This window comes from Anabrus simplex, chromosome 1, assembly GCF_040414725.1.
Source record: "Anabrus simplex isolate iqAnaSimp1 chromosome 1, ASM4041472v1, whole genome shotgun sequence".
Taxonomy (NCBI): domain Eukaryota; kingdom Metazoa; phylum Arthropoda; class Insecta; order Orthoptera; family Tettigoniidae; genus Anabrus; species Anabrus simplex.
This window is the reverse complement of record NC_090265.1, coordinates 1,508,103,583-1,508,247,761: the sequence shown is the minus strand read 5'-3', so window position 1 is coordinate 1,508,247,761 and position 144,179 is coordinate 1,508,103,583.

The window sequence follows — 144,179 nt, the reverse complement described above, 5'->3', positions numbered from 1 at the left end:
GAGACGTTCGCGCTCTTGGTAGTTTGGATTCTTCCATTTTCTGCTAAGGGATGACGTTTATTATTCGTGTCTCACTCACTCTTCTGGACACGGCACATTCCAATCGTGCGGATTCACGTGGGAACTGCATAGAAAGCTTTCACTTCCCGTCCGTATCATAAAACATAATTGGACGGACCACTCAGGCTAGCTACATCCTGTCCGTGCTTTAAAACGTATTCTGTGGATTTATTTTCCAGTCTGAACGGCGCCTGGCAGTTGCTTCGTTAGACTGCAATCTTTTCCCAGCCTACTGCTGTATTCTCATATGCGAAAAATTGAACATGTAATTCATGCATTAATTACGCACATTCGCTAATGGGTGCAGTATGTATGTATGTATTATCACGTGAAAACGACTGGGTGTTCCTTTGTCTAACAGCGAGAATTTTATATTTTCTTCACTTAGATGTTAAGCTAGTTGGTATTATGATATTAAAGGTACGAAGAAGGGCTAAGAAGGAGTTGAAAAGGATTATTTTTGTTATTTTGAATACCGTAAACTTTATTTTAAAATGTTATTCGGAAACGTACATTTTAATCCTGAACATGTCATCTCATGGAGGATCTTTATTAAATTTTGATAGAGCCAGGTCTGACTGACTCAACTGCGAAAACATACGAAATGGTCTGCTCATAACCAACGATAACATCACACTGTATGACTATTCTTGACTAAGAAAATAATTATAGAGACCACAGGTTCAGTTTTTGTAATGTATGTATGTATGTATGTATGTATGTATGTATGTATGTATGTATGTATGTATGTATGTATGTATGTATGTATGTATGTATGTTTGTGAGGTTGCATTGGGGAGATGGTGGGTTCGATTCCCACCGTCGGCATCCCTGAAGATGGTTTTTCGTGGTTGCACCTTTATTAAGCCCACGGCCGTTACCTTCCAAGTTCTAGACCTTTTCCATATTTCCGTCGATGGTAAACTTCTGTGTGTTAGTGCGACGTTAAACCACTAGCAGAAATGTATGTATGCATGTAAGTATGTATTTATTTATGTATTTTTGTTTGTTTTTTATATTTTAAAAATAGTGACAATTTTAATCCCTTTTACTACCACTCATATCCACAAGATATTACTACTGCACTACTGCAATTTAACCATTCAACGACGGGTACAACTGCTAGACTTAAAAAATTATTACGATGATAATAATAATAATAATAATAATAATAATAATAATAATAATAATAATAATAATAATAATAATAATAATAATAATAATAATAATAATAATAATAATAATAATAATAATAATAAAATATTTTCCAATTGTTCCAAATGCGCTGTTTTGTGTGGAGGTAAATATACAATACTAGACATGCTTGAATATCTTCAAATACAAACGGACCGAGCCGGGATCGAATCCGCCAAATTCGGCTCAGAAAACCAGCACTTCTACCGGCCTGCCACTCAGCCGGGCAATTCACCGTTATTTATCATGCATGTGAAAAGTTTCCTATGGCTTAATAATTCTATTCCAACTTGATATAAAACTGCGCGGTCATCCCGAGTCAGATAATATCCTGAATTATAGCTCAACGTTCACTAGAAGGTCAAGGACTGAGGCGTGGAGTATTACGTAGTATGTATACACCCATACCGATGATCAATCACCGTGTTCACCCAAAACTGCATTGCAAGAGTCAACGACCATTGATCAGTACCTGCTCTTACCATGAGGTCAAGCGCGAGAATGCCTTTGTTTACCTCGGTACCCGCGTGTGCAAACAGGTGGCTGCACAGTCAACAAGAAATTAATGCTTTGCCGCCTTCATCACAGGCTCATCTATAGAACTGAATTTCTTTGCGGACCGCTGTCTGTAATTTATTTCGCCAGTTTTTGAGATATTTATCTGTTTCAGGTCACCTCAACGCCGTATCACTATGTTTTAGTTCTCATGTTTGTTTGTTTGTTTGTTTGTTCCACAGTCACGGGGAAACGACTGGATAAATCTCGACCGAACATCATATTTGGCGTCTACACATCCAGGGGCAAGTTTTTATATCCATGCCATTCAAACATCACTGAAGGTACAGTGTGACAGGAAGGCCAAACGAGTTATTTGATATTTCTCATACACTACTGATATTCTGCAAAATATGCAGACTAAATGGCCGGGCTGAGTGGCTTGGACGGTTGAGGCGTTGGCCTTCTGACTCTAACTTGGCAGGTTTGATTCTGGTTCAGTCCGGTGGTATTTGAAGTGCTCCAGTTTGTCGGCCACGTGTTGATAGATTTACTGGTACATAACAGAACTCGTGCGGACAAAATTCTGGATCGTCAGCATCTCCAAAAAAGCGTAAAGTAGTTAGGCGTAAAACCAGTAACATCATTAAGATAGAGCGTCTAACACTTTACATTTATATAACAAAATGATCCGAATGTCAAAAGAATAACACGGCAAGAAAGGGGGGCAGAATTTCAAGTTTCAAACGGATTTATACAGTCGGCGCTTTGACCATCATATATACCAATTCCGACCGCTCGAATGCGGCTCCCTGTACAGCCCTCTCCGGGTCTGATATGATGGTACCACGACGGTTATTCTGTGAAACTTAGCAACAAAGGTGTGAGAGTACCGAAAAAAAAAAAGGAGCATTTACTCATTTTTATTTATGGACTTTTGAATTTAAATTCCGACACATGAAGTGCGTAGCCAGTTTGCTCACAAAAGGAAACACCGCGAGAATTACAGTGCTACCCACATGGCTTTCTTGAACTTGAGAATAATAGACTTCCCCACGAACTGATTTGGCGTGCATTCCAATCGTATTGTTTTCCCGAGTTGTACGTCCGTTGGACGCAGCTCTTGTATTGTAAACTTAGTATCACGGTGCAATATCTAACAGGAATCTCTCCTTTTTTCCCACCGGGCGAGTTAGCTGTGCGGTTAGGGGCCCGCAACTGTGAGCTTGCATCTGGGAGATAATGCGTTCGAATACGACCGTCCGCAGCGCTGAAGATGGTTTTCCGTGGTTTCCGATATTCACACCAGGCACATGGGGGCTGTACCTTAATTAAGGCCACGGCCACTTCCTTCTAACTCCTAGGCCTTTCCTATACCATCGTCGCCATAAGATCTGTCTCGGTGTGACGTAAAGCCGCTAGCAAAAAAAAAAATCATTTATTCCCCATTCGGGTCGGTGTCCACCATATTTCGACCCTTGTCCCCATACTCTTCATACTGTATAGGCCTATGGCTACGATAACAACTGATATCCAATTCACCGAGCTCGACAGCTGTAGTCGCTTAAGTGCGGCCGGTATCCAGTATTTGGGAGATAGTAGGTGCGAACCCCACTGTCGGCAGCCCTGAAAATGGTTTTCCGTGGTTTCCCATTTTCATACCAGGCAAATGCTGGGGCTGTACCTTAATTAAGGCCACGGCCGCTTCCTTCCCACTCCTAGCCCTTCCCTGTCCTATCGTCGCCGTAAGACCTATCTGTGTCGGTGCGACGTAAAACAACTAGCACAAAAAAAAATATCCAATTCCCACCATCTGTGGATACTCCTATATGCTGATGTCCTGTTGGCCGCAGAAGTACAGCATATTCTTTTATGAACAAGTGTAGAAGTGGGACTCCAAGTTAGCGGAAAACGACATGAAAACCGGATACATGGAGTGCAGATCGCAGACACCTCAGGACCATCCATATGGGTAACCAGGATCTTGAGAAAGTTGAGCAGGATATACAGCTCGGCTCCTTGGTCTGTTCGGACGGTGACATGTTACCAGATGTCCGTGCTCTTGTCAGCGCGACCTGGCTAAAGTGGAGGCAATTCAGCGGAGTCTTTCTGATCGCAGGATACCCGTGCACCAGGCTAAGGTTTACAACAGCATCGTACGCCTAGTTCTAAAATGCTGGCCAGTATCTGTTAAGCATGAACAAGCTCTACACGTCATGGAGATGCTTATGCTTCGCTGGGTGCTCGGTTTGACGCGACGCGGTCGTATGTCGGAGCGATGGTGGGAATTGCTCCCTTAACCGAGAATGTACGGGAGGCTCGTTTATGCTGGTACAGTCAATCACTACTGACCTGCATTTGGGGCAGTCGCTCAGGTAGCAGATTCCTTATCTGTTGTCTTCCTAGCCTTTTCTTAAATGCTTCCAAAGAAATTGAAAATTTATAGAACATCTCCCTTGGTAAGTTATTTCAGTCTCTAACCCCCCTTCGTATATACGAATATTTGCCCGAATTTTACTTCTTGAATTCCAACTTCATCTTAATATTGCGATATTTCCTACTTTAAAGACACCACTCAAACTTATTTGTCTACTAAATGAATTCCACGCACTCTCCCCACTGACAGTCCACAGTCGAGCAGCTCGTCTCCTTTCTCCCAGGTCTTCCCAGCCCAAACTTTGCAGCATTTTTGTAACGCTACTCCTTTGTCGGTAATCGAGATGCTTTTCTTCCGATTTTTTCCTGTTCTCGGATAAATCCTGGTGAGGGTCCCATGCACTGGAACCATACTCTAGTTGGGGTCTTACCAGATACTTATATGCCCTCTCCTTTACATCCTTACTACAACCCCTAAATACCCTCATAACCATGTGCAGATATCTGTACTCTTTATTTACAATCCCATTTATGTACGGTTATATCTTGCGTAGTGATGAACAATTAGTCGCAAAGACCGCTCTGCGCCTTTACCCTGATAGACTTCGCCCCGTGGGCGACCAAAGAAGCGGTGGCTTAATCGACTGCAAAAAGGCATGCGTCACACCAGTGCGTCTACTCGTGATGCCCTTGATCGACAGAAGTGCCGACTGGCATGCAAAACAGAGAACTTTGCGGCAAAGGGAAATAAGCGCGAAGAAGCAGAAGAAAAATCTTAACAAGTTGCTTTACGTCGCACCGACTCAGATAGGTCTTATGGCGACGATGGGGCTGGAAAATACTAGGAGTGGGAAGGAAGCTGCTGTGGCCTTAATTATGGTACAGCCCCAGCATTTCCCTGGTGTGAAAATGGGAAACCACGGAAAACCATCTTCAGGGCTGCCGACAGTGGTTCGAACGCACTACCTCCCGAATACTGGTTACTAGAAGCAGAAGAAGAAGAAGAAGAAGAAGAAGAAGAAGAAGAAGAAGTGTATGACATTGAATAGAGAATATTACCTCATATCATCACGTTAGCGGAAGAGTGATAGCTACTGCCATGTTGACATAAGCTGAAGATTCATTTTGATCAGATTATTCAATTTTGTTACCTTAAATATTATCTTAAAATACCTTAAATAAAATAACTAAATAAATAAATAAATAAATAAATAAACGATACCATTGCTGTAGACTTAGGAGAATTACGGCAGAAATCACATGGTGTGCGATATTTTAAAAATTACCAAATATTTTGCAATGGACTCTTCTCGGACTTGATATTGCCAAATTACTACCGCTCGCACTTACACGAGCGTACGTGTCGACTGGTATGGAATTATAGAGTGATACGGTTCGCGCATGCTCGGGCTAAATAACTAATCATCTATGTCACTTAGCGAACAGCCAGATAAGTTAGTGAGAAATAACCTAACAGCCTTGAAAATTTATTTATTTATTTATTTATTTATTTATTTATTTATTTATTTATTTATTTATTTATTTATTTATTGTACAAGGAACGAAAGTTTTTGCCCATATTCCTTGGTTCGCAGTCGACCCTTCACTTGATAACATGCTGACATTATGCTAATAATAACATTCCGTATTGTCACCACCATGAATGAGACTGCAACTTTGATGGAAGCTATATTTTGCTCTGGTCTGTGCCAAGAGTTACATGAAAAAGTACTGCATCCATCAAGAAATATCAATAGAGGGCGTTGTACATGTAACGATGTGATATGTGGTAATGCAATGGTAATTGTGATTTCTCAATAGGATCTGTTCAATAAAGTGAATAGTTTACCTCTACAGTGTTTTGTACTTATTTTTATGTTATGCGACATTTATTCTCTAATTTTCTCATTCTTCCTTTCAGGTAAGCCCGAACTGTTCTGTGCCGGTCAGTGTCCGTGCTAACTGGTAAGTTTAAATACTCAATGCATGTAGCTGAATGCCGTTAAATTATCTCTTAAGTATCGAATTAAATTGAAAACGCAGGGAATTAACCCTTAAGAAAGATAATTACCTTGAGATTCGTCACGTTTTATCATGAGTTCTTATCTCTACAATGGAATATTATTCCCATAAGAACAATGTGTCCTTGTTTCGTATAGCATGGCCATAAGTTTTGTTTTCACCGACAATCGCGGAACAACGAGGAAAGGACAATTATCAGTTAAACAGCTCGTTACTGAGTGTAGATCTTTCAGACGTTTAGCGTCATCATATGTCCAATAGAATATTTTAAATGGTTTGATAGTGATAGGCCTACTCTGTGACTGATATTCAACAAAACATAAAATTTAATTTACAAGCATGTATGTCTTCTTAGGAATATATAGGAATAGTTCTTTTTTTTTTTCATTAAGGGAAATAATTGAAAATACTTGTCAATTTCAGCACCCATCTCTTTGAATGTATTGTTATGGTTGTCCTGTCGACATCCAATTCTTCTGAAGTTATTCCAGGAGACTTACCACATCTACTCGTGTCAGTTATATGCCACTTAATCGGCTGTGCTATATCTTTACACCCATTTTTGAATTAAAAATGTACACTACATTCAGATCAGCGTGCCAATTTCCAGCACCTCGACATCTCCGCAAACAGTATTGCTTCCTTGTTACAAGTTAGGTAATGTTGCAATTATGTTATGACAAGCTAGGAAGTTCTTGATCATATGTGTTGCTTTGTAGACCATGGAATTAAACAAAATATTCTCTGACGTAAACATGCAGTAACGTCCACTGGTAAGCAATGGAAATAGGAAATTCTTGGGTTTGATGAACTTCGATGAAAATACTATCAGCGCATATTTATTAGGCTGAGTACAGGTTACTTATAAATACTAAAGAAATATTTCGTCTCTCTCTCTCTCTCTCTCTCTCTCTCTCTAGTGAAGGATTTGCTGTATTTAAAATATTCATATAATATCCAATTGGCGCATCAAATATTTGTGAAGATATTAGAAAGATAAAGAAATGCTGTAATTTTTATGTACCCAAGGAAATCTACAAGATCGGTTTGCGCTCTAAGGGTTAATATTACCAAGGTTCAGAATCTTATATTTTTAGCAAGATTTTTCGTGCTCAACCGGAAAAGAGTAGATACTTCTTCCGCGGTTGGAGTGCGAATCAGCCATGGTTTTGTTAACATATCAAGCATATACAGGTAATCTACTATCTGAATTATTTATTGACATCGTGACAACCTTACCACTTCTTTGTTGACAGTGGGTCACATTTCTTTTTATTTGGAAGGATTCATGGGCCGCTGAGATCCGTGTACACAATAGGATCCAGTCAAGTTGGGTCCAAGTCAGAAGTCTACGAACGTTGTTCTTTAAAGAAAGGGTGGGAGGGATAACGACCGTAGCCTGAACGAGAGCTCTAAGTGTGTTTCCTTGTCAACACACCGCCAAGCATCTGCCTGCGCCAGTTACTGGGGTGAAATGCACCATGAGATATGCTTCTACATAACATTATTTTTTGTACTGTTTGATGTGATGGAAACCCGCAGGCTCCATGCAGTAGCATTTCCTCTATAATTCCTGGACGAACGCAATTAAATTAAACGCCCTACTGGCGAGTTTTACCCAGCCTACAAATCTGATAAAGGTCCATCGGACAACATATAATGAGAATCTGTAGTCCTGTATGGTCTGCAGGCCTCCAGAGCACACGATATACAGTATTTCCTTTCACAGGGCAAAAATAAATGTGTGAGAAATATTGTGTGGGTGAATAAAACAATACATGCACGTCTGTCATAATAGACGAAAAAAGTCGGTTTCTACTCAATGGCTCTAACATTGGGAGCTTTGGGGAGGGGGGCATTATAAAGAAAATTATGGAGGAAGGGTATTATATGAAAAAAATAGCCTAAATCTAGATCAGAGGTGACGGCCTGTGACAAAGGACGTCAAGCGTCAAGCTTAAGTAAGAAATAATGCTAGCAATGAACTACCGGTAATTAAACAAGTAGACTAGGGATGGATGGAGTGAAAAAAGAAGCAGGACTGCCCAAGCAAAAAATACCGTCAATAAGAAGAGGATCTCAAATTACAAAAGTAACAATCTTGAAATAAGGAAAAGGCTTCTAAAAACATAAACATACCTTTAATGGCTGTGAAATACAGACTCTAGGGACTGAAGAAGTAAGCTGAATTCATAGGAGGTATGTTGCTACAGACGCATGTTGAAAATTACGCTGGCCTTAAAATTACAAATGAAGCTTTTATAAAAGTGAGAAGGGAAGCCTGTGGAAATCTTTTGAGAAGAGAAGAGTGCAACTTACTTTGCATTTAATGAGACATAAAGGGCTCTGAATGGAAAACCAGAAATATAAAAGAAGCCGGGAAAACGTGATGAGTTCAGAATTGCTGCCAACGAATCACCCTGACAAATCACCAAAGAAAGAGCTCAGTCTGACATTGCTTTTATATACAGCATTTGTTCGGGGCTTCTCACCTTCATATTTCCTCTCTAACCTTCTTTGGTCAACATTTGTTCTCGTCCAATTCCGGCGGTTTACGACTCCTAGGGAATCTTTCAGGGGCGTGATAGAGGAGCGGCATAGTCACTGGGTTCTCCCAAGTCGGCCGCGGATTGAATCCCGAACAATGTATGTCGTTAGCATTCCACGTAAACTGGAGGTCCTGTGGCTATACACCGGTTAGTAGTCACGTAAAGATACAAGATTTAGAACTACTTCACTTTCTCACCCTTCATGGCCTTTTCCTTCCTTAATCGATACCTGCATTCATTAAAGGATTGGGCATCTTCGTCTTCCTCCACTGATTAACATTATGAGATGGTGGTCTAGTTCTATTTCCCCTTAAAGCAATAATTACCACCAATGTGACTTATCGGGAGCCACAACAGAATCACCATTATTTACACTTCTGTATCTAATCATGATTGCATCATCTTCCTCATAGTACCTTTATTTCTCGGTGAAGGCTTATTTTCTTTCGATGCTGAAGGCTGGTTATTGAGGTCCAGCGATTTAATTTCACCTTCCTTCACCTCCTCCTCCTCCTCCTCCTCATAGTACTACTACTACCTACTACTAGTAGTAGTCTCTCAGTTGCCAGCGGCTTGGCTTTCGGTCCTCAGCGTCACAGGTAATCTTAAATGGTTAATTCCGTTGGCTCGATGATAGGATGTTTGTGCTGTCCCCACTATAACTGCAACTCATACATAACACACTCCTCCACCACACAAACACGCTGTTTCCCCACACACGTTATTATTATTATTATTATTATTATTATTATTATTAAATGTGCTTTTCATCACTCACACACACACAGATAGGTCTTATGGCGACGATGGGATAGGAAAGAGCTAAGAGTGAGAAAGAAGCGATCGTGGCCTGAATTTAGGTACGATACGGCCCTAGCATTTGCCTGGTATGAAAATGGGAAATCACGGAATACCGTCTTGAGTGCTGCCAACTGTGGGGTTCAAAGCCACTATCTCCCGAATGCACGTCAGAAGCTACGTGACTCAAACCTCACAGCCACTTGCTCGGTATCATTACTGTTATTAGGCAAAATGTGGTGTCTGTACTGATGTAACCTTGATGTAAGATCAGCAAGAGGGGCAGAACACTGTGAACGTGTATTGTGTACGAAGACCATCACGTCTGTCACGGTCGCTGCACAATGTATGCCGCAGGGTGGGATGGTCCTTGTCAGTGCTGGTGGTCGGAGTGAGGAATGTTCGTGTTAATTAGCGTCAAATGAGTAACACAAGCGGCTGGATTTGTTCTCATCATGGGTCACCAGATACCTTCTTGTTAGCCGTCCATCATTATAAAATCATTGTCCTCTTTTGCGTTCAGGTACCGGTATTCTGCTGGGCGCTTCGTACACCTGAGATACTTCGTCACTAGACCTGAAGTTCATCCGCTATCGTGAATTCACGAAATCGTGTTCTTGAAAATGGTCTTTGTCTAAGTTTCAGCTTGTCCGGAAACATGTATTTCGTAAAAACGTTAAGTGTAGCATCGACCAGTTCATCTTAATAATTAAACGTCATTCCAGGTTGTCCATTCTCAATTAAATCGAATTACACTGACAGTCATTCTCTTCCGCATTTACTTCCTACGAATTCCCCAATGAACCAGAGGTTACTGGTTCCGTGTCATTTTAGCTCTTCCCTAAATGTATGTATAGCATCTACAATACCGGGAAAAAACATGCAACATCCTCAAGGTCTGTGCTTAGTGGCACCCGGGTATAATATGCGCATACTGAGGGTTTGTTGTGTTGGTGATTCATTTGTCACGGACATCGGCGATGAGGTGTCTCTCAGGAGGCCTGTCCGTGCGCTCTGTGTTTTGAGTCTTCTAGACCAGGGCCTCTCAAACGCCCAAAATCTCACGCGTGCTGAGTGAGGCGCAAGAGCTCCGTGCACTGTGCATCGGTGCCGCTCGGTATGGCTCGGATCAACGCTTCGTCTCTGGGCTACTCGGCTATGCTCGGCTCTACTCGGCTCTACTCGGCTCAACTCAGCCCGGATTTGGAGCGCTACGGCGCAAGTGGGGGAGAGGGAGACAGGCGGAGCGAGCGAGACAGGCGTGAGGAAAGAGAGAGTTAGCGCTATTGCTCCAAATCGAGGAGTGGGGGTCTGCACTCTGGTCAACCAAGCCAAGTCGTCTTTTGCACCGTGCACAGTGCATGCACCACGCGCATGCACCCTGAGAGGCCCTGCTTTAGAATGTAACTGTAATGAGGTTAGAGGTGAACAGTGTTTGCAACATTAATTCTAGGGTACAACCATGCACCGCCGACGAGAGCGTGCTCCTGTTAAACAACTGCAGCCATTTGAACGGGGTTGCATTGTGGGCCTGCGGGAAGCTGGATGGACGTATCAGCGGATTGCTGCATATGTTGAGCACAGTGCATTGGTCGTGTGTCGCTGCTTTCAGCAGTGGTCTGTAGAACATTCCCATAACCGTAGACCAGGCTCCGGACGCACGTCAAAATCGATGGATTGTGCGTGCAGCGGTGGTCGACCAACCATCATCCAGGAAAGAAATCCGGTCACATGTTACCTGCTATGTTGTTTCTGCAGAGTAACGTAACCAGTGTCCGTTACATTACACAGGTTGTTGTTGTTCCCGTGCTACTGTCATTTCTTCGACAGAAAAGTGATGTGCTTTTCCAGCACATGCAGCGTGCGTTATGTGGTGTACAAAAACTGCCATAGCTAGCAAGATACCCGGATCTCTCGCCAATTGAACACGTATGGGACATGATGAAGCGGGAACTTCCGCGTTCTCCAGAGCCTACAAGAACCATTGCCGAATTGCATCAAATGATGCAAGATGCTTCGGAGAATCTATCGCAGGATGCCATTCGAGACCTTTATAATCGTTTGCATTTGTGAATACACGCCTGCATTGCCACCGGAGTGGGGGTACACTGTGTATTTATGCGACTGTTTGGACACCCTTTACTGTGGCATGTGTCTTTCGATGATGATGATGATGATGATGATGATGCTTGTTGTTTAAAGGGGCCTAACATCAAGGTCATTGGCCCCTAATGGTAAGAAATGAGACAACATTTAATAACAAATCAAAAGTCTAAAACCCTCCCCTGATCAGAATTAAAAACGTGAGGACGAAGAATGAATGGATGGATATGAATTTAAGACAATCAATGGGTCCAACCCGCAATGCCCCACATTCACAGAAACTGACATAAAACAATAGCATTACTGACCAAAGAACATCTTCTAAAGCATACTGCAATACTGAATCGATGATGCTTATAGTCTAAAGGAGTCCAAAACTCAAGTCATCGGCCCCTCATAATGGTACTTATCGCTAGGAAATTAGAACCATGGTATTTGTCATGTTGCGGTACTAATCAGAAGTAGCGTAGACTCGCGGTAGTCCACACAGTATGGTACTACTCACAGGTACTGAAATTCGCACATATAATACTAACCTATGTTGTTTTGCATATTGCGGTGCCATTTACAGGCAACGCAAGCCTATGGTGTTCATCATATACGTGTACTAACCACAGAGACCCACACTATCCCGCGGTGTTCCTCGTATAGTGGGTACTAATCATAGGCAACCCAGAACCATAGTGTCGCGAATATAGTGCTACTAATCACAGGTACACCGGGCGAGTTGGCCGTGCGCGTAGAGGCGCACGGCTGTGAGCTTGCATCCGGGAGATAGTAGGTTTGAATCCCACTATCGGCAGCCCTGAAAATGGTTTTCCGTGCTTTCCCATTTTCACACCAGGCAAATGCCGGGGCTGTACCTTAATTAAGTCCACAGCCGCTACCTTCCAACTCCTAGGCCTTTCCTATCCCATCGTCGCCATAAGACCTATCTGTGTCGGTGCGACGTATAGCCCCTAGCAAAAAAGAAATCACAGGTACTGTAAAAGCCGACAGCGCACTCTGTTGCTACTAATCACAAACCTATTTTGTACCTAACATAGTGGTACTACGCGCAAGTAGAAGCGACCTATGGTGTTCCCCGCGTGGTGGCACTAATCACAAGTAGTTTCATGGCTCTAATACAATCATCGCTTGGTCACCCCTTTTAGTCGCCTCTTACGTCAGGCAGGGGATACTGTGTGTGTATTCTTTGCCTGTGTCCCTCACCCACAGGGGGTCATGTGTCTTTCATTTGTCTCAATTTGTCATCATACACTCCTGCAATTATGAACTGCCTGTCACATCACTTGTGAATAAAATTACCTTGTCCTTGGTGATGTTACATGGTTTTTCAGGCAGTGTATTTCATGTGCACTTGCTGGTACTAAAACTGAACGGATTCCTGTACGGAAGTTTCATTGTCACATATTGTATAGAGGAGGCTCGGGTAAATCTATAGTAATTGAAATATAAGTTGACTGGGGCTTTATCACACTGTTAGCAGGTGTGATGGGGTTATCACGACCTGTAACCATCTTGAACTCTGATGATATGTATGTATGTATGTATGTATGTATGTATGTATGCCCATTAGTCCCGTTTCTTGACGCGGGGTCGGGTATGAGGTGAGATGAAATTATGTGGCACGTTTTACAGCTGGATGCCCTTCCTGTTGATAACCTTAACTTGAAACGCTAGTGAAGATGAAATTAATGAGGGTGAATGAAATTGAGTAAGGAGATGAAAGGAATCAGCTGTGACCTATGATAGGAACTGTCCTGGCATTCGCCTTGAAGTGACAATGGGAAACTACAGAAATCCATACCCAGGATAGCCGGCACGACGGTGTGTTCGAACCCACTCACCTCCCGAATGCAGAACTTGGTTGCGGCCACTCTTGTACTTTGCTGGTTAAAGTTACAATTAGTGCAGTGGATCCACTTCATGGTAGCATCAAGAAACTACTTGTTCATTGTGTTTGCTTCTTTAACGTGAAATACAATATGTATTAGGCCTACCAGTTTCCAATTATGCCTCCGGCTATTTATTGATGTTGCAGTATTCTTGCGTTTATCCTTGGGCACAAGCCAGAGCAAAGTGCGACGTTCACTGAAGTCTCAGTCTAATTTACGGCTGTGACTGTGTAGAAGTTACTGAAGTGTGGATGGTGCTGAGTAATGACGTTCAGCGTACGACTAGTGCGGTGCCCCATTTTGGCACCATCAGCGAGTTGTGCGGTTTCCTTATAACAGTGCAACCTTCAGAGGTGTTATTTGAGGATTCAACTACCTTCTGGGCCCGATGGTTTGAGTGGCAGACAGCCTGACTTACTTCCAAGTAGTAGTATTTTCAGTGTTATTGACAACGAATTCGCGCACTACTGTGAAATTAGAGGCACTGTGCTGCGGAACAACCTGGGTTTCTGAGTTCGCCGAAGAATTAGGTTTACAACTGAGTGAATTAATTGAAAAGTGAATTAGAATATTGTTTTTTTTTTTTGCTAGGGGCTTTACGTCGTGCCGACACAGATAGGTCTTATGGCGACGATGGGATAGGAAAGGCCTAGGAGTTGGAAGGAAGCGGCCGTGGCCTTAATTAGGGTACAGCCCCAGCATTTGCCTGGTGTGAAAATGGGAAACCACGGAAAACCATTTTCAGGGCTGCCGATAGTGGGATTCGAACCTACTATCTCCCGGACGCAAGCTCACAGCCGCGCGCCTCTACGCGCACGGCCAACTCGCCCGGTAGAATATTGTTTTAAAGTCCTAAATAAATTTGGGATTAAGTACCAGTTGTTCTAGTGTATGCATATTAATTTGATAACCATACTCAAAGTTCGTCAGACTTCTGATTTTGCGGACTTGGTCTCCCCTACCTCGTCCTGTGCTATAGTGTTACGCAATACATTATGTTTATCATATTCTTTCATATACATTTGTCGAATTCACATTGTTCCATTAAACTTGTACTATGAAAGAAAAGTGACGAGCACCGTTTTAGAAAAACTTGTTTTTAATGTTATCATTTAAACTGATGTAAACAGAAGTCCACCACGTTGTAGTCAAAGTACAGATTAACTTCCGTGTAAAATATCTCCGAAATTTTCTGCTTCCTTTCAGTCGTGCTTGAGCTCGTGAATGTAGCAACTTTTAGCCTATTACTTTTTGCACGGGGAAGAGCACACAATGTGGCCTAATAATTGGAAACATAATATGACAAATGATGTCTGTTATAGTAAGCTATCAATATATTTTATATGTAAAGAAGGGTCCGTTAAAATTGCTTTCATGTGCCTCAGTAGACAATTAGTATTTAAAATCTTCGTCTTTTCCCATCCTTATGTATAGAATAAATCGGTATATAAAGAAGCCTCTATTATTAATCCGTTTAGTAAATAATTTCTATATTGAATATCTCATATAGATGTTAGAAGTCTGACACTTTGTGTAAGGCTGTCAAAGCTGTCAGTACCTCGACCCCTTCATAGGATTCTAAGAACTATGTACATGGAGCTCAGGCAATGTATGCATACTCATTGACATGTAACATGTAAACGGATACTGAGGGACGCCAAACATCAACCTGTCCAAGCAACTTAGACAATGAAGGGTGTCTGTGGCGCACATATCCGAATATTGACTAGTACATGAAGCGTGATAATGATTTACTCAGTATAGTTCTGACGAAAAGACATTGATTCAATTTCGATTAATGTGTGTCAGATATTGTTTTATCATAAAGTTTTATAGTGTTTGGAACTTCAAGGGGACATTGGAAATGTTATTACTTCTGTAAAGTACAGGTATATTTCCGATGTAACAGTTTTCGAGAATTTAGTTTAAATATTGCTTAGTTCTGAAAATGGGGACACAGCTGAGCTGGTAAAGGTATCCTCAGTTCATCCAGGAGGAGGTGGTTTTCAATCCATGTCAGGAATTTTAAAATTTAGAAACGAGAATTCCTCGTCGAGAAGCACATGGCCCTGACGTTCACTCAGTCTACACGAGTAATGAGTACTAGGTTAATTCCTGGAGGAAAAAGTAGTCATGTATACATCTATTCCAATTACTTCCGAGGTTGGAAAACTGGAAGCCTTCACCTTCCACTCCTCCAAGGGCCATCGTAACTTGTACGGAGATGATTATCCTAAACCTTCAAGCCTTCAAATTATGAAGAGAGATCGTTTAATCACTACTCTTGTCGGTATATTTATCGGAACGCAAGAAAATTCCTGCGGAACTAAATATTGGCGTTTTTGCTTCTCCGAAAATCGTAAGAGTACAGAAGGTAATCGTCAGTATTGTTAGTATTGTGTAAATATAGGTATAGGAAAACCATTTATAGGGACTTCTTTAATAGTGAGTTACGGAATGAAGCAAACATTGTTATCTCTTTAACGTTTCCAACGCAGACAAGCTTTCAATGATGATTGAGACGAAAGATTATGAAGGCAACTGCTGTGATCTTAAATTAGGGTTCTCATATGAAAATGAGAAACCAAAGAAAATAAACCTTCAGGGCTGTGGATGGCAGGGTTGAGGCCCACATTCTCTAGAAAGCAATTTAACAGCCATACAACCTATTTTGCGATGTCAACTCGCTTGGTAGCGGGAAATTAAATTGCTGGTTAAAATGTACTTAATTTGACATTTTTCGCTTCTTTATACTTATTCAAAACTCTATAGGTCATTTTATTAGCTGTTCACACTAGATTATAAAGTGTTCTTGACGGTTGTTAAAAAGGGAAGGGCAGAGTGTAGTGTAGGACTGTTCTTCTGGAATACTATTGCACGCAACATAGTTTAGGCATGTAAATGAGCGAACGCCTTGCGTCGATTTGGTAGCTGGAGGAATTAGGACAAGAATGTCTAAGTCTATTCACCATGTGGCAGTGAAAATGAGGAGAAAAAATATGAACATTTTTAAGAAGCACTGACTGACATCATAGCCTGGGACAACAGCAATGATAGGATAGTACTAATGGACGATTACAATGCCAGAATTCGGAAGGGGTAGTGGGTAAATGTGGGGAAGATATGTAAGCTAATAGGAATGGGAAGGGCTTACTGGACTTCTGTGCTAGTATAGAATTAGCAATTACGAATACATTCTTTAGGCATAAAGTTACGCATGGGAGGGTGAGAGTGAGAGCAGCTTGTAAATATAAAAAGAAGGCGTGTCCAAAATGCCTCCAAGCAAGTACTGATGCTGACAGGGAAGTGTATGTAGATGAAAGAAACAGAACGAAACAAATTATTGCTAAATCCAAGAAGTAGTCTTAAGATTTCGGTAATAACATTTGAAGGCTAGATAAAACGGCACGGAAAACTTCCTGGTCAGTAATAAAGAATCTTACAAAGGGAGAGAAGAAGAAATTTGGGCAAATCAGGTGATCCTATAATAGATCCCAAGGAATCACTGGACAGGTGGAAGCAGTATTTTGAAAATCTTCTCAAAGTAAAACGAAATCTTTCTGTTGACGTCGAGAACAACAAAGCTCATGGGGAGGAGGACAATAAGGTTAGTGAAATTATGATTGAGGAAGTGGAATGAATGCTAAGTAGACTTCATTGTCATGAATCAACATTAATAGATGGAATTAGACCTGAAATGGTGAAATATAGTGGGAAGACAGGGATGATTTTTTTTTTTTTTTTTTTTGCTAGTTGCTTTACGTCGCACCGACACAGATAGGTCTTATGGCGACGATGGGACAGGGAAGAGCTAGGAGTGGGAAGGAAGTAGCCGTGGCCTTAATTAAGGTACAGCCCCAGCATGTGCCTGGTGTGAAAATAGGAAACCACGGAAAACCATTTTCAGGGCTGCCGACAGTGGGGTTCGAACCTACTATCTCCCGAATACTGGATACTGGCCGCACTTAAGCGACTGCAGCTATCGAGCTCGGTGAAATATCTTAGCAGAGTAATACGATTAACACAGAATGTTGGTAAGGTACCTTCTGACTGGACAAACGCAGTAATTGCACCTATCTATAACCAAGGGAACAGGAAGGATCTCATCAGCTATCGAGGTATTTTATTGATCAGTATACCACTACCATTTTTGAGTGGGGTGTGGGAGGGGTTGGAAGCAGTGGTTGGTAGTAAGTTGGATGAAAACCAGTGTTGTTTCAGACCAGAGAGGTGTTGTCAAAGACAGATTTTTAGTATGCGCTAGTAAATGAAAGAGGAATAGACAGTTACGCTTATAATTCTTAGATCTAGAAAAGGCGTATGACTGGGTACCGAGGGAACAGATGCTCGCCAGATTGGGGGCTATGGGACTAAGGGCAAGTTATTAAAAGCAGTCAAAGGAATTTATGTTGGCTCAATTGGGTTATGATGATAACTGATGGTAGAATGAGTTCTTGGTACACGGTACTTACAGGGATTGGACAGGGTTGTAATATTTCACCCTTGTTGTTAATAAAGTATGTGGGTCATTTACTGATAGGTATAAAGTGGCAGGGAGGGATTAAGTTACGTGGAAATGGAGGTCGACGACTGGTCTTAACATCACATTCTGCTGAAAGCCTGTAGTCTAATACGTAGGTAGGTAGGTGTAATGAATATGATACGAAAATTAGTTTTTTCAAGACTAAAGTCAGTAGGTAAGAAACGCTAGAGAATTGAACATCAGATTGGGAATAAAAAACTGGAGGAACAGGTAGATAATAAATTTCAAGTATTCAGGATGTGTATAAATAAATAAAGGTTTTACTGCAACCAATGGCCATTAAAATATGAATATATAAGGCTTTATTAAAATAAAAAAGAGAAAAAACGTATAGATGAAGAAGGAGAGAAACTCGTCGAAGAGGCAAAAGTAAATCCGTTTATAGCTCTAAAACCAAGAAAGCCGCACTTCCCTCAGGATGTGTATTCTCCCAAGATAGTAGTATAGTGAGTGGGACTGAATCAAGGTGCAGCAAAGCTAATCCAGCCATTTCGCAGTTGCGATCAACAATGATCTGTAAGAAGGAAGTCAGCTCCCGGACGAAAGTATATTTACGCCGTCTGTTTTGAGACCAGCTTTTCTTTGCGGGAGTGAAGGCTGGGTGCACTCGGGATATATTATCCATAAGTAAGTCATGAAATGTTTACATAAAAGGTTCTAACTAAAAGTTATATTTTACAGTCCTTATCACATAAAAATTAATGGCCAAACCATACAAAAATTAAATGCAATGATCTAGTGCAAATTGAACAAAACAAAACGAATTACTCATTCATGTTGTATTTAAATGAGAATTATGTTGTTTGGCTTGAATAGGAAGATGGAACTGTGACCTCGTATTTGGTAAGGTAACGTACAGTGTCTCTCATATGAACCAAGACCGTCGAAGCGGCCTTTTTACTCTCCGATCCGTAAGTCGCAGTATGGGAGGCAAGCGCATAGTTTTTGACCTTGCAGGCAGCCTGCACGTGTTCGACCTGGCAAGCATCAGTCGCCAGTCTGACTCTCAGCTGTTAACATGGTGAAACAGTTATCATTGCAACACCGTATTTTCGTATGTAAAAGTTCCGATTTCATCTTAATGGTCGTATGAACAGTCATAACTCTCGCTATTGATGTGCAGAAAATCCTAATGGTGTTTATGAAGTCCCTCATTATGACAGGAATATTGGTGTTTGGTGTGCTGTTACTGTAAGACGAATATAGAGGCCTATTTTCTTCGTGACTACAGTAAATGCAGGGAGGTGCCAAAATGACATCTTGACGCTTTTCTTCCATCAGTTAGCGGAAAAGAAAGATCGCGTAGGTGGTTTCAACAAGATTCAGCCCTTGCTCATACAGCAGAAGAATGCCTTCCTACAATATCGGGAGCGTTTGCAGACAGAGTGATCAGTGCTGGTCTATTTGCCCCTCGTTTCACCAGATCTAACAGTGTGAGACTTTTACTTGTGGGGAAAAAGCGTATCGAACAAATCCTCACACATGAGGGGAATTGAAAGGAAACGTTACGGGTGAAATCAGAAACATTACAATGACAGGACTTACTCGCGTCATCCAGAATGTGGTTACCAGATACAATGTCAAGGACAACACTTCCAGCATCTTTCATAAGGTAAGATTTCATATAAGATTGTATACACGTTTAAAGCAGGGCGGCCGCGCGCGACAAAAGTTCGGCTGAGTCAGCTGCGGTAGCGCAGAGTACGAACACCGTGCGTTCGGTCCGAGTTTATTTGAGAGACCCTGTACATACCATCTTTAACATCCGATTGATTTACCTTTTTGTTTTTACAGAATGAATAGTTGGAGACCTCTCCTCATAAAAGTATATAGTGGAAAATGCAGTATAATTGTGATGCATTACTATGCATTTCCAAACATTATTAGGTAAATTTCTGCTGTTCACGTTGAAACTGTAATGTATATAAACATTACATTTTAATTTGAGTTTCACGGCATCCCTTAAGACGTTCACGGCATCCCAAGGGGTCCATGGACCCCAGGTTAAGAACTCTTGCCCTAACAGGACAGATATTATTTTAAATCCACCCTGTAAAAGGGTAATTAATTCTACTATCACAAATTAATTAAAGCAACGGTATGCAATCTCCCCTCAGCCATATAACGATGTTCTGTTCTACCTGATCACCGCATGACAATGTTTTCTTGGGCTTAGAAAATTTACCATGATTGGTTTATTGTCAGCATAAGGATTTCAGACTCTCTCTCTCTCTCTCTCTCTCTCTCTCTCTCTGTGCGTGTGTACACATAACCATTCGTTTACAAGTATCCTGTGCCGTAGCTGTTAAGGAAATGTGTGTTGAATTATGGCAGTGACTTTACAATGTAAATATTTTCAGTCAGTGAATGGCAGTGGCTTTTCAGTCGGAATGCTTGGAAAATGTCGGACGATTCGTAACATTATACTATAAAAGTAAATATATTTCTTCGGTGGGATGGTGGGTTCCTGCCTTCCGCAATGAACACGTCTCTCTCTCTCTCTCCCACATGTTATACGGTACCAGGTAAGATTTGTAAGATTTACATTGGTAAAGTGTGTATTTTGTGCTGAGGGGATATTGTATACCGTATCATTAATTGCTGGATTTACTTTATGCTTCATTGGACTTTGTTCGAGGATTTTAAAAGCGTGCTGCCGGTCTGAGTGTGTCTTACGTTAGAGTGCTGGAATGCTGACTCATGTCGGTGGTACTTAAAGGTGTTCAAACACGCCAGCCTTCTATAGATGGATTTACCGGCACGATAATAACTTACCCGGCACTGTATCGGCACCTACACGTCTCCGGAAATCCTATGAGTAGCTTCGGGACGTAAAGCAATTTTTCTTTTTTTACAATTGGCTTTACGTCTCACCGTCACAGTTAGGTCTTATGGCAACGATGGGACAAGAAAGGGCTGGGACTGAGAAGGAAGCAGCCATGGCCTTAGTTTAGGTACAACTCCAGCATTTTCCTGTCGTGAAAGTGGGAAGCCACGGAAAACCATATTCAGGGCTGCTGACAGTGGGGCTCAAACCCACTATCTCCCGAATGCAAGCTCACAGCTGTGCGCCCTTAAACATGGCCAATTCGCTCGGTAAAAAGCGTGGAGACCTCCTTATCTCTATGAGCTTTCAGGTGAAAATTTCACCGTATTCATTAGGATTCAAACCACTGTTACCTGTACAGAAAATAACCAGCTTAGCAGACACCTCATAAATTGAGACGCCGGACAAAACGTTAAGTTGCATTTGGTTCGTGTCGATATTAGTGTGTGATCTTGTAATTAATTGGGGTAGAGGACTCTGAGGTTTCGTGTAGCCTTTATTACATACCAGAATAAATAATTCATCTATTTCATTTGTACTTTTTTTGGACTTATTACTCGAGAACGGTAATGCACTTCTGTTATTTAATTTGCTTTGCTCTAAGCGTGTCTTGGTACCACGGTGTTTCATACTGCTCACCTTCAGTTCTTCACTCATTGATATTAATGAAAAATATTAAGCTGTCCATACTTCATTCCATTTCCCTTTGAGCTGCTGGATTATTTCAAATTAATCAAGCTGATCTAAAATATATTGACAGATTTATGAAGAATAGTCTGAACGTTATGATTAATGACACATCAGAGAGCTAGAGTCATGGATTAATTGCTGCTTCTTTCACTGAATTGTTTGCACAAAAAATAAATACATAATTTTAATGAGAAGTATTCTTGTGTTATTTTGTAGGATACCTCATAAATTGAAATGCTGACCCTATTGTTCCGTGTTATGGGGCTCAGGACATCTTGACACTTTTCCACCTGTACCCTGTACCGACCGTGTGGACATTAGTCTGATAACCAGTGCTGATATAACACACACACACATTATACATATGGAGAGAGAGAGAGAGAGAGAGAGAGAGAGAGAGAGAGAGAGAGAGAGAGAGAGTGTACGTCTCGGTATTTACCTGGAGTTGAAGAGAGAAACCACGACATGGAAAACCTCTTCTGAAATGCTCAAGAGCGAAGATAAATTCAATTCTCCCTCGTAAATTTGTGATGCAAGTGGGAATGGAACATAAACCATCTGCCAGGATAACCACAATGCAGATTTTAACAATACGATGTCACGTAAGATTGACAGTATCGGCGTACAGTGGGCTATGGGATTGGCTGTCTGAAAAGAGTTGAGAGTTTTTATCTTAATCTGCTTACCCTCCAGGGTTGGGTTTTCTCTCGGACTCAGCGAGGGATCCCACCTCTACCGCCTCAAGGGCAGTGTCCTGGAGTGTGAGACATTGGGTCGGGGGATACAACTGGGGAGGGTGACCAGTACCTCGCCCAGGCGGCCTCACCTGCTATGCTGAACAGGGGCCTTGGTGGAGGAGGGGAAGATTAAAAGGGATAGACAAGGAAGAGGGAAGGAAGCGGCCGTGGCTTTAAGTTAGTTACTATCCCAGCATTTGCCTGGAGGAGAATTCGGAAACCACAGAAAACCACTTCCAGGATGCCTGAGGTGGGAATCGAACCCACCTCTACTCATTTGACCTCCCGAGCCTGAGTGGACTCCGTTCCAGCCCTCGTAGCACTTTTCAAATTTCGTGGCAGAGCCGGGAATCGAACCGGGGCCTCCGGGGGTGGCAGCTAATCACACTAACCACTACACCACAGAGGCGGACTTGAAAGTTTTTATACCAAAAGAAATCGTTTGTTTGACCTCCACTGCTATTGAGCACAATTTTTTAAAAATGTACTATTGACTACTGCCTTGATGGATATTCTTATCTTGAAAAGATTAGTGGTAGACAAATTGCATAATTTTTATATTGAACGAACGTAAATCGGTGTACTTTCCTTCCAGTACATCTGTGGCTTCGAACAATCTTTCAAACACCACAACAGCAGTTGGGAACTGTTGAAAACTTTCCAATTTCCCGCATTCCAATTCCTAGCCAAAAACTTTGGTTTTTCGTCCTTGTTGGCTGAAGCAGTTGAACGGCGTCTAAAGAGCAAGCAAACAAAACGCAAAGAGCACTTCAAGTACTAAGTTACCAGTCGCTCTGCATCGCACGTTCTCGTTTGGTCCTCATATATTGATCCTCGCGTAGAAAGTGCAAGGTACTGACGGTGCACGAACCTCAAGAGAATGCTTGGTATTTTTTTTTCAATTTAATAACTGAATGTTAAGCTGGGAATTTGGGTATGCAGAGTGTATATTAAAACATTCCTTTTTGATCTTCCGATGTGAGAACTGAAATATACTTTTATCCTGCCACTTATTATTATGTGAGTTTCTTAATATCTGTTTAAGGATATGGACTGGAGGCTGGTTGGATCCACAAATAGCGCCGCCGAAGGTTATGCAGTTATGCGGAAACTGCGAAAACCGATAAGGCGCACTGTGTAAGATAATCGATAACAACGTTTGATATTGTCTCCATCATTGAGAGAGGAATTTCTACTGCAGCGCCCAATCAATTAATCTATGTATTTATCTATGATTTGCATTTAGGGCTCTAATCCAGGTGATAGATTCCCTATCATTGGTTTACCCAGTCTTTTTCTTAAATGACCGGGCGAGTTGGCCGTGCGGTCAGGGGCACACGGCTGTGAGCTTGCATCCGGGAGATAGTGGATTCGAATCCCACTATCGGCAGCCCTGAAGATGGTTTTCCGTGTTTTCCCATTTTCACACCAGGCAACTGCTGGGGCTGTGCCTTAATTAAGGCCACGTCCGCTTCCTTCCAACTCCTGGGCCTTTCCTATACCATCGTCGCCATAAGACCTATCTGTGTCGGTGCGACATAAAGCATCTAGCATTTTCTTAAATGATTTCGAAGACCTTGGAAATTTATGGAACATTTCTCTTGATAAAGTATTCCAATTCCAATTTTTTTAAAAATTTACTTTACGTCACACCGACACAGATAGGTCTTATGGCAACGATGTCATAGGAAGGGGCTGGGAGTTGGAAGGAAGCGGCCGTGGCCTTAATTAAGGCACAGTCCCAGAATTTGTCAGGTGTAAAAATGAAAGACTATTTTCAGGGCTGCCGACAGCGCGCTTCGAACCCACTATCTCCTGAATGCGAGCTCACAGCTGCGCGCCACTAACCGCACGGCCAACTCGCTCGGTTCCTAATTCCTCTTCCTATAAATCAATATTCGTTCCAGTTTTTCCTCTTGAATTCCAAATTTATCTTCATATTATGATCATTCCTACACTCGTTGTCTGAATGGTCAGCGTACTGGCCTTCGGTTCAGGGGGTCCCGGGTTCGATTCCCGGTTGAGTCGGGGATTTTAATCGCTTCTGTGTAATTCTTCTGGTTCGGGGACTGGATGTTTGTGTCCGTCTCAACACTCTCCTCTTCATATTCAGACAACATACCACACTACCAACCACCACAGAAACACGTAATAGTAATAACATCCCTCTATATAGGGTTGTGTCAGGAAGGGCATCCGGCCGTAAAACAGGGTCAAATCCCCATCCATCCATCCATCCATCCATCCATCCATCCATCCATCCATACATACATACATACATACGTACATACATACATACATACATACATACACACATTTTTTTTTTTTTTGACGCAGTTCGCACCCACGACCCCACAGGTGTGGGGAAAAAGCTGTAGGAAAAGTGGAAGAAGAATTATGACCATTCTTGCCTTTGAAAGCTCCAGTCAAGCTTTCTCGTCTACTAACGTCATTCCACGCCATCTCTCCACTAATATCTTGGAACATATCGCCTAGTTGATCTGCACGTCTCCTTCGTCACAAGTCTTCCCAGCTGAAAGTTCGCAACTACCCTTTTGTTTGTCGGAAATCACCGAGAACAAATTATGGTGTTTTCCTCTGGAACTTTCACAGTTCACCTATCAAGTAATCATGCTGTAAGTCCCGTACACTGCACTGGAACTGCGGTAGTAGTACATTTCACGACATCCAGACACTAGGCATGTACTTAGTACCACCCATACATCAACGGCCTACATTCTTTCACTGCTATAAACGAGACGGAGACTTCGTGGAAGCTACATTTTGCTGTTATGTGATCCAAAGGACTGATGTAAAATTACTGTGTGTCTCAGTAAGTCGCAGGCGGAAAAGCGAAACGTAACCACTGTATTTTTATATGTCGTTATTTTCCTCAAGTCTCTGCTGAACAAATTTACTAATAGATCCAGCAATCGAAATAAATCGACGGTCTAGTTCTAATACCACGTATCTAACAATGCTCTTCCTCTCCATTATTTTCCATAAGACTGGTCACTGTTCCCAGCCACATACGAATATGCAGTCCATCAGAACAGCTTCCATTGTGCACATTTTCATTTGCGTATGTGTAAAGGGAAATGAACCTCAATTGCATTTTACTTTAGGAGTGCGTAAATACGCTACTCAAACACACAATCCTACAGTACGGTAAGGTAAGGTTCATTTTCCGTTATACGTACGCGTAGAAAAATGAACTCAACGAAAATTGTTCTGATGAACTGTATATTCATATGTGGCTGGGAGGCGTGACTAGTCTTGGGAAAATAATGGACAAGTACAGCATTTTCAGATACGTCGTATTAGAACTAGGACGTCGATATATAATTTGGTACTAGTTTACAACGCTTATCACTTGATCGAGTCCTAATTTACGGTATAATTCTGAAATAGTTACTGTACTTTTGGGATGGTTGTCCTATTAATACTTCCACTTAAAACAACATAATCACCATCATACCGAAGAGGTTAGATCGGTGCGGCCAGTCATGAGAGCTAGCTCTTTACTCAGGGTACAGGTGGGCTTGAATACCCCGTCGGCCATCCTCGAAACGATTTACCGGGGTTTCTCCTGTACAACTCCAGGCAAATGCTGGGATGATACCTCATTCAAAGACACTGGTGTTTCATTACCATTCTTCGCCCGTACAATTACACGTGAAGACCATACCCTCACACAGCGGTACATGTAGCTCATCTTCATGGGATGTACTGAGGAAATCATGTGCTGAAGTGGCGGGCCGAACATGTCTACGGACACTCCCAGCTCTAAAAGCCTTAGGCTAAAAAAATCACCTCAGTCAGAAATGAAATAGTGTATAGTTTTAAGTGTCGGGTGTGTCAGAGGACATGTTCGGCTCACCAGGTGCAGGTCTTTTGATTTGACTCCCGTAGGCGACCTGCGCGTCGTGATGAGGATGAAATAATGATAAAGACGACGCATACACTCAGCCCCGATGCCAGCGGAATTAACCAATGATGGTTAAAATTCCCAACCCTATCGGGAAACGAATCCAAGACCCCTGTGACCAAAGGCCAGCATGCTGACCATTTAGCCATGGAGCCGGGCACCACCGTCAGAGTATTTAACGTTCGAAGCAACGAACAAACCAACAGATTTACTTCACTACTGATGTTGTGATATACTGTGAATATCCCACTACAAAGTAACACACAAGCGAGGGAGTCCTGTCGAGGAATGTTTGTTTTATGACCTCCTTCTGCAGTACTATAGCGAGCTATTAAACGAATACATATTCTGTTGCTTTATTACAATTATGAATCTTCTACAGGTAGCCTATGTTTCTCCATCACAAACATTATTAATGTAATCCTCATATTGTAGTGTCCAGATCTCCTCATATATATTAGAAAAGTAGCTATTTTCATTTGAAGTATTATACAAAAAATAGTAACTTCGAAACAAAGAGTGATATTTTAATGAAAATTTTAGAACAACGTCCACCCCAATGACACGCTGCCCACCGTCGTCGTAGGTCCTGTCATAAAGGGACTGCACCAGGCTACTGATAACCAAACTATATTATTATTATTATTATTATTATTATTATTATTATTATTATTATTATTATTATTATTATTATTATTATTATTATTATTATTATTATTAACCTATTGCCATAATGCTTTAGGCAACGTCCTAAACATATGTTCCGTACACTCCCCGCAAGAAGTTCTGCCTACTTATACCAATAGTCAGGTGCAGTTTGAATGAAACCGATGCCAATATCTCACTCCCCACCCAAATGTGCATTCATTGGAGAGTCATTTTTATGATGTGACCCAATTACGTATGGTACTGAAGTATTCTTTCCGTGTAATTCTGAGGACACCCTCGTACTCGAAAAGGTTCAGGAATGATTGCTAAAAATAAGATTCCTCCAAGGAATGGTTACTTGAGGTTACTGCATTGTAAGTGCACATCAGGGGTAATAATATCTGCTCATAAATATTATTTAAATAGGGAAAATAATAAGGATGAGTCCACCCGAATCTTTGAATTCTAAAATTATACGAATAATAAACGAACACAATCAACCTCATTGGATTTTTTAGTATAATATATTTTATTGTAAAATTTAAGCTCATGTTCGCCATTTCTTGGATATTTTAAGCAAAATCTAGCTCTCTTCCTTTAGAGAATTTGCAACATTGAAGTAAACTATTCTTTCGTCCTTTCGTCTAAAACATTTATCATCGAGCAAGTCAATCACATCTTGAAGACGGTTTTCCGTAGTTTCGCATACTCCGGGCAAATGCTGGGGTTGCAGCTTGATTAAGGCCACGGTCGCTTCATTCCCAATCCTAGACCTCTCCTATCCCATCGTGGTCATGAGAACTGTTTGTGTCGGTGCGACGTAACAAAAGTACGTGAATGATCCCTACCATGAGTATCACTTTAAAAAGAGCCACGAACCGTCAGTTGAGTTGAGCATCTCTGTTTCTCACTCGGTCGACATGACACGTTCAATTCTTTACAGTTCCCGCAGTCTTCACCGCACGTTGGCTTTTCCAATCTGCTGCCGATTTTTACAGCTGTCTGATCAATCTCCCAGCCCATTATTTTACTGCTTCCTTGGAACAGTTCCATCCCCGTCTGTTTCCCTTCTTTTTCCCTTCTGTTTCAGTTTCTCTACAGGGCCGTCGACATCTGAAATAAAGATACTGTGATATGTAATTATTGCTCAACATTTACAAATAAGAGCTTCACCAACAACTTATTGTCTCTTGATAAGTTAATAAAGTTGGGCGTGGATGAGAACTGGCGGAAGAAGGACATCAAATAAAGGAAAGAGAGCAATATGTATTGAAGCTTTTAGCTTGTAAGATCCGCTATCACTTTTCTTTCCTCTCTCAACCGATTGCTATCTTCTCTTGCTTGTCTTCAATGGGAACAGGGCATCAATCTTAAGGTCCACGCCGAGACGAGCCCCACTCTACAATACCAAACGGGGCAGTATGTTGTGCTCAAAAGCTTAAAAGTGGAGGTGATTGTTCAAAAGCCAATCTAAGGGCCGAATTAATTATAATTTATTGCAGCCAATGGCCATACACACTATAATACACAATTATTAAATTACGATAGGTAATTAAATTTCATAGAGTAACAATATACATAGTCAGATAGTCCTTGTCAGGTACTCACTAGCAGTCATAGTGTGGATCGACTTCCGTTCCGTTTGTGGGACCTCTTTTTAAACTCCTTTGGAGCTCCTTTAGGTTAAAACCTTCCTTTGGGTCGCGTAGCGTTACACATAGACAGCACTTATACATAAGTTTCCCTTATAAGCCAGGTTTCATTTCATATTACCTACTTAAGTGTCGCACTTATTGCTGTACGTGGACCTCACACACACACTTAAGTGACTCATTTATGTCGCAGGAAGATGGAGGATTATTTTGCTGAATATGTTGTATTTCATTCACAGAATACTTTCCGTGCACACACTGGAGATGGAAAATCCTGTCGTAATGTAATGTGACCAACAATTTAAAGAAGGTTTCGTTTTAGTCAAGTGACAGTTATGAATACTCTTGTTCCTTTGATTGAGAGAGTGAACATAACCTCTAGAGGACTCACTATCTCACCATTAATGAAGATATTATTTTGAGATTTTATGCCGCCTCTTAATTTCAGGGTATTATTATTATTATTGTTATTATCATCATCATCACTGTCATAATTACCGCTATTTCGCTTAATTGGAAACGTGTTACAAGTTGATAAATTATCAAGATTGTAGGCCTATGGAACAGTAAAGAATTATACTGAGTTATAAGAAAAATTAACGTGTTGCACTACTACCATTTATTTTAAGGTTGAATTGTGCTAATTATATCAGGTTAGTCAACGAATCGTTTGCCAGATCATATCAGATGTTTCTGAAATTATGGCATCGCACATCAGAACATCCTATTTACATTTTATTGGGGAAGTAATTAAACCTAGTACAACGTAACGGCTACGGATATATTTGTCAAATCATTAAAAGCGTTGTAAGGCTAGATATTTTACATTTGGATGAATATTTGTATAGGTTCGAGTATAACTATAAACATGTTATATTAAGAAGAAAGACTCTGGGCATTTTCGTAGTTTGCATTGTCCACAACAAGTGTTTCCCACGTCATTCATATTCTGACGAGAAACTGCGTCGATCTACTTGTTCTTTATTATGTGCATGTATTTTGACACAAGTTCTTGCAGGCGCCGTCTCAGCTCGCTGTTTTGTTATCCATTCTAATAACCAAATACAATATAGACGATCTTTTAACCTCAAAAATTTCGCGCGCGGTCGCGCGATCTCCTTCGGTAAACTAAACACAATAGATCATCCCACTATTCGGTAGCCAGAACTACACGATCCAGGAAGCATGGGCATAATATACAGCATTGCCACATCTCCAGTGATACTTACTGTATCAATGAGTGTGCTCTTTAAGTGCTGTCTATGAAATGTAAACTTACTTGCTTGCTTGCTTGCTTGCTTGCTTGTGATCCCTTATTACTTAAGAGTTCCACTTATGTATAAGGGCTGACTATGAATTCGGCCCTTAGCTTCTTCTAGCACCTGTTGACGTAGAGCACTTAACGGAGGACATACTTGATCAAAAGCGACACACGGACTACATTATCAATAACCGTATATCGCATGCGTGTTCTCTGTCGTGGTCGTAGTTAACGTAAATAATTGTTAAATATTATTCCAGAGTGTGAAAAATAAGCCTGTTTATTACATGTTTCGTTTATCCACTTCTGCGTTTTAAACACTGTTAGGCCGAATAGTAATTGCCTGTTAGTATTAATATATACTGTAAATGGTTTAACGTCGCACTAACACATCGAAGGTTCTTAGCGACAGAAAGATGGGAAAGGGCTACGTTTGGGAAAGTAGCGGCCGATTTCATTAAAGTACATCCCCAGAATTTTCATGGTGTGAAAATGGGAAACCTTGGAACATCATCTTCAGGGCTACCGACAGTGGGATTCGAACGCACCATCTACCAAATTCAAGCTCACAGCTGCGCAACCCTGTACGACCAACTCTCTCTTCTTCTTGCTTCCGAATTTGGCCAACTGTGGACCGCGTGAAACTCAATGCTTTCTGGCCAGTCTTCTTCTTTTTTCTTCCCAGAACTTCTTTATTCGTTCACTCCTTGTTTTTCTCTGCTCCTCAGATATTACAAATTTGGCCCTGTTCTTCCGCTGCTCTTCATGGAATTTGTGGTCATGTATTCGAGTTCTGACCTTCTTTCTGTTGAGGATATATTCTGGTGTTATTTTAATTTCTTTTGCATCCTTCTTAATCTCCTCCACCCAATTCGTTGTCCTCCTCAATCCAGTTATATATTTAAATATTCTTTTAGTCAGGCGGTTGTCATTCATTCTGTCGAGATGTCCGTAAAATTTCAGTCTTCGTTTTCGCATCGTGTCCGTGATTTTTCGGAATACTCGTAGACATCCTCATTTCTCCTTCTCCTCCTCGTCCCATCCGTCGTTTTCTGAGGTCCAAGAATTTTCCTCATAATTTTCCTTTCCTCCTTCTGATTTCTTTCATTTCCCCTTTTTTATTTAAGATAAGGCATTCTGAACTGTACAGCCCATCTAGTTTTACAACAGCGTTGTAGTGTTTAATTTTGACTTTGTAGGATATTGCCCGTTTATTGTACCTGTTCTGTGTCAGTCTGTAGGCCAGTTCCAATTTTCTAGCTCTTTCCTTGTTTGCCTCCTTGTCTAGTCCATTGGGTTGGATCATTTCTCCCAAATACTTAAAATTTTCTGCTCTTCTAATCTTTCCGCACTTCACTTCCATGCTTTTCTCTCCCTGATGTCGGTACTCCATGTACTTCGTCTTTTCGTAGGAGACATTGAGACCTGTTTTCTTCGAAATGTCATGAAGAAGCTCCAGCATCCTTTGGGCATCCTCTCTGTTTTGAGCTAAGACAGCAAGATCAACAGCAGAAGCCAGACATTTAATTTCCAAGTTTTGTCCCTTGCGCCCAAGATGAATTCCCTGTATGCTTTCTACTTTCAGAGAGTTTTCCCAGATTCTTATGACTTTCTCCAATACAATGTTAAACAGGGTGGTTATAATCCATCTCCTTGCCTGACTCCTGTCTTTATTTGCATAGATTTCTCCAGTGAATTTAATTTTTGAGATGGTGTCTGTCAGGGTTTGTTTTATTATTTCTCTCGTTTACCTGTCGATCCCAAACCCTTCTAGGACATTAATGTCTGTCTATCAATTGCCAACTCTCTGTTGTAATAATTATAAACCCATTGTAAATATCTCACTTTGTGGATCAGTGGTAGAGTGTCAGTCTGCGGATTCTAGGCTGGCGGGTTGAAATCCGGCAAAGGTAGTCTGATTTTTGAAGGTCCGAAAAAATATAAATGACACATTTGGTACTCACCCGACAAAAAGTCAACCATTGACACCATCTAGTGGGCCTGGAGTAAAACGGAATGCCTAAATTGACGACTTGACGACTAAGCAGCCAGATAGCGTCAAATTGAAATGCTTTCATATGGTAGCTGAGGCTATACCATGATTATCACTGCTTTACAGTGAAAATTATTATTCTATAAATTACTTTGAGGAAGATGTTGTTCGTTTATTATTCGTATAATTTTAAAATTCAAAGATTGGCGCTGGATTCCTTCTTATGATCTTCTCCTAAATATGGATCAAGGGCAGATGTTATCACCCCCAGTGTTCACTTACAGTGCAGTAGCCATCTGAACCGAAGGCCTCAACGCTGACCATTCAGCGAACGAGTCGAGACAGGATTAAACAGTGAACTGTTGGTATTATATCGAGATCTTGATATGTTTAAGAGGAACTGTCAGGGGAAAAATACCAAATTTGTGGAGAAACAGCTTCTGGAATTTGCTCCATGACAACGTGATATCTCACGCATCCTTGTCCATTATTTATTATTTTTACGAACATGATCACATCTGTGCTTCTCATCCACTATACTCGTCTGACCTAGCACCAAAATTAAGTTCACCCCCGAATGGATGATACTTTCAGTCATATGAACGGATCAATCAATCAATCAATCAATCAATCAATCAATCAATCAATCAATCAATCAATCAATCAATCAATCAATCAATCAATCAATCAATCGTGATCTGAATTTAGGGCTATTTAGTTGTTTCTTAAATGATTTCAGAGAAGTTGGATATTTATCGAACATCCCCCTTGGTATCTTAGAAGTGAAGCTTCCACGGTGTGAAAAATTATTTAATTTAATTTCCGGGTTGAACCGTGTTGTACTTGTACGCACATCACAACCCGGAAATTAAATTAAATAATCCCCCTTGGTATATTATTCCAATCCATAATTCCTCTTGCCCACATTTTCCTCTTTAATTACAGGTATGTTTTCATATGATATTTCTACTTTTGAAAACTCCATTCAAGATCCGAACAGACCTCATCTGCTTAATCCCAAGTCTTCACAACTCGATGTCTGCAACATTTTTCTTTACTCTACTCTTTTGTTGGGAAATCACCCAGAACAAATCATGATGTTTTCCTTTAGATCTTTTCCAGTTCTCGAATCAAATAATCCTGGTGTGGATCCCATACCCTAGTACCACACTCTAATTGTGGTCTTACCAGTGACTTGTACGCCCTCTCGTTTACATTCTTACTGCAAGCCCTACACACCCTCATATACTTATAAAGAGATCTGTAATCTTTATTTACAACCTCGTTAATCTGATTACTCCAACGCAGATCGTTCCATATATTAACACCTAGGAACATACTTTCACTCCATCAACACAGTAATATCGCCGGCGGAACCGTCTCAGATCCCCTAGATTGCCTACAGAACTCCTCCAATAAGTGAAAACGACGTTGCATGCGTTGTATCGTTATGGTAGAGGAGTACTTCGAAGGAGGCTAATTAGGCTAACAGTTATTTTTAATGTTCAGTTAGTTTTTAAACAGACCACGTATGATAAGATTCTATAAACATCGGATTTTAACCCTCGAATTTGCGATTTAGAGTCACGCTTTACCTCTGACCAATTAGGCAGCTACTGTAAGTAACTACCACAGTTAGTAAATTTGAAAACAAATTCTGCAAACTGTATTCCGATGAATGAGACAGGACACTACAGTAGATCAGATGGTATTGTCTTACTCGATAAGCTCAAGAAAATCTACTGCATCATTGACAGTGCCACTTTTAGTTTAGACAAGCTGGAGTCAAATCAAATATCAAATACACTGATTTAAATCTGGAATTAAGACACTCACCGGGCGAGTTGGCCATGCAGTTAGGGGCGCGACTGTAACATTTCATCCGGGAGATAGTCGGTATAAACCCCACTGCCGGCAGTACTGAGGATGGTTTTCCGTGGTTTCCCATTTTCACACAAGGCTGTACCTTAATTAAGGCCACGGCCGCTTCCTTCCCATTCGTAGCCGTTTCCTATCCCATCGTCGCCATAAGGCGTATCTGTGTCGGTGCAATGTAAAACAAATTGTAAAAAATAAATTAAAGAGGAATTAAGACAAGTGCAAACTAGAAAATTAGAAAAATAATCACTCTGTCCTTAGTAACAATACGTAAAGGACTTAGCCGAAATACATTGATTACAACCTCAAAACATTTTACCTGCAGTCCTCAGCTACGTAGAATTAGAGTATACAGTGATATGGCAACTTACCATATCGTCCAGAAGTTCCCGAATTTGGAACACCACTCCCTGGACACCAACAAGTTAATAACCTGTAGAGGATATTTTGTACACAGTGCTGTGTGCGTATTATGCCTCGTATCTTGTGTCGAAAGGATACCGTTTACCAATTGAAATGTTATGGAATGTTGTGATAGTAAATTAAGTATCCGATGACCTCATATCTCGTGGAAATCCGCCTCATCTAACGTTCGGCAGACTTCACGTGATTCCTATGGTTAGTTTCTCGTCCTGCAGCGCGAATATTACAAGGGAATAATCTCTATTTTAAATGGTTGAAGCGGTAAAACACTGGCTTTCAAAGTTGACGGACTCGATACCGCATCAGTTCGGTGATAGTTGAAGTAGTTCAAATAGGCCAGCCTCCAGCCCGATTATTTTCTGGCACGCAAAAGAACTCCTGCGGGACACGTTTCTGAACCTCAGTGTCTCCGAAAATCGTAAAATAAGTCAACTCCGACAATTCTTCCACTTATGTGCACCGATCTCTTCTTGTGATTGTATACTTACGATCAGAACTTTATCTCTTCCTACCCCGACAGAATCAATTTAACGGGTGCTTAGTACTCTACTATTTCATTGCTTTCTTCATCACTAGTACGCATTTTTCGACGAATCAGGTCCCTTTCATTCTTAGGAACAAAATCTGTCGTTAGAGTTTACCTTCAACTAGTTCCGCCATCAAATACGATCAATCGCACTTCACTTCATTTCCCAATGGCCCATTACACATGCAAAGTCTAAGTAATACCGATAGTTCGAACGCTGAATGTGGTAATTTGTTGACATATTCAGGCATGGTTATAAAATATTCATCCAGCTCGCGATTCCAGGTATCTAATAACAAGAGATTTTCATATTTCATTATTTCCTCGTTTACACCGACCTCGTTTGTTAGAAAAAAGTGTCTACGTAGGAATTTTGTAAAGTTGCTGATTAAAAAGCTCGAGATAATTATTTTCCAAGACAAAGAATGTTATGTTAATTTCCCCTGCAGCTGATAAATAATGAATAGCATCTGAGAAGAGTTCTCATTTTTGCGTGTTTATTTCATCACATAATTTTATTAGAAATTTTGATGATAGCCTCCATCTCGACCAGTTTCAGTAAATTAACAGCTGTTGTGTCCTTTCATATCCACCTATCCTCAAAGAGTCTGCACTGTGAGTAACCTCCACTCCCTCCCCAACCCCTCTGTTATGTTGACAAATTTTCTTAAATTCGGTACAGACACGTAAAGGAATTTGTGTTCCTTTCTTCGTGACTTTTCCCTTAGATAAAGGGCGCTACCAATTCAATATAGGCCTATTGATTCTTAAGGACGTACTGTATATCGTTCAGATTTTATTAACATCTTCTTCTTCTTCGCAGACTTATAATTACGTTATTTCATTACGAAAGATATAAAAGCGTTGTTGGTTCGCACGGCAGGGCGTGGTTCGAAAAATATAGAACGAAAACTTCCAAAATGTCCATTTCTGGAGAGGCACATGTCACTGAAGTTCACTAATCTTTCGGCAACAATAATTATTGGGTTATTTCCTGGGATAAAAGGTAACCTGTGTAACCACTATCCACTTACTCCCTGGATTACGAATAGTGGAAGTATTTATCTGGCCGCAGTCCTCTCTGTAAATCCTCATCTAACGTTCACCAGACTTCACCTCTGTCCTCTCGTTGGTTCCTCGTCCTGCAGTGCGTATATTACAAGGGACTAATCTCTAATGTAATTGGTTGAAACTGTAGAAATCTGGCTTCCAAGTTGACGGATTTGATACCGGATCACTTAGGTGATATTTGAAGATTTTTAAATACGCCAGCGTCTTGTCTGATTATTTACTGGCTCGTACGAGAACTCTTGCGAGACAGGTTTCCGAACCTCAATGTTATCGAAAATCGTAAAAGTAATTAGTTGAATGTAATTCGTTTGGAATATGGTCAGGTGTAATGATAACATCTCGTATAAGTATTTCCACTTCAGGGGTAGAGGTGATACTCCCACGTGGCGCGTCCCAGGTGCCGGATAGGGGGGTCCTAACCGGCTTGCCGGCAGACTTGAGGGAAATAAAATACCTCTCGCGGACCAAACACACAACCCCCTGTGGGTGGGGGACGCAGACGAAGAATACACCCACGGTATCCCCTGCCTGTCGTAAGAGGCGACTAAAAGGGGCGACCAAGTGATGATTGTCTTGGAATCATGAAACTACTTGTGATTAGTACCACCACGCGGAGAACATCATGGGTCGCTTTTACTTGCGCGTAGTACCAGTATATTAGGTATCAAATAGGTTTGTGATTAGTAGCACACAGGAGCACCATGCGGTCGGCTTTTGCAGTACCTGTGATTAATACCACCATATGAGCTGGACCATGGGATGATAGCTACCGTGGTTCTGCCTTCACTATGATTAGTACCCACTGTATGAGGAACACCATGGGATACTGGAGGTCCCTGTGGTTAGTACTCTTATGTGATGAACACCATAGGTTTGCGTTGCCTGTAACTGGCGCCGCAAAGTGAGAAACACCATAGGTCTGTATTATGTGATGCATTTCATAACCTGTGAATAGTACCATAATGTATGGAATACCGCGAGTCTCTGCTACTTTTAATTAGTATCGCAACATGACAAAAACAATGGTTCTACTTTCCTAGCGATAAGTACCGTTATGAGGGGCCGATAACGTGTATTTTGTACCCCCCTTTAGACTGCAAGCATCATCGATTCAGTGTTATGCCATAGCAGCAGTCCCTTCGTCAGTAATCCTATTGTTTTCCGTCAGTTTCAGTGAATGTAAGGCAATGCGGGTCGCATCCACTGATTGTTTTAAATTCATGTCCATCCATTCATTCTTCGTCCTCACGTTTTAAATTCTGGCCAGTGGAGAATTTTGAACTTTTAATTTATCATTACATTCGTACCATTAGGGGCCGATGACCTCGATGTTAGGCCCCTTTAAACAACAAGCATTATCATCATCATCATCTATTTCCACTTCAGCCACATTCACATTCGATCTTTCCAGCATTCGACTACGTACAAGTGGATAGAATTTAACCTATCTTGTACAGTAGATGTCTAGCAATGATTCATAGAATGTTGTTTGATCACTGTACACACTCTAATTTATAAGGAAGACTTTTAATAGCGCCTTGAATGAAAACATCCGGCATGCAAGGAATTTTTGCTTGCATCTGAGGTCTACTTTAGGTCCATTCAGCGTACCCGAGAACATTCAGGGGCTGTTTGACGGTAAGATAGAGGCCCCGGTCTAGAAAGGCAAGAAAAATGGTCTAGATGATTCGTCGCGCATTTCGCAGTCTGGACAACGGTCGCATGGTAGCCCATGGCTCATCAGGGCTATAGTGCCATAGTGTTTATTTTACTTCTTTTTATTTTTTTGCTATTTGCTTTACGTCCCACCGGCACAGATATGTCTTATGGCGACGATGGGACAGGAAAGGCCTAGGAATGGGGAGGGAGCGGCCGTGGCCTTAATTATGGTACAGGCCCAGCATTTGCCTGGTATGAAAATGGGAAACTACTGAAAACCATCTTCAGGGCTGCCGACAGTGGGGTTCGAACCCACTATCTCCCGATTACTGGATACTGACTTACTTAAGCGACTGCAGTTCTCGACCTCGGTTTTTTTTTTATTTAAAGAGATTTCAGAATGCCAGAAATTTGTTCTGGAAAGAGATTCTTTAAGACGTCAGTAAATCTGACGCATTGGCTGCACCGATATACCTTACGAATAAGGACTTGGCATGAATGTACTTGCAAAAACAAATTCACCCCCCTTCAGCGACACGTATTTATAGTTTGTATAGATATATCTGTGCAATTAAGAAGATACGATTTGTGCGTGAAAGTTTCAACTTCTGTATAAGAAGCGAACGACAGCTTTCTCTTGCGGAAAGTGAGTTATGCACTTCGTTACGTTAAGCCTACGGCTGTGTTTACGAGGTTGCTGGGGCGAGCGTCCCCCACTAAGCCTAGTAGCATGTCGCGTGGCCGGGTCTGCTCAGTAATCAGAGAACTTATGGCTTAAAATATCGAGTATTGCGTTTGCTATCAATTTTTATTCCTTCATTTAAAAATATCAAGAAAAACTTTTCGTACTAATCAATATAAGTAATTTTCAGAGAATCTCAGTAAAGAAGGATAAATCGGAATTCAAAAGTTTATCAACAATAATGAATCATGGAACGTACATTTCAACACTGTTTATGGTAATTGTTGTTTCAAGAGTATCCTCTTAATCGTAGGAAAGGGTTCAACCCTGTCATCATCATCATCATCATCATCATTATCAAGCTTACAGAGATGTAACATGAAAATTGAACAGAACCAGTAATATCATAATGGACTGCAATAAAGAAAATTAGAAAGGAATAGATAACGGAAATTAATAGTATATTGGCTATATCAGTTGAACTAACTACAGATACTAGGGAATCATTGGACCGATGCAAAGAATATTTTGACAATTTTTCTGTTGTCCTCAACAGTGGTATTGACGGAGAGAAGAACAACAATGGCAGTTGAATGATGGCTCGAGAAAGTGGAAAGGATTGTAAATTAGCTAAATTGCCATAAAGCAGCTGGAATAGATGAAATAGTGAAGTATAGTGGAAAGGCAGGGTTTGAAATGGATTCGTAGTGTAATAGAATTAACGTAGAATATGAGCGAAGTATCTCCTGATTGAACGAAAGCTGTAATGACACCTATCTTATTTTATCAAGGGAAGAGAAAGGATAGAAACAACTATGTTAGTGTTTCGTAGATCTAGAGAAGGCATATGACACACCATCTATGAAAATGTTTTAGAATAACTGAGACATTATGAGGTTATGGGTAGGTTATTCCAGGCAATCAAAGGCATTTATGTTGACAATCGGGCTGCAGCGAAAATTGATGGAGAATGATTTCCTGTTTCGAAGTAGTTAGTCGAAGCTCTAATCTGTTAACTTTGTCTTTCGGAGTATACCTGGGTAGCTTACTGAAAGGTGTAAAATGCCAGCGAGATATCCAGTAGGGTGGACATGAAGTAGGGGAATAATTTTTTTCCCACTAAGAAGAAGTCGTTGGAATAGGCCAGAATGTATAAACCGCAATCAAACATCTTGGAATTTGTAAAAGGGTGTGCGAGGACGATGTGAAGATTAGAATTTCCAAGACGGAAGCGATGTTAGTAGGAAGAAGAATGTGAGTAGTGCACCTGTCCAGGGTTCCAGTGCATAATAATTTATCTTAATTGGCTTATGAAGTGGCTGAAAGGATTTCTTTGATGAGACCCTCGAACAGTCCCTGGAATCGAAGTCCATCACCCCTACTTGAGTCTATACTCGGCTGGCTCAAGAGCTTGGGTGTGTGATATGTCCGGAAAGGGGCTTAAACTGTTTAATTCTAAGTAGGGGGAAAGAGTCTCAGATATCAGAGGAATACGAATATACTACTAAATGAGAAGGAAGCTCATCTATTTTTGCACAAATATTTTTAATTAGCTAAGGAAACACTTGTATAATACGATACATAAAGATATGCCGAAGTATTTATATCTATGCAATACCTTAAATTCATAAATTGTTTGAGCTTTGGATGTCTCTTTCTGTCTATCTCAGATACGCATCTATCACCTCATAACCTTCAAATCACTGAAAATACATTGAAAAGGGGTCCCCTTTCAGATCTATTTAACACATGGAAAACCTTATTATATATCCTATTACAACACTTTACACATATCTTCACAAAGGCATATCACCTTTACGGCACGAATCATTTTATTCAATTTATCATTCATTTTATACGTATATCGCGATGCCCTGAGATCATGTTAACTGAGGTTTACTACAAAATTCCTGAGCGCATTCTAAACACATGCTAGTTATGTCACATTGTCTATGTTAATGATTGTGTCTAACTTATCGTACGGAGTATTAACTCCTTCATAACGTCTGCTTCACTGGGATTATCTATACACTAATATTAACACATAACATTTCAACGATGTTCCTATAAACAGTGAATATAGCAATCAGCAAACAATATATTACAACATATGATACATGATAAACACTCACTAGAAGAAATAACTCCCTGCATTGCATCTCCATGCAAAGAACAAGATCTTGGCACAAACCATCTCATTTGCCACTGGTGGGCAACAATCCTCGCCAGAATCTGGGACTTGAACCCAGGGACTTCGACGTGTGGGGGGTATCACAACCTGATAATCCCATGGCGGTTTTTAATTTAATAAAACAAAATAATAGAAAGGTGGGAGGATTTCATTCATCTATGAAATTGGGGATCTATGCGATGGTGTCTTTTTCTTAATTTATGCATGTTTACATTATACTATAGGGATAGAAAAGACCGAACCAAATGTGTCTCCCTTCACAAAGTGGCAAACAAACTTCGCTAGAGCTTCCCTTTACCATTCCCTCATAAAACTGTCAGATGGGTCGGCCCGCTCGTTCTTTTTTATTTTATTTTACCGCAAAGCAAAGCCTCATACTTTACCTGCTATTCTTAAATATTCATATCATCACAAAGACAATCTCTTCCTTCGACTCATTAATATTCTCAGCATAACATCATATACCAGCCTACATTTGGCTTCAATTATCTTATTCTCAAGGCGGCATTCTACATCGCCCCAAATGTATATATTCAACAGGGGAACTCATATACTTAACACCACTACACTCTCAAAATTACGAACTTACACATCAGGTTCCGTCTTTTCATTCCTCATATCCCGAAAACATGCAAGCTTAAATACAAGATCTTACAGCAGTTTCCAGATAGGGAGAAAAAAATCACGGCTATACGCGATCAACATAATTCACTTACACTCCCACAGTTGACCTTTGTTGTCGTGGAGTTTGCAGTCTTAAATCTAGACAGGGGGAGTTTCTACCACTATGTGACTGCAATCAATAATGAATAATCGGAAACTCTTATGATGAATCATAGCATTTAATCGTATCTTTAGGACGACTGGATCATACTGCGAAATGTATCCCTTTACATTACGTCGCGTCACCTGTAAGTTATGCTAGGGTCTTATAATTATCATGCAATATTTCCCCATAATGAATTAAATTAGTGGTTCAAAACCACGAAGAAAAGCTCACAGAAAAATCTTAGAATGACTATAATCTCTCTGAAACGCCGTCATGGTCAAATAATATTCAATGTATTTACATGCAAGCTACTTATTTATGGGAATGTGACCTAACTGTCATGCGAATAAGTTCAAAAAATTGTACTTAGCATTCATATATCTGCCATCAGCTCTTCTCAGGAAGTACAGCCATGTATTTAAGCTGCCATCAGCATGCCTTCACTTGCGGTGGCCCTCAGAATCGTTCTCTGTCGATTCGCCTGCATGTTGGTTGAATCCTCGTCTGGCGTCGGAAGCTCTCGAATATCACTGCTGCGTTGGCGTAACTGTACGGCGGATTGCCCACAGGACGTCTTCAAACCCGACGCTCTCGGAGGTCAAATTTGCAAATGAGGAAGAAATAATTTGTCATAAATGCATTAATTATGTCCTGCATTATAACTCTGTTATGATTAAGGATAAGTATAAACTCAAGCACCCTAGCCCTATATCGGTATTTGTCCTGTAGCCCGATATCAATACTTTCATTTGCATACTCCAGTTCTCCACAAGTAATTTAATCTTGGAGCATCACACACTATCCGGTCACCATCACAGGATATGAATGTTAGGTTTTAATATATTTTTTTACTGGTCATTAGTCGACCCACTCCATTTCACCAATCAATGATACGATATACAACTCAATGCGTTTAAGAGAATACGCTCACTGTTATTGTAGATTCAAGCCTTATTGTAACACTGCTACTGAACTATCTTTGTATTTAATTACTTCTTTCATTTAATCTCATTTATATAATTCGTATAATTTGGCATAATCCACCACATTCACTCAGATCAATTTCGTAACTGCACACGTAATCATTCACTTCAATCGACCACCTCCTTTTTTTTTACAACCCTGTACCACATACGGGTCATAGCGAACTGAATTAAAGACGTTACGAATATTTGGTACTCAGCGGACTGTCACTCACTATGTGTTGTTATTTACCTCTACACAATACTGTTCAATAAGAACCTCCACAATGTGAAACATTGAATATTGAAACTGAATGTTTACTAAAGAATGGGTCTTCTGATAAAACCGAATGCACTGGATATACTGCGTATACTGCCTTTTTGCCACTCGCCTTTATAGTGAGAAGCCTTATTTTTGGAGGGGGAGTCAGACCACGCCCCCTTGTCCAACAACGGTCCGTTGGAAGGTATATTTAAAAGTTGAATGTCATATCAAATTAAAGCCTGTACATCCTTCTTTCCACTGATCAATCCTTCGCGGGATCGTCTGCAATCATCAAAGCGTCAATATCAGTTCTCAGTAGGTGGAGCCTGACTCCTGGGATTTTTAAATTTTCCTGGTCCTGTCAGAGTCGGGCATCTGGTTTCACTCTCTTCATGCCATCAACTATCTGCGTACTTCCTCTTATTCATATTATGTAGAACAGTTCTCGGCATGATAAATCCGCAAAAAATCTCATTCATCGAAGTCGTTACTCGAAATTATCCATCAAGTATTTCCGAGTTATTAATGTTAATATCATCGAAACAGTTGAAAGCTACGCATTGGTACCACTAAATATTTAGGGGAATACATGGGGTGATATTGTCTCATATGTTGAGACGACTTCTTTCAGGCTGTTTCGTGACCTCACTTCTCAGTCATGTGACATCTTTCTCGTTCCAGCTCTCTCGCTCAGAGAAAGAGCGAACTCCACTTACAAGCGCTTGTACTCCCACTTTTTCCTAATTGCGCGCAACGAGAGGAGGGGCGCGCGACTCTACGGCGAGCGGCTCGTGTCCCGGAACCGTCAAGAATATCCTCGTTTGGCGGCTGTTTAACGTAGAACTGCGCAGAAAACGGCATATTCTCTATGCAGGATGTCTCTATATACATTTGACGATGTCATGAACAGTTACAGTCACTGTTCTTAACCTCGGCTCTATGTGCCTCACTCACTAACTCACTCGATAAGCTGTTTCTGGTATAGTATTACTGATTAATAATTTCGTACCGGGTGAGTTGGCCGTGCGGTTAGAGGCTCGCGGCTGTGATCTTGCATCCTGGAAATAGTGGGTTCGAATCCCACTGTCGGCAGCCCTGAAGATGGTTTTCCGTGATTTCCCATGTTCACACCAGGCAAATGCTGGGACTGTACCTTAATTAAGGCCAAGGTCGCTTCCTTCCAACTCATAGACCTTTCCTCTCCCATCGTCGCCAAAAAATCCTATCTGTGTCGGTGCGACGTAAACCCACTAGCAATAATAATAATAATAATAATAATAATAATAATCGCCGGCCCGACCGGGAATCTACCTCAGAACCTAAGAGTACTAGGCTGACCGTTCAGTCGGACATAATATATATTATCTATAGAGCCATAGAAAACAAGATGTACCTAATTTCAGTAATACTTTGAGAAATAGGTGATCTGTTCTCAGAATAGTGATGTATATCGCTGCCATTCCGGGTGACGTGATAGGTGAATGATTTCCTCAGTGGGTCCGTGAAGGGTGGCTGCGGTTCAGTTCCTGACCAGTGCACGTCGAAAATCGCGTCCGTGTAGTTCAGATTCCATGTAAAACTGGAGGTCCCGTCACTATGATCACAATAAAAACAGTTCTGTAAAACCACTAGCGTGTTTTTCCCCCTCTGATACTCGTATATCTTCGTCCAAATTCACTAGGCAGTATTTCTCTCTCTAGGAGTCACTGACATTGCTTAAGACTGTACCAGGAACAGCGATCGACGTGGCCAGGCGAGACCACGGTGCCACTCAATCTCCCCGCTGCGGCCGGACCGCAGCCGACAACGAGAAGCCCGCGGGATTAAATAACAGGGAGATGTTCTGGACGCACATAGAATTAAAGAATTGACGTCAAGAGAACTCGGACATCCTTGTAACCGCAGTCCTTGTGGGGATTTAATTGAATGGAGGAAAATGCATTGCCCACCAGGGCTTCTAATGACAGAACTTCTCGACTAGGATATTGTGTTCTTGAGAGAATTCAAAGAATACTCTAGGTAATTCAGAAATAAATAGGAATCGAATCGTTCAGTCCCATAGAAATCTGACTACGTTACTTTCATTACTTTCAAGTATATTGAAATAGTTCGTTTTTCTTTTTTTTTTACAAGTTGCTTTGCGTCGCACTGACACAGTTATGTCTTATGGCGACGGTGAGACAGGAAAGGGCTAGGAGTGGGAAGGAACCGTCCGTGGCCTTAATAAAGGTACAACCCCAGCATTTGCCTTGTGTGAAAATGGGAAACCACGGAAAACCATCTTCAGGGCTCCCGACAGTGGGATTCGAAACCACTATCTCCACAATACTGGATACTGGCCGCACTTAAGCGACTGCAACTATCGAGCTCGGTTTGAAATAGTTTAGTAAGACAGTGAACAGTTAATTACAGATTAATAATGTTCTTTATTTTACGTACATGCAGTTTTTGCAGATTTTAAGCGGTGTTATAATATTTTGTCCCGCCCTTCCTTAACGCAAGGAAGCTAGCGATACAGGTTTGTCACATTTGAACACCATCAGACGCGCGACATCATCAGATGTGACTGACCGCAGTCAGGAAGGAAGCCATTGTGTCGGAAATAGAACGACAGCAGCCAACCGAATGTTCCACTAAGATCGTCATGGGTAACAGGTTACAAAAATGATAAAATCATGTACGAGGTATGGCTTATAACAGTGCTCGCAAAACTTTCGCAAATTTTATTTATGACGTCCTGTGAATACTACCCGCTTGACGCATTCACAGAATGATGGCTGGAGGTGGGATTCGTTCAGTAAGCGAGAACCCAGAGGTGGACTGGGAGCATCGTCTCTAGCGCTAGTTTTTACGACAAAGAAATAACACGAGAGGAAAGGAATGAAAATCTGCTTAATAGGCCTATATTCGTTACATCTGTTTTCGCTTATTTTTTTTATTTTAATTTTAATTAATTGCCTATTTTATTCACTGTCATATTGGAACAAGTATCTTACCTCACTAGACTTTCAAATTTGGGGTTACCTTATAAATAACCAATGCTAATTTTGTACGAGTTCGAGCTACGCTTTTGGAAGCCCTGAATATGGTTTTTCGTGGTTTCCCATTTTCACACCAGGCACATGCTGAGGCTGTTCCTTAATAAAGGCCACGGCCGCTTCCTTTCCACTCCTAGCCCTTTCCTATCCCCCCGTCGCCATAAGACCTATCTGTGTCGGTGCGACGTGAAACAAATTCTAAAGAAAATTGTGTATAACGGCTGACACATGTTACGCGGGTCACGTATGATTTTAGAATGTTTATTTTTGACAGAGAGAGAACGGCTCAGAATTAATGTAGACAGATCTGAACATAGTTTGGAATCTGTCTGAGAAGTGGATAGTTGGAAGGGTCAATATGTTTTGAAATATATAAATCAATGCAGTCTTTATAGGCGTAGTTGTTTTTCTACAAGCGTCGTTTAGTTTGTAAATTGTACATCTAGTCTTACATTCATTGTATCAGTAGTAAAAGGACTTTCAAAGTGCACGACATTATTTTATATTTGTTTAAAGTCAACAAATCGCCTGTCTTTAAATTCTGTAAGTAATCTTTACATGATGTCGCAGTATTTATTCATTCTTGATTTAATAACCTTCAAAAGTGTCTTGAAACATGGAAAATGATGAACTGCCTGAGCTTGGAGTATGGTATAACGTTTATTTCCGTTTGGCATTCCCCGCAAGACCACATTTTGTGACCACTGTCTGTCTGTTAGGTCATCAGGCCAGAGGCTGGTTGGATCCTCAAATAGCACCACCAAAAGTTATGCAGTTATAAGGAAACCGTAAAAACCAATGGCAGCACCAAAATGAGGCGTACCGAGCTCGATAGCTGCAGTCGCTAAAGAGCGGCCAGTATTCAGTATTCGGGAGATAGTAGGTTCGAATCCCACTGTCGGCAGCCCTGAAAATGGTTTTCCGTGGTTTCCCATTTTCACACCAGGCAAATGCTGGGGCTGTACCTTAATTAAGGCCACGACCGCTTCCTTCCCACTCCTAGCCCTGTCCTGTCCCGTCGTCGCCATAAGACCTATCTGTGTCGGTGCGGCGGAAAACAACTAGCAAAAAAAAAAAAAAAAAAAAAATTAGGCGTACTAGGCAAGACGAGGAGTGAGGTAGTTTGCCATTGCTTTTTTCACTGGATCAGAAAGTGCTATTGCAGCACGACTGACCCTATGAGCAACACCTTTCATAACACTCAGATAAACTAGTCGTGCTCTGAATGTCATTACTCAGCACCACCCATACCCCAGCAGCTTCCATATTGTCACAGCCATGGATGAGACTGGGACTTCGGTGAAAGCTACACTTTACTCTGGCCTGTGCCAAGACAGGCTTATAATATATTGTATCACCGCAATTGTAAATCTATTGTTCACTTCAGTTGATACCGTTTTAGTCATATCGCTTCGAACATTAAAAAAGGAAAATAATATAAACAAATGGGTCTAATGACATTTTCAAAAGCATTTTTCTGTTTTCTTCTGTATCTATTCTTAAGATAATTCAAAGAACAGTCTCGATAATTCAGAAATAAGTACGAATCGAATAGTTTAATCCCATAGAAAACTGACTAGGATATTTTCGTTACTTTCAAGCTCCGTTACAAAGCCAGTGCCGCAGCACCTCACTTACGCCAACTAGCAGAGTCATATTTTTGAGGAAGGCTGACGGAAGGATCTTCCCCTTCTATGAAATTGATGCGTGGGGATAGGGCCGATAAATCATGGTATCCGTACGCCACCAAGAATCCAATGATTTGTAATTTACTAATGCGGAATAAAATGTTTTCTCACCATTTTATATACCACAACACCATTAGGTTTTCGTAAAAAGTCTATAGAAAAGTACGAAAATACAAGCATTGATTAAATGTAGGCGTATGAACTTTCTTTAGCTTAATCCAGTTATTTCTGAAGTTGCTGGAGCCACGCAGGCATATACTGGGGATATAAGTTCGGATGCACTTCTTGACGATTCATTATAGGTGTATATTTAGTCAGTAAAACACGTCACAGATAATGTTATCGGGCCGATGACCTCGATGTTAGGCCCCTTTAAACAACAAGCATCATCAACGATAATGTTATCTATCCACTTTTGAAGCGTTAACGTATGATCGCATTCTTCCGAACATCATGCGAGTGCATAGCTTAAGAAAATTCTGGAAAAGAAATTTGATTAGATATTTAATTTTATGAAATATTTGGGCCTGGGTTACGTTAGATGAAAATTGTTCTGGGTTGTGATAAAAGATAATTAAGAGAAGTAATATGCCAACAGGAGAATTATTCTACTATCTGGACTACTTTGAAAAAGCATTAAAATTTGATGTCGTATACAATTTTGCATTGGCCTCAAAAGGTTATTTAAATGTAGAAGTCATATCTCTTGCCATGTTCGAAGGAAACTAGGCATACCAGGAACCCGTATCGCATTCTCGTATTGTCCATTTTCTCACGGAACGCAGTGATGGTACAGAAAATGATGTATTATATCGTATCGAATCAGTGAATGATATGAAAGAGGGAAACCATATGGAGACGAGCAACAGGTGGATACGAAGCCTAAAAGTGCACCCCCACCTGGATAAAATCATCGCATTCCGTATCTCCATTGTGATACTTCGTGGTTGTGACACGCGATATGAGGTCTTGTTTTCAATCTCTATCCAATCCATGAGTCACGCAACGTTATGAGTATCATTTTTTTGGATTCCATGAAGTTGTCTTTTATTAGTTGAGAAAAATGGTAATGTCTTCAAGTCCAGGTGGCTACTGCTAATTATGTAATCATTCTATATACAAAATAAATCGAGAAGACCATATGGAGATGGTGGAGAGGACAGGTTTTTGTCAACGGAGCAATTCATAAGGCATCCTGTTTATTATGCAATATGTAATTTCAGTCAGTTTGCGGTCAGTGTAAAAAATTCATCCGCATGATACCTACGAAATTCGAGTATCTATTAATTTTGATTGTAAGGGAGATGACAAAGAATGACACAATATTTAGGGAAAGTGTCCCTCTACAACAAAGGTTGGCTAAAACCTTGCCCTAGAAGCGCAACAAGAGATTCGAAGTCGAAAGAAGCTTTTCATACAAAAGTTGACTGCTAACTAAACAAAGTTGGTGTGAAGGTGTAGGCTATGCTGTATGAGGGAAGCGTGAGGTAGGGAGACTGCATAGGCGCACCACGCCGTGATATCATGATACAGATACTGTGATCTGATGGAAGTGGGAACGTGCCTTTAGGGAATTGAATGTCAGGTAAGGAATACAAAACTGGAACGGGTAAATCACTTAAAGTGCTTAGAATGTATATTTTCAGAACGGTAGTAAATTAAGCGAAACTGAATCAAGGTAGAGCAAACCAAATGTAGTGAGCTCGCAGTTGCGATCAACGGTATTTTGTGAGAAAGAAGTCGACTCCCACGGGAATCTGTTTTTACATGGATCTGTTTTCTCAAGTTACCGTATTCGTGAGTTGGAAGTAACAAACAGTAGATAGAATGATAGCTGGTACAAACAGGTGTCAACAATAGCAGCATGGTACTCGGAATGAGAAGATAAAGGCTGGGTTAGGAATGAACTCGATGGATCAAGCTGTACACATTAACCGACTTCGGCGATGTGGTCGTGTGTGGCAAATGGTGGAGGACAGATTACCTCGGAGAATAATGGACACGATCATGGAAGGTAAGAACAGTAGAGGGAGACTAAGGTGACGATGCTTAGATTCTGTTTTTGATCATTTAATGGTGTAAAACTAAAAGAAGCCACAGCGTTAGTTGCAAATAGAATGTTATGGAGACAGTCAATTCACAGGGGATTGCAGACTGAATACTGAAAGCCATCACATTCTATAATGTATGTGTGTGCATGTGTGTATGTTCTTCTTATTGTTCATTCGAATTACTTCCTTAATATTCCAATAGCATGTTACTAACCTATTGCACTCACGGCAGTGTGTATGTTCATTCTCACTCAGTTATAAGCCAAATGTTTCTATACTTGTCATTTTGGAAGCATACGGGGGAAGAAGTAATGAACTACATTTTGCGTTGTGCTGTACCTCGTGCAGTTCGCCGTGAGCCCTGTGCCGTGTAAACAGTCGGGAGTTGACACTGGCTGTATCTCTGGCCGAGCTTACCGGTCACTGGACAAGTAAGTACACAGTTCTCTAGCTGAAGAATTCTGGCAGTTGAGCGTAGTCGTCTTCAATTCCACAGACCACTGAATATCGCGGTGGAATAAGTAAATGATATGCCTCGACTGAAATCAGTGTGGGGTAAGCTTACTATAAAGGAGATATAATTCGTTAATAACAATGTTATTTGCTTTACGTTCCAGCAACTACTTTTACGGTTTTCGGAGGTGCCGAGGTGTCGGAATTTAGTCCCATGGGAGTTCTTTTACGTGCCACTAAATCTACCGACACGAGGCTGACGTATTTGAGCACCATCAAATACCACCGGACTGAGCCAGGATCGAACCTGCCAAGTTGGGGTCAAAAGGCCAGAGCCTTAACCGTCTGAGCCGCTCAGCCCGGCTATAATTCTTTCATGAGTCAAAATTTTGCATTAACATTTCCAGAACTGATAATAAATCTTTTTTATTTATTATCAGTTTAGGGATGGATAGACTGTGGGCATCAGTATCATGTGCTTTCTGCGTTTGTGAATTGGTTGAAAGTTAGTATTACAGTAAAAACAAATTATCCTTGCAATCACAAACAAGAAAAAAGTATCGGAAAATGCTTCTCCAAATTGATTAAACAGGTTACAGTTTAGCTTATTATTCAATATTTTTATATATCAATTCCTATGCGGAATTTCATACTAACATTATTATCACTGCCACTGGAAACGAGTATCAGTATTTGATATTAGAGATAAAAATAAGTACACGCATACAGGCTAGATTCAAATCAACAGCAGCGTACAAGCTCCATTACAAAGCCAGTGCCACAGCACCTCACCTACATCAACTAGCCGAGTCATATTTTTGAGGAAGGCCGACGGAAGGATCTTCCCCTTCTGTGAAATTGATGCGTGTGGATAGGGTCGATAAATCATGGTATTCGTACGCCACCAAGAATCCAGTGATTTTTAAACTAGTGATAGTGGCTGTTGGTCCGGCTCAGTGGCTGAATGGTTAGCGTGCTGGGCTTTGGTCACAGGGGCCACGGGTTCGATTCCCGACAGGGTCGGGAATTTTAACCATGATTGGTGTTTTCCCTGGCACGGGGGCTCGGTGTATGTGTTGTGTTCATCATCATTTCATCTTCATCATGACGAGCAGGTCGCCTACGGTGTCAAATCAAAAGACCTGTACCTGGCGAGCCGAACATGTCCTTGGACACTCCCGGCACTAAAAGCCATACGCCATTTCATTTCACTGGCTGGTGGACCTATTCCTACATTTAATTCTCTGCGAGAACGGAACAATGAATGGGGAACAATCACTTCACTCTGCGATTTGCAACTGTAACGAGAAATAAACACTAAGTGCATGGGTGAATAAATTGTTTGTTTATATCTTGCTTATAGCCATCGAATTTCCAATTTTATGTGAAAAAGAAAGTGACATTAATATAACTACTCTGTTTACCAGTAGACTCAAGTCACAGCTACAGCAGTAACAGGGTGTTGGTGGGTTGAGTGGCTCAGACGGTAGAAATGTTGGTCTTCAGAGCCCCAATTAGAGCGGTCGATCCCGGCTAACAGTCCAGTGATATCTGAAGGTGCTTAAATACGCCTTTCTGTGTCGGTATATAGTTTTACCGGCATGCAAAAGGACTTCTGTGTGGCAACATTTCGGAACTAAAGCGTCTGAAATAATCGTATTTATAAGGAAGTTAGAGCAAGCTGCGATCGCAATTACAGTTGAGTTGTGGTTTGTGTGAATATGTTTGAGATGCTGATTACAAAAATGTATAAACTAAGTGCCATCGCCAGTTACACTGTAAGCTACGAAGATTCGATATTCCGCTTACAATGGACCATACTGCACCATTTCCTGTCCTTAAATCAGACTAACTCTTGTGGGTTGGTAGAGCGCGCGGTGCTGTCCGAAAGTGGGCGAAAGAAGATCTCTAAATAAACTTATACTAATGATTATAGGGACAGAAGATATGGAGCCATATCTTGAAATGAGAAATATATGAGGTAGAATGAATTTACTGGTCCCACCCCACTGTCAGCGTAGTCGTGTGATAAGGAATCCTAAAAATATAGTAAACATGATTGTTAGCCATTACAAACAAAAAGGATCTACAGAAATTACAGTAAAGGAGAGAAATGCAACTGCATTCATAATCAATGTGGTAGATGAAACAGTGGCAATTAATGGTAATAATATAAATCACGAAAATACAATAGAATTTATTGAAGAATATGAATATGCAGAAGAAGACTTGTCTGATTGTGGAAAATGATATGGATGATCCAGAACCTCACAGTGAAGAAGGGTTGTTAAGAAGTGATTGAAAGCAGTCGTCTGCTTATAGGCCAAGCCCACCGAAGACGAAGAAGTGGGGTGATATACCTTTTGAAAAGGCAAAGGAGATAATTGCATTCCTGGATTCTAGGAAAACTAAAAGATTAATCTTCAATACAGTACAGAAACGATATCGTATGATGCAAGACATACATCATCTACGATATTTACATCACACGATAGAGAAAGAGGAGAAAGGCCATCGCTCAAACTTGACGTGCTTGACGATTATGCAGCTAAAAAAATCAGGTTGGCGAGAACTGTTCTAGGTGCTAATATTCACGATAGGGATATTCGTGCTTAGAGTTTGGAAACGGTCTGAAAAATAGGACTGACTAGATTTAGTGGATCTATCCATGCATGGGTTGCAAGGTTTAAACAGAGACACCATCATGGATCACGGGCAATAAGTAAAATCTGGAATACAGATGGTGAGGGGAATGACAACTGCGACGAGTTTCGCAATGAGGTAATGTCCTTAATGAACACCATGGAAAGTATACAGGTTTATAATACAGATCAAATTAGTTTGCGGAAAGAACTTCACTCATCCCGAAGTCTGCTTTTCAAGGGACAGAAGTCGGTAAGAATTTCGGTGCGGAGTGATCATGCAACATCTCATTCTTACACTATCCAACCCGTAACGTCGACAAGTGGATACAAGTTTCCAAAGATTATTACATTCGAAATGGCAATTTACCAGGAACCTATAGGTAAGTTTGGAGTGAGAGTAGTGCAACGCATGCTGAAATCACAAAATCTGACTTAAGTTGCCTCGAGGTCCGGCCTAGTTACGAAACAAATCCTGACGCAATTCTTTCAAGATGTCTGCTTCCCATATGCAGCGAAGGAGTCTCTTCTTCTGGTTGATTCGCTCGGAACATATCGTGAAAGAACTCATATCGATGCTATCCGACCTCAAAACATGGTGTATACAGTAAATACCATCTCATCTGGCTGAACACCTTACATTCAGCCACTTGACATGATATTCCTTCGACAATTCAAGGCGGTGCTGAAGCGCATTGAAGATCACAGTATCCTTAACAACTATCGGTTCACACCATCGTCGATGGATTAAATTTTGTTACTGATGTGTATTCTACACAATCAATTCTGTTCTCCAGGTTTCGCATACTTTTTTCGGTACTCCTGGACTGTAGCTGGATATCATTACTTCAAACCGGAGAGGTTTAAAGCACCGCCCGAACGTATTTTTGATGTTCACAAGCAGTGTGACTCGGAAGAGCCAAGAGCTACCACCAACCCATGTTTGTACTCAGTGACCGAACATGCGCATGATTGTAAAGTGCTGTGTAAATGTCAATGGCAAATATTGTGCGCATATTTGTTATGTACTTGTAAAACTCGTACATGCAAACCAAAAATCTTTTACAATTGCGATTGCAACTTGCGGTAACTCCCTTGTTAGAGGACGTAAATTCTTCTTTTCCTTCTAATTATTATTTTAGTCATTAATTTATTAGGAAACATTACTATGGGTACGTACATTTAATAATTCTGTTGACTTTTCTTGGTTTAAATGCTCCCAATTCAAACTCTGATCTGTATTATGACCTGGAATATTTAAAGTGTTCTCTCTCATAAATTTATCCTCACATCTGTGTCAAGCAACTCCTCACTTAGAAGTTTCGGGAATTTAGACTGCGATTAGCACGTTAATTAACATGTTAAAGTATTCCTTGAGAGCGAATTCTAACCGCGTGACTCTCCGTGCAACCGTACCTGAAGTCATCTCTTGTGCTGAGGAGAGAAGAAAATGTGATACATTCTTATGTTTCTTGAGTTCTGTAAACCCGGATGGTCCTATTTCAGTGGTTAGTTAAATACGTATTCGGCGTTACCAATTAGGTACGTGATTATGTCTAGTCCCGATTACAAAGACCGATCAATAAGATGGTGATACGGCGTACCACTGATCACGATCGCGTCAATCCAGTTTACAGAACAAGGTAGCCGCATTGGGTCAGGACCACACGGACACGGTCATTCTCCACACGCAAGCATGATTCGAATTGATTGTTTATTCGGTGCTTTTGTTTGGAAACAAAATAATGTTGCATAGTAATAATAATAATAATAATAATAATAATAATCAAAAAGTAGTCACCTCAGTACAAGCCATGAAGGCCCTTGGAGGAGTGGAAGGTAAAGGCTTCCACCATTGTTAACCTCGGCACGTGATGGGGTAGAGTGGTTAGCTCTACGCCCGGCCGCCTTTGCCCCCAGGAATTAGCCTGGTACTCATTGTTGGTGTAGGCTGAGTGAACCTCAGGGCCATATGCACCTCCGGAAGTGGAAATCTCGTTTCTTAAATTTTTACGACTTCCTGACGGGGATTCGAACCCACGTTCTTCCGGGCGAACCGAGCACGCCTTTACCGCCTCGGCCAGGCAGCCCCTAATAATAATAATAATAATAATAATAATAATAATAATAATAATAATAATAATAATAATAATAATAATAATAATTGGAGTGTCTCTGTGCATCAGGAACATTCACTTTGAACCGAGAGAGCTGGCTATGCGGTTCGGGTGACATAGCTTTGAACTTTCGTTTGGAGGGTCGTGGGTTCGGATCCCACCGCCGGGACCGTGGTTTCACATTTTCACATGAATTAAATGCTTGCAGTGTACATGAATTTACACCACAGCTGCTACTTCCTTCCCAATCCTAGCCTTTCCGCATCCTTCCATCGCCGAAAACGTTATGTTGTTACTTCAACTGCTACCTCCGCAATAAAAACTGGGAAGTTGCATCGTGTAATTGGGAAGTAATCTATTGTCACATTAGTTTATTCGCTCATAAATCGTAAACTAAAATATTCCCCTCAAATAACTTGTAAACCGTTAAGGATATCAAAAATGTATTTGTATTCCCAGCAACGTTATCAAAGGGGATCTAATGTGGACTTCGATACACTATGATGACACTGTATATCTTAAAACCTTTCATACGAATGGTCGTAGCTAACTGGTAAACAAAAAATGGATATGGCAACGTCTAAGAAAGAAAATTATTATTCTGGCTTACAATGCCGCCTTCGTTCAGAACCTTTAGACTTCATTGTTTATTCATGTTGTGTTACATCCGAAAAAATCGTATTTTGTTTTAGTTTCGAACCTTCAATGATATTGGTTAAATGACACATTATGTCACACTATATCACTGTTTCGGCACACTGTGCTGGTGCACAGTCATTTTCCGCTGTTCCGGAACACAGAGTGTCAATTGTTCGGAAACATTCTCAAGCGAGACCGAGGCAGTGACTCGCTGTCCCGTAAGAAGCGCCATTATGCACTGCCCTTCGCCTACTAGCTGAATTTCGATACCGGCTGCGTGCCGCCACTTGCTGGAGTGTTCCGTGTTCCGTGTCAAATTATCACCCTTTCCTGTTCTGTTGCCTACGACGATATTAAAGAATTTAAATCATACAGTGCCATAGTGTATTTACGTGAATGTTAGAGCTTAGATATTGGAGGATCTATTTTCATCGAACCTTCAATGATATTGGTTAAATGACACATTATGTCACACTATATCACTGTTTCGGCACACTGTGCTGGTGCACAGTCATTTTCCGCTGTTCCGGAACACAGAGTGTCAATTGTTCGGAAACATTCTCAAGCGAGACCGAGGCAGTGACTCGCTGTCCCGTAAGAAGCGCCATTATGCACTGCCCTTCGCCTACTAGCTGAATTTCGATACCGGCTGCGTGCCGCCACTTGCTGGAGTGTTCCGTGTTCCGTGTCAAATTATCACCCTTTCCTGTTCTGTTGCCTACGACGATATTAAAGAATTTAAATCATACAGTGCCATAGTTTATTTACGTGAATGTTAGAGCTAAGATGTTGGAGGATCTATTTTCATCGAATAAGTGATCCATAGCTGGGGAATAAAGTATGTTTGAAGACATTCCAATTTCTCGAGAAGTACTTGTCGGATTTTGGAAATAATTGCATCCTTCAATTTGCAATGTCCAGGATTCGAACGCTAGGTGTAAAATCCAGGACATTACCATACAAAGAGAAAACAACAAAGTTCTGCATATACGTTTATGAGCTCGTTGGTAACATGTTTAACGGTTTACGAGTTAATTGAGGTGAACATTTTTGCTGGCTCACTCTATGTATATCCGACAAGTACACCTGGCTACTGGATGACAAGAAGATGTGATTTACATCTACAGTAATTATTGTCATTAAACATATTGGGTTTGTGTTTGTTGTGTGTACGCCACTAGTGTTCAAATAAGAATGTCATACTCATAGCTCACTCGTGATCCTGGTAAATTGCACTCGGAAATTGATGTGTGCACGTAGATATATGTGCTTATTTAGGAGCATTGAGTGTAAACAGGATCTTTCACATTGTGGCTGAAACCAATTCAACAACATAAATGTCCTATTTTCACGAATCAAGTCTCGTAAATTTTTAACCAGCTATAAAATACCAGTAAAAGCGAAAGGGGCTGCTTTCTTTCCGTCTAAAATTAAAATCAGCTTCCTTGTTTCTTCCTGAGCGAAGTTCATAAATAGCACTTAGCCATTTAAGTGTTCCTTTTATATGCGATTCTAAACAAATGAACTGGGATTAATGACCGCTCTAACCCAATATTTTTTAGCATAAATCACAAATACAGCGGCGTTCACTACCATTGTTACCTTTCATTCTACGGAACTATACACGCTGTTTTAACTACTTGGTGCATTTTTAACTTTGTAGTATGTGTATGGGCTGATAATCACCCAATTTAATGAAAACGAAGTGTCCTTGTCATCACATCCCTCTTAATAATGTTATTGGCTTTACGTCCCACTAACTACTTTTGCGGTTTTCGGAGACGCCGAGGTGCCGGAATTTAGTCTCATAGGAATTAATTTACGTGCCGGTAAATCTACCGACATGAGGCTGACGTATTTGAGCACCTTTAAATACCACCGGACGGAGCCAGGATCCACATCCCTCTTGGCCAACCAGTGAATAGCTTTCGTGGCTGGATGAATCATGGCTAAATTGTCAGTGTGCAGACCTTTGGTCCAAGGGGCTCCGGTTTCGACTCCCGGCCGGGACGGGGATTTTAACCATTGGTTAATTCCGATGGTTCTGATAGATCATAATTCATCATAGGTAGGGCCTCATTCCCACAGACGCGCAGGTCGCTTATCAGGCGTCAGCTAGAAAGATCTGCACTAGGCCTCTTCATAGGCCACATACTATTAAAATGTACAGGTAGCCCATGCGCGTCAAATAGAAAGACCTTCAGAAGGCCTCCTCAGAAGCCATCACTACTTTTTGTCGTTTGACGTTCCTTGGCCAATTGTTTTCTTCCTTGAATCCCGTGATAGTAGGCTTTTGAGGTTTAAGGATTAGTTATTCCTTTCCCAATTCTCAAAGCACTCCTATTTTTACCAGGTACCTTCGTTCCTCGTGGGTTTCAAACAATTTTCTCTCTTGTTCAGTCATTTGGCTAGTTACTTCAGTGTTAGTGCGTCTTAGATTCAGTCATTCGGATACAACATCCCAGCGAGTGTTGCTCGTACACCTAACTACGGTAATTGCTCTGAAAGAACGAAGTCAGGGGGTGTGCCTTACAAGTAGGGTTGTACACTATGTCCCTGTTTCGGCACACTGTGCTGGTGCACAGTCATGTTCCGCCGTTCCGGAACACCGAGCGTCAATTGTTCCGAAACATTCTCAATCGAGACCGAGACAGTAACTCGCTGACCCGTCAGAAGCGCCACTATGCACTGCCCTTCGCCTACTAGCTGACTGTCGAAACCGGCTGTGTGCCGCCACTTGATGGAGTGTTTCGTGTTCTGTCACATCCTCATTTTTAGGCCTGTGTGAGTTCCGTTACACCGGCAACTGGCCTTCGGTACATGCGAATAACGTAATGTATTCTGTTTTGTAAGAGTGTTTTCATAGAAGCCTAGTAATATAACCGTACGAAAGACGGTAAACTTTGCATAATGTCGCATCGGAGTCATGTTTAGGACCTTTTAGTAGAATAAAAGTGGACAGAGTGAAATGCAATTTATGTTCTTCTATTTTGTCTGCAAAGGGATCTCCAACCGGCACAATGACAAGATATTTCAAACATAAACATTTCACATTTTTAATTCTTGTGTTCTGCTTGTATATTGTGTTTATGTTTTATTTTCATGTTCTGCTAGTATACTTTTAATTTTAATCTCCTGTTCCTCTTGTATATATTATTTACTATTTTATATTCTTCTTTTGCTTGTATGGGTTAATTTTTATTTTCGTGTTCCGCTTGTATATTGTGTACGTAAATAGAGTTCTGACAAATGTTTCTTTAACTGTGTGAGTATATTTTTAATTGGTGAAAAAACATTCTGACATTGGTAAACACATCTACATCAGGTGTATTTCAGAATGAATGAAAACATCCTTATCCTCAAAACAACATTTAGACATGATTTTTTGAGTGCGTATTTCAGAGTTGTGACTGCTTTTTCACGTGCCGTGAAGTTTTATCCTGGCCATAATTACTCACAGTACAGGCCGATATATTCAACTGGTGAAATTATCCTTGGATTAGTTACTTTTAAACACCTGTACTTTCATTGTGACCGTGTTACGTGTATTTCAAATTGTCCGAAAAAATCTGAATCTAAAAGCAGCCTTTAAACGTGATTGTTGGGCACGAATTTCAGTGTTCCGACTGTTCCTTCACGTTCCGTGCAGCTTTATGCTGGCCATAAGTACACACAGTACGTCCGGTACAGCAGCACTTTCTCGCTGATACGGAGCATGTCATGTTGCCTCACGAAGTTCCCTTTACTCCGCAGTTACAGTCCCGTGTTCCGTGTACCAGCACACTGTACCGAAACACTCCCCCTCAAGCTCGTAATGTTACGGAATAACTGACTCTTCCGGTCTGCCCAACCCTACTTACAAGGGCTAGCAATAACCACACGAATTTTTTTAAAAAACATTATTATCATGATCATCCTATGGCCTTAGTTAGCGTGTGCAGGTATTATTTTGGCACAATTTCGACTGCCTGCGTGTCAATTAAGATATTACATTCTACTGTAGGAGATGGCCGATATATTAATCTCGACATCTGTGGATGGATTTTGATTAATTCTCTTATATAAACATAAAATTTGTAACCATGGAGCTATCACATGCCGACATCGTATGGCATAGAGTGCCGGATAGACTTTCGCCCTTTGAAACAGACGACTACCACTAGCGCGTTTCAACACACGGATCCTGCGATCCAGGGACCGACACTCCTCCACTGATCCAAAGAGGGGGCCTTGAATGTAGCCTTCTGTATCTAGGCCACACAATCCGAATGAAAAGCCACGGCAAAGTCATCTCCGCACAGACCTCAAAGGGCCCTTAAAGCAGTGAAAGGTAAAGGCATACACTACTGGTGGTATCGGTATTAAGTGGGATAGCTTGGTTAGCTCTATGGCCGAACGCCTCCCCGCCACCCTACCTCCACACATACACACTTAACCCGGTACTGATTTCTGACTTATTTCTGAGTGAACCTTGGGATCGTGTGCCTCTTCAAAAGTGGAAGGCCTGGTTTCTAAGATATGTTTTGACTTCTTCGTCTTTACTGTCTAGGCCAGGCATGCCTTACCGAAAGAAATTAAAGAAAAGAAATTTTATCCTACAAGTGATAGTAGAGAACTCAAGTGGTCGTTAACGAATTCCAACGCAATAATTAAAGAAATGATAAACAAATCTACAAAAAAAAAACTGTGTAAAAATGGCGCAAGTTACAGATATATGGAGTGAAATAATGGATACAATTAAATGTCTAAAACTCATGGTCCTTAGATTATCGACAAAGAAAGACGTCCCATATGGCAGGGTATATGACAGTTATTTTGTCACAACTAGCCGGTATTCTCTTGAAGGAGGAAAGTTGCACATTCTCAGAAACGGTAATTTTCCTGGAGCTCATTCTTTGTGCGGCTGGCAGTAAGCCAAAGTGACCACCAAGGGGAACGTGGTTACGCACTGGTCCTCCTCACTTGAGAGTTGTCGCGGCAGACGAGCAAGTAGGACGAAGTGACAGCACAAAGGGCAGACAAGGGGCAGCTTTATGGTTGACAACGAAACAGATATACTGTGCTCACATGGACAGACCCGAGCGCAGCATAAATCAGCGATGCTCCACTCGTCCTCACACACAGACCTTATTACATTTTAAACACAGCAGATTGTTATTTTGTCGAAGAACTAATAGTTAACAAGCACTGCTCTTACTAATGGAACACTATTGCGTGCACTCAAATAAACGAAATTGTAATACGATGAAGAAAATTAAATAAATAAATAAATAAATAAATAAATAAATAAATAAATAAATAAATAAATAAATAAATAAATAAATAAATAAATACCAATTCCTTTCCTCGCCTTATCCACAATCACTTGGGGTCGGCATTTCTTGTGGACTTGACCTAGTTTTACGGCTGAATGCCCTTCTTGACGCCTACCTTATGTTGAGGCATGTATTCACTATTGCATGTCTCTGTAGTGATTTATAGAGTGGTGTGTGTGCATATAGGCCTGGCCCGTGGTGTAGGGGTAACGTGCCTGCCTCTCGCCCAGAGGCCCTGGATTCGATTCCCGGGCAGGTCAGGGATTTTTCTCTCGGCCTGAGGGCTGGTTCGAGGTCCATTCAGCCTATGTGATTAGAATTGAGGAGCTATCTGACGGTGAGATGGAGGCCCCGGTCTCGAAAGCCCAGAGGATGCGTCGTGCTGACCACATGGCCCCTCGTAATCTGCAGGCCTTCGGGCTGAGCAGTGTTCGCTGGGCAGGCCAGAGCCCTTTCAAGGGCGTTTGTCGTGGGGTTTGGGGTTTGTCTGTGCATATAAAATGATGTGTGTTATGACAAAGACAATCACCCAGTCCTCGAGCCAAAACCTCGGCTAAAATCCACGTCCTAGCCGGGAATTTGACGCAGCATCCTCTGCACCGAGGCCACCCCAAAGAGGTAAATACTTTTTTTTTTTTTGCTAGGGGCTTTACGTCGCACCGACACAGATAGGTCTTATGGCGACGATGGGATAGGAAAGACCTAGGAGCTGGAAGGAAGCGGCCGTGGCCTTAATTAAGGTACAGCCCCAGCATTTGCCTGGTGTGAAAATGGGAAACCACGGAAAACCATCTTCAGGGCTGCCGATAGTGGGATTCGAACCTACTATCTCCCGGATGCAAGCTCACAGCCGCGCGCCCCTACGCGCACAAGAGGTAAATACAGTGTTGCGTTAATAACATATCAGCCTTAGTTATTAACACTTCAAGCTCAGTTCATTATGATGTGTATGGTATTTTGTACCTTTCTGTTATATTTCGGATAGGCTTGTAAAATATTCATGGTCTTCTTTGTTCAAACATTTTGCAGTGTATTTTTTGCCTTATATAAGGACTTCGTTCAGTCTAACTCATTGGCCAAATGGTCAGCGTTGAGGCCTTCGGTTCAGAGGGTCCCGGGTTCGATTCCCGACCGGGTCGGGGATTTTAATCGCATTTGATGAATTCTTCTCGCCCGGGGACTGGGTGTTTGGTTTGTCCCAACATTTTCCTCTTCTTAAGACAACACACTACACTACTCCACCACAGAAACAAGCAATAGTAATTGCATCCCTCCATACAGGGTTGGACTCAGGAAGGGTATCCGACCGAGCGAGCGAGACAGGCGTAGTGAAAGAGAGAGACAGCAATATTGCTCAACATCGAGGAGTGGGGGTCTGCACTCTGGTCAACCTAGCGATGTCGCCTTTTGCACCTTGCGCCGGTGCATGCACTCTGAGAGACCCTGATGTAGGGAAACAGACTCACTGAGCATCAAATACCTGGGTATTGATCGTAAGCATAAATAGAAAAAGAGAAATAATTTTATACAATTACAAAATTGTTAAAGAATGGATCGCGCCAGGTAGGACAGCAATATTTTTCGGAATAGTGAAAGTGGCAAAAGAAAGCAGGCACAACTTTTAATACGGTAGTTGTATTGTTGTCGTCGTTGTTATTTTCCTTATGGTAACTATGTGTTAAACTGCACGTGAATTTGCTTAGGATACAATAGATGAAACGTTCCTATCTCAGCTCTGGAGTTCCGTAGCTGTAGGCGGAGAGCATTCATTCATTCGTTCATTCATTGTTTCATCCACTCAATCAGTCAAAAATAAGGGCTCTCTCCCCAGTTGGTGATTATCCGTGACTAAGAGAGAGAGACCCACTTTTTTAAATACATTCATGAATTCAGTTTATTCATTTATTTATTAATTCGTTCATTCAGTAATGAATTCTCTCTCCCCAGTTCGTGGTTATCCGTGACTGGGAGAGATGAGTGTTTATTCATTCCTGCATATATTAATACAATACAATCACGCATTTAACAACATTAATTAATTATATTCATTCATATAGTCATTGAATTAAATCATAATGTGCCGGGCTGAGTGGCTCAGACGGTTAAGGCGCTGGCCTTCTAACCCCAACGTGGCAGGTTCGATCCTGGCTCAGTCCGGTGGTATTTGAAGGTGTTCAAATACGACAGCCCCGTGTCGGTAGATTTACTGGCACGTAAAAGAACTCCTGCGGGACTAAATTACGGCACCTCGGCGTCTCCGAAGACCGTAAAAGTAGTTAGTGGGACGTAAAGCAAATAACATTATTATTATTAAATCATAATGTCTATTGTAAGCTACCAGGTGTATGCAGAAGTATTTTCTGGTTTCACTAAAAGATGGCGCCTGCGAACAGTACGCGGGGTATGAATTTGACACATACGTAAGTTTGTTCGTCTGATATTAATCTACCAGCACACACAAGGTGAGCCCGCCGAACACTAGCGTCTGTGTTTATCGTTCAATGCTCATGTCGACATTTATGCCTGTAAAATAAAATTTGTGGCACTCATTGCTTTCCTTATTTAATCCAAAGAAAAAGGCTGTGGAAAGTCATCGTTCACTGGTAGAAACATATGACGAACACGCTCCATCGACGAAATGGAATGGCGTATGGTTTGTAGTGCCGGGAGGTGTCCGAGGACTTCAGCTCGCCAGGTGCAGGTCTCTTGATTTGACACCCGTAGGCCACTTGCGTGTCGTGATGGGGATGAAATTATGAAAACGACACATATACCCAGTCCCCGTACCAGAGGAGTTAACCAGTTATGGTTAATAATTCCTTACCCTGCCGGGAATCGACCAAAGGCCAGCACGCTAACCATTTAGCCATGGAGTCGGACGCTACATCGATTAGAACATGTGAGACATGATTTCGACATTTTAAACGTCATGATTACAATGTGAAAGACAGTGTGCGCTCTGGTAGACCACAAAAGTGCGAAGACTCTTGAAGCCCGGCGAAACCGTTAATGCACAATGCTATCGCCAACAAATGATGAATTTAAATCACGCATTCATCGAGAGACGACCGGAATGGGCCAGAGGACATGGCAATGTAATTTTGTTATACAATGCTCCATCTAACACAGCAAAACCAGTGAAAGTCACCTTGAAGTCGCTTGGATGGCACGTCCTTCCGCACTCGCCGTACTGCCCCGACTTGGCGACATCTGACTATCACCTGTTAGCGTCAATGGGGCACGCGCTCGCAGAGCAGCACTTCATGAATTTCGGGAAAGTTGTAAAATGGCTCGAAGAATGATTTTCCGTAAAAGACGAGCAGTTTTTCTGGCATGGTATTAACAACTTACCTGAAACATGGGCGAAGTGTGTAGAAGCCGATGGCCAATATTGTGAATAAACAAAAAAAGAATTTTCCTTGAAAACTGCGTGTTTTCTTTATCACAAAAACTGGCAAACACTTGTGCATACACCTGGGAAAGATAACCCTGTTCAGACTCGTGACGAAAATAAATACTTGCACTAATACAAATTAATAAGGGGAAGATGTATGTTGTCCTAGACTGTACAACACTGGTAACGTCTAGGACAAAAATAAATAAAATTTGAAAAACGAATATTTAGAGATTGGGTGTAAATAGTGATTAGGTTTAATTGTGATGTTCAATGTAGTAGTAGACAAATTAATTTTAACAAGAGAATCATGCAAGTATTGCACCTATATTGCCTTTTCCAAGAGCACACATTAAAACTCATTTGGATTTCAAGAAATGATTAACTCTCTCCCCAGTTCCCGGAGACCTGGAACTAGGGGATGGGAATATTATGTTCTACTCTATTATATTATTATTATTATTATTATTATTATTATTATTATTATTATTATTATTATTATTATTATTATTATTATTATTATTATTATTGTACTGGTGGAAAACGAAATCACAACACCAAGAGTACATTAGTTTAGAGGAATGCAATTTAGACAAAGCTATTGTCTAGGTAACATAGTTTGATTAAAATTTCAGACTCTCGGTTTCGAGTATGCGCCAGAAGACGCGTGACTTGGTGGTACATAAATAACCGCTGTAGTCGCCTCTGTTTTGAATGCAAGCATGAAAATGCGCATGCATTGTGTCATACATCTGCCGTATGTCATTTTGTGGGATGGAGTTCCACGCCTGCTGCACACGGTCATTCAAATCAGCAACGGTTAATGCTGGTATTGAACGGCGCTGGATTTGTCGTCCCATAATGGCCCATACGTGCTCAATAAGCGAAAGGTCTGGCGATCTCACAGACCAAGACAACTGGTGGATGTTCTGCAGAGCACGTCGGGTGACAACAGCGGTACGAGGGCGTTATCCTGTCGGAAAACAGCACCTTTAAGACTGCGAATGAATGAGAGCACTTGACGTACGAATCCGTTATCAGGGTTCTTGTAATAACGACCAGAGTGCTCCTGCTGCCAAAGAAAATCGCTCCACAGACCGTAATTCCTGGTGTAGGTCCAGTGCGTCAATGCCGCACACAGTTCGGCCACCTTCATACCAACCTACGGCCCTCACGGCCATCACTGGCACCAAGACAGAAACAGGTCTCGCCTGAGAACACAACAGATCTCCACTCTGTCCTCCATTCAGCTTTAATTTGTCACTACTGAAGTCACTGATTGCAGTAATTCTTAATTATTGGCATGAAAGCTACAGGACGTCTGGCTTGGAGCTGTCCCGGAAGTAATCGATTTTGTTACAGTTCACTGTGTCACTCTGGTGCCAACTGAAGCTCAAATACCTGCTGCAGTTGCCGTACGATCCACCACAGCCATGTGGCGGATATGGCGGTATTACCCTTCCATAGTGCCCCGTGTGTGGCCGGACCCCGGTCTTCTTCAGACGGTGCTTTCCCGTGACTATTGTTACCAACACCAATGAATGTACTGAGGATACATCTTTGTCAAATCTTTTGCAATATCGCGGAAAGAACATCTACCTTCTCGTAGCGCTAATGCCTATTACACCGCCTCGTTCAAACTCACTAACCTGCTGATACTGCCTTCTTCTTCTTCTTCTTCTTCTTATCCTCCTCAAAGGCCTGTTCGACTCACGCATAACACACTCTGGACGATGACTAACGCTCACGAAGTGTACGGTGCGTATTTAAAACAAACTGGCTTTGCAAGGTCATAGTGGCGCTACTAGCACCATTCTTCGTCGATTAGTGCACAAATTTGAATATACATAGTCATTCTTTCAGATACGCAAACACGCCTCCCGAATTTCCTTTATCAGACACAGCTCTTTCTTGGTGTAGTGGTAGTATTTATTCAGTAAATACACGAGTACCCTAGAAAAGAAGGAATATCAGTAGTTCTAGTTCCACGAGATAGCAAGTATATCCCTCATCGGAAGATAATATCGGACCTAAGACCGCTGACCTCATTACTCGTACACTCTATAAAAGTGAAAACTATAGCTGTCAATCATTTCGTCGTTTGGAAGCCATAATGGAAAGACCGTACCTAGAACTTCAACTTCATTAAAGTTCATTTATAGTGGAAATAAAGTGGCTTCAAAGCTAATCGTACATTAAGACTTTAACTGTGCCAAAACGTTTACTGCCTGGAAATGATACCGGGTACAACAACTGTAACGAAGGCCAGTAAAAGAAATAAAGTAAAAGTAGCCAATGAAACCCCTTCAACTTTATGATAGCTATATATTATGAAAACTGCTCTTGGATTTTATAGTCAGTCATATAACGATGAGGGTGTATTGCTCCTTTGTGCGCTCTCAAAATCACCCTTCAGAACACTGTTATTCAAAATGTTTTCACCTTTTAAATCGCCAACCTAATACAAGGAATAAATGGGCACATAACAGCATGAATTCGAAGTAGGGAGATGCACAATGCTCGAAGGGAAAATGTGTGCAAGGCTCATTTGGTGTTGGTGGGTATATTTAAACGGCTATGAGAGTGCGAAGAAAACTTCCCAATCGGTCGAACACAGTTTATAGTTTTAACGAAAAGTTCACACATACAACAACGTACATCATGGTATAATTAAGCCTTTCAATTTCAGTCTGCAAGCCTCTGAGTTAACTACGCGCCTCTACAATCATCTATTTGCACGTACATCTGTGGACTAGTTCATTCCTACACTTTTTATGATTAAATCATCAAAATCTGAGTCCACTCATCGTCACTATGATCTCCGTCTACTCCACTTACTCTCCAGGATCGAGTCTTTATCTCCTAGGTAACCTACCCTCCTTCAATTATCTCAAATGATCCCCCACCATCGAAGCCGGTACGCGTTTGGCTTCATCAATATGGTGTATTCCAAACTTGGCCCTTTTCTGCTCATTCCCAGTACCCACTGATCCCACCTGTTTGTACCAGCAATTATTCCCACTACATCCATATCTGTTAGGTCTTCTAACTTGTACCTATGTTAAAGATATCTCGAGTCTAAGAAGCTGTCTTTCCCGTACGGTTTGAAACAGACCGATGTAAGGATAGTTTCATCCATGAACGCCCTTTTTCTTACAGAATTCATTTGATACCCAGTTAACTGGGGTCACCAGTTATACTAATAAACTCCCAATTGTACGGCCGGTTGCCATTCCTGACGCCAACCCTATGCGGAGGGATATATCCATTGAGGTTTTGTGGTGGTTTGTAGTATGGTGTGTTGAATTTAAATGAAGATGCGTATTAAGACAATCGCAAACACCCAGCATCCAAGCAAGAGGAATTAACCAAACGCGGCTAAAATCTCCGGTAATCGAAGCTGGAGCCCTTAGAATCGAAGGCTATTTCTCTGACCATTCAGTCAGGAAACTGGACATTTTCACATCCTTCCTAACTAGCGAAATTAACTTTTCATGAATTATATTTTAGTTACCTTAACTATCATGTACTCGCGGTTTCGTCCTCGTTTAATTATTCAAATTATAGGTGTTTTTAAACGATTTATTTAAAGACAAACTAAAAAACATATTTATTAACACACACCGTTTTTATATAAACTGCATGAATTATTACATAATTTTATTTTCAATTAAATTCTTGTTGCTTTCAGTGATTAAGATTCCGGGTTGCTGGATGGAACGAACAATATACACTGACTGAGCAAATGTCATGGGATAGCGGAGCACTGATGCGCAGGTGTGTTGTCTGCGCACCACAAGCGGCAGTTGTATAGGAGACCTTGTGAGCTGTGGCTGTGCATGTGACAGGTGTAACATGGAACGTCGTCGTGAGCTGACACCGTTCGAACGGGGTATGGTGGTCGGTGCCCGACGGATGGGAAGAGCGATTTCAGAAGTGGTGCGGGAATTCGGCTTCACACGATCAGCCGTGTCCATGGTGTATCGTGAATGGTTGAACACGGGTGTCACCGTCCACAAGAGACGAACCACCGGCCGTCCAGCCACCCTCGATGACCGTGACCGGCGACATCTGAGACGGACAGACGGGCAACCGTGCAACAAATCACGGCTCAATTTAACACAGGCCGTGCTAGACACGTCTCCCAGTGGACAATCCCTAGGAACATGGGTTCTATGGGGTATGGGAGCCGGCGCCGCACACTGGTGCCACTGTTAACCCAACGTCATCGGGGACAACGACGCGCATTTGTCGCCAGTCACCAGGGATGGGCACTGGAACAATGGCGTAACGTGATATGGTCGGACGAATCACGATTTCAACTGCACCGTGCCGATGGGAGGCACCGTGAATGGCGCAGACCACATGAAGCGATGGATCCCGCCTGCCTCGAAGGTGTGGTCCAGGGCGCTAGTGTCTCTGTTATGGTTTGGAGTGCATTTTCCTGGTATGTAATGGGCCCCCTGGTTGTTCTGGAAGACTGAATGGTACGCGGTATGTTGAGCTGCTCGGAGACCATCTCCACGCATTTTTGGCCTTCTAGCGCTCAGACGGTTCTGCGGTGCTTCAAGATGATAACGCGCCGTCACATCGCTCCCACGTCTCTCGGAAATGGTTCCAAGAACATGCAGCGGCGGTCCAACGACTGCCATGACCACCCAGGAGCCCCGATATGAACCCTATCGAGCATATCTGGGATGTCCTGGAACGCAGGCTCCGTGCCATGGATGCTGCACCCACGAACAGACCAGCATTGGCGGCCGCTCTGCAAATGATTTGGTGTCAGCTGCGTCCAGAGGACTGCCAGAGACTTGTCGACTCACTTGCACGGCGTCTCACTGCAGTTCGCAGGGCCAGAGGAGGCCCCACACGCTATTAGGTGACTATCCCATGACATTTGTTAAGTCAGTGTAAAAGGCCATGTTAACTTATATAAAAAATAATTTTTACTTATAGAACTTCCGGTTAAACTATATTAATCGTCCTTTCATTTGGAGTTAAAATTTACGGCGTGTTTGCCTTTCCAGCTCTTGAACAACCCACGTACAATTGACCATGGGAGAAGTCCGTTTCCGAATATCGAATCCTACAATTTAAATCGATTGTCCTTGTCTCTTGTTCATACACATGGGGAAACACAAACGAACGGGAAACTGCAGACGTCTGAATTGAAATGGCATATCAGAAAGGATGGTTTGAATGATGAATACTACTTCGCCCGCTGCATGTCCTGTCATGATGGTGTCGATACACTTGTTAATTTGTACAACACCGGATAATTCTTGTAAAAGTTGCTTGGTGATGGCGTTGACAGCTTCATTTCTTGGAACAAGAATTGCTCTTTGACACAGTCATGCGTGATCGGTGAAATGTTTTTCTCACGTACCGGAACGCTAATAATTTCAGATCTCTGTATGCCGTAGATTTGCCCGGGCATCACACGCACACACAGAGACAAATGCTTTCCGATATCTCGGCTTCTCGTGCCGGGGACTGAAAATGGCCTCGTATATCATGGACTTAAAATGGCGCCTTGAACGATATGTATTAGCCTACTCTTCCTTGGTTATTATTGTCTATCTTATGTACGATATGTTTCCTCTAAGTAACATAAGTTTGAGCTAGTTGCAAGAAAATACGTTCAGGTCTTATTACTAGTGTTGGATATTGAATGCATGATTCGAAGCAGTGTATCGATTCATTCAAGTGTCAGAGTGAATCGATTTATAGGAACGGCGAGCTCACGGCAAACGATTCAGCTTACTCCCAGCGGACAGTGCTGAGTGGTGCACTCACTGGACGTTGACGGGAAGCCGAACTTCCGCTGCAGCGAGACAGTGAATCATGGCACATCGAAAGAATCGTGGACGAGCACGGCTCAGTGAGACACAAGATACCCACGGCTCCTTATCGGCACATTGGGCACTGGAGGAAGCCGAGTTTCCGCTGCAGCGAGACATACAGTGAGCCATGGTACACTGAAAGAATCGTATTCTATAATGGACTCTCGAACTCAGTTCATTTGAAAATAATACCCACGTGCATTCACTGTCCTTTTCTTACAGGGAGGTTTAAATAATAGATGGATTTATTTGCAATGTTAAAAATGTAGTCAAAACATAATTCTGAAGTAGCTAGTAAGTAGGTAGGCAATTATGTTATACTATTTATTAGTTTAATGAGTCTTAGTATTATAACTTAGTTGACATTTGACAATTAAACTGTACTCTAGCCTGCCCTATGACTATGCGTCATGCTCATGACCATTCAAAAGTACCTGTTTTATATTGGGAAGAACAGCTCAGTATTCTCTCAGTTCATATATCACATCGTTGCACAATACTTCAATCATATGTGGACAGTAAGTGAGCCGACTGACGCAATAACTTAACCAACAGTATGTTGAATCAGAAAACCAGCGGGCTACTGTACATCTCGGGTAGCGTATACAAAATATGACGATTTTAAAAAATCCTCAGCTGATAGAAAAGTACATATTTTCAAAAATGACTAAGCGAATTGGACGTGTGGTTAGTATCGCGTAGCTATGCGCTTGTATTCGGGGATGGTGGGTTCGAATCCCACCGTCGGCAGCCGTTAAGATGGTTTTCCGTAGTTTCCCCTTTTTCACACCAGGAAATGCTAGGACTCTACCTTAATTAAGGCTGTGGCTGCTACCTTCCTAATCCTAGAACTTTCCAATCCTGCGTCGCAGGAAACCTTCGATGTATTAGAGTGACTAGCATTTTTTTCTAAGAAAGGAGTTCATAGTATGAAGACCAGATGGCAGCTGCGAGCACTGAATGCTGTTGCTGCTCTCTTACCAGTACATACTACACAGATGCAGTAGGAGCGGTGACTAATGTGCCGTGAATCGGATCACTGTATCGATTCAGTAACGTGAACGAAATCAAATGAATCGAATGTCCCATCACTACTTTATTAATAGTACAGGGAAATCCACGTATTCACTAAAATTTTTAGTGAATGAAGTAAATAATGAGGTATATATTGAGCCTTAAATTTACATGCAAATCGAAGTGATGTTGTGGAGGAGTGGTTCAACCAGCAAACAGTTATTCATTGCGGAGGGTATAGAGAAACTTGAGCTTAGGGACAGATGCCTGAACGGTGGGAATTACTACCCGTATTCTCAACTAGTACGCTGTCGTTTTGATATAATATATGTTATTCAATACATATACTGTAGTGTAAGTTTCTGGCAACTAGTCTATTTCACCAGCTTCGTGTAGTGGTCCATACCTCGCAGTGGTTCCCACCATACAGTGAGCTGCTTTTGTGTGCATCCACACCAGTAAACGCACAGCATATCTCACCCGAGATGGATCTAGGCAAACCCGATGCCCATGCCTAATTAATTTTGTCTTTATTACTGCGTGCACAATATATTGGACACGCTCTACCTCCGTAATTACAAGGGGCTTGGAAGGAAGGAGATGTTCCAGACTTCAGAACTGAATAACAGCCCCATTGAATACCAAATTCTAAAGTCGCGATTGATGTCGCGACAGTTTACACTACTGTATAGCTTACACCTGTTCAGTACATTGTCTTTGGTACAAGAACGTTAAAATTAGCTGCGATCACGAACAACACCACGTGTCGCATTGTTGTAAATAGACGAATGAAAATAGCCACTGTCCTTGGTCAAGTGCGTGGGTGGCGTCAGTAATTGCATTTAACTAGACACAGGAGTACAGTGGTAAACAGCCTACTGCAGTCTGTGTCTGCCAACACATCGTTTCATTTACCGTCACGGCCTCCCACTGAGTCTTCAGTTGTTACGCCAGCCGCTTGCGAACTAGCTTATTATTTGCAACCGATTCGTGTTCACAGACACGTACTCGACCTTACTGTTTCTCAGCACTTAATGACAACATTAGAACCATCCGGTCACCGAGCAATTGGCTAGTAAGTTCAATCTAGGCCGGTACAGTTTTTAAAACGGTGTGGCATATGTGTGCAGTATGAGGATCCAGGTACTCACATTAATAGTCTACCTGGGAACGTAAAATCTGAGTGAAAACGTCACTTACCGAACTCGATAGCTGCAGTCACTTAAGTGCGGTCAGTATCCAGTATTCGGGAGATAGTGGGTTCGAATCCCATTGTCCGCAGCCCTGAAGAAGGTTTTCCGTGGTTTCTCATTTTTACACCAGGCAAATAATGGGCCTGTATCTTAATTAAGGCAGCGGCCGCTTCCTTCCCACACCTAGCCCTTTCCTATCCCATCGTCGCCATAAGACCTATCTGTGTCGGTGCGACTTTAAACAACTTGTAAAAATAAAGGCGTCACTAACTTCTCACGAAGGTGGTTCACATCCTAGCCCATGTACATTTTTGAAATAAAAAATCACATAACTGTGTTTGGGGTTTTACGTAAATGTGATCATGATATCAACAGCCACACTAAACTACAAGCACGCTTTTTAGTTGTCTCCTTGAAAACAAATATTTTTAAAATCCGTCTACATATTCTTGAACTTAGCTCTCAGGATCTCTGACTGTAAAGCAAAATATCAACAAGACAAACAAATTATACAAAGTTCTATCATATTCATACCAGCTCCAGGCTCAAGGGTGGAGAGCCTGCCTCTCACCCCGAGGATCGGAGTTCGATTCCTGGCCAGTCCAGCGATTTCAACTCTGGACTAACTGCTGGAACTGAGGTTCACTCGGCCTCTTTAGATCAGCTCAGGCGTTGAGTTATAAGTTACCAGGTTTTGCATTACTCTCCATAGACCTGCATAACCTACGCAGAGATAAACTTTTTATTTGCCTCTTCCCAGGAGTCGATTATTTAAATGCTAAATAAGTGAAAGGAATTTAGAAATTAGGGTTAATTACACATAGAGTCAACTACGATCTTTTGTATCTGAGATGGTTAAAAGAATTTCCCTTTCACCCTGAAATGTAGACAACGCGATTTCATTTCCTTTTGATACGACGACACCTGAAGGAGCTGCTTATCAGTTCGGATTATTTTATTTATCTATCGGCATGGTGTATGTTAATAAAGCACGAATACACGTTAGATAAATGCTGGTTTTAATTATTAGGCCCTACTTAATATGATGTCCAGTTAACTTTTTTCTTCTTCTCCTCACAGAAGTATGGTGGCCGTCATAGAGTAGTTATCCCTATCAAGCGCTTCTCATATTAGTGTTGTTGTGCCGTGGATTTCAAAGCACTGTCGAAGTATCCATGCTCAGGAAAATTTCTCCGTCCAAGTTCTCCTTGCATCTTGTCTTCTGTGATCCTCATCACGATCAACATTTAATTTTTACGTGACTATAGACATCGTTAACTCACTCTGTGGATCCAATCCAGAAAGCCAAGCAATTCAGCTGACTGTTGTTACGTTGACCATATGGGACGCCAGCATCTGCAGGTCATTCAGACATAGTCATTCATAGTAATTCACTCGCAGGCATCAAATCCAGCAAACAAATCTGTTAAATTCTTCATATCTATAGTTTATAAGGACAAACATTACCTTCTGTTATAAAACCTTAAGTGTGAAATTCATGTTGCTCGTTTAATATGATATCATTGGTATGTCAGCCTGAGTAATGTTGTGTAATAATCTGTCAATAGATTTCCATTATCTTTACATATCAAAGCAGATTTGGAATCAACTCACAAATCATCGGGCAGCGGAAAACGGCACATTAGCATTGAATGTTGTAGCGAATATGCCGACATTAGTTCTTCTCTGAGTTATGACATGTAATCTGATTTAATACGCTACTGTTCACTACTTTATTACAACAAAAGCACTGGTTTATATTCAGGGCATTAAAAATAAACAACAGCAGTAAACACCCTCCTGAAATCACAGTTGACAACTAAGTTTTAATGTATTAATTTATATGTTATTGTCCTGCCATGTGAGTTGTGGAACAATTATCCTATCCATCCTCCTCCTATTCAGTTGTTCTCTCTCACGTAGCTTTAATTGCATTTGTTACGCTCACATAGTATAGAGGATTATAGAAACTTGGCCCCAATTGTAAATACTCTCTTGCCCTTTAGATCTTTATACTCAACTATCTGATGCCCGGGGCTTCATTCGCGTTGATTTCACGGAAACTTGCAGGAAACTGAAACCAATGTTTACGTCTCTAACATCTTCAGTGTCCTAAGTGTTCAGTATCTTCATAAAATTAATTCAAATTTTCCACTTATTTTCACCAACTCAAGTGGATTTTGTGAAAACAAAAAGTAGGCCTACGTGTTTCTTTATTTTTAAGAGATTCCAAATAAAAATTGTCCACCTCCTTAACATCTTTAGTTTATGAGTTATACTGATATATCTAAAAAATTCACTTCTTTTTCACTTCTTTTCACCCCCCCCCCAAGTGGATTTTCCGAAAGCAAAAAAGGTGTTTCTTTATTTTTAAAGGAGACTCCAAACACTAGTTTTCATGTCTGCAACATCTACAGTTCTTAAGATATATGTATCCTCGTAAAAATATTTCAACCTCTATATCACTTTTCGCGCTTCTTAAGTGGATTTTCCGAATTAGAAAAACCACGTGTTTCTTTATTTTCAAAATAGATTCCAAATACCAATTTTTATGTCTGTAAACTATAATGTTTTTGAACAGTTTAAACAGTTCACCCCCTTTTCACCCCTTTAGTGACGGAATATCGAAAAATACTCACTGTAGGTATTCTGACTCAATTATATGGGGACGTGTTTGGCCGAGTGGAATAGTCGCAAACTTATAAAATGTTAGAATTAATGTATTATGACCTTCGTGAAATCAAGTATTTTTTTAGAATTTAAAGCGCCATAATTCATCCATTCGAACTAGTGTTAAGTTATAAATATCATGTCTATGCATAAAAATGACGTATACTATGTCTGTCTGTCTGTCTGTCTGCCTGTCTGTCTGCCTGTCTGTCTGTCTGTCTGTCTGTCTGTCTGTCTGTCTGTCTGTCTGTCTGTCTGTCTGTCTGTCTGTCTGCTTCGGAAAATACGTCATATCTAAACCGCTGGGCTAAATACCATTAAATTTCGCACATACATTCTTGGAAAGAACTGTCACATGAATAACCACGTTACATTTCAAAACATTGTCGTAAACATACATTATTTGCAAAAAATCACGTACGAGTAATTGCTTTAAATAGGATGGTGTCTGCTTACCACTAAATCACGCCTATCTTGGACCAATTGAAGTCAAATTTGGCACGGATGTTATCTCAGTTATTAAGTTCTAATACAACTCCCTGTTCTAATTTATCGATAATTAACCTTTCAAAGGTGTGGCTGTATATGCATGTGATTACTGAACTTGTGCATGTTCTATCCGCAAACAATAGTATGAGCAAATAGCTTATTGTGTCACGAAACGAAGTCCAGCGTATGTACTTAAAATTCAGTGTTGTACCAAAGAGGTCAAGTGCATGTTATTTGAAGAACTAGTGGTTCTCCAGGAAGTACGCTTTTACGTGTTAAAGCATGAGTTCTGGGCCCACTAAAACTAATCAACAATAACATTGCTATCTCTACTGCTACCAATCATCTCGTCTAGGTGACAGTACTGCTGAACCTATACAAAACTAACAGGTCAACAATGGACTAATTAGCTTTATTATATCAGTATGTATTATCTGTGTTAATTTACTGGAAGTCTCTCGTATTCCTCAGTCATTCCTGTCACTGCTGTGATATTGTCATTTTCGGCAAGCTCAAGAGTTTTAGGAAGAACAATCAAATAACAAAACACTCTTTACGTAATTCACATCCTGTAACGTTCATAGGAAGACTGAAATCACTTTTAGGATAACAAAGATAGTAGACGATTTGTTCTTCTCGGAAAAGAAATTTGTTGTTCTCAGTTTAAGTGATAATCCTTTAAAACTTCCGAAAATTATTGTTTAATGTTTGCCCTGGTATCTGATCCATTAATGCATAGCTCTAGTATTAAGTTTCTACTTGGGTATTTAAATTATTGATATATATTTTCGATCTCCATTTTTGCGTAAGTTTCTTCCTGATCCCAGATGGTCCATATTTCCACGTTAGGAGATCCTTGTGAAGTTCCCTCAAAAATGTGTACTGCAGTACACAAATCCGTTCAATTCAATTATACATTACGCACTGCTGCCAATTTTCTTACTCTATTTTTTATGTTTGTGAAGTTTATTTTGTTTAAAAGTTTAATAAACCGAATGCCTTCTCTAGGGAAACTATACAGTTCGTTATTTTCCATTCAGTTACATTTATGTTGGGACATTCCTAAGAACAACTAAGGAGTTGGAACGTTGACCACGTGACACTCCAATACCTGTAGGTAGGCTACCGCACCGCACTGTACAGTAGTCTCCCATATAGGCCCATATAGGCTGTTAAGACTCGTAGGTTGCGTTTTATTTTTCATGAATACGATGTAAATTTTCCAGCCAACACTTCTTTTAATTTCATCTCAAAGCCACCGGATTTCCAAACACCAAGAAATTCTTACTTTTTATCCTTCTCTTCGCATCTACACTTGTCGTAGGAGATTGGTTATTTCATGACATCCCTGGCAGGCTGTGACTTAAATGAAATTAAATGAATAAATTACTAAGTAAATAAATAAAAAATAAAAATAAATGACGTTTGTTTAAAGTTGGTGGAGCACCAATGGCCAATTTAGGAACTGGCCAAGGATTTAAGACATAATGCCCTTCTTTATTACCAAGTTTATGTGGGGTTGGTTAACAAATTGGTGATCCGTGGTTACTACATTCGTCTCTCAAGTTGTGAACCCCCAAGACGGCTGCTCTACTTGTTCGTTTTACCAGTTTGATAGAGTCGTGTTACGATTCTGGTTTAGGAAGTAATCCCCATAATATTCTGTCTGGCAGCTTTAAGACTCAGCGTTTCTTTTCTCCAAGGGGACCTGCCTGCTGAGAGGTAGGCCAAGTTGTCTAACGACAAGTGTTAAGTTGGGGAACTCTGGTAATTGAATTTGCTGTGAATGGCTCTTGAATTGGGGCTAGGTTAAGAAACCCGGCGTCATTAAGCCACGATTAATCGTGCTGTGAGTTTGGAGTCAGCCAAGCCTGAATTATCTACACCTGTAAATAACGTGCTGAACACTGGGAGAATGACGAAATTGCATCGTTAAATCTGTCATGTTCTTATAAACTGCAAAGACTTGTCTAAAATATCGTCTTTATTATTGTAAGAGAGACATATCTTCGCACCTCATTCCAGGATCCTTCGGAAAGTAATACATTGACTCCTTCCTGCGAAAGAAGATATTTTAGAATTGAATCCCCCTGGGTGACGTACGCGTCACTAGCTCGCACATACTTCAATAGTTACTTGCAGCAGAGATATACAGTAAATGTCAATATGTTAGCTGTAGGTGTAACGACTTTGGTTACGGCACCTATAGCTGAAGTACTCCCCATTCACTCTTTTAGATGTTATATGGTTAACATTCCCTCGTTTTTCATTCATGTTCCTTATTCGAATACTGTGCTTGCTTTGCATCTGCACGCCAGCTATTCAGATTCTGTTCTACTATTGTATGATCATTTTCCCTTGGTTTCTCGAGATTGTTATTCAAGAATAATCCTCCATTTGCTCCTCCCGGCTTCCCACGAACCTACTACGCTGGCGTAGCAGGGGGATAGGTGATACTAACACGTGGTGCGTCCCAGGTGGCGATTAGGGGGGTCCTAACCGGCTTGCCGGCGAACTTGAGGGAAATAAAATACCTCTCGCAGACCAGACACACAACCCCCTGTGGGTGGGGGACGCAGACGAAAAATACTATCCTCTGCCTGTCGTAAGAGGCGACTAAAAGGGGCGACCAAGGGATAATTGTCTTAGAACCATGAAACTACTTGTGAATAGTACCACCACACGGGGAACACCGTGGGTCGCTTTTACTTGCGCGTAGTACCACTATGTTAGGTATAAAATAGGTTTGTGATTAGTAGCAATAGAGTGCGTTGCCGGACAGTACCTGTGATTAGTACTACCTTAGGAGCGACACCATGGGTGAGCGACATCATGGTTCTGGCTTGTCTATGATTAGTACCCACTATATGAGGAACACCACGGTGTAGTGCGCGTCCCTGTGGTTAGTACACGTATGTGATGAACACCATAGGTTTGCGTTGCCCGTAAATGGCACAGCAATGTGCGAAACACCATAGGTCTGTATTACATTTGCGAATTTCATTACCTGTGAGTAGTACCGTACTGTATGGAATACCGCGAGTCTACGCTTCTTTTGATTAGTACCGCAACATGACAAATATCATGCTTCTACTTTCCTCGCGATAAGTACCACTATGAGGGACCGATGACTTAGATTTTGGATTCCTTTAGACCACAATCATCATCGATTCCGTATTATGCTATAGAAGCAGTCCCTTGGTCAGTAATACAGTTGTTTTACGCCAGTTTCTGTGAATGTGAGGCATTGCGGATGGGATCCACTGATTGTTTTAAATTCATATCCATCAGTTCATTCTTCGTTCTCACGTTTTGAATTCTGGTCAGTGGAGGATTTTGGACTTTTAATTTTTCATTACATTTCGTCTCATTTCGTTCCATGAGGGGCCGATGACCTAGATATTAGGCCACTTTAAACAAGCATCATCATCATCCTCCCGGCTTGCGATTCGGGTCGGTGGATGCAGAGTGGGTCTCGGTCTACAAGTGGCCACGGCTGGTCCGTGGTCCAACAGTTCTGCACTCTGACCGGTCAACCGAGCAGAGGACGGGTGGCCGCGGCTCTATCGTGGATCTTCGCCTCTGCATTCGGGAGACGGGACAGGGCTGGACCTCATGGCTGGCTCCAACCGCCTGCTGTCCTGGGAATAGTTTTCCGTGGTTTCCATTTTCCTGCACTAAGGAGAAATGCAAGGATGTCGAAGGCTGTATGGTCCTGGGAAAGGCAGATGCTGCATACAGGAAAATCAAGGAAACCTTTGGAGAAAGGAAATCTAGGTGTATGAATATTAAGAGCTCAGATGGAAAACCACTCGTAGGGAAAGAAGACAAAGCAGAAAGATGGCAGGAGCATATCCAACAGTTGTATCAAGGTAAAGATGTAGATAATTTGGTTCTGGAACATGAAGAGGCTGTTGATGCTTATGAAATGGGAGACCCAATTTTGAGGTCAGAGTTTGACAGAGCTGTGAGTGACCTAAATAGGAACAAGGCACCTGGAATTGATGATATTCCCTCTGAATTACTGACTGCCTTAGGAGGAACCAGCATGGCAAGGTTATTTCATTTAGTGTGCAAGATGTATGAGACAGGAGAAGTCCCATCCGATTTTCAGAAGAATGTTGTTATACCTATTCCCAAGAAAGCCGGTGCTGACAGGTGTGAAAACTACCGCACCATTAGTTTAGTATCTCATGCCTGCAAAATTTTAACACGTATTATTTACAGAAGGATGGAAAAACAAGTTGAAGCTGAGTTGGAAGGAGATCAATTTGGCTTCAGAAGAAATGTAGGAACACGTGAAGCTATCCTGACTCTACGTCTGATCTTAGAGGATCGAATCAAGAAGGACAAGCCCACGTACATGGCATTCGTAGATCTAGAAAAGGCATTCGATAATGTTGATTGGACCAAGCTATTTATGATTCTGAAGATGATAGGGATCAGATACCGAGAACGAAGAATTATCTACAATCTGTATAAAAATCAGTCTGCAGTGATAAGAATCGAGGGGTTTGAAAAAGAAGCAGCAATCCAGAAAGGAGTGAGGCAAGGCTGCAGTTTGTCCCCTCTCCTTTTCAATGTTTACATAGAACAGGCAGTAAAGGAAATCAAAGAGAAATTTGGAAAGGGAATCACAGTCCAAGGAGAGGAAATCAAAACCTTGAGATTTGCCGATGATATTGTTATTTTATCTGAGACTGCAGAAGATCTCGAGAAGTTGCTGAATGGTATGGATGAAGTCTTGGGTAAGGAGTACAAGATGAAAATAAATAAGTCCAAAACAAAAGTAATGGAGTGCAGTCGAACGAAGGCAGGTGATGCAGGAAATATTAGATTAGGAAATGAAGTCTTAAAGGAAGTAGATTAATATTGTTACTTGGGTAGTAGAATAACTAACGATGGCAGAAGTAAGGAGGACATAAAATGCAGACTAGCACAAGCAAGGAAGAGCTTTCTTAAGAAAAGAAATTTGCTCACTTCAAACATTGATATCGGAATTAGAAAGATGTTTTTGAAAACTTTCGTGTGGAGCGTGGCATTGTATGGAAGTGAAACATGCACGATAACTGGCTCAGAAAGAAAGAGAATAGAAGCTTTTGAAATGTGGTGTTACAGAAGAATGCTGAAGGTGAGATGGATAGATCGAATCACGAATGAAGAGATACTGAATCGAATTGGTGAGAGGAGATCGATTTGGCTAAATTTGACGAGAAGAAGAGATAGAAGGACACATCTTAAGACACCCAGGACTTGTTCAGTTGGTCTTTGAAGGAAGTGTATGGGGTAAGAACGGTAGGGGTAGACCAAGATATGAATATGACAAGCAGATTAGAGCAGATGTAGGATGCAATAGTTACGGAGAAATGAAAAGGTTAGCACAGGATAGGGTGGCATGGAGAGCTGCATCAAACCAGTCTATGGACTGATGACTCAAACAACAACAACAAGGTTAATGCCGGAGCAGTTCCTAGTATAGGCCACGGCTACCAATCCCACCCCCCACCCTCACATTTTCCGAGCATCTCTTTCAACGTAACAAATTTTCCGGCTTGAGAGACGGCGTCACCGTTTAAGAGACCCCCCCCCCCGTTTCCTTCAAGGGAGGAATGAAGACATTTTAGTAGCAATAGTTGCGATTCAATAATCGTTTTCTAGGCTTATTAAACTGTTATTCGAAACATTAGTGTACTCGCCTAATTGTTAATCAGTATTATTCTGTGTTTTCAGACTGTTATTCGATAATTATTTTCCCGTTACTTCGCAGACTGATATTCCATTAGAATTCTCTCGTTGCCCGTCCTGATAGTCTATAGAGAATTATCTCCCTTTGGTCGTCCCGACTTCTGCTTGTGAATTATAATCACCCTTCCTCCAAAGGCAATTGGTTGTGAATTATTCTGTAGTTCGTGCTTGTCTCAGACTCAGGTTGTTTAATAAGAACCGTTTGCAAAATATTTAATTATAGATATGCGACGATTTCGATTGCTGACCGACAAAATGTAATCAACTAGTTTTGAAATTACATTAAGTAGTTGAAAATGATTTCAATATACATATCCGAAAAAAATCTACAGTTAGTCGGAGCGAACTTAGGACTTACAGGCCTCTCCCACAATTAAGTACATTTAAATAGTATATGTCTACTGTATCGCTTAGTCTCATTTCCTTATAGAGGGTGGGATGAGGTGAGGTGAAGTTACAAGGCATATTTTACGGCCGGATGCCCTTCTTGGCGCCAACCTTAGTTGAGGAGCTATTGAAGTTGAAATGGATGAAACTGGGTAAGAAGGTGGAAGGAGTCGGCTGTGGGCTTTGAATAGGGACTGTCCCAGCATTTACCTGGAGGCGCATGTGATAAACCACAGAAAACCATTCTAACTACAGCCGATGGTGGTGTTCGAACGCACTAGTTTCCAAAACGCTTCACGCACGGTCACTCCGCTCGATAGTACATTTAAATAATGAATGAATGAAAATCCACAGCCTATTTCCAGTTTCATCCGGGTCAGGAATGGAATGAATGAAGGTCCCATCTAGCGACGAGGATAAGAACTATGCCGGCTGCCGAAGCCTGTCGCACTCCTCTGGGGCAATGATTAATGACAGACAGATGAAGTGATATTTGGAGAGTGTTGGCGGAATGAAAGGTGTCAGGAAAAACCGCAATACCCGGAGAATAACCTGTCCCGCCTTCGCTTCGTCCAGCACAGATCTCACATGGAGTGACCGGCTGTTAAATTACGGAACCCACCAGTGAGAGGCCGGTGCGCTGCCGTCTGAGCCAAAGAGGCTAGCACATTTAAATATTAAATCTATAAATTTAAATATTGAACAAAATTATTTAAACTTATCACATAAAATACAACATGGTTAATAACAACAACAACAACAACAATAATAATAATAATAATAATAATAATAATAATAATAATAATAATAATAATAATAATTGATCTCGACTACCGTGTGCAAACACTTCGTAAACTTAAAGCTTTCCAGTCTGCCAAACACACAATTTCAGTATAAATACTGTACAGTAGTACACAACAACATACCTGTAAATAAAACTTTATTAAACAAGGAATGTCACTATTCCTTAATAATCTTTTTTTAACAGGTATGTTACAGTGTAATATTCATTTTGAAATTGTGTGATCGACAGACTGGAAAGCTTTTGAGTTTATATTTAACCGAGTAGACATTGAAAAGTATGGTTTCCTTCTTAACAAACGCAAACAGTTTGATTTTACGTCATATAGCCCAGACCAGACGTCATAACGTAGTTGCTCTAGGGAGCCGGTCTTACTTGCTCCGCTCGGGACGGTTGTTTGTCACGTGACAAGAGAGCAGCAGTCAGGCGGGTTGCATACCGTGGCCGTACTATACTTGCGCCACTGGCCTTCAACACATACAGTACTACGTCATGCACTTCCCCTACTTCTTCCCCTACTTGCTCGCTAAGCTGCTCTCGCTCCTCGAGAGCGGGGAGCAAACTGGCTCCGAAGGCATTTCGCTCTCGATTGACGATGCCTGGCCTAGACTGTCTGCACGTGAGTTTCAATGTTCTATTTTATTGTATCAGATGACGGAAAACAGTAATTGTATTGGGTGACTTATTATTGACTGTGAGACAGTTAATTTCGTCAGATAAATATCGAATGTATCAACGGGGATCTTTCACATGGGAACATCGGACGAATGAACTTCCCTTCTGCCAACAGGCCTGACTAGCGACAGGTTTGAACTGATCTCGCTATCTGGAGGCCGATATTCTTCCACACATCCATAGTAAGTCAACATAGTATTAACTAAACTAAAGTTTAGGCGTTTTATTCGTGAAATTACTAGCATTTCGCCCCAGTAGGCAGCGGGTTCGCCAGTTTCACAGTTGAAAAGACTAAAAAGCATGAATATTTCGATATTCGTAATCGATGATGTTAAATTTAGGTTCCTTCTGGGATTTTGAAGTGAATTTATAGACTACATATCATGAGTTAACCAGATATTATACACTCTGTATGACAGTTAATTATGCCATTCACAAATGTGCATTATCAATCGTTTTCCACAATTCACTCAGGTAGTTTTGCATGTACTCGAGGGAATTTTGCACCAGTTCCTAATGAGGACCCAGTAAGGTAGACATCCCACTTAAAAACAACTTTACCCGTGCCACAAAGAGGGCAGAATTGTAAACTGAATACATTTATTTCCATACTACTGAACATGGGTTGTGGACCTCTGTTTGGAAACCATGACTGTGGTGAACCGAGTCAGACTTAATGCATCGGTGCTATTTATGTCTCCAGAGAAGATACATTCATTATATTCTGTAATCAATTTTCATCACACAAATTGATTCCATGGCTTTGGTTTTACATATTCGAATCCGACACGCTACTCTCAACAAAATTAATTTTTTCCTGAGACCGAGGTACAGTAGGACGCGAGATTAATTTTCACCCAATAATTGAGCCGCCTCGACCAATATTGCAGCGGTAACCATAAAGATTCCATTGAATGGGCTTTAAATTAGAAACCAAGTGCTGCTTGTGAGGCGCATATTAATTCACAGGGAGAAAAAAAGGATACACTATATCTTGAGCATCATTAAATTAATAAAATTTAACGTTCTATTTTATCCGATGTATAACCAGAGCAAAGAAGTGTGTAATATCTGCGCCTGAAATGTGAGAGAATTAGAGAGTCATTTTTTTAATGCTCACGGTTTTAATCGTCCTTTTCAATTCTCTACGAAGTTACATCATGGGTTATGTGCGTGTTCTGAATTATTATGAATATTCTTAACTGTATACTACAACTACTAATACTACAGACCGAGCTCGATAGCTGTATTCGCTTAAGTGCGGCCAGTATCCAGAATTCGTGAGATAGTGGGTTCGAAACCCGCTGTCGGGGCAGCCCTGAAGATGGTTTTCCGTGGTTTTCCATTTTCATACCTTAATTAAGGCCACGGCCGTTTCCTTCTCATTCCTAGTCGTAACCTGTCCCATCGTCACCATAAGACCTACCTGTGTCGGTGTGATGTAAAAGCACCTTGTAAAGAACGACTCATTTTGTTTTTTCCAATTGGCTTTACGACGCACCGACACAGATAGACCTTACGGCGACGATGGGGCAGGATAGGCGCAGGAGTGGGAAGCGGCCGTGGCCTTAAGGTATGAAAATGGAAAACCACAGAAAACCATCTTCAGGGCTGCCGACAATGGGGTTCAAACACCACCGCTATTACTACTATTACTATATTTTACCTCTTCTTATTCTGCTTCCTGGCTTCTTATATTCCCAGTTACTGAAGGTCAGCGATAATGTGGATTTAGCCCAGATTTACGGCCGGACGCCTTTCCTTACGCCAACCCGATGTTGATGGACTCTTGCTTGTTTCTGTGGCGGTTGATGATGTGTTTTTATGTATTTAAACTAACTCAAACGCCCATTTCCTCAGCTAGAGGAATTAACGAGACGTTGTTTAAATCCCCGCCTCGTTTCTTTGTCGGTTGAGGTCAGTAGAAATTAAGGAGGTGTGATTCTGGGTACTTGTTTGACCATGGAAATTTTCCTTTCTCAGGTCCAAGGATTGATTAATTGAGGCCCTTAGAATAGCAGAGGGGTATGCACTATAAAGAGTGTTGTTTTGGTTTTTTTATTGCAACATGTAGTATGAAGCGTACTATTTCATGTCTGCTAAGTGTGGTCGATACGGCTTGGATATGAACGAACTCGCCATTTGACTACCAGCCTGATCGGCCGGGCTGCAGTTGAATCTCGAGAATAGCAAACGCGTATGAGCCAGCCTGCCGACCGAGGCCGAGTTCAGTCTGATGCGTGTAAAGGCAGTTGTAACATGCAATCTGGTGGCTTGTAACTCTCGGAGTAAGGTTTATTGAGTGCATGTACTGCTGTGTATTTAAAGTAGTGTTGTGTATTGATGATACCATTCATCAAAGAACCGTTAGTGTATTTAGCGTAATGATGTACGTTTATTAAGCACAATGAGTGCTGCAAGCCGTGATTCTACGTCTCATCACGTAAGTCATTCTAGAAAACGCTGCGTGCAGAAACACTATAGAAAAAGCACTTGACCAAGAAGAAGAAGAGAAATACTGGTAAGGAATAAGCAAGTGTGAAGGCAAACAATGCTGTAAAGGCCAATGAAGTGGGGCCTGATTGTCGGTGTAGTTGTTTTGAGAAACTGGGTTAAGGTAAAATTGATGAAATATTTCAAACATTTTGGGACATAGGGCATTACAACCTGCAGAATCTTTATTTTAATAAACTAATGACAAGTGTGCAAGTAAAAATATCGCGTGTAAAAGACATGCCATCTCGTAGATTGCACACAGTAGATTATAAAGTGATTCATGAAAATAAGAGTTACAACGTTTGCGCAGTCTTTTCGCAATATACATGGTGTGAGTGAAAAGCGACTGCGTACGGCTGATGACAAGGTTACAGTAACTGGAACCATTGATGTATATCATCGTGGACATCAGAAAAAGACAAGAATACCTGATTCAGATAGAGAAAAAGTAAAGGCACACATTACCAGTTTCCCTGCCTTATCCAGCCACTACAACAGAGCTAAATGTCCTCACGGGAAATACTTGGCCTCTGATTTAAATATATCCTAAGTGTACGAGGCTTATTGTGATTGGATTGTTGAAAACTATCCTGAAGATCTTCATGTTTCTCCGTCATTTTACCATCAAATCTTTAAGACAGAATTTAATCTAGGATTTATATCTGACACCTGCAACTATTGTGACAAAACAAAGCGACAACTAGAGACCATGAGACAAGACATCGGTTCCGAAAAAATAACAGAATTCAAACAGGAAATGAGTTTGCATGAACACAGAGCTGAGATGGTACAAACACTGTTAAAACAAATGGCTGCTAACAAGGATCCATCATTCGCTGCTGTTGCCATAGACATGCAACAGGCGCTTCCCACACCCCAAATACATTCCGGAATCCAATTTTACAAGAGGAGATTATGGACTTATAATGTTTTTGTCCACAATATAAAGGACAGAACAGCTTCAATTTATCTTTGGGATGAAAGTACTGGAAATGAGGCTCTGCTGAGATTGCAAGTTGCCTCATGTACTATATTGAAAGTAAAATACCACCAGAAGTGAAGATATTATGTATTTTCAGCGATAATTGTAGTGGGCAGAATAAAAACATGAACATGGTTTTGACCTGTCTCACATACATCCATGAAGATCGCTTCTCAAATATTGAACACGTCTTCATGGTTTCCGGTCACTCTTATCTTTCTTGTGATCGTGATTTTGGGAATATAGAATTGTATCTTAGGTGAAGAGAAGTGTTTACTGGGATTCAGTATAGCCAATAAGTAAGAATTTTCAGAAGGAAGATCTCTTTTAATGTCATTACGTTAACGAGAAACCAGTTTAAAGATCTAGGAATTTTGCAACAGCACATAACGGAGCGGCAAGTTCCGGGCGCCAGGTTTAAGAAGGAAGAAGTTTTTGTTTTCTCCAGCAACTACAAAATGGGATTTGGCATTAAACCTGCTTATAGCGGAGAACCTTATGAAGTGTATCTGCAAAAAAGATGTATGAAGGGCTAAGATGATAATTTCAATCGTTCGACAGTCAGTCTACCAAATGAGTACACTAAACTTGTAATTATTTCACCAGAAAAACTTGCAGATTTCGCTCATTTCTTCCGCACATTCACGCGCATCATTACACACACTTCACAAGTGTATTTACTGATCAAGAAAATATGTCACACCAGAGGAAGAAGAAGAGGCGGCAGTGGATGATGACACTTTACATTACTGACATACGCATGGTTCCTCACAGCACAACCCGACCTGGACCAGCGCTTAGGCATCTTCGATGCACTACACTTTATCCTGTATGGTTACGTATTTATTTATATTAATTAGTTTATTCATTATTTTTTTATTGTGTATTCTTTATTATTTGTATTAATGATTAATATTAGAACAATTCTTGCAAAATGTTAACGTTACAGAAAAAGAGTTTCGGCTATCACACGCATGAATGTATACCTTATTTTAATAACATTGTCGATGAAATTAGCGTTCATAAACCTTGAATATCTGTCGAATGGCATTCTACGATCGTACTTTACACTATTAATACGTTATGTTCACATCTGAACATTTCTTAATGTCATTATCGATTCTTTTAATAAAGCGCAGTAAACCTTTATCGCACTTCTTTCAAAACTACCTTCTGGCACATACGCCTTTGCTGTTGTATGGGCCTGAATTGATGCTTTGACTGTAATCCCGAGGCAGCAACACCAAACTTTTCTCAAGTAAGAACACATACCAATACTAATACCATAGTCTATCTTACTGATTACATACACAGATAGATACAATACGGAAAACTGTTAGCCCAAACGGTTATATCCCTCAGGAGGAATTAACTATAATACAGCAAACAGAGTACTCGTACCTCAATCATATAGGAGATGCTAAATATGTATTGTACTTGGTTTGTTCGAATATAGTTTTATAATGAACAGATTACCTGAAATGCGACTAGGAAGTGAATAAACATCATATACTTCCATGTTACTACAAACATGAAGCCATCTGTAATTCTATACGCAATAAATCGTCTCTCTGGCAGCGAGGTGTAAGTGCCATTCTTCATGCCGTGCATCTTCCTTATCATTTTATTTTCTCCATCGTATGTCACGCCCTACTGCTAGGACTGCACACCCGGTCAAGATAAGAGATCTCCCTGATTTACTGCAAATTTCATCTTTATTTATACAAGTTATTCGTGATTTATATTGTGGGGGCATTTTATCTGACCAACTACCAAATGCTATTTGTAAATTTATGATATAAAATAGTTTCCCTAGTTATATGTCAGCTTGTTTGCCACCATTTCGTAACGTCTTAAAACCGAGATAAATACCTGTGAATGTAAGGAAAGAAAAACAGACGCATATTCATTTTGCCGTATTTATTCAGGTGCCTCACTCCTGCGTGTGAACTAATGAGGCGGGGCTAAATTATTTTATATAGCATCTATAGCAGTGTTGTCAATTTCGCGCTAAATCTGGCGGATTCTAAATCCTTCTAGAGGCGTAAAAATACATTTAGCGGCTAGCAGAATTGTTGGCTGAATTTTGATGCGTCAGAAGATTTTCTGCCTGCCCCGTGGTGTAGGGGTAGCGTGTCTGCCTCTTACCCGGAGACCGCGGGTTCGATTCCCGGCTAGGTCAGGGATTTTTACCTGGACCTGAGGGCTGGTTCGTGGTCCACTCAGCCTACGTGATTAGAATTGAGGATCTATCTGACGGTGAGATAGCGGCCCCGGTCTAGAAAGCCAAGAATAACGGCCGAGAGGATTCGTCATGCTGACCACACGACATCTCATAATCTGCAAGCCTTCGCGCTGAGCAGCGGTCGCTTGGTAGGCCAAGGTCCTTCAAGGGCTGTAGTGCCATGGGGTTTGGTTTGGGTTTAGAGGATTTTCTAGAGGCTTTGTAAAATGTAAACCTATTACCACACATTTATGGCATAAATATTACTGAATCAAATTAGTGGGAACAATTAGAATGAATGTAGTCCCCGGTGGAAGTACCACTAAACTTGTATCTCAATTCCGTCAGGTCGAGCTTATAAATCACTTTCATGTAATTGGGAAGTACGGAATCTTTACTGGACGAGATTTGTTTTCCGTTGTGAGTGTGTATATTAGTTCTGTTCATTACTGGTGTCTGTGTGGGATTGAGTCATTCTACTGCAGCTGCAAAATATTTAGTATTTAGTATGTTAGTGACTTTCATTTGTGTGTTGTGCATGCATTCTGTTTTCTTTTATGTTTAAACGATTTACTTAATCAATTTATATTATCACTGCCCTAATGACTCATTGTACTTCCTGTATACGCATGTTCAAATATCAAGTGTATTTATTCCGGAACACTGTAGCTTATTAACCACTAATCACTTTGCCGAAGTTTACAGACTCAGTTATTGCCAGCAATTTTCAGATGCATAGAACGAGTATACTGCAATAATTAAAACACACTTGGCCCTCATTTCATAAATGAGTTGAAATATATATATATATATATATATATATCGGTATATAAATGACAGCCCTTACAGTATCATCACTGACGAATCAATAGATGTTCGAATCTTGAAATTCCACGGAACATTTTTACGGTGTAATAGCATCATAATGACTGGTGATTGTAGTACCGTATTTATATTGCGTTGATTAAGAGTGTATGGCTTTATAGTAAGCGGTAAACAGTTAAGCACTAGATTATCTTATATTTAATAAATCATACTCTCTCTTAACGAAGTGGTTCTATTACGATCATTCCCAATTGTATGCTCTTTTAGACTTCGTTCCAACTTGGGAAAGAAATATGCAAGATTGCACATTTTTTGTCATTGAATTAAATGTTGAAAAATCTAGCGGATTTCTAGTGGAACCGGCACAGTCAATTAGCGGTTTTCACTCTTATAGTGCTGGCAACACTGATCTATATTATAGTTCAAGGTTCCAGCTAATTCACAGCCCAGGGAGGAAGTATCCGACCGACCAAACATGTCCAGGATGCGTAGATCATGAGTGGCCAATGGTATATTAGAACCGCAGCTCAGCTGCACATTACGAGCGCCAGTCACGTCTCCTAGAAGTACGAGGGCCATCCAGAAATTTTCCCTATTTAAAAAAAAGACAACATAGCTACATGAAAAGCTTTACTGGCAACCCAAACAGCATTGTTGGAGCTATTTTTTGACATAATCCCATCAGAACTGAGACGTCATATCGTGGGATCAACTTTTGTATGCCGGTGTCAAAGTCTGTCGCTTGGGAATGGAACCAGCGTGTGATGTTCGTCTTCAGCTCTTCGTCCACGTGAAAATGCTGGCGGGAGGACAGGAATTTTTGTGGAGCAATAAAATATGAAAATCACAGGGAGCAAGATCAGGACTGTACGGTGGATGATCAAACACCTCCCAGACGAGCTCCTGCAGAACAGTTGTTGAGCGCCGAGCCGTATGTGGGTGAGCATTCCCATTGATCAGCATAACACCTCCAATGAACATTCCACGCATCTTGTTTTGAATGGATCATCGCAATTTCCGCAGAAACCTCGCAAGTGGCCGGAGAAATAATACGAAATGTTTCGAGCCACTGCTCCTGCGTTGCTGACACCAGGCGGGACTTGTCAGGCCAGTATATGATCGTTACGTCATAGTTCTGTCGCGCATGTTCATATTTCCCGGCTAAATAAGTTTACTTTACAAGAAAAGATATAGGGAAAATTTCTGGATGGCCTACGTAGTCTAAGAGGAGAGAACAAGGAATCAGTGTTACATAGTGAAAGTGTGCTTGCTCGCCGTTCGTTAGCACAGATGGCTTTTAAATTTGCCGTCAGATTTTTTTGTTTCATCGCAGGAGAATGATGGTATATCGAAACTGAAGGTTGTCCCTCCATAATACTATTACTTGCATTTTCCTTTACTAGTAGGCTGACTTTTCTCAACTTTTCACAACTTAAATGAGTCTTCGAACTTGTAATCCTTTTGGTTTTACAACCGTGCAATAGTTTCTGGGGTTGACTCTTATATTCAGCGTCTTGTCACCTTCTTTTATTTATTATTATTATTATTCTTATTATTATTATTATTATTATTATTATTATTATTATTATTATTATTATTATTATTATTATTGTTACCGTGTTTTAGCGGTAGGTAGAGGTGAAAGAAGGTGCGGGTGTGAACGGGTCTCAAGCTACGAAAGTAAAATTAATTTAAAATTTAACAAGGTTATATTTTCTTTTCAAAATAAGGAAATAACAAGCATGGCAGGTACAAAGTAGCAAGTCAAAAGGGTAGTTACAATATTTACAGGATTTGGGCTTCGCGCCCTGACTTCACAATGCTTGGGCAATCAGCTCAGTTTTACCCCAAACACAAGTTTCAACAGAGGGGCAGAAAACCCCATTCATGCCTAGGAGCCCTTGCTCCAAATTACACTGAAAAGCCTCCACGAGGCATACAACACTCAATTTTCAAAAAGAGCCACTCGCTCTCAACTTTAAGCCTCTCAAAGGCCACACCAAACTCCACCTTCGAGTTGTCCTCACTGGACATAGACACAGGGGTAAAATACCCAACCTACTGAGGTCTATTAAATGAAAAGAAGGTTGATTACATGACCTCCAAAATAACAATTTGAGAGGAGGCGATCTGCACTCCTAATACACTTTGTTTTTTAAAACCTAATTTGGCTCTTAGGCCACTGATGCAAGGGCTAATCCCATACTACGGAGGTGACTTTAGAAAAGAAACAAATTTACATCATGTTAAGGAAGAATAGGTTGAGAAAAAAAGTTCACCTCAAAACAATATGAGTGGGAGATCGAGAGGGTTAAGCACTCTCTATCCCAATACGTAGTTTAAAAGATAAAATAGATACCAGATTCTTTACATTTTTAAGGAAGGTTACATAACGGAAAAACTTCGGACCCGCCCCGAGAGTTAAACTGCTGAGCTAGCAAAGAAAGAAGTTATTAATTGGCCATTACCTGGTTGTTGACCGCAGCCGGAGAAAGAGGCGCTTCCCGCCCCCTGCTATGTACTATACACACTGAAAGATGGAACAGAAGTGGCCCAGAGACCCTAAAATCAGCAGTTTATATCCTCTCGCGGAAGGTTCGAGGCGTTAGGGGAATGAAAACACCCTCCCACAAAGTCTTTATTGGGTAGGATACAGCAACATATTCAAGTTGGGGGAAGATACCTCGGATTGGTCAGCAATTAATAAAAGAAATTCGGGATTGGGTAAATACAAAACAAGGGGAAAGAGAGGGGTATACAGCCAACTTAAACAATAACAGAAAGAAATTTAACAAGAAACAAACTTTTGAAATAAAAATTTCTCCAAAAAACAGTTCTTTCACTCCGCACTAGGGTGCACTATTGTTGATCTTCAGTAGTGTCCTCTAGAAGAGAAAGTTCACACTTCTTACTTCAAGCAAAACAAACACACATCAAAAATGACACAGTTCTAAAACTCCGAAATTTACAGGTAGTGACATCTTCTGAGAAAGTAGAAAATTAATACCGTCAATAAAGTTCAGGTTTCCTCCAGCAGAGGAGTTTCAACTGGCGCACCTTTTGAATTAGCGGCGTGGAGGTGTACCGCCCGGTACAGACCTCCCCCCCCCCCCAAATGTTCCTCCAGGGGTGACACATGAAATTTGTTTGAAAACTAGGTCCAAGTTTTGATGTAGATGTGGAGATTAATTGCCGAAAAATTTATAAGATTTTCTTAATGTGGTTTGATTCAGTTTCAAAATTTTTGTTGTAACTGGAGAAGTAAAGTTTTTATGTTTGTAAAAGTTGAATTGAGAAGGAAAACTTTAGTTTTAAAATCGAGGAAAAAATTTTCTAAGTCCACCAGATTTTGTTGTTGAATTCCCAAGTGTAGTCATCTCTTATAGTAACTGTCCATGTAGTTGATGTTGATTAAGTTGGATGGCCAGACCGGCCGTTGCAGCTTGCGTCCAGAGGAGGCCGCTCGGACCCCTCAAGTACCCTGAGATACCGCTCGCCCGCACTATGAGGGGAGCAGTGGTGTTGAAACACGCCGCGCCCGCGGTGAACATATACAGGCTGCGGGCAAGTAGCAGGTCGTGCGCCGCACATCAGCCTTGGCCGGGAGGAGAGCTCCGGCTCGCCGTGCACATGTCGTCCTCGCTGGGGTCGAGGGGGCCCTTCCTCAAGCCCAGTCGCGGCACGGCGCCACGCGGCTGCGGGGGCACTGAAACATTAAAACTAGGCGGCAGAATTGTTGGATCATCATCATTTTTTGAGGGCACAGGCTTGGTGGAGAGGTTGAGGGGCCAGCGGCGTGCAGATATCCATGGCATTTAATATAAGCAAGCCACAGTGTGTATAGCAGGAGACGGGAGCGTGGTAATGGCCGTGGTAAGGACAGAATGGCAGTTTAACGGTGCGGGGAGGGTTTACAAAAATACTTACATATGAAACTAAATTTTATAGAAGGGGCAGAAAGCCTTAAAGGTGAAACTCAAAAAAATATAACCTTCATATTCCTTTCACGATTATATGAAGCAAGTTGACACAAAATTTACACTGGTTTCACCTGTGACAGGTGAACCCTAAATATCCTCTCGGTGGCTGGATTACTTAATAACAACGTAACCGGCGTAAGAAAATCGAGAATGATACAAGGCCCATGAAATCTGGGGGCAAGCTTGCCCGCGGGAACAAAGTTCTTGACCATAACTTGGTCACCTACTTTCAAAGGGGTGGGTCTCCGTCCACGATCATACCTTTCCCTAACCTTTTCATGAGAGACTTTAAGATTGGCTTTAGCCTTCTTCCAAAGATCTTTAATGATGTCCGGATCTATTGTCTCGGGTAGAATGTCACTCAGAGACCAGAGGTTAGAGAGCGGCGTGTTGGGAACAAACTTGAACATCAAAGAGGCTGGAGTAAATTTATGTGATTCATGAACCGCCGAATTCAAAGCAAAAGCTAACCAATGCAGGGACGTATCCCACCTGGAATGATCTTCATGATGATAGGCAATAAGCGCGGACCTGAGATTACGGTTAACCCGTTCAGCCAGAGATGGTTGAGGGTAATAAGCAGAAGTAGTTACATGAGAGATGGACAAGTCGAAACAGAATTTACGAAAAAGATTAGATGTGAACGCCTTAGCATTATCAGACACAATATATTGGCACGGACCAAAAGAGGCAAAAATAGAATTTAAGCAAGTAATGGTAGACTGAGCGGTAGCCAGCTTAGTCGGAAATAACCAGGAAAATCTAGTAATGCCATCTACGCATACAAAGATAAACTTGTTAGCATTTCCCTTAGACTGGGGGAAGGGTCCTACATAATCAATATACAGGCGTTCCATGGGGCGCAACGCTTGATGAGAAGACAAAAGGCCTACCTTGGTGGACATGGTTGGTTTACTGAGCAAACAGGGTTTGTAAGCCTTCACTAGTTCACGGATTTCACCGTCCATACCTTTCCACATGAACATTTCACGAATCTTCTCACGAGTTTTAAAGATTCCAAGATGCCCTCCTAATGGGGTCTCATGATAATACTTGAAGATCATAGGTACAAGAACAGCTGGAACGACAACTTTCATCATCTTATCATGCCTCGAGGGGCAACATAGAACACCATTCCTCAGAACATAAGGGACGACATGTTCCCCAGAAGAAAGGGTTTCCATTATCGGAGCCAGCGTCGGATCTTCACGTTGGTATTTCTCGATATCCCTAAAGAGCATGGGAACATCTGTTAAGATGGCATTAACATCAGATAGTATGGACTCGGAAGGTGATGAACTATCGACCGGTTCATGGGTCTCGACGTCGTTGGAAAACATACGGCTGAGTCCATCAGCAACAATATTTTCGGTACCTCTGATATGCCTGACATCGAATTGGAAGGCAGAAATACGAGTGGCCCAACGGGCTATACGACCAGTACGACGCGGCCTACCTAAGACCCAGCTTAAGGCTTGATTATCTGTCTCCAGGTCAAATTTGACGTGTTCCAGATAGAGACGGAACTTCTCTAAGGCGAATAAGACTGCCAAACCTTCGAGCTCATAGATGGAATACTTGGCTTCTTGAGCCGATAGAGTCCTAGATGCATAGGCGATGGGTCGCCTCCCTAGTTCAGTCTCTTGAAGAAGAACTGCAGCTACTGCTGACGACGACGCGTCGGTTTGGACGATGAATTTCTTCGAGAAATCAGGCATAGCAAGTACAGGGGCATTACAGAGAGCTAATTTAAGATCTTCAAAAGCGGCTTGTTGAGAAGGTCCCCACTCGAATTTGATGCCTTTCCTACGAAGAAGGTTTAAGGGCGCCGCTCTATTAGCGAAGTTAGGAATAAACTTCCTGAAGAAATTCACCATACCAATGAACCTGGCGATACCTTTAATGTCCTTGGGAGGTTTAAAATCACGGATGGCCTGTGTTCTAGAATGATCGACTGCTACACCATCAGGTGATACAATATGCCCTATGAATGACATAGAGGGCTTAGCAAAGGCAACCTTGGACAACTTAACAGTTAACCCAGCCTTACGAAGGCGATTGAGAACTTCTCGCAGATGATCTAGATGTTCTTCAAAAGTCTCTGAAAATACGACGACATCATCCAAGTAGTGATATAAGTACTCAAATTTGATGTCGGAGAAGACCCTATTTAGTAGCCTAGTGAGTACAGCTGCTCCCGTGGGGAGCCCGAACGGCACGCGGTTGTATTCGTATAAGTTCCAGTCCGTGGCAAACGCTGTGAGGTGTTTAGACTCTTCGGCAAGGGGAATTTGATTATAGGCCTGATTCAGGTCCAAGATAGTAAAGAACTTGGCCTTACGGAACCATGAAAAACAAGAATGAAGGTCAGGAAGGGGCACAGATTGTAACACCACCTTCCGATTGAGAGCCCTATAATCAATGACAGGCCTGAAGCCTCCTTGGGGTTTCGGGACTAGAAAAATAGGCGAAGAATACGCCGACTTAGAGGGCCTAATAATACCATCCTTCAACATTTGATCGATGATTTCTTTCAATGCCTTCATTTTAGGTGGAGATAGCCTATATGGTGGAAAACGGACAGGAATCGAATCCGTGACCTCAATTTTGTATTCAATAAGGTCAGTAACACCAAGAGTATCAGAGAACACCTCTGGAAATGACTGACATAATTTACGAATACTATCAGCCTGCTCCTCAGGTAGATGTCTAAGGTCTAACAACATCTCATCCTGGGTAGGCGAAATAGATGAACATGACACAGAATTACACTTTAACAAGGGAATTTTACATTTGGACGCAAATTTGAATGTGCACGACTTACTCTGAAGATCGAGCACAAGACCAGTGTGAGAAATGAAGTCCGCTCCCAGTATGATGGGGCAAGACAAGTGCTTAGCCACAAACAGTTTGATTTTCCATGTAAATTTAAAAATACGAATTTTGGCATTTACAGAACCTAGAATTTCTAATGGGGATGAATTAGCCGAAACATATTGAACAGGAGATGAATCATAGTCAGGTAATTTACAAACAGACTTCAATTTTGAATACCATTGGTCCGAAATAATTGAACAAACACTGCCTGAATCTAATAGAGCGGTTATAGGCTCGTTATTTAACTCAATCTTAAGAAAAGGAACAGGTGCGGGGGTATCCGCCGCAATCCTAAGACATTCTTTAGGGCATTCAAAAGATGAATTTGAAGACTGCTCGTTCCCTGAATTTACAACCTGTTTACCAGGGGCTGAGTCTCAGGAAGATGGATTAGTCGACTCAGCCGAAGCCACTAGTCACTTTTTATTATTGGCATTGGTGGAATTTGCACCAGAAGTTGAGCAGGAGAGGGTGCTATTTGAGTTTGGGCAATTCTTGGCGATATGTGAGAAAGCCCCACATTTAAAACAGCCTTGTGATGAACCAGCCCCATTCCTTGTCCCACTCGACTTGATCAGTGGACACTTATTGCGAAGATGGTCAGGCGACCCGCAAGCATTGACTGGTCGGCGAGGTGGAGGCCGAGGATTACTAAAAGAAGGAGGGGGTTGTTTCGTGACACGCAAAGAATCGGCGTATCTAACTCCCTCCGCTGAGACGGCCAATGCTTCAAGTTCAGAAAAAGTTTGCGGGCACGCCGCGAAACACAAATATGACCTATAGGGTGGTGAAATTCCTTCTACAATAGCCTGTACAATCTGATCTTCAGGAAAATGAAGGGCAAACACCCTAGTATAAAACTTAATGTCTTGTATGAAGTCTGCTAAGTTTTCATCCAAGCGCTGTACACGATAATAGTACTTCTGAATCAGAGATGACCTCGCGCGGGCGGGAATAAAATTTGCAAGCAAGTGTGCATGAAAATCTTCAATAGATGACTGTTCAGCTATGGCTCTTACTATTTTGTCAGAGAGAATACCAATTGCATAAGGATAGATAATTTGCAAAATTTGACATGGAGAAAGAGAAAACACAAGGGCATGATCCTGAAATTCAACTAGAAATCTTAAAAATGAAATTACGTCACTGGTGGTATTAACGGAAAACTTAGAGATACCTCTGAGCAACATTGCCAATGGATGAGGCAAGCTGCTAAACCCTGGTGACATAGTAGGTAAAGGTTTCAATGGCAAGGAAGTTAATTCAGAACGTACATTATTTAATGAGTTGCGGCGTTCAGACTCGTCCAATGGGGCAGAGGTTGTTTGTGCAGCAATGGTTTTCCTATTTGCTTCTCCCTTAGGAGGCTCTTCCTCACTACCTACATTCACTGTGGTGGGTAGATCGCTTTTGGGAGGAACCTCCCCCGTTAACAATTGAGTGACCTTGCTAGACAATTCCGAAATATTTTCAAGCAGCGTACTAGCTTCCTTCTTCTGAACGTCATTCAGCTTTAGAGACAACAGATCGTTAACTCTATTTGAGAAATGATATAGCCTGGCTTGCACACGCTTAATTTGATTAGGAGAAGGATCATTTTCATCAAAAAAACTAACTACAGAAGCTAGCCCAGTAATATTCTCCGTGATCGTGGAAAGAGAGTCGTCAATTTCTTTCTCTCCCAAATTGGGGATGGAAATGGGCAAATCTAGGGACTCTCTAAGCTTGTTTGTGTCTACTGCAACCGTGCCTCCAGATTGTACATTTCTGATAGTTAACTCATAGATCAACTCCTCCTTGCGCAAATAGTTAAGATGGAGAACATCGCGAGGGCCGGGCATGGTGACAGATCAATTTTGAAAACCTCAAAAAATTCCAGCAACTGAGAAAATGGTTAGAGTTCGGGACAGAACAATATTTAGCCGTCAAAAGGGGCTAAAATGAGACCCATTCAACCACGCTCTGCTACCACTTGTTACGGAGCTTTCCGTGGTAGGTAGAGGTGAAAGAAGGTGCGGGTGTGAACGGGTCTCAAGCTACGAAAGTAAAATTAATTTAAAATTTAACAAGGTTATATTTTCTTTTCAAAATAAGGAAATAACAAGCATGGCAGGTACAAAGTAGCAAGTCAAAAGGGTAGTTACAATATTTACAGGATTTGGGCTTCGCGCCCTGACTTCACAATGCTTGGGCAATCAGCTCAGTTTTACCCCAAACACAAGTTTCAACAGAGGGGCAGAAAACCCCATTCATGCCTAGGAGCCCTTGCTCCAAATTACACTGAAAAGCCTCCACGAGGCATACAACACTCAATTTTCAAAAAGAGCCACTCGCTCTCAACTTTAAGCCTCTCAAAGGCCACACCAAACTCCACCTTCGAGTTGTCCTCACTGGACATAGACACAGGGGTAAAATACCCAACCTACTGAGGTCTATTAAATGAAAAGAAGGTTGATTACATGACCTCCAAAATAACAATTTGAGAGGAGGCGATCTGCACTCCTAATACACTTTGTTTTTTAAAACCTAATTTGGCTCTTAGGCCACTGATGCAAGGGCTAATCCCATACTACGGAGGTGACTTTAGAAAAGAAACAAATTTACATCATGTTGAGGAAGAATAGGTTGAGAAAAAAAGTTCACCTCAAAACAATATGAGTGGGAGATCGAGAGGGTTAAGCACTCTCTATCCCAATACGTAGTTTGAAAGATAAAATAGATACCAGATTCTTTACATTTTAAGGAAGGTTACATAACGGAAAAACTTCGGACCCGCCCCGAGAGTTAAACTGCTGAGCTAGCAAAGAAAGAAGTTATTAATTGGCCATTACCTGGTTGTTGACCGCAGCCGGAGAAAGAGGCGCTTCCCGCCCCCTGCTATGTACTATACAAACTGAAAGATGGAACAGAAGTGGCCCAGAGACCCTAAAATCAGCAGTTTATATCCTCTCGCGGAAGGTTCGAGGCGTTAGGGGAATGAAAACACCCTCCCACAAAGTCTTTATTGGGTAGGATACAGCAACATATTCAAGTTGGGGGAAGATACCTCGGATTGGTCAGCAATTAATAAAAGAAATTCGGGATTGGGTAAATACAAAACAAGGGGAAAGAGAGGGGTATACAGCCAACTTAAACAATAACAGAAAGAAATTTAACAAGAAACAAACTTTTGAAATAAAAATTTCTCCAAAAACAGTTCTTTCACTCCGCACTAGGGTGCACTATTGTTGATCTTCAGTAGTGTCCTCTAGAAGAGAAAGTTCACACTTCTTACTTCAAGCAAAACAAACACACATCAAAAATGACACAGTTCTAAAACTCCGAAATTTACAGGTAGTGACATCTTCTGAGAAAGTAGAAAATTAATACCGTCAATAAAGTTCAGGTTTCCTCCAGCAGAGGAGTTTCAACTGGCGCACCTTTTGAATTAGCGGCGTGGAGGTGTACCGCCCGGTACAATTATTATTATTATTATTATTATTATTATTATTATTATTATTATTATTATTATTATTATTATTATTATTATTGTCCGACTCGTTGGCTGAATGGTCAGCGTCCTGACCTTCGGTTCAGAGGGTCCCGGGTTCGATTCCCGGCCGGGTCGGGGATTTTAATCGCTTCTGATTAATTCTTCTGGCTCGGGGACTGGGTGTTTGTGTCCGTCCCAACACTCTCCTCTTCATATTCACACAACACACTACACTACCAATACCAACCACCACAGAAACACGCAATAGTGATAACATCCCTCCATATAGGGTTGGCGTCAGGAAGGGCATCCGGCCGTAAAACAGGGCCAAATCCACATGTGCGACACAGATCGCACCCGCGACCCCACAGGTGTGGGAAAAGCGGTAGGAAAAGAAGAAAAAATTATTATTATTATTATTATTATTATTATTATTATTATTATTATTATTATTATTATTATTATTATTTATTTGTGCGTATCGGCCAAATGAGGACCACGTTATTTCAGCTGTCTTCTCTATGCTTTGATCTCTGCTCAGTGCTACTTCATTCGATACCGGTGTCGCTCTTTTCTTTCCTCCGTCCGCGTCTTTGTCGTCTTCAACTTTGGCCTTTCTTGAAAACCCTGGTGGTTCCCTCCTGAGTGGGTTGCGTTCTTGTATATCTTCATTAGTGATCCCTATCTCCTGTGGGTCCCTGTGCATCTCCTTGAACCAGGTTGGCTGGGTCTACTTATCTTATCTGGTTCGATAATCGTGTGGATTTCATTCTTAGCAAGTGGCCATAAAATGCAATTCTCCCTCTCCGCATGACATCAGAGATCTTCTGGACACGAGTATACAGTTAATGGTTATGCCGACGTCTATATTCATCTCTGTCTTTAATTGGTCCAAGAATTCTCCTTAAGATCTTTCTTTCTTTAATTTCCAATTTTTCTTTCAGGCCTTTCTTGTTCATAGCAAGGCACTCCGCTGCATACAAAGCCTCTGGTCTTATGACAGTGCAATAATGTCTGAGTTTTGCGTTTAAGGGTATAGATTTTTTGTTATAAACGTCTTTGGTCAGTTGATAAGTCATTTCTACTTTATTCATGCGAGACGCTAAAGCTTCTTTTTCAGAGATGTTTGGTTGTATCCACTCGCCAAGAAATGTAAAGTTATCTGTCCGTTCGATTACCCCCTGGTTTGCTTTTAACTTTCTTGGTGCTGGTTTGAAGTTAGTTATGAATTGAGTTTTCTCCAAAGAGATATGGAGGCCTGCTTTATTCCGCCTGTGTCTTGAGATGATTAATTTGCTTTCTGGACATGTCTAATGAATCTTATAAAATTGCTAGATCATCTGCAAAAGCTACTTAATCAATTGAAAGGTTCATTTTGTCACCAGCATACTTCCACAATGCCTGGTGCCTTTTTATTCTTAAGGGATTGGATAATCTGTTTGATTTCTTCTTTCGTTGGAGGTGATGAATCCGGGTACGCGTGCATGTTATCTTCAAATGAGAAAGTGGATATTGGAATTTCACAGTTGAGAAGAGATTAAAAGTACTTCGCTAGAATCTGGCAATTATCTTTGTCATTGTAATGTAGTTGTTTAACTGTAAACTTGTTGGATTATACCTGTTTAGACTGCGTTTGAAGGTTCTATAAAAGTCCCGTGTGTTGTTTCTCTGGAGGTCTTGTTCAATCTGTATTAGTTGATTCTTGTTGTAGGCATGTTTTACATTGAGAATAGTTTTTGCCGCGCATTGTTTCTCGATATTATTATTATTATTATTATTATTATTATTATTATTATTATTATTATTATTATTATTATTATTATTATTAGTCAGACCTGTACCATAAGTTTTGACTTTTGACGTGTTTTCTTGTAATGGCGTGTGGCCTTCGGAGAGGCCTGATGCAGGTCTTTATAGTTGACTCCCTAAGGCGACCTGCGCGTCTGTGAGGATCAGGTCTTACCTAAGATGAATTCTAATTGTGAAGACGGTACAAACACACTGCCTCCAAGGAAGAGGAATGAACCGATGAAAGATGAAATCCCTGTCTTGACCGACAATCGAACCCCGGACTCCTCGTACCAATGGCGAGAATGCTAACGATTTAGCCATGGAGCCGTACTTTGACATTGTTTACAATAATACGCGTAGACAATTATTCGATGGAAAATCTAAAGCTCGAGCATTGACGAAATGTTAAAGCAGGCGGTAATATGATCATCGGGATAGAGCTTCCTGATGACCGCACTCTTTTCCACTAATGCCATAGTAGGTGAACAATATGAATGAGAAAATTCAATGGTCCACCATGTAGTTACAGTTCCATATATTCAAAAATGTCTTCCAGTGACGGATTTTTACTTCCTAATTGTCAGAATTCGGAAAATCATATATCGTGAATGCTTATATCTAAAATATGACTTCGTGTGGTTATCTTGGCGGGCACGTAAACGAGCTTCCATAGGACAAAATGCAGGCACCTCACCGTCTCCGAAAACCGTTAAAGTGGTCGGTGGAACGGAAAAGCAGTAACATTATTATATCGTGTATTGTAGGTTTAATGACACAAATTATGCATTTATTGTACATTTATTTCAGAGCGGGGAGTGTGTTGTATTCCACGCTCGCCCTCGTCGACTCCCGCTGATTCACTGACGATGTTGAGACACACGATACCAAAGTAAACATATCATAAACAGTCACTTGAGACTCTCCTTGTGGTCCACGAACTACTCTGTAATAACATTCACAAGTTGATTGAGGCTCATGTTTCTCACTAAACAGCATTCCACCTACCTGGATATTCTTCTAATTCAGACCCACTAAAATAACGTGGAATGTTAGGACAGAGAGGTGTGCTTTTGAAAATAGAATATTGTGAAATCTTTGATTTTATCTAAAGGGCTTCATCTTCAGATACAAGAATACTTCTTATTAGGTTCATAATTTTCATGGCCTCACGCAATAATAAGACGTGGCGCCATCAAAATTTTCTACGTGTATGTGGAGAATTCATGCCAGGTTCATACTCGTATCTGTTACATCGCTCAATAAACAGATGTGACTTCATCGCTAGTGTCTACAAAACCAATAAATAAAATATAATATAATAAAATAAAATAAAACATAATTAATTAATTAATTAATTAATTAATTAATTAATTAATTAATTATTACGCTTCTACGACCACATAGGACCACTGTAGTCAATTCCTGTCCGGTCTCCTATGATGTTTTATGTTTTTTTCCTTTCTATTCTTCCAGTATTTCTTCATTCTATCTGATCTTTTTCGTTCTTCTTCTGAAAATACCCTTTTAGTTTTTCTCTTTTATCAATTCTTTGTAGGGATCTAATTTTACTATTGTTCAATTTATTTACTTTGTTTGATTTATTCTTTAAATCCTCCAGTGTTATGTCTAATTCTTTCATATCTTCTTTTATTTCCTCTATCCAGACAGGTTGTTGTTTTAGTTTCCAAAGCTTGTCCAAAATTCTGCGTATTAACCTGTCTTGAGGTGTTCTCAACAGATGACCAAAGAATGATATTCTCTTCTTACTTATGAAATCCGTTATATATTCTGTTTCCTGATATACTGTTGCATTTGGAATGATACGCCATTCTCCTTCTTTTGCTATTGCTCATTAATGCATGTTCTTACTATTCTTCTTTCTAAAAAAATTATATGTTATTCTTTTGCCTTAGTTTAAATAATGTTTCACTTCCGTAAGTTATTTCAAGTTGAACTACAGTCTTATAATGTTTCAATTTTGTATTTATTGACAAACATTTCTTGTTGTATGTATTTCTGGTTACTTTTTGGGCTCTGGATAATTTATTCGTTCTCTCTGTCCAAGAATTTTTGTCATTTAAATTGTATGTTATACTTTCTCCAAGATATTTAAATTGTTTTACAATTTCTACTTCATTCCCACCTGTCAGAACACTGCTTATTAAAAAGGGATCTGTTGCCATTATTTTAGTTTTTTTCAAATGTAATTGTTAATGCTACTCTTCCAGCAATAGTTTCGAGACTTGTGACTTGATTCCGAGCATCATTAAGGTTATTAGCTAGTAGTGCCAAATCATATGCAAATCATAAGCAATTTAGGCTAATTTCATCTTTAGTGCGTCCAATTTTTATATTTCTGTTATTCTCTTTGTACCATTCTTTCATCAAGTATTCTACAGTACAATTAAACAAAAATGGTTATAACACTGCACCTGGTCTTAGCCCTGTTCTGATTGTGAATGCTTCGGAAAATTCTCCTCTAAACTTCACCTTTGATTTAGTATTTGTTAACGTTAAGATTATATTTTACCTAATTTAGTATGTAATCCAAAATTTTGTAATATTTTTAATACTGAAGGTCGGTGAATGCAATCTTAAGCTTTCAGAAAGTCTACGAAAGTGATAATCATTTGTTTCTGTCGTCTTTTGCAGATGTCCATTAAAAATTATAGTGTTATTATTTAATCTGGACAACTACGCCATGGTCGAAATCCTCCCTGGTATTCCCCTAATATTTTCTCCAGTTGACACCTATTGTAAATTATTCTCTAGAATATTTCATAAGTATAATCCAGGAGTGCGATTCCTCTATAGCAATCAAGATTTATTCTATCTCCTTTTTTTTGTGTGTGTAAAGGGTGGATTACAGCAGCTATCCAATGGTCCGGTAATTTTTCATCATCCCAATTTTTTATCAAGCATTGGCGAAGTGATACTCTAACTGATTCCGCTGTACTTTTCCACAGCTATGCAAATGTTTGGTCTTCCCCACAAGCTTTATACTTTTTCAGTTCTTGAATGTCTTGATTAAATTCATCAAAGCTGAGTGTATCGATACTTTCTGGTGGACTTTTAATGGGCATGTCCGTGTTTATATGAAGTAGTTCTTTTGTTTCTTCACAATTCAATAATTTATTGAATGTGTCTACTAGAATTTGTGTATTATTTTTATTATAATGTGCCACGTTTCCTTTCTTATCTTTTAGCATTAGTGCTGGCAGTTCATATTTTTGAAGTTGTTTACTAAATATTTTATAGTAATCCCTAGAATTGGTCTTTTGTGATTTTTCTATTTAATGAATAATGCTTTTTTTTATATTGTCTTTTAATATTTCTGATTTTTTTGGGGTTAGTTTTCCTTGCTTGGTAAATCCTTCATGCGATGTCTCTGTTTTCTGACTTTGATTATTGAACATTCTGGATTTCCTTATGATAATTCTTTTCATACAAACATGATATAATTGCCATTCTCCTTTTCTCCGAGAGATCTGTACACTTTATTTACAATCCCATTTATGTGATTACCCCAACGACCTTATATTAACACCTAGATATTTACTGTGATCGTCATAAGGAACTTCCACCCCATCAACGCGGTAATTAAAACGGAGGACTCTTCAGTTTGTGAAACTCACAACCTGACGATTAATCCCGTTTATCATCATACAATTGCCTACTGTCCTTCTCACAACATTATCGATGTCATTTTGCAGTTTATCACAATCTTGTAACTTTTTTATTAATCTATACAGAATAACAGCATCCGCAAAAAGCCTTATCTCTGCTTCTAATTCTGTACTCATATGATTTATATACAAGAAAACATAAAGGTCCCATAGTACTGCCCTGATGAATTCCCCCCTTATTTATCACTCTAATTCTCTGAGATCTATTTTCAAGGAAGATAGCAACCTATTTGGTCACACTTTTGTCTAATCCAATTGCACTCATTTTCACCAGTAGTCTCCCATGATCCGCCCTATCAAATATTTATACAGGTCAATCGCGATACAGTCCATTTGACCTCCTGAATCCAAGGTATCTGCTATATCTTGCTGAAATCCTACAAGCTGAGCTTCATTGGAATAACCTTTCCTAAACCCGAACTGCCTTCTATCGAAACAGTTATTAATTTCGCAAACATATCTAATATAATAAGAAAGAATGCTTTCCGAAAGCTTACATGCAATGCATGTCAAACGGACTGGCCTGTAATTTTCAGCTTTATGTCTTTCACTCTTTCGTTTGTACACGGGGGCTACTATAGCAACTCTCCATTTAGTATATCTCCTTCATGAAAACAGTTATCAAATAAGTACTTCAGATATGGTACTATATCCTAACCCATTGTCTTAAGTATATCTCCAGAAATCTTATAAATTCCAGCTACTTTTCTATTTTTCAAATTTTGTACCTTAATGTAAATTACATCGTCATCATAGGTAAATTTTCATACTTCATATCTTCCTTCCTGTCTTCTGAGAGAATGCCAATTATCTCCGTCAAACTATCCAACTCCTCCCTCATACACCTTTATGCCTGGCCACACCCGCAGTTCCTACACTTGCACTCCTTAGCTATTCTTTACGGGAAAATGAAAAGGAAAGGAAAATAAAATAACTTATGTGCAAAAAATGAAAGGAAAGAAATAGTGTCTAAGATACTACAGAAAGATCACTTGACAATAATGTACTTAATATACTTCTACACTACAATACTACTTAGTCGTACTATATTTTTATCCTACTGCACCATAACAGGATAAAAACTGCCGTTAATTAATACCGAAAGGAATAAACAAGAATTACACAATACTAAACTGCAGTTAAGCCTGTCCTAATTAAAACAACAGAATTCTAGTAAGATATTTTCTACAGATACTTCTACCATTATACACAAATATTTTACTATAATTTTAAACTACGTTCAGACGTATCCTAATTATAATTACAATATATTACTACTAATCACAAACAGAAATGAAAATTGCAAGTTTTAAATTCGCAATAACTACTCGAATATTACCAACAAAGCCAAATGCGTGGACGGATTATTATTAGCCCTATTTTAACCTACAATGCTCTAATAGATACACACAGAAGATACACACACAAAGATACACACGAATATAGCAGGCAAAATACTACGTATCTTAATATACCGTTTCTACACTACAATTTTCAACTAAAATGTGGTTATTTGATTTTTACAGCTGGTGGATTACTATTATTTTCTCTACTACGCGGGACGGAGAATAAGAAATGCTAAAAATTAAGAGGCTGTCTACAATTATTTCTCAAGAAAAAACATTCTGTCAAAACTACGCTGAGGACTTGAGCTGCAATATTATTGGGATATAGGAATTCGATTATCAACATTTACAATGCACAAAGTATTCCGGTGACGTAGAACTACAAATTATCGGAATACAGTAATCAGCTGACTCATGTATTTGTTTACTCATCTATCATATACTCCTTGATCAAGTTGGAATGCAGCAAACAATCGTCAACAATACGAAGACTGTGGAGTAATTATCCAGTAAAATACCGTGTATTCTCTCTAACTTCTTTTTAAATCGAAGTTTACAGGTGTATCATGTTATTTAATTCAATAAAGTATTACCTTCGTGATAGTCAAAACGGATATCTATACGAAATACCGGAAAAGCTGCGGAAGTTACAACTCCTTATGTTCATCTGCCTTTGTAAGTATTATACCAACGATCCTAAGGATATTTTTTAAATTTAAAAATGTTAATATTCTTACTTGAATTATTTCCCAAACCTAAATTCGAAACAAAGTACACCTAGCTAGCCCAATTAACCTAGAAAACGTAATCTACTGAAGACCAACTGAACTACTTGATATAAAATTCAAATACATATCATTACTTCTGATTTCTACCGAGAAGCACTAAACAGCAATATATAAATAGCACTAAATGAGACACACACACACAATATTAAACAATTTCAATAGGTTATAACTACTTTATCGCTACGATAATGCAAGAACACTCTCAACAGCCGACCATTCACAAGCACGTCCAGCAGTGGAATTCAAGGGGACAAATTGGGGCAAATATTCGTTTACAGGAAGGGGAGTTAGGGATTGGAATGACTTACCATGTGAGATGTTCAATAAATTTCAAATTTCTTTGCAACCATTCAAGGAAAGGCTAGTAAAACAACAGATAGGGAATCTGCCACGTGGGAGACTGCCCTAAATGCAGATCAGTAGTGATTGGTTGGTTTTACAATATTTTTATACTTAACACACTCTCCAACCCCGACCAAAGGGATGCCAACTTTAGAAGACAAAATTGAATGTCTGCTTGGCCGAGGGCGAAGAATGTATTCGTTGATGAAAAACTTCCATGATTGGAGAGGGCTGAGTCCCCATGCCCTTCTGAGGCCAGCATACGATTTGGCTAATTTAACCAAAATTGTGTGGTTTTACGTCGCACCGATACAAATGTCTTGTGGCGACGATGGGATATGAAAGGTCTAGGATGGGTAAGGAAGCGGTCATGGTCTTAATTAAGGTACAGGCTTACCATTTCCCTGGTGTGAAGTTGGGAAACTACAGAAAAAATAGTCGGGACTGTCGATAGTGGAATTCGAACCCACTATCTTCCGAGTACAAGTTTGCAGCTACGTGACACAAACAGCATGGCTAACTTGCTCGGTTCCTTCTCTACGGAGAAGTCACCAAAATGATGATAAATAGGCCTATTTATGTGTTAGGAAGGTACTACTACTACTACTACTACTACTACTACTACTACTAATAATAATAATAATAATCATAATAATGTTTGTACCTCCCACTAACTACTTTTCGACGGTTTCGGAGACGCCGAGGTGCCAGAATTTTGTCCCGCGGGAGAAAATCTACCGACGCGAGGCTGACGTGTTTGAACATCTTCAAGTATCACCGGAATGAGCCAGGATCGAACGTACCAAGTTGGGATCAGAAGACCGTGCCTCAACCGCCTGCGTCACTCTGTCCGGATTTAAGGTACTATATTGGTCCTACTGTCGTATGTACCTTCAAGGAGACAGGTAGAAAATAAAACACCGTGAGTTTAGTATTGATAATAAGAATCAATATATGAATGTTGGAAATTGTCATTCTTGCCAATAGTCATCTACTTACTTTTGAACAATAATTTTGTTTCAGTAACCAGATACGGTAAACTTCAGGATTTATGTCGTGCAAGACGACACGAATTCCTTACATAAAATATAATAATTATTTGCGAAGCGTCATGCTCTCAGAACAGGCATTATTGTTCTTAATGTGCCAAAGAGTTAATAAATGCTATCATTGTGTATCAGTGGCAAAGTGTTTGACTACAGATCCCAAGATCGCAGGGTAATCGGATTTTGAAAGTAGATCCATTCTGTATTCACGCTGATCACGTAACTGTCCATTATCTGAAGATCATCTAGCTGAGCAGCAGTTACCTTGGAAGACCAAGGTCCTTTATGGGCCGTATGTTGTACAAAGTTTGTTACTTGCATTTCTTCAGTCTTCCCAGTGTTGAAATCGTAGGCAGACCCGAGACTCGACCCGGACCAAACCAGATGGCATGAGCCAATAGAGTTATTAAAATACTTTAAAAGTATACAACACACGTTTGAAATTATGCATGAAGTATATTACGAAGAAAGTTTTACATTCTAATACCAGTATCATAAATGAAAATATAAAACCTGAGCAAGTGATAAGGGGAACAGAGAAAACTGTGACATGCGTCCATGAGATCATAGTTTCCATTTCATGTTAGCCGTTGTATTAACTACAGAGTAACAAGGTCAAAGGCTTAATCAGTCATTGAGTGACCTGTCTCCCTCCAACCCTCTAGTACATATTGTTAGTACACTGCATTACAAGTACTTCCTCATTGTACTGGATGACCTTAACTTCCTCGTTAACAGCTCTTAAATCAGAGGTAATGAGGAACTCTCATTTGACAGGTAATTAAAGACCGTCACGCTCCATAATACTATACGTCACTATATATACTTTATTTTGATCATTAATCACTTGAAGCGCTGTAAAAGCCTGAAAATCTGTACCTGTCGGTAGCATCCAAATTCGAATTGACAGATGTTAGAAGATGGGATTCTAATGCCACATTAACATAACAGAAATAAATCAGAACTGATTGTAGGAAGGCTTTATTCATTTATTCGAGAATAACAAGCGCGATTATCGGAATGCATCGTCGGCGAATTGCTAGTGACATAAATCAGAAGACGGACGAAGGAGCTGAGCGGTATTCTTTTTCTATATAATGGCCCGTCAAATGATGGCTAATGTGTGAGGCCTCTCTTCTGTCCGAGCGAACAATGTAAGGAAATAAAGTGGAAAAAGAATGTCTATTTATTTCTATATACGGATAGAAAATAAAACGCTTTCAGGATTTTTATTTATTTATTTATTTATTTATTTATTTATTTATTTATTTATTTATTTATTTATTTATTTATTTATTTTTGCTAGGGGCTTTACGTCGCACCGACACAGATAGGTCTTATGGCGACGACATTCAGGATTTTAGTCCTTGGTCATCGCCTAATCCGATACTTCAAGAAATAATGAAACTTTATGTTAACGAAACACTAACTGCAAAACCTATCAGGGAGGGTGTAAATAATGCATTGCATTTTGACTATTTCCCAGTATAGTAAAAATTAATTTTAGGTATATTGTACTGCACCCTTGCAGAGCTCCTTCGGTGTTGACTGGATTCCACTGTTGCCTCGGCTGCCCTAAAAAAAATATATATATACTTACCGAAGGTGGTGAGATCTTCTTCTCAGGCGCGATCAGTCCCCGTCGTCGAATCAGGATGCATAGGGATATTGCGTTTGGTAAACTATACACTACAATGATTTGTGACTCAGACTGATTTAAGTTTAAATATGTATATAAATTTTATTTGATATAATCAAAGGAAAGAAAGGTGTAGGTAAATTTTTATAAATGTAAATAAAGGTTTTGTTAGTGTGACATTATTGCCTTATGAGGCTGTACAACTAGAATTCCCATAATGACACTCATGACCACCTCGTTGATCCATAAAGAAAATGTTTATAATTTATCATTGAATATTTATATTAAATGATATTTCCTATTTGTTCATCAGATTACATGATGCCTGTGTAACTGTACACATTTACAAGGATGATGTTGTTTATATACCAGGTGGATCAGTTGAATAACAACATAATAATGAGAATATTTAATAATAATAATAATAATAATAATAATAATAATAATAATGATATTGATGTGAATGAATTGTATCTGTGGACGCACCAAGTTATTTATCGAAATACTACCTTCCATCAGTTAAAATAATCATAATAGATATTTCTAAGATATTAAAATAAACAAAATGTTGATATTAATTAATTAATAAAATTATTTTAATATCACTTAATTACATTGGGAGCTATTTTAAAGACTTCGGAAATATTCCATCATACATCCAAATTTTGTATATAAAGTTTGGAAAAACATCCTGAAATGTAATACAATAATAATAATAATAATAATAATAATAATAATAATAATAATAATAATAATAATAATAATAATAATAATAATAATAATAAATGAAATAACGCGGCGATTTCGCGTAAAATCAAATCCAGAAACATCAGTAATAACCTCTCAAATATGTAAAATAAGTCTACAAATAAACAGACAAGAAGTTACCATAATAAAATAATAAAAAAATAATTAATTAATTTTACTAATTTATTGCAATTAAATTTTGCAACTTAATCAAATGCCTAACTGACTACTGGAAACCAATATTTGTGACTCAAATCTTCCAAGGTAGTGATATCAAATGAATTTACAGTGCATTGAGATGATAATAATAATATTTCAATAATAATAATAATAATAATAATAATAATAATAATAATAATAATAATAATAATAATAATTATAATAATTGTAATAATTAAAATAATAATAATAATAATAATATCACTCAATGAATACTTTTTCCAATATTGGATGTCATTAATAAATCCTTAAGAATTCAATATTTGTCTACCCAAAAGCCGATGTTGTTGATAATTAAATCGTGGATAAATTTTGGATTAAAATATAATATGTTAATATTTAATTAATTAATAAACCCACAGTCCACTGACACAGCGATTAACATTATATTCATGAGGACTCCCTACTAGCCTGTGAATTGCATTGATAAAGGTTAAATAAAAAGATCCAATAATAATAATAATAATAATAATAATAATAATAATAATATTCTAACCTGACCTGTAAGTACGGTACCACTGATCCACCATCCTGATAAACCATAACACGTTTGTGTCGGTGACCTTAGAACATTCATTTAGCTTGATCAACACCATTGAAATATAATCTTTCTTAACAGTACTTATTGAATTTCCGTTCATCTATAAAACCACATTTTCTAGGATAAATCATAATTTTATGAAATGCCTGACTCACTGTGTAAAGGCTGAACCATAAATTTCTCATGGCAAATTTACCGATGTCAATACTAATAATAACATTTTTCTAAACAAAACTATTACTGACTTCCCAGGTAGATTTTATAATTTCAAATACCCTTCTTCCGGGTGCAATAAACAACAAATTTTTATCTGAGAATTCAGTAACCTTTAACTTACATAATGGACCTTAGTTGTTGCCGTATACGAATCTAAAGCTTTGCTTTCATATACATATATGCGAGTGACCCTTACTTAAATACCGTAAATTATATCTGGAGACGATAACTCTCCTACTTAGAATAAAACATACAATAACTTCTTCTAACATGTACAACAAGCGAGATGACACAGCCAAAAATCCTAACCTAGTTCCTAAATTTCCACTAATATATACATAGATAAACCCTGTCATATGCTCATACCACAGCATTGGGTTGTTTCAGTGTCCCAATACATTATAATTCACTGAAACCTAACCATGACCCAGTGCAAATGTTACTGTGGTTCCCTCACAATAATATACACGGATAATGTACAGACAATACAAGAATGTACCTAACGAAATGGCAAAATAGAGGCAAAAAAAAGAGAAATATATTTAACCATAATAATAATAATCTGCTGAAACCAACAAATAGTTCCCATTGGCAAGCCTTCATACCAGCTCAGTTGGATGACCCATGTTACCAACCTAACGCTAGAATGTCACTCAAATGCAATTCAGTAACCTTTTTCTGACATAAACGATATTGTGTCACGGCTAAACCATTTTTACGTATCATTTGGTCCTTCACATAGTATCCCACCTTTGACTGGCCTATTTTTTCTTACATTATTCATTTTTACGACGTCATTTTCATTTTTTATTCTGCATAATTTTATCCCAACTCAGCTATCATGCTGAATACCTACATTTCCAGTCACATATGAGAATATACTCATCATACTCATTGTTCTACATGCATCTCCAGGTCAATACCATCATGTATTACCATAAACTCTTAACTACAGACTTTCAAATACCTCCAACCAATTTACCATCACTCAATATCGTTTTATTGTTCGAGACCACTTTACTTTACCTGAGCCAAAAGGAAACCTTTTACTTAGTACTGTTCATCCAACTGACTAACCATGTTACTTGCCATAACAACAAAATATATGGATATATCACTGTTACTGTCGCCCAATCAACATTCTCGACAGTAACTGTTGAATATATATATTACTGTTACGGGACTTCTTGCGTCAAGCAAATGAAATTTTTGCCTAAACGAACATACTGACAATGCTACCAATAATAATAATAATAATATTGCAGATATATGCAAACTGCTCATTATAATTGCCTCAAAAATATACTTGTTCAATATTGACAGATCAAATTAGTACACACGCGACTAATAATAATAATAATAATATTTACGCTACTCATAGACAGAGTTATCCTACTTTTCTGGCTGTGTATCCGGGTTTTATAGTTATCTGCCGTCACTCGCATATCTACTTACATTAAGATACCATTATTAAAGGAAAGCTTTAGATTCTAAGTAAACATGAGGCTATGTACTCACATTGACAGCATTTCGGGATCACCCAGGACTTAAGGCAGCCATGTTGTCTTACAGATTCATGACAAACATGTTGATATTATTGATCATTCTTGATGTATCCGACATTGGCTTATCTTACTAATTTTCACTCTTTATCGACACTTTACACACGTTTATTCCCTGCTCATAATATTAAACATAACAACTCGTTTTTAACACTTGACATTACACTGTAATATATATATACACATACGCAGTACTCAGATAACTTGGAACTTAGGCCGGATCTCACGTACTATGCTCTAACATAACAGCTGCTTCTGCTGTAGCAAAGTCTTTTGTGGGCTCAACCGCTCCCTTTGTGTAAACCACGCCGCTGGGGAAAGTGACTACCCCCACTTGAGCTAAATATCTCGTAGAAAGTAAAAGTATTTTCTTCGCTCCACGTTTCAAACACCACTAACAAACCAGCTGTAGCAGGCAATGTTTCCACACTTACGGGCTACCAATGCCTATTGAACTGTCTGCTTTGCTCTGCGGGCTACATATTGAAAATACGTCACATAAGATGCAACTCTGCATAATTCACAGTTTCATTTCTTTACCCTGCGTAGATTTAGACACTTGTATAATTTGTTAATCTGTTCCTCCACTCATTTGTGGGGTTTCGAAAACTTTACCACCTACACTTCTGTTTATAACACTCATTTCCTCCTCCACAGTACTAATAAATATATATAATTTACCACAATCATACTTAAGTGCGGAGCAAATTTAAGACACGTCTGACCGCCACTAGACTCTTACTGCTGACTGATTCGTGAGAAGCCACCGCTCGGGGATGTTGGCGCACAAAATCGGCGTAGGAACACTAATTCTTGCCATCCAAAATCCCAATTCAAGGAATGCTGGGTAGCTCCAAAACAAAGTTACTAAAAACATGAAATGCCTTGTACACACAGATTGCATCAATTCTTGTTACTGCCATGATGCATCGTGACTCTTAACTTGTTCGTAATTTCTTTTACAATACAGTAGGCGTTAGTTGGACTATATCTTCTGCCGCGCTGGTGAGCCACTTTCCACGCTGGCAAGGGGTTCCCACTGCTGTTGATAACAACCACCTGGATACACAATACTCTAATCCATTTGCCACAAACCAGTAAGTTAGTCCAGAATTATTACAACAATTACTGACATCTCATCTGATATAATCTTCCTTAAATACTGACAGGGATTAATTACAAGCCACATATCATTTGTTCGCGCTAATTTTGAAATTATTTAAATGCAGCAATCTGATTGGAGCGCATACTCCGATGTTCATCTATATGGACGAGTTCATTCCAGAATAAGGGGATTCGGGTATCTAGAATCATGATTCTCCATCTCAGTCACTCCTGTCAGTACCTTTCCACTCTAACTACGCAGTTTCGAAATATGACGTAATAACAGGTGTTCCAATAAATTATTTTTAGCAGAGAAAGAAGCGTGGGTTCCTATCAAGGCTTCGTTCTCACGAGCTAGCTACCAGAAATTTCCAATGCTGTCCCATGTTTTAACCCGCCGGATTATTACTGTTAATTTATTAAATACAATTATTAAAATTTAGCCAATCAGACTCAGCTGATGGGTGCAGTACATTTTATGGCTAATGAATATCGAATTCCAATCCGCAAATTGATGGTATTAAGTAAACGTAGGAATTTATCTAGAAAAGTCGAAAACAAAACAAAATATATTTGTGTATTGGTTAGATACTGCGATTTAACGGAGTGTAACGTGGTCAACGAGACTACCTCCTCCGCCATATTGCTTAGCTTTCTTGACCAGGTCCACTTCCTCTCGTAGCAAAGAACCTCCTCACTTGGTCTCACAGGGCTGGATGGAGCCAGTTTCAGCTATATTTCCAGAATAAAATCCATGAACTGATCGTGAATAACACCTGGTTCCTCTGAATAAGACACAGGCACGCCATCGTTACACCACGGGGTGTCAAAAATATACAAAAAATCTCAAAAATATTTTTTTGCTAGTGGTTTTACGTCGCACCGACACAGACAGGTTTTATGGCGACGATTGTATAGGAAAGGTCTAGGAGTTGGAAGGAAGTGGCCGTGACTAAGGTACTGCCCCAGCATTTGCCTGGTGTGAAAATGGGAAACCACGGAAAAGCATCTTCAGGGCTGCCGACAGTGGAATTCGAACCCACTATCTACCGGATGCAAGCTCAGAGCCGCGCGCCTCTAACCGCACGGCCAACTCGCCCGGTCAAAATATTTTTAAACTGCGTCATCGTATATCGTATGGAAATAAAGTGTTATAATGTTCTTAGTTAGGATTGGATCGTAACGTTCTATGTATAGTTGGTCGAAAAGGAAAGACCGCATGGTACTGTGTGTTTCTCGCATTTGCTATTTTTTCAGAATTAATTTTCATTATTATCAAAATGTAATTCAATTCCCTATGGATACCCGCGTCTAACCTTGTAACTATAGGTTCAGTTTTTTGTGAGACAAGTGTACTTGCGAGCAACTTACACTATACCGTGCGATTGTACATAATGAACACGTGACCAAAGTTTCGAATATATTACAATGTTCATTATCAAGGCGACTGATGTATTTCTACTCGATCAGAGATAATAAATCTCCCAGACAGTTAAAAATTTAGAAGTTATCCTTGTAGGTTACTCTTATATATTGTATGTTAAGGGAACCTGAAATATATTGAAATGAATGAAAGGAGGTAAAGAACATGTACAGTACGTAAGAAGAACTGGTCGCAGGCCTTTTACGGATTGATACATTGATTACTAGCTTATAAAAGGTGGAGTACTATTCAGACGTAAAATGAAAACTGGATGTCTCCTTATAAAAGTGACAGCGTCTTTCTGCCTTATAAAGACATCTGATTCACAACGATAACTGAGAAGAACTGCATTCACATCTCCAAGTATAGATGTATAGAAAGTTTGGTATGGTCTAACATCATACACACATCTTCATTATAGACTGTTATGCATTTCAGCGTTCAGCCTGCAAACCTCTACGAATTTACTAAACGCCACCACAATCCTCTATTTGTAACTAGTCCTGCGACCTCGTATAGTTCTGTACCTCTTAACTTAATATCATTAGAGACTAATTCTAACCATTGTCGTCTTGGGATTCCTCAACTTCTGTCACCGTCCATTACCGAGTCCATTATTCTCCTCCATTCACCTCCACATGACCCCCCAACCGAAGCTGGTTCTTGCGTACATCTTCAACAATCGAGTTTATACCTAACTTAGCCTTTTTCTCCTCATTCCGAGTGATCTCCTGCCACTGTTTCCACCTAATTGCACCTCCGGTCATCCCCGCTAATTAAAGTTATGATATTTTTTCTATTTGTTTTACGTCGCACCGACACAGATAGGTCTTATGGCGACGATGGGACAGAAAAGGCCTAGGAATGGGAAGGAAGCGGACTTGGCCTTAATTAAGGTACATCTCCAGCATTTTCCTGATGTGGAAATGGGAAACCACGGAAAACCATCTTCAGGGCTGCCGACAGTGGGGTTCGAACCCACTATCTCCCGGATGCGAGCTCACAGCTGCGCGCCCCTAACCACGCAGCCAACTCGCCCGGTAAATAAGTTATGAATACGATATCTCGACTCCATCCAACTTTCACTCCCGTAAAACAAAGTTGGTCTGAAAACAAAACAAACCGGTACGAAGATAGTTTCGTCGTGGAAATGGTTTCCTTCTTACATAATACTGTTGATCGCAGCTGCGAACTCACTGCATCACCTTTGCTGCATCATGGTTCAGTTTCACTTACTGTACTATCGCACTGGGAGAGTACACATCATAAATTCTGTTCCAGCTTTGTATTTCCAACCTAACATTCAATTCTCATAGGTTTCTTACCTACTGACATCCCTTTATTCTTGGAAAGGCTAATTTTCATATCACACTCATTGCAAGTATTTTAATGTTCCAACATATTAAACTGCAGGCTTTCAGCCCAATATGTCATTAAGATCAAGTCCCATTCGTCAACATAAATGCCTTTGATTGATTTTAATAATCTGCCCTTAATCCTACAGTCCCCCAGTATGGAAAACATTTTTTCCCTCGGTACTCGGTCATGAAAGTGCCTTCTCTAGATCTATGAAACATAAACATAACTATTACTCTCATAGCATTTTTCAAATACCTGACACATACTCAGAATCTGATCCTGACAGCCCCTATGTGGTCGGAAACCACACTGATTTTCATCCAACCTGCTCTCAGCCACTGATCGCACACTCCCTTCCAATTGCCAGTGAACGCGTTGCCTGGTATACTGATCCATGGAATATCTCGATAGTTGTTGTAATCCTTCCTGTTCCCTTGCTTTTAGATAGATGAAATTACTGATTTCGTCCAATCAGAAGGCACATTAATAACATATTTCATGTTTTTCTTATAACTCTATGAAGCCATTTCATCACTGCCTTTCCACTATATTTCACTATTTCAATTCAAATTTCATCTGTTCCTGCTGCTTTATGGCAATGGAGTTTATTCACCATTCATCCTCTTCTTCATGCGTAATTTCGCCAACATAATCATCCCCACGAACTCGGCTGTTTGTTACGTCACCAGAAAGATTTCCCTTACGTTGAGAAGATTTTCAAAATATTCCATTCATCTGCCTAGAGATTCCCTGGGATCTATTATGATTTCACCTGATTTACCCAAAACACTATTCATTTTCTTTTTCCATCCCTTTCTAAGACTCTCTATATGTGACCAAAAAGTTTCCCTGTCTCTTGAAGTAGGATTTCCAGATTATTACCGAAATCGTCCGGGTACTTCTTCTTGGATTCAACAATCAACTGTTTCTCTCATCTTTCTGCTCAAACCTTATTTGGAGCCGTGTCAGATACGCCTTCTGTTTACGTTTACAAACTCCCACTTCATCATTTCACCAAGATGTTCGCTTTTTCTACCTTTACACGCAGTTGTTCCTCGGCATTCCCTTGATGCTTATACATCATCCCTGTACGCCACCCATTCTCTTCATATATCCTGAAGCTGCTCTCTGTCCATTGTTTGGTTCTTGTCACTAATCATATCCATATATCTCTGTCTAATTTTCTCGTCCTGGAGATTTTCTACCTTTATTCGGCTCCAAACGGATTTCACTTTCTCTATGTTATGCCTAGAGATTCTTAGTTCTCTACAGATATAGTGGTCCGCATAATTGAAAAATCCTCGGAAACTCCACACATTCCTAACAGATTTCCGGAATTCAAAGTCGGTTAATATATAGTCTGTTATGGGTCTGTGCCCCTTCCTTCCCATGTTTAGTGGTGAATCGCCTTATTATTGAAGAATTTATTCGTAACTGCTAATCGCATACTATCACAGAAGTCCAGTAAACTTTTCCCATTCCTATCAGCTTCCGTATCTTCTCCACATTTATCCACCGCTTGTTCTTATCCCTCAATACTATTTTGAACTCTCACATTGAAACCTCCCATTAGCAGCACCATCCTATCCTTGCTGTTGATCCTGGCTACGATATCACTCAATGCGTCATAAAACTTGTTAACGTCATACTCAACATCACTCTCACATAGTGAATACACTGAGACAGTTCTCGTCGTAATTCCTCCGAATACCAAATCTACCCACATCATTCGCTCATTTGCATGCCTAACAGAAAGTATGTTGCGCGTACTAGTGCTACTGTTGAACAGTCCTACCCCACATTCTGCCCTTTCCTTTTTAACACCCGTCAGGCACACTTCATAACCACCTATCTCTTCCTTGTTGTCCGGCTCCATGGATAAGTGGTTAGCGAGCTGGTCTTTGGTCACAGGAGTCCCGGGTTCGATTCCCGGCAGGGTCGGGAATTTTAACCTTCATTGGTTAATTTCGCTGGCACGGGGGCTGGGTGTATGTGTCATCATCATCATTTCATCCCCATCACGACGCGCAGGTCACCTACGGGTGTCAAATCAAAAAGACCTGCATCTGGCGAGCCGAACATGTCCTCGGACACTCCCGGCACTAAAAGCCATACGCCATTTCATTAATTTCGCATCGACGCAGATAGGTCTTATGGTGACGATGGGATAGGAAAGGGCTAGGAGTGGTAAGGTAGCGGACGTGGCCTTACTTAAGGTACAGTCCCAGTATTTGCCTGGTGTGAAAATTGGAAAGCACGGAAAACCATCTTCAGGGCTGCCGACAGTGAGGTTCGACCCTCCTCCCAATCCTCTTTGCTGACTCAGCCAGTTCTACTTTCTTCCATCCATAAGCTCCATTAATTTTTATAGCTCTCCATCGAATTCCATTCCGTTAGCTAAGTTATATCCAAGGAGTCTCTCCACTGGTACTCCCATAAGTCCGAAGCTCGTTTAAAACATTCTGAGCGTGCTCGGTGAAAATTCTGGGAAGCAGGATGCTACCCTTACTTACACATAGTCCCAGTGAGGATCTCTCCTCTAACGGGTTAGGGACCACCGATAGATTGTGTAGTCCTTCACGTCTGAGCACAAGGAGAACCATCACTCAGAATATGTCCGAGAAGCCCACTCCCAGTCCATAGCAACTGGTATCCCGAATTCCAGGACCACTTGCTAGGCCACTCAGGCGTTACCTATAGTTCACGAACTAGGATGTGACTACAATAACCTATGGCATGGTCTAAAATTGGTTATTGCATTTTACGTCTAAATATTATGTAATTTAGCAATACCGCATTTATCTTCACCTGATTAAAAACTGCGTGAAATTTGCGTAGCCTAGCATTTTATCACAAGAGATTGTGGGGAAAAGGACTCGCTTATCAATAATACGAATGCCAAGAATGGTCTTAAATTGTATCTGGGCTCTAATTAATGTACTTCTTCTTCTTCTTCTTCTTCTTCTTCTTCTTCTTCTTCTTCTTCTTCTTATTATTATTATTATTATTATTATTATTATTATTATTATTATTATTATTATTTGCTATTGGCTTTACGTCGTACCGACGCAGATAGGTCTTATGGCGACGATGGGACAGGAAAGGGCTAGGACTGGGAAGGAAGCGGCCTTGGCATTAATTAAGGTACAGCCCCAGCATTTGCCTGGTGTGAGAACGGGAAGCCACGAAAAACTAGCTTCAGGGCTGCCGACAGTGTGGTTCGAACCCACTATCTCCCGAATACTGGATACTGGCCGCACTTACGCGACTGCAGCTATCGAGTTCGGTATTATTATTATTATTATTATTATTATTATTCACCACAATCAGTTATTGCTTTACATTTCCTTTTGTAAATAGCTCGTTCCTTTATTCCTGACACTGACTAGTTTATACTATTCAGAAGCTGGACATGGCAACATTCCAGTGAATTCTAGATGTAATTTATCATTTAAATACGCCGCAGTACCCATGGAGGTCGGCGCGGCATTGTATGGAGAAATCTTTCTTCTCGTTTGAACAGTACATGTAACTGCATTTTCTGTACGTAGATTTGAATTTATTACACCCATAGGAGGCAATGTGCATTAGCATAACGCACTAAATCATTTTACCGTTACTGAAATTTGAAATATGAAAATACTTCAGAACGCCGCAATGAGGCATTGTGAGCATTGCGAGGTACCATTTTCCTATGAGCTATAAATTGTTATGGGAGTTCAGCATCGCTTTGTACCAAATAGGGGTTATCTGCTCTTATCTATGTACCTATACCATAATAGGAACGTAATTGGCGGCTGAAGTCTACACTGAGCAACACCCTACCATCGTAGAACTGACGTGCTACGTCATTCTGGTGTGCGATTTCAATTCCCGTTGCTGACAGCAACAAGGTTTCTACCTTGATTTCTTTTTGTATACAATTAAATAAATGCTGGAATAGTACTCTGACTGACAGAGCAAATGCAACACCAAGAAGGAGTGGTCAGAACTTTATGCCAATTGCAGGGTAGACTGACGTCACTGAGGTATGCTCATGATGTGAAATGCGCCGCTGTGCTGCGCACGTAGCGAACGATAAATGGGACACGGCGTTGGCGAATGGCCCACTTCGTACCGTGATTTCTCAGCCGACAGTCATTGTAGAACGTGTTGTCGTGTGCCACAGGACACGTGTATAGCTAAGAATGCCAGGCCGCCGTCAACGGAGGCATTTCCAGCAGACAGACGACTTTACGAGGGGTATGGTGATCGGGCTGAGAAGGGCAGGTTGGTCGCTTCGTCAAATCGCAGCCGATACCCATAGGGATGTGTCCACGGTGCAGCGCCTGTGGCGAAGATGGTTGGCGCAGGGACATGTGGCACGTGCGAGGGGTCCAGGCGCAGCCCGAGTGACGTCAGCACGCGAGGATCGGCGCATCCGCCGCCAAGCGGTGGCAGCCCCGCACGCCACGTAAACCGCCATTCTTCAGCATGTGCAAGACACCCTGGCTGTTCCAATATCGACCAGAACAATTTCCCGTCGATTGGTTGAAGGAGGCCTGCACTGCCGGCGTCCGCTCAGAAGACTACCATTGACTCCACAGCATAGACGTGCACGCCTGGCATGGTGCCGGGCTAGAGCGACTTGGATGAGGGAATGGCGGAACGTCGTGTTCTCCGATGAGTCACGCTTCTGTTCTGTCAGTGATAGTCACCGCAGACGAGTGTGGCGTCGGCGTGGAGAAAGGTCAAATCCGGCAGTAACTGTGGAGCGCCCTACCGCTAGACAACGCGGCATCATGGTTTGGGGCGCTATTGCGTATGATTCCACGTCACCTCTAGTGCGTATTCGAGGCACGTTAAATGCCCACCGCTACGTGCAGCATGTGCTGCGGCCGGTGGCACTCCCGTACCTTCAGGGGCTGCCCAATGCTCTGTTTCAGCAGGATAATGCTCGCCCACACACTGCTCGCATCTCCCAACAGGCTCTACGAGGTGTACAGATGCTTCCGTGGCCAGCGTACTCTCCGGATCTCTCACCAATCGAACACGTGTGGGATCTCATTGGACGCCGTTTGCAAACTCTGCCCCAGCCTCGTACGGACGACCAACTGTGGCAAATGGTTGACAGAGAATGGAGAACCATCCCTTAGGACACCATCCGCACTCTTATTGACTCTGTACATCGACGTGTTTCTGCTTGCATCGCCGCTCGCGGTGGTCCTACATCCTACTGAGTCGATGCCGTGCGCATTGTGTAACCTGCATATCGGTTTGAAATAAACATCAATTATTCGTCCGTGCCGTCTCTGTTTTTTCCCCAACTTTCATCCCTTTCGAACCACTCCTTCTTGGTGTTGCATTTGCTCTGTCAGTAAGTGTACATTCTTTGTCATCTGGAGCGTGTCTACCAGTGCTAGATACGCATAATTATGACCCCAAAAGCAAAGCAAAGTCACCTCCGTACAGGCCATGAAGACCCTTGGAGGAGTGGAAGGTAAAGGCTTCCACCATTGTAAACCTCGGCACGTGATGGGGTAGAGTGGTTAGCTCTACGCCCGACCGCCTTTGCCCCCAGGAATTAACCTGGTACTCATTTTTGGTGTAGGCTGAGTGAACCTCAGGGCCATATGCACCTCCGGAAGTGGAAATCTCGTTTCTTAAATTTTACGACTTCCTGACGGGGATTCGAACCCACGTCCTTCCGGGCGAACCGAGCACGCCTTTACCGCCTCGGCCAGGCAGCCCCTAATTATGACCCCAGCGACTCATAATTACATAATGCAGTATGTGTGACAACCTTGAGACTCGTGTCTGGCTAAGTATCACTTATAAAATGTTTTATTTCATATATATATATATATATATATATATATATATATAAATTAGCGACAGAATCCATTAATGTGTGAATACGAAAATTGTTGATCATGTAGGCTAGGCTTATATAATTATGTTCGATACATCAGTTGGTTGCTTGATCGGTCGGTGGTTTGGTTGACAATGATAATATTTACTTCGGGATAAATCTGTTATTCTCTATTGTACAACATTGGTGTTTGTTTTTTGACTGGAGAGGGACTGTACGGTTTAACAGACGTTTGGAGTGAGTGAGAAAACTGAAAAACAGTTGAACACGCGAGATATTCGAACCCGAAGCACGCAGATCCATCACAGAGGGCAAAAAGAATTGCCTTTGTTTGCCATATGTGGCTTCAGCGCATGCTGTACTTTACATCAGCGGCAGTCCCCAAATGGAGGCGAAATCCAACCGAACTATCACTCTCACGGAATGTTGGACTGCACCGCTCCGACAACTCCCTAAGAAATGATTTTAGGAGCTATGTCGACAATGAAAGGGTAGTCATGACAGATTAGTTAAAATACTCTCCTCTCTGTCAATCCACACATTTGGGTAAATTTATACAAAAGGCTAAATTACTACTTCTTCCTTAATGCAGCCTAACTATAACATTTTGTTTTGTTCAGTGCAGTACTCAAGATTATCTTTTTAAAATCCTGGACACTTTTCTGCAAATTGTCTTCATCTTGATTCTTTCTTTAATGAAGGTCTGCTTAGATGAACCGAAGCGGTAAAGACGTCCTTGGTTCATCTGAAAGAACATGGGTTCGAATACTTGTAAGAAAGTGAAAAGTTTTTGAAACTAGACTTCCACTTCTAGCCCTGGGGTTCTCTTGGCCCACACCAGAAATTAGTACAAGAATATATAATGGGGTTAAAGGCAGATATTTCCTCAATTGTAATCACGTAGAATGAATGAACCGGCAACCAGTCCCCAGATGCAAGTAAACATTCATGACCTGGCCGGGAATTGAACCTAGGACCTCTGGGTAAGAAGCAGGAATGCTATTTCCTGAATCATGTGACCATTCATACCATCCAGTAATACCTCCCAGACTCAGATAAAATAACAATATCATCATGATAATAATATTATTGGCTTTACGCCCACTAACTAATTTTTACGGTTTTCGGAGACGCCGACAATATCATAGGAATATTTCCTCTCCTGATATATATTTTCATAAGAACATCAGCACACGTAATTTGTGTGATCGCAAGGATCCTGAATTTTACACACACACAAAAAACGCTAGTAGACGCATTGATACAATTAGGAATAAATAAATAATTCGTATGCACAAATAAATAACTGCTTGGACTCATACTTGACGGAAGGAAAAAGCAACAGATTCATAGGGTAAACATTCATGACCTGGCTGGGAATTGAACCTAGGACCTCTGGGTAAGAAGCAGGAACGCTATTTCCTGAATCATGTGACCATTCATCCCATTCAGTAATACCTCCCAGGCTCAGATAAAATAACAGTATCATCATGATAATAATATTATTGGGTGGGTGACGCAGACGAAGAATCCACCCACGGTATCCCCTGCCTGTCGTAAGAGGCGACTAAAAGGGGCGACCAATGGAAGATTGAATTGGAACCGTGAAATTACTTGTGATTAGTACCATCACGCGAGGAAAGCCATAGGTCGCCATTACTTGTGAGTATTACCACTATGTTAGGTAAACAACAAGTTTGTGATTAGTAGCAATAGTGAACGGTTCACTGTGGTTTTCCGGTACCTGTGATTAGTACCACTGTATGTGGAACATCACGGGTTTACGTTACCTGTGATCTGTGCCGGTAAGCGATAAACACCACGGGTCTGGGAGTTGCCTATGATTAGTACCACTACATGCGCGATACTGCGTTGCCTATGATTTGTACTCACTATGTGAGGAACACCACGGCATAGAACGAGTCCCTGTGATTAGTACACCTATGTGAGGTGACCATGGGTTTGCGTTGTCTACGAATGGCGCCATGATGTGAGAAACACCATATGTCTGCGTTACCTGTGCGACGTATAATACTTGTGAGTTGTACCATAATGTTTAGAACACCGTGAGTTTACACTAGCATTGATTAGTACCGCAACTTGAGAAATACCATGGTTCGACACTACTTTACTAGCGATACGTGCCATTATGTTCGGCGATTCAGGATTGTGCTTTGGAAGCAGTCCCTAGGTCAGTAATATTGTTTCTGGGAAGGTCAGGCATTGCGAGTCGGATCCACTGATTGTTTTTAATTCATATTCGTCCATTCGTTCTTCACCATCACGTTTTGAATTCTGGTGAGTGGATGAATTTTGTACTTTTCAATTGTCATTGCAGTTCGTCTAATTTCGTACCATTAGGGGCCGATTACCTAGATGTTAGGCCCCTTTAATCAAGCACCACCATAGGGGATTATCACGAAAAGTGGGTTAGATTGACAATTATGAAATATGAAATTACCGAGTCTTTGATAATAACCTATTATGACATTCTTGAGTGTATTTCTGGGGATACCTAACACTTTCAAAATGTTCCTGGTGTGTTTTGTAGTACCTCCCTAGCTACAAAATAACTTTTCCTAAGTAATCTTTGATTTCCTTTCCCGGGCGGAAGCCGTCTGCAGTACATCTATACTAATGTTATAAAGAGGAAAAATGTGTATGTTTGTTTGTAACGGATAGCCTCAAAAACTACTGAACCGATTAAAAAAACTCTTCGCCTATAGAAAGCTACCTTGCCAGTGAGTAACACAGGCTGTATTATATTTTCAAAACAATTCGTGCTGGGGGGTGCGGGGGGGGGGAGATATAAAAATAATAGGCTAATATAGGCAAAATATCGAATTTGTCGTATTAGGACGAGACAAAGCTCAATTTAACCCTCTTGACGCAAAAAACAAAACTCGGCAAGTCCCACGGGCCTGAAAACCATGTTTTAAGGCCCTAAAACCAACCGTTACGGAGAAATTGGCACCACACTATCCCTCCTCTAGGAATCGGATAAAAGAAATGAACTGCCGTAACCATGGCAACGTCAGCTCCAGGATTCTAGAGCAGCGAGATTATGTAAGTACGTTTGGATATAGCTGCCAACCAAAATTGGTACACATACAAGACTTACTATCTAGAAAAAATATACTGTTGTGTAAGGCACTCATAGGACTCCTTTGGGCGGGGATGGGAAGAGGATGAAGTATAAAAATCTTACTACTGTATATATAAACATGGATGTGTGTGTGTGCGTGTGTGTGTGTGTGCGTGTGCGTGTGTGTGTGTGTAAATTACACATCTCCTAAACCACTGGAACAATTTCAACCAAACTTGGTACACGTATTTCTTACTATCGGGGGACGAGCACTGTGGGGGTAAGCCATCACTAGCGCCCTTAAGGGAGGGGACCAGGGGGGTTAGTTATAAAAATAATCGAGAATAGTGTCGAATTCATAGTTTTCGGGGTCGCTGAGTTGAAAAGTAACACTCCAGAATTATTTGAAGTCCAATTTCAGCCCCTTTTACGTGGGGAGCAAAGGGGGGGGGGGTGAGATATAGAAATAATTAAAACCAGTTTCGAATCCCTAGATTTCAGGGTCTCTGAGATGAATAGTAATACTCCGGATTTTTGCAAGTCCAAGTGGGGGCGAAGGGTGTGAGATATAAGAATATTTTCATATTCTTACTATATATAAAAATGGATGTATGTGTGTGTGTGGGTGGTAACTTACACATCTCCTCCTAACCCACTGGAGCAATTTCACCAAACTTGGTACACTTATCAATTAGTATCAGGAGACAAACCGCGTGGGGGTAAAACACCCTAGTACCCTTATGGGCAGAGGGCGAGGGGGGTGGTATAAAAATAATTTATAATAGTATCAAATCCATAGTTTTCGTGCTCGCTGAAATGAATAGTGAACTCAGAATTTTTTAAAGTTCATGTTCAGCCCCCTTTGAGGTGAGGGTGAGTGAGATATAAAAATAATCGAAAACAGTGTCGAATTTACAATTTTCGTGGTCACTGAGATGAATGGTGACAATCCAGATTGTTTATCTCTTAGAGGTTGGGGGCAAGAGGGGGACAGTCTCATTGACAGTTGAAATCCTGTACATCGTATCTACTGTATAGTGCGACGGCTAAATACATATAGTTATCACTTTTTAATTTTTGACATGATCCAATACTTCCCAGTCGATTCGAGCTTCCATAAGGACGAAGATTTACTCGAAAATTAAATAATCTAAAACTTGAAATCAAACACATCTAAATAACTCTAAAACCACATAATAGATCGTAACATATCAATCTGCAAGTCAAAAAGGAATTCTATAAAAATACACTTCACACGTAACTAAATGGTAACGCCAATCTTAAAAGGTAAATATTCAGAAACTATCCGGGCAACGCCCGGTACTTCAGCTAGTCATTCATATAGAGAGAGCTACATCTCCTAGGTAGTCGTGTACAGATGTAATTTCCCGTTGCTTTTATCCGTGTAGCAGTATCAACATAGCTAAGCCATATTAATTATTATTTCGAGACCATTTCAGTCAATCATCCAGACTGCCGCCGTTGCAACTTCCAAAAGACTGCTACACCACTTTTGATTAAATATTCCTTAGTCTGGTCTCTCGACTGATATTCATCCGAAACGTTTGCACTTACAGCTCTCCTACCTACTTAACTGGGACACATCAGCCTCCTCACCGCGGAAAGGTCCTATGCTACCGTTTAAACTGAAGTTTAAGGATACATAACCTTACAACATGGCAGATATCTTTGAGGTGTTTGAAAAAATACTAAGCGACGACGAAGAAGTGGTTCAAATTATTGAACGACCACGGGCCCTAAGAGTTTATGTTGCCAGTGGCTTTACGTCGCACCGACACAGATAGGTCTTATGGCGACGTTGGGAGAGGAAAGGGCTAGGAGTGGGAAGGTAGCGGCCGTGACCTTAATTAAGGTACAGCCCCAGCATTTTCCTGGTGTGAAAATGGGAAACCATGGAAAACCATCTTCAGGGCTGCCGACAGTGGGGTTCGAACCCACTATCTCCCGAATACTGGATACTGGGCGCACGTAAGTGACTGCAGCTATCGAGCTCGGTAAGGTCATGTGGTTCACAGGGGAGAATAATAATAATAATAATAATAATAATAATAATAATAATAATAATAATAATAATAATAATAATGCATCTTCATTTAGAGTTGTTCGGCTTCTTGGCCAAGGGTTCTGAGTTCGATTTCCAGCCGGTCGGGGATTTTAACTTTCATTGATTTATTCCTCTGGCTCAGGGACTGGGTGTCAACTTTTACAGGCATATTTGGAGCGTACTGTAGGTTTAAAAATATAGGCTAATTTATACGCCTTTGTGGGGAATGTAATGAAACTGTGCATTATCAACTAATACTGTATTATCCATAGAGGCTTGCCCTTTCTCCCTTTCAGTTTTGCACAAAACTAAGGAAGTCAAAGGTAAATTTGGTGGAGGGATCTTAGCTCAAAGAGAGTCGTTTCCACAATTAAATGGCTAGCATGCTGGCGTTTGCTGATGAGGTCCTGGGTTCAATTCCGTCTTTGTATTTGCCGTCTTCAACATTAGAATTCATATTAGGTAGGGCACCAATTTCATGGACGCGCAGGTTGCCTATAGGCGATCTCGGAAGACCTACACCACGCCTCTACGAAGGGCTACACGCTAATAGTTTATCAGCCCAAGAAGAGGAAAGTAAATCTCTGAGATACACCAATTATATATTTATTTTATCGAAGTGTGTAGGCGATTCGGATACTTTTTGTATGGTATGCAAACAGTCTTTCAGAAGGACTACAAGATGGGATTAAATCCAAACTAAAAGTAATGTAATGAAATTTAATAAAGTCAGGTGAAGGATACATCAGAGTAGGAATTGAAATCTTGAAAGAAGTAGATAAATACTGTTACATGGGCACTAGAATAACACGTGATAGCAAAAGTGCTTCAAGCAAGCAGGTCTGATGGCAAAACCAAAGGCGTAACCTTATGTAAGATCTTAGTGGCTCATCGTTACAAGAAAACCAGAGATAGAAAGCCGAACTTCCGGTGAGAACATTTTCCACCTCCAATTTTCCAGTACAAATTTAACGCAAACAAGAATACATCGGTGAATGCTTACTAATCGCAGATGGTAGGAAATGAAATGATGTTTACTTTATAATCGGTTTTCCAAGAGATCCTTTGAAATGTTATTTAGGGATGAATAGTATTTGTGCCGAGTGGTACTTGGGCCGCTTAGCATTTGCACCGCGGAGACAACCTGCAGCGCCCATGACACCTTCGACAGCTGAGCCTCCCTACAGACTGAGTGGTACTAGCACCGCAAAGGACCAGTGCATGCTCACATGAGTGGACACGTCAAAAGTTAACTGTATGTTTGAACATTTAATTCATTCAAAATTGTATTCACCCACTCGGTGTTGATTCATTGTATTTTATTGAGAGTCCGGCTCCGTGGCCAAATGGTTAGCGTGCTAGCCTTTGGTCACAGGGGTTCCGGGTTCGATTCCTGGTAGTGTCGGGAATTTTAACCATCATTGGTTAATTCAGCTGGCATGGAGACTGGGTATATATGTCGTCTTCATTATTTCATTCTGATCACGACGCGCAGGTCGCCGGCGGGCGTCAAATCAAAAGATCTGCACCTGGCGAGCCGAACATGTCCTCGGACACTCCCGGCAGTAAACGTCTAAACACCATACGCTATTTCATTTCATCTTATTGAGAAGGTCTCCACTGAATGTACAATAACTACTAATAGGTATATTAATAGAACTAGAACGTAAGCCTGCCTTCGACTGTCGAAATTACTATCTATAAGGACGGAAGAAAATCCATTCGGCACTCCATGTTGTATAATGTCAGCATCGCACAGCAGAGATCTGATTTCTCTTCCATTTGTACAGTACGCATTTATACGGCGTCAAATTTAATGCTTGCACACAGTAGCTGAGATGACATAATATGTGATGCACAAAATGAAAAGGAATCATTTGTCGAAACATTTTGAAGTTTAATTTTTTTCTGATATTCATATAAAGCACAAAATTCCTAACAATTTTGTACCAAATTTTCTTTTCCAACAAATAGCCCCTTTTCATTTTCCGTATTACATATAGGGAAGGATAACCATTAATAGGACCTTGTAACCAACATCTGAGAGGGATAGACCTATTCCTCTGAAGAACTTTACATGAATAATAATCATAATAATAGAATTAAGTCTCTTCGCTTGATTTTTACACGCTAATCCCAGCGTGTTGACATGTGTGAGATGGGATCAGTCTTGAAATGAATGAGAGCAAGTGTCGACTTATTGGAGAGGTTGATGGTTGCACGCTTGTGTAGATAAACGAAGCCTATTAGGTCACATTACGACGCCTCCACGTAGAGATGAGGAGAGAGATAAGACGCCAGAATTGGGACGCGCGAGGAGATATCTCAAAGCGCATCCGTCGCCAGATTGACAGCAACATGCCGGCGGCATGTCGGCATAAAATTAGAACTCTTCATGAGATCCGACAGAGCTGTCATATTTGCACCCAGTCTCCAACAAGGATGGAGGGAAAGCTTTTGTAGCAGAGTCTTGTAGGGGAATGACGGAGTTTTCAAAGTGGAGTAACGGTCAACACTCAGAATTCTTTATAACGAGCTTGAAAACATGAAGAGTTGTAAAAATTAATTGGAGAATTTAAACATACCACCAAAATGTTTGAACAAAGGACAAGTGAATAATGTCCCTGGTTCGATTCTGGGCAGGTCGGGGATTGTAATCGAGTATGGTTAATTCCTCTGACTCGGGATCTGCTTGTTTGTGCTTGATTCAATATACGTATTCTCTTCTTCTTCTCAACACCACCAACCACCACAGAAATACGCAGTAGTGAATACATCTCTCCACATAGGTATCAGGAAGGGCATCTTAGCCGTAAAACAAGGTGATGACGACATGTGTAACACATTTTACTATCTTGACCCTACCAGGTTATGGGATAAGTTCCGGAAGAAGAATATTATGTCAGTTATATTAGAGAATCCAGATTACTTGTAGGATTGATGACTAGGCTCCACTATGCCGTATACGAAGAAGTCGTCCATAAAAGGCTGTGTTAAATGAAACCTAGTTGAATTTGTGGCGTGTAAATATCGGCTGAACGGTCAGAGTACTGGCCTTCGGTTCAGAGGGTCCCGGGTTCGATTCCCGGCCGGGTCGGGGATTTCAACCTTAATTGGTTAATTCCAATGGCACGGGGGCTGGGTGTATGTGTTGTCTTCATCATCATTTCACCCTCATCACGACGCGCAGGTCGCCTACGGGAGTCAAATAGAAAGACCTGCACCTGGCGAGCCGAACCCGTCCTGGGATATCCCGGCACTAAAAGCCATACGACATTTTATTTCATCAAGCTGAAAAATCAAACATCGAACTAGAAAGGGAATATTCCATGCACCTCGAATTGTGAGGCATATTAGAACGAAGGGAGAAGGATATATGTATAATCTCTGTTCCGTCCAGTGGCGTATACCGAGGGCTACCAAGGCTGTCGGTGAAGCCTAAATCTCAAATGAGAACGATGGAAATCTAAAGCACATGGCACTGAAAGCATCTGACACATCGTTCCATTTGCAAAACTTGAAAGCAATGAGAGAAAACGTCGCACGTATTTCTGAGAGCAAGGCATCGGAGACAGATATTGCAGTCCAAGCGTTGCGTCCCTCTCCCCTCGTCTAAACTTGCGTGGCTTGCTGCTGTATGTCCAATAGGTGCGGGGACCGGGCAACTAGGAGTGCTAGGCTTCGCTCCGTCATATTTCCACTGCTAACGAATAACCTTGCGTTACTCATCGTAGGCCTGTATACTTCCCCACATCATACTTCTGACTTTATTAAATGGATAACAGAGTGCTGATATTTCACTCCCGTTACTTCTACATCCTTGTAGGAAGACACTGTAGGGCTGCTGCTATAGGAGTAATATACTTTTATTTTTATAGGTAGATCTGCTAAAATGAAATCCAGTCTTTCAGGTTTACTGTTCTCTTTTGTTGTTTGCAATAGAACCCGTGATCATGGGTCGGACACCTCCACTTATCTCTTGAAGAAGCTAATGAACCTGTGCACGATGGTTACGACCGGTGAAAATGCAGTAAAATTAAACATTTTAAAATAATAATAATAATAATAATAATTATAATAATAATAATAATAATAATAATAATAATAATAATAATAATAATAGTGCATGGCATTTGTATAGATTTGGTGGTGACCCAGTGAGGATGAAGTGAATGGCGAAGATGTCATAAATACCCAGTCCCCAAACCAGAGGAATTAAGAGTACGACGGGCTTGATTCTGAGAATTGAACCGCGGCCATCGGACCAAAGGCAAGCATTCAATCCATTTAACCATAAAGCCAGACTTTAATTTGATAAACCATCTCCGCTGATCAGGTGTTGAGTATTGACAGCAGCAGAGGCCAGCGCAGTAGCTTGTGAAACAGCTTTGACAACACAGCAGGCCACTCCGTTGGCTATTGGCGGCAGCTCAAAACGCTTAAGGCTTGACGGTTGTTAAAGCAGCTATCGAAAAGGGAATAACCTAAGTCTAGTCGCGCAGATCGCCTACGGGTGTCAAATAGAAAGACCTGCACCTGGCGAGCCGACGAACTCGTCCTGGGCTATCCCGGCACTAAAAGCAATTCGACATTTTTTTAACCTAAGTCTAGTGGTAGACTACGTCTTAGTAATCGGGAGATAGTGGGTTCGAACCCCACTGTCGGCAGCCCTGAAGATGGTTTTCCGTGGTTTCCCATTTTCACACCAGGCAAATGCTGGGGCTGTACCTTAATTAAGGCCCCGGCCGCCTTCTTCCCATTCCTAGGCCTTTCCTATCCCATCGTCGCCATAAGACCTATCTGTGTCGGTGCGACGTAAAGAAAAAAAAAAGACTACGTTTTGATCCCAGCATGGCCGGGCTGAGTGGCTCAGATGGTTGGTTCGATCCTGGCTCAGTCCGGTGGTAGTTGGAAGTGCTTAAATACGATAGCCTCGTGTCAGTAGATTTACTTGCACGTTAAAGAACTCCAGCGGGACTAAGTTCCGGCACCTCGGCGTCTCCTAAAACCGTAATAATGTAGTTAGTGGGGCGTAAAGCCAGTAAGATTATTATTATTATTATTATTATTATTATTATTATTATTATTATTATTATTATTATTTCCAGCATACGCCACTGAGTCCATCAGACTTTCACAAAGATACTGAGAAAACGAGAATATTTCAACAGCTGAACTTCGCACCAGGTATAAGTTGTTGTCTCTCCTTTACAAGAAAAATACCGTGAAACTCTCATAACCAAATAATTTGTTACTTTTTACAGAAAATTACGAGTCTGAAGCTTCGCTGCAGGTGGGTGTCAACTAGCACAGAATAACATGAAGGTGGAGACACGTATTGAAAATCATTTGCTAGTTGAGGCCACGATTTGTGTCTGTCGCCATATCAGCAAAACGATCTGTGCCGTGCCAGCCAACGAGTATAGAAGAATATACGGGGTAGAGCACCTCACCAATGTGCTGCCAGAATTGAAGCCAATGGACACGTGTGGCCACCACATTGTTGGGGCCTCAACGTTATAGACCGGTTGATCAAGTTTTGGCGTTTAAAATAAATACAAGAATTCAGAATTCTGATTGGAGTTTATTGAGATCCTAGAAGGAGTTGCATCATAAATTAAGTTATGCACTTGGAAAAGAAATCAGAAATCTAAATGTAAGCTGAATGAGGGGAAATTGACAATGACAGTCAAATTAGCTGCAAACGTTTTGAACAACTTCAAAGGACGTCAAATGCCAGTGCCGGCAGTATTTTATATCTATATTGTTCCCACCCCAGTTCAGTATATTTTAAAATATCCCACTCTAATGCCCAAAATTAAGATTTTAGAATCGTAGGTCCCAACTACACTGAATGGTTTCTAAAACTCAGTAATGTGGAACTAGCAAAACTTACATTGAGATTTCACAAAACTAATTTCCAAAAAATGTGTACAATATTACAATATTTAATAGGTTTTTCTTCTCATTCACATAAAAATTCAATTTCTGAAAGGTGAAACATATAACGTTCATTAGAACGGACTCCGTAGAATTCGGCAATAATTATGAAGGAGTACATTATCCTGTTTACTACTACTACTACTACTACCACTACTACTACTACTACTACTACTACAACTAACATGTTTTCATTCCTCCCCTGAATGTGGAGGCGGTCCTCTTAGACGGTGACGCCGTCTCTCAGGCCGGGAGATTTGTTCGGTGAAGGAAATTTTCGGAGATGGTGAGGGGGTTGTCAGCCGTGGCCTACACTAGGAACTCTCCCGGCATTCACCTCAGTGCAGGAGAATGGAAAACCACGGAAAACCATTCTCAGGACAGCCGACGGTTGGGGCCAGCCGTGAGGTCCAGTCCTGTCCGTCTCCCGAATGCAGAGGCGTAGAGCCACGGTAAAGCCACTCTGCATCTACCGACCATCCTGTTGAATATCTTAGCTCGTCTTTAACTTTTAGACATGGCACTTAACAAGGTAGATATAAGAGTTGGATACGTCGTAATGTTCTTCTTCACAGTCTAAATACTAATGCTGGTTTGTGCAAATTGACGAGTTTGACTGTGGTAATTCAAGACAGAAATATTGTTCATGCAGACATTCTGATGGTCTCAGCTTCAGACACCATTCGTTCTTAAACGGAAGCAATTTCCACTAAATTTAGTCTTCTCTGCCACTGTCAACAAGCAACAAGTGCAAACTTTACTTAGATTTGGGATAAATCTCTCCACTCTTTACCCATAGGTAATTATATGTAGCTTTCTCAAGAGTTCGTATTTATAGATGTCAATGTGCTACTCCCTTCTACAACTGCACTCCGTATGGTTCATAGAAAATGTCATAAAACCTGTTAGGATTCTATACTATTTACATGCATCTGACATGGAGAGTGTACTTTTATTCCTGCGATACAATAAGACATTCATTTCATATTTCCAATTACATTTGACATATTAATTTTGACTGTCGTGTTGGGCTGAGTGACTCAAGCAGTTAAAGCACTGGCGCTCTGGCATTTATCGGCACGTAAGAGAAATCCTGCTGGACAAAATTCCGGCAACTCAGCGTCTCCGAAAACCGTAAAGGTAGTTAGTGGGACGTAAAACAACATTATTATTTGACTGTCGAAGACAGGTTTAAATACTCTATCATTAATAATAATAATAATAATAATAATAATAATAATAATAATAATAATAATAATAATAATAATAACATTTAATTGCCTCGTGTTTAACGTCCTTTCAAAAGCTATAGAATTTGAAAGGAGATAAAATGCTGGAAATATTATTATTATTGTTATTATTATTATTATTATCACCTTCATAAAATATGAATACATAATTAATCTATGGTGATTACTTTTAAGAATTTCATCAATCTCGATGACAGCGACCGAGTAAGCATACAGTACTTGTGACCACGATCTCCCTTGCCCATATATAAGCAGCAATAGAAAGTCCAGAAATAGAACGTGCTAAATGGAACTTTTTACAATACAGAAAACTATGACAACAAATATAAATATGGAAACCTGTGAACAAGTTGTTTCCGCAAGAACACAATGTAATTTCTGTAATTTATTAAGTTATCTGAAAATTTCTAACCCGAACTCGTTGGAAATTTCTGTTTTTTCTCTAAAATCATGATTTTTAAATGTGCTGATCTGATTCTAGACTCATTAATCCTTATTTACTGGAAAGTTGTCAAACAAAAAAAAAAAAAAGGGACTCTGTTGTAGAGATCTCAGATAGGATATAGAATATCGTCGTTGCCGGGACGAAACCTCCTATGTGATAATATTTTTGGAGATATACTGACCCGCAGCACATACGTTATGAAGAGCGAGAATGCCTTGACCACATTCACACAATATTGCACCTTAGAAGACAGAACCTTCCCTGCCAAAGTTCTGAGCTAAAATATTTCACATAGCAGGTTTCGTCCCGGCAGCGATGATATAAATCTGTAGGTAAGTGTAATGAAGTGTACTGTAGGGTCAAGAACCGCAGAGTGCAGGTGCAGACTGACACCGGACACCCTCACCAGGGACTCGGAGGGCGAGCCGTGGTGAGGAACCCCTAGTGAGAACAGGGCGCTGCTCCACACCCAGTGCGATGTGTCGTAAGTTAGAAATATGTGACCACGGAACACCTGTTCCTCCACACAGAGGGCGAAGGAACAATACTTCGAGGGAGGGCACTTAAACGTACACCGCGCGTAGCGAGGGAATGGAGAGGAAATTAATTCACAGAATCTCGTTAAAGCCTTCGTGTTTCTTCATAATATTAAATCTTGAGCGTAAAACTTTCCTATTTTTAAGTGCTCTTTGACAGAACGCGGAATCTGTAGCACTCGGAGAACCAATGTTTGAATTAATTCTGCTACTATAGCTATCCTGAGTTATTTATCCCGAAATTTTCCACACTTACTGCAGGAAAATTATGAATTTCCTGTAGTTTTGAGGCAGCTGTTTTATTATTTAGAAAGAAAATAGCCTATCCTGGACGTGATGACAAGATCACTGGTATTGGTTGTACGTCCCACTAACTACTGTTACAGTTTACGTTACGGAGAAGCCGAGGTGGCGGAATTTTGTCCTGAACGACTTCTTTTTACATGCCAATAAATCTACCGACACGAGACTGTTGTATATAAGCACATTGAAATACGACTGGACTAGGCGGGGATAGAATCCACCAACTTGGGCTTAGAATGACTGAGTCACTCAGCCTGACGATGACCAAATCTGTCTTTCCATTTAAGCCAAGGAAAGAGGCATCCTGAGACTCAGTTTAGTTGAGATATGTTATGGTCATTTCCTTCACATTCCTCAAACAACCGACAAATACCCAAGTACAGACCAAGCTCAATGCTGCTTAACTTAGGAAATAATAATAATAATAGTAATAATAATAATAATAATAATAATAATAATAATAAGACTCTATGGCCTCAGCTACGCAGCCATTTTGATCTGACGCCATTTAGGCTGCTGGGGAGAACGGATCTTTGTGGGCAATCTATGGGTGCGTTTTAAATTAATTTGTCGATAAACGCCAAATGACAGATACTTTACATGCCGACATCGTATGATATGAAGTAGCGACTGTCTCTATTTGGTTTGAATCCGCATCAGATGCTGACACTCTACCACTGATCCATAGAAGGAACTTTGTTTTGTAGATGACATGAAAATAATTGGTTCAACACGGTTTCGCTACTTATCTCAGTACTAGGCGCAGATAATTACGTTTGCGCGGGTTTCTACAGATCCAAGAAGAATACAGGTTATCATCCAGTTCTGTGCAAACTCTCATACTTGGAGCTGATGGCATAATATGCTTTGTTGAAGCAGTAACTCCACGTAAAACAGTTTCAGATTTGTCTTACCAGAACGATAATGGACCCTACCTAATCGACCACCCAGGCATCGATATGGCAGTTTGTGGACAAGAAGTGCATTAAATTACTAAGCTGTATACACATTCTCAGAAGGTAATGGAGAATATTTTCAGGGAAGGGAGGGGAAGAATGTCCTGATTGGGAACAGTCACATTTGTGTTTGTTTACAACATGCACACCATACACACATCACTATGACTTTGTGTATGATTCGTTGTCAGTGGTAAAGAAATTGAATGGAAATAGTTTAAGGATTCACTTCAGGTTAAGATTTACAGGAGATAAGACGCTCTCTGATACAGGAATGGCGATTAATTAATAAAGTTAACATTGCTTGTTTTCTTATACAAGAACTGAAGAAGATGGACTGTCAAGAGAAAGACATCGACCTTTCCGAAAGGGAAAAGGGGATTCTATTCGAACTTTCTAAGTACTGTGTATATATTTCTTTACTTAAAGTTGTACAAAAGGATAAACCCCAATGATCCCGATTAGCTGCTGAGAATCTGGATACAACTGAGTTAATGTACTTCTTGTCCACCAACTCTAAATCTGGGGGATCTATTGGTTAGGGTACCCTATGAGTGAATCCCATCCCTATTTCTCACGCCGCTATGAGTGGGGACATACAATACACCTTAGGTACTCCCTTCCGGATGTCTTAAAGGGAACCTCAAGGAGTTCTCAACTTCGGAGCATTGGCTGGCGAACAAAGGCGTTCTCTTCTGGTCCCGACGATATTAGATTTTCTTTTGTCGATACCCTTATTTTGAAGGGTCTAAACCTCCTCTATTTTCCCCCTCATTAGCACTAAGAAATGCCGGACTGAGTAGCACAGGCGTTACAACCCTGCCCTTCGGAGCTCAAGTTGGGTGATTCGATCCTGGCTCGGTCCAGTAGTATTTGAAGGTGCTCAAAGACATCAGCCTCGTGTTGGTAGATTTACCGGCACGTAAAAGCACTCCTTCAATACAAAATTCCGGCACCTCGACATCTTAAAAAAGCCTTAAAATAGTTAGTGGGACGTATGGTATTTTTAAAAGTAGGAAATATTACAATATGCGTTCAAGAGGACAAGTTGGGACAAATATTCGTTTAGAGGAAGAGGAGTTAGGGATTGGAATAATTTTCCAAATTCGTTGCAATTATTTGAGAAAATTTTAGGTAAACAACAGATAGAGAATCTGCCACCTGAGCGACTGCCCCAAATGCAGATCATTGATTGATACCAGTATTATTTTTAGCACTAAGAAAGGATGGTTGTTCAGATGCCCTTCGTGTTAAAATCGTAATCACCACCACTTCCTCCTATGTCTCATACCAGTATGAAATTCTTGGCAGAGACGGAAATCTATCCCAAACGGGAAGATACTTTCCTCACGACGATGGAATTCACGATACCAGTACAAAAAAATAGAATTACCGTCTCAGATATTGTCTTACTCATGTCTCCTATATTTTCAAAATGGTGATGTATTCTCTTCCTACCGCAGGGCAGATCTTCCCATCACTAAGCATAGAAGTTCGTTGCTTTACTCTTCCTGTGCGGAAACTGTTATACTTTTATCTTCCCAATCATCTATATGTGCTTGTATAAAGTTAACGTACGATATCGCGCTGCTCATATGCAAACGAGTGCATACTGAGTTTCATTCAAATTGAATTTCTACACTCCCGTTATTAGTTCTGGGGATTCAGATGGACGCACTTTATGTAGCCTGCTGGTAGCCTGTCCTCCGGCTTGAATTACCACACCATCAGCCGTAATAAATTGTAGCTCAGTGAAATACATGTCGGCCACGTTTGTCTGTGTTGAAACACATTTTCATTAGCATGTCGTGAAGCGTTTAAATAGAATGCTACGAATCTGGCGATGTGACCTCTCATCCACAACATTGTATGTGGATGAGATGAAAGAAATGAGCCTTAAAAAAGACCGATATTCCCCAAACCAAATCCAAAAAGTCGTACGTTCAGAACATGGTAGATGTGTGAGAGTGTGGTGAGAGCTGATTTAATTAGCGAAACGGCGAAACAATTAGGCTACACCTACGTTTGGTTGTCTTCACTATAAACGTGTAGCTTAGTCTTCAGGAGGCTTTACATTACATGAAGAGGATATTTTTAAAATATTTTTACTAGTGTATTAATGTCTAACCGTAAACAAGGTATAGCCTCAGCCTGGTGTGAAAACTAAAATGCGCAGAGGAAACTATTTTCAGGGCTGCCGATAGAAGAGTTCGATCCCGCCATCCGCCGAATACAAGCTACCAGCTGCACGGCCCGAACCACATAGCCAACTCGCATGAGAAAGGCTACTGAACCATAAATGACAGTTCGAGGTTGTTATACTGAGGGCAGCCGAATTCGTCCTAATGTACTTGTTCGGACTTGGTTATTTCCTTTGTAAATTATTTCTGTTAGATGTTTAATATTTAGTCATCACAGTTTGGATCTTGGCAACGTTAAGTTAGGAATGCAAGCCCCTACCTCTTACTACACCGGGTTAGATTTCCGGCCAGCCCAGGGATTTTAATTCTGGACTGAAGTTTGGGATGGGGTTTCTCAGCCTCACGAAACCAACTGAGGAGCTGTTGATACGAGATGTAGCAAACCTGATTAAGAAAATCCAGCAAAATAAAGATAAAAGCAAACTTTCTTTCTTGTTATTTGAACATAGAATAAACCGCAGAATCCGTAATATTCCATAAGGTTTCGTTCAACAAGAAAATGGAATGCTTGCAGATGGCAGACGGAACTGGCGTTAGCGTGTGAATTTGTTACGTCTAGGAACACCCTCTCTTTGGTCTAATTGATTTATTGAGCATATCATATCCATGCATTCTGCTGTTTATGATATCTATGTTAGAGAAAATGCTCTGGCACCAGGATAATGCAGTTTACTAATATATGTCTGGAGAAAAATGGAGGAACTCCAAGGAGGTAGAGATTCACACCGAAGCTAGTTACAGCCTGGGATTGAAGCTCTCACCTCAGCTTCTTGATCAAAGGTATTTTGATTTCAAATCAGTTTGTCTCACTATATTGAGCTTACTGTACTGTTGTGTATTGATTTACCTTCCAGAAGGGGCTAATTGATTTCGTAAGGCGCACGGCAGTAGTTTATATGGTCAAAGGAATACCCAAAAATACCATTCAGGTATAAAAAAGGGGTACTAAGACAGAAAAATAGTTAAGCAATCGTTTAATTTTCAGTACATGTTCGTGGTAATGAAATGAAATGGCGTATGGCTTTTAGTGCCGGGAGTGTCCGAGGACAAGTTCGGCTCGCCAGATGCAGGTCTTTTGATTTGACTCCCGTAGGCGACCTGCGCGTCGTGATGAGGATGAAATGATGATGAAGACGACACATACACCTATCCCCCGTGTCAACGAAATTGACCAGTTATGGTTAAAATTTCCGACTCAGCCGGGAATCGAACCCGGGGCCCCTGTGACCAAAGGCCAACACGCTAACCATTTAGCCATGGAGCCGGACATTTTCATGGTTAATATTAATGATAAACGATAGATTGCATTAACTTGTTTGAGATGTTGGGAAATATACGACAGTATTCTACTTCCGGCACACTATGCAAGCAAGATGTTCTGCCTGAATGTTTGAAACCATAAATGTGGATTCCACTGAATTGCATTGGTGGGGTGATCTTTACGCTTTAAGAATATTTGTGGCTTATGTAATAATTTGAGAATAAATTAGCTTGATGTAACGGGCATAAAAATAAGAAACAGGCTAGCTTCTAGTTTATGTGACTGTTTTTATCGTGAGCATAGCTAATCACTAGTTTTACATGGAATCTGAACCAGGAGGACATAACTTTTGACTTCAAAAATCTTTCGACCATTGACCGAGTTTTGTGGCGATGCCACTCATTTATCAAGTCTTCCACACAGTTTCTTCATTTCAAACATAACAATAGTATCTAAAGCAAATAGGAATTTACATCATTTTTAACATACACACAATAAGGAAGATCATATGATAGACAGAAATATCCCCCATCGTCTCACTGCTATTCTCTAAAGATAATCGAACAAGCTTTAGCGGTTTGATGATGTATTCTGTCAACCGATCTATTCTCGTGTTAATCCTATCATTCTCCCCTCACCTACTTGGTTCAGTCTCTTCATTTGTGATCCAATATATCACTTCACACTAAATAGTCCGTAACACTATCTTTCAACGGCTTCTATGCTATTGTACTTCTTCCAGACAACTAATAGAATTTCAATTTATTTAATAGGAAACGCACTGCAAAAAAAAAAAAAAAAAAAAAGCTTTAGTTTATATACTCCATCTGATGTAGGGGCTGCCTGGCCAAGGCGGTAAAGGCGTGCTTGGTTCACCCGTAAGGGTTCTATTCCCCTTCAGGAAGTCGAAGAATTTAAGAAATTAGATTTCCACTTCCGGAGGTGCCTATGGTCCTGAGGTTCACTCAACCTACACCAAAAATGAATACCAGGTTAATTCCTGGAGGTAAAGGCGGTCGGGCTTAGAGCTAACCATTCTATTCCAAATGCCGAGGTTACGGATAGTGGAAACGTTTACCTTCCACTCCTCCAAGGGTCTTAATGGCCTGTACGGACATTGCTTTGCTTTACTTTGCATCTGGTGTACTGTTAAGGGTACCATTTTGTAAAGCAGCATATGTAAGTTACGATATTTCAAAAATTTATTTAACGATGATGTTACTTATTATTACCTCACGCTAACTACTTTTGTGGCTTTAGGAGACTCCAAGGTGCTGGAATTTTGTCCCGCAGGAGTTCTTTTACGTCCCGACAAATCTAACGATATGAGACTGGCGTATCTGAGAACAATCAAATACCACTGGACTGAGCCAGGATCAAACGTGCCAACTTGAGCTCAAAAGACCAGCACTCCACAGTATTAGCCAATCAACCTGTAATTTCAGAAAAAATTGTTCCCTAACTATATTCTAGCATTCATATAGCCTAAAAATTGTTAATGGGCTATGATTATCCGAGGAAATCGTGCAATTTTAGACGTAGTCTGGAATTTTCATCTGAGTAAACGTAGCCTACTTCGAGAGAGTATATTTTACAAACGACATGCCGCTGAAACGAGAAAGACGCAGTAATAAAACGCTTTGCCCAGTCGGGCTGGTGACTTTGAATTGCAAAATCAGTTCATGTTAAGAGGAATAAGAATGCAGGCCACCCACAACGAAGCCTGGGAAATTATGTAATAAACCTACTTAAGTATCGAGGTACAATAAATTATTGGCATTTTATACAGCAAAAACGACATCCTTGAATATACCTTTACCCTTTCACAAATATCCGTAATAAATCTGGTATAATTGTTATCCTGATCTGCATGTCTACATGAAAGCAGTAGCATTATATTTCTGTTAAGTCATAATCTCCGTCACATAAATGACTTGAAATGTCTTGCTATTTCATCTATAGAACTTAATGCCGGCAATTACGATGTCGTCGTCGGCAGCTATAAAGCTAAAGTTGATAGAGATGCATTAAAAGGGCATCTTGAACCAGTTTCTTTTGGGGTGACCTTAAATAGTATGCTGTTAGTTACTAGTTTATACAGAAGATAGTACTGTCAACTAAATTATGAAATAAAATGCAATTATGCATTTCGAGAAGTTAATTGTGAATCTTACCCACCACAGCGCACATTATTTTCTTTTCAGCCAGGAAATACAAAACACCCTTTTTCCGACAACTTTTTATTGATTTATATTTTGATTCATACTATGGGCAGAACAATTTTTAAATTTTGTCTTGAACGTAGTTGCGCCTTGCGTAATGGTGTTTAACTTTTATACAAAGAGATTTTTGACTTCGTGTTCGACTCCTTGGCTAAATGGTCAGCGTTGAGGCCTTCAGTTTAGAGGATCCCGGGTTCGATTCCCGGCCGGGTCGGTGATTTTAATTGCGTCTAATTATTCTGACTCGGGAACTGGGTAATTGTGTTTGTCCCCACTTTCATCTTCATATTCAGACAATACTATACTACCAAACACCACAGTAACACGCAATGGTGATTACATCCCTCCATATAGGGTTGCGTCAGGAGGGGCATCCGGCTGTAAAACAGGGCCAAATCCACACGTGCGACAAAAATCGCACCCGCGACCCTACAAGCGTGGGAAAAGCAGACGAAGAAGAAGATTTTTGACTTCGTATTCGTCGTTTCATCGTGGCGTGAAGTGACAAACGGTAATGTAACTTCCGCATGGCAAATAGTACTGTGTTCTTGGGAATGTTAATCATTACTCCAGCATTTCGTAAATGTTAGTTTAATTTCACTTCAACATCCTTGCAGGGACTCTTAGATTGAGTGTGTCGAGTGGTGACCACGGGGTCATTAGGTGAGTCTGGCATTTCTTGTGGGAGACTCCTCACTTTTCTCACGCGAGTTTTCTTCTCTTCTGGCTGGGTACTGTATTTTATAGGACCTAAAATGTCTTAAATTTCACTCATTTCGTGTTGGATTTGTTTTATCGATATTTTAATTTTTCTCCTCTTTTACTCGTATCTTTGCTTGCTGTAAGGCATTCTAATCTGTGAGACTAAAGTATTGAGGGTGTAGATTTCTCGTAAATGATCGGTATTACTATGAATGTATTGAAGTATTATTATTATTATTATTATTATTATTATTATTATTATTATTATTATTATTATTATTATTATTATTATTACGACTTACAATATGGTTTTCATATTCTGGAGAGAGAGCAGGACATGAT